We start from the raw sequence: 144,179 nt of genomic DNA, 5'->3' as shown, positions 1-144,179 counted from the left end.
TGTGTGTGAAGAGAAGAGAGGAGAGGAAATATTGGTTATGATCCCCTCATGTAACTATGTAAGGGACTACATGTTTGAATATGAAAATGAGAGGTTTACTATGATCCTCTCTTTCCTAGAGAAAGAAATGAGGGAGAGTGTCTATATCAAAATGTGCACACTTGCATATAGCATACAATTGTGGAAGAACTCAAGAACATGGCAACAATCTATGCTTCTTCCCAAGTTCTACTATTGGCATTTTGGGATGTCTTGATTGAAGCGTTTTTGGAGGTGGCACATATAAAGAAATGTATTCATCTTCAAATTCATGGCCTTTACATTGCCATTTTTGTTATCACATTACCTACTTTTCTCAATAATACTCTCAATGATGGAAAAACATAAGGTGCGAGGGTGAAAATGGAGGATAATACAATTAATCCTTTTTTGGAAAGAGCAAATGCTAATTGTGCAATAAAGTTTTTGTTAGCACCTTGAAACTTCCTTTTTTTGTGTTGGCCCTATGTAAGCTTTAGAGGATAAAGTGTGGTGAAATTTATTTTAACATTATCCTATTGTCAATGGTCTAGCTATGATGTGAGAGCATGTGTTGGAACTTGGTTGTGCATAACCCAAGTTTTCACTTTTACTTTGGTGGATCTTAGGGACCTCGTGTATGCCTAGTCTAATTGTTGATGCATTGTAATCCATCTTTTTCTTTCTACTACAATGGATCTTGGAAACATCAAAGACTCTATTGATTTAAGCCCTTACCATTATGTTATGCCTCCCCTTCCCTTCACAACCATCGGGCCATCAAACACTTAGGCCACTCTCTCTTGATATTACCCCCATGCAAACCTATATTAGCCATCGAAAACTTAAGTTTTCATGGGTGTAGTGGCTTAATCCACTCCCCAAGCCTAATCCCTCATCTTCCTAAGGTCATTGAAGCCTTGCTTCAACTTCCTCAGACAATCTTGCACCTTCCACTGCAGCTTGCGGATTGAATGGTCTTCTCAATTCCACGAACTTGCAAACTTCTAGTTGTAAGCCTTTGAGGAACACTCATTTCTGGATGCCTTCATCCAAATGATGATTGGTCCATCTCTTCAAGATGGATTCCATTCGCGAGACATAAGCTTCTACTCTTTCTCCAGGGGACTCATGAACTCCTCTTGCATCCGCTCTTCAAAACCTTCACGCCTGAATTTAGTGAGGAAGGCCAACTTCATGTCGTCCCATGTGCCAAAAGTTCCTACTACTTGTCTCTCATACCACTAAAACGCCGCGCCCTTGAAAGTGCCAGGGAATATCACTAACCAATGCTCAGGGGTTATGGCATTGTTAACCACGTATGCTACCATAAACTCTGCTACATGAATATCAGGGTCTTCATTGTACTCTCCCTTAAAAATTGGCAATTGGACTATATTTGTTGGCCTATCATCAATATTTTCAGGACGAATCTGACTAGGATGGGGACCTCAAGTCGCCATGGGGACTTTTGTAAAGAGTGCTTTTAAGGTCTCAAAGGAGGCTTCTGCTGCTCATTCTTGGCCTTAATTTTTGCTTTCTCTCTTCTCACGTACCTCTAGACTCATTCTAGTGCTTGCCTCTTGATTGCATCATTCATCCGGGGGTTGGCTCCAGCCAGTTGCAACAGAACAGAATCAGAGGGGGCTTTAGTCTCTGGAGGACTCTCTGGCCAACATCTCTTCTACTTCCTTCTTCTCTATGTCTCTGAATTTAGCTTTCAAACTACTAAGGGGGAGATATTCCGTTCTAAAGGTATCAAAACTCATTCTTCTGAGGATAATTGTTGTGCCATCATCATAATAATGCCTTTTGATGGTTTTAATAGTGTATGTTGTGAAGAATACTCTATCCACCAACTTCCAATGGGTTGCTAATTGAACAAACAGGAGATTGTCAGTGCATCAGGCATCCCACGTGTCCTGCTGTTAAGCATCCATGAACAAATTCCAACTCTTTAATTTCTTGTTTTTGTGAACCTCCACTGACCATGACTCCTGAAGTTTCTTCACGATCTCCCACTTGATGATGTCCAGAAACTTCTCAATGAACGCCAAATCTTCCATGGATAGTCATTCTCTCTATTTCTGCACTTCAGTTTGTTCCCAAACAATTTGCCACCATGATGCAAGTTCCTGCTACTTCAACAAGAAGAGGAAATAGTCCAACACATAGAGTTTGCATCATGATGGTAATGTGTTTCCGCCATTGTGGGATGAACTTCTTGTGGAAAATGGCTTTGGTAATGAGAGTCTACAACTCTTCAATGGAAGAAGGAACTTTGCAAACATCCATTGAATTCTCCTCTTCTGTGGCAATGCCATTTCCTTCATTTTCAGCCTCGTTTGATGCTTGTTGATGGCAAGTTTCCTCAGCTGTGCACCAAAAACATGGAGCCCCAAGAGAGACACCAAGGAAAAGGGGTTTCCACAACAAGAAAATCTATCTTGTAACATCAACAAGATTTTGTTTCATTTTTAGAGAACCACAACAAGGCAAAGAACAAATCTTCAAGCAGCATCATAGTAGATATCTCCCACGGATTTGATAGAATCAACCATAATCTTCAACATCTTCATAGAATCCATCAAAAATAAAAAGAACACAAAAGAATACACCTCTTTTAAATGGAAATAATCACATAGTATTCATCTTCATTGTCTTCATAGTTTTCTCTCATAGTCTCTCATAGATAAATACATTGTTTTGCATAAAATTGGATGTCTCTGGCTCTCTCTTCCTCTCTCAATCAATAGTACATCATCTCATCTCTACAATACTCAATAGTCACTCATAATAATCCTTCTTAGATCCTAGATACCTCTTCCAAGAGGTGTGTCTGATATGAAAGGTCACCAGAGCCACTACAGTGACTCTTCATAGCTCAACACTGTCACTTCACTCCAGTCTTCTCTTGAGTCTTCAACAGCTACTTCTTCTACTTTCTTGAGCTCTTTTGAACTTACATTTGCCTCTTTCCAAGGCTAGAAAACTTTCTCAACATCACACATACATTCCATAGAACACTTACAGAAGCATACGAAATAGAACATGAACAGGAACAAAGGCTCTACGGAAGCTCAACCACGGGTTACAGAAGGTCAACAGAAAACGTCAGAACCTCATAACTCATACTAAAACCATTCCAAACTATCAAAAACCATTCAATAAGCTTTCAAAAGACCGCAACCTTTATCAATCATCAATCCATGCTTCATATAGAAGAAAATTAGAACAAAATAGAAGCTAAACAGAAGGTATCAGAATCAATCAGAACATCACAAAACCTCATATTTCTACTGAGAATTATCATGAGCTTCAAAAACATAATCAATATCATCCAAAACACTCTCAAACACTTCCAAAACAACTAATCATCACTCAAAATCCATCAAAAATCAATCATTCAGGTCTTAAAAACAACAAAAATCAACCATAAAATCTAGTCATTTCAGCATTCAACATCTTGTAGCATCAACAACCTTTTGTTTCATTCTTTAGAGAACCACAACAAGGAAAAGAACAAATCTTCACGCAGCATCATAGTGGATATCTTCCCCATGGATTTGATAGAATCAACCATAATCTTCGACATCTTCATAGAATCCATCAAAACTAACAAGAACACAAAAGAATACACCACTTTTAAATGGAAATAATCACATAGTATTCATCTTCATTGTCTTCATAGTTTTCTCTCACAGTCTTTCATAGATAGATACATTGTTTTGCATAGAATTGGATATCTCTGGCTCTCTCTTCCTCTCTCAATCAATAGTATATCATCTCCTATCTACAATACTCAATAATCACTCTTAATAATCCTTCTTAGGTCATGGATGCCCCTTCCAAGAGGTGTGTCTGATATGAAAGGTCACCATAGCCACTATAGTGACTCTTCATAGCTCAACGCTATCACTTTACTCAAGTCTTTTCTTGAGTCTTCTGCTTTGGTCTGCCGATCTGATAAGCCATTGTATAGCTTGCATTCCCCTTGCAAGCCTAGATCCTTTCATTGTCACATCCATCATTATGTTTAATAATGAGCCTTCATCACTTAATGCATCTTCAATAAAGCGTCCTTCTATCCATACACCAATCTCTGGGGTGCCAAGATCTAGGAAGGTGTCGGCTACATCTACTTTTTTCACAAGTTCTGAGGCTCTGTTGGACTTGGTCACCATGGAGGGAACAATTCTTAGGCCTCTTCTTCTTGTCAGTATGCTTTTGAATTTCTTTTGACAGCCGGGAGACAACATCAATAACTGTCGAAAGATTAAGTTTGGTTTAAAAGTGTCTAGGTCTTGGACCAAATCATAGTCTTTGATATGATCCACAGGCTTTTCCAATCGGCTGGGAAATGGGGCCACACCCACTTTTATCTTTCCTTTTTCTTCTAGGAATGGCAACATATACGCTTCTTCTTCATGAGGAGGTACTTCCCCATCCTCTATTTCATGGACCTCTGGTCCTGTCTATGTAACTGTCTCTGTAGCTCTCTGTGGCTCTGTAGTGCTCTGTACTACATTATTCTGGACTGCATTCTTCTGTTTTTCTCGAGAAATATTGAACTTCACAATCTTGGTAGAAGGAACATTCTCTTTTGGAACTACATGTTCTCCTTTCTTTGCTTGTGTTATTGCGGCCACTCTCAATTCCACCAAATTGGAAGCAGGTTCTGGGTCTTCTGTAGGGTATCAGAATTAGATTTCACAAGGGCTAGACTTGGATAATCTTTTGCAATGTGGCCTTCTCCTTTGCATCGACTCCATAAGGGCTAGTAATCCACAGATCTTCTAGGGTTTGGACAATTCGGTGAGATATGACCCTTTTCTCCACATCTATAACATTCCACCTCTGATCTTTGACCACCGCCCCAGCAGACTATCGTCCTTTGTAACTTTGAGAGGGAAACCCCCTTTAACCAAAATTAAGACCAAACTCCCTAGTCTTTGGTCCAATGTCCTATGTTGTCATTTTGGATTCCAGCAATCTTGCATTTTCGTCTTTCTTTCTCCTTTCATGCATCTCTTTCAAAGAGCAAATATCCTCTATATGGTTCTTCCTCAAACAATATGAACAGAAAGCTCTAGGAATGGTTGGTTTTTGGGTACATTCAGTGGCTAAATGTCCCACCTGATGGCACTTTCTGCACCATGTATTAGAACACATCACATCTCTCCCACCTCCTGCAAGAGTGGATATATTGGTGGTATTCACCTTCAGTGCCTGTAGTTGCTCTGTAATCACATCCATAAGCTCTTTCTTGATACTTGCCACTGAATTGGATAGGTAGTTCTTCAGATTTTCACCTCATGAAGTACTTGTAGTAGGGTTTTGGGAAGTCTCTGTAATTACTACATACACTGGTTGGGTTGATCCAGAAGGTCCTCTATTCTGGTTCTGATTCAGAGCTTCTGTTGAGACCTGGGGTTGTTGATTCCAATGGGTAGGATTCCACTGTTGTTGAGTCACCATTGGAGGAACTGTTTGAGGCCACCATTGTTGTGGTTGAACCATCATTTGAGGCACTGTCGACTATGGCATAGCCACTGTGGATTAGGTGCATTGTATTGCGGCACTGTTTGCATCTGGAGATAGGGGTAGGGAGCTATTCGTGGAACTGCATTTGGTGGGTATACCATGTCAAGATTGTGGGAGAGAAGGAAGGATTCTCACTTGTAGCTTCCTTGCTTGCACAATGGGGGAATACACACAAGGGTGGAGGCTGAAAACAGTTTTTTTCTTCTTATTGTGTAAGCCAAAAAGAAGACTCATACAAAGAAATAGAAGAACCCTATATATGGGTCTCAAACCAAACTCAACTAACTAAGGTGGCATACTAACTGAGCCACGAACTAGAGTAGATAAGGATAGCTGTCATCTAGCTATTATTCATGGGCAATGTACCAACCGCATCTGCAAACTGACAAGTCAGTGACATAAATGCACAACGGTCACCCTGGCATATCACGAGTGGAGCTCGATATCTCAACACTCCCCCTCGAGCTCAATCCCAATTCCTGCACACCAAGCAGGTCTCTGAACTTGCGCAGCTTCTCTGCACCCAATGCCTTCGTGAATATGTCAGCTACCTGATCCTCTGTGCTGACGTAAACTAGATCAATAAGACCTAGTAAAACCCTCTCCCGCACATAGTGATAATGCACCTCAATGTGCTTTGTTCTAGCATGAAAGACTGGGTTATTTGCCAAGTGTGTGCTGCTCATGTTGTCACAATAAATGACAACTGGCCCATATATAGGCTGATGCATATCATAAAGTAGCTTATGCAACCAAGCTACCTCACATGCAGCCATTGCTGCACCCCTGTACTCAGCCTCTGTGCTCGACAAGGCAACTGTAGGTTGTTTCTTGCTACTCCAAGTGACTACAGCACTCCCAAAAGAGAAAACATATCCACTGGTAGATCGTCTATCAGAGATACTACTAGCCCAATCAGCATCAGTGTATCCATGCAACTGTATCTGAACCCCAGTCTCATAAAATAGTCCATACTGCAATGTGGACTTCACATACCTGAGTATGCGTCTAGCCGCATCCAAATGCGGTTTCCTTGGAGCCTGCATAAACTGACTTACCAATCCAACAGCATAGCTCAAATCTGGCATGGTAATAGTCATATAAATCAAACTTCCTACTATGCGTCTGTACATAGTAGGGTCTTCGAGAAGCTCACCTGCATCTGCGCTCAGCTTCACATTCTGCTCCAAAGGAACTGAAATAGGCTTGTAGCCTGTCATCCCATATTTGGACAGCATGTCCAATCCATACTTCCTCTGCAAGAGCTGTATCCCACTTGGTGATCTAATCACCTCAATGCCCAAGAAATAATGCAGCTCTCCCAAATCCTTCATCTCAAACTTTTGCTTCAATAGCATTTTCACATGAAGGATATCTTCATCACTGTCACCTGTCATAATCAAATCATCAACATAAATGACAAGTAGCATAATACCTTTCTCTGTTTTTCTCACATAAAGTGAGAAATCTGCCTTGGAAATCTGAAAGCCAATAGTGACAAGATACTGTCCTATCTTGTCAGACCATGCTCTAGGTGCTTGCTTCAAGCCATACAAGGCTTTCTTCAACCTGCAAACAAACTCAGGATGAACAGCATGCACATAACCTAGTGGCTGCTCCATATAGACCTCTTCTTGCAAATCACCATGCAAGAAGGCATTCTTTACATCCATCTGATGTAAAGACCATCCCTTTGATGCAACCATAGCAATGACTGCTCTTACGGTTGCCATCCTTGCAACCGGACTGAATGTTTCTTCATAGTCAATGCCATATGTTTGTGCATACCCCTTGACTACTAATCTTGCCTTGTATCTGTTCACAGAACCATCTACATTGTGCTTCACCTTATAAACCCACTTACAGCCAATTGCATTCTTACCTTTAGGCAAAGGTACCAATTCCCATGTAGCATTTGCTTCCAAGGAATCCATTTCTTCATCCATGGCTTTCTCCCATTTTTCTTTTCCCATGGCTTGCTCAAAAGAAGTGGGTTCTGGTTCCTGTATCACTTTGACCATATATGCATAGTGAATGGCTGTAAATCCATCATATTTCAGCCTATCCACAGGATACCTAGCTCTAGTAGACATACGCAAAGTAGGTTCACTCCCAGGTGCTCTCAAAACATCCCTGGTCTTCCTTACTCCAGGTGTAACAATAGAAGGAATACCCAACTCATCATCAATGCTCTGTTCTGAGCCACTGGATTCACCATCCACATAAGAGTGACCTGCATTCACATCAAACATGGGCTGATCTACCTTCTCTTTTCCTTTTCGTGATACCTGAATACCACTATCTGCATTGCTTTGAGAAGATTCTGCTGATCTCAATCTGCCTGTCCATGGCGAAGAATGTGAACCATTGCTAGAGGACGCTCCAGGTCCACTAATATTTTGTGACTGCTGCTGTGAATTCTATGTAGCATTACCGTTTTGTGCATCTACATTATCAATCACATTTAATGGTTTATACCAGCTACTCATCTCATCAAAAACAACATCTCTGCTCACTGTAAACTTACGAGTAGAAGGGTTATAGCATCTATACCCTTTCTGCTGCAAACAGTAACCAATAAAGATGCACTTCTCAGCTTTTGGATCCAACTTGGATCTCAACTCATCTGGCACATGAACATAGGCAATGCAACCAAAAATCTTCAAATGAGAAATATCTAGTTTCCTACCAGTATACCTCTCCTCTGGAGTCATCCCATGTATTGCTGCAGTGGGAGTCATGTTCATTATGTAGACTGCTGTAGCAACTACCTCAGCCCAATAAAAATCTGGCAAGTCTTTTTCATTGAGCATGGCACGAGATACCTCTCCAATATGCCTATTTTTCCTTTCTGCAATTCCATTTTGTTGTGGGGTATGACTGCATGAATATTGCTGCTTTATGCCATGCTCCTGCAAGAACCTTGCAAACTCATTTGAGAGGTACTTTCCCCCTCCATCTGACCTTAGGCATTTTATTTGCAGGCCTGTTTCTTTTTCAACCACAGCTTTAAGAGTTTTGAAATGCCCAAAAACTTCACTTTTCTTTTTCATAAAATACACCCAAACTTTTCTGCTATAGTCATCAATAAAAGTGACAAAGTAATGACAGCCTCCAAGAGATGCAGCTTTAGTAGTCCACACATCAGAATGGATTAATTCCAATGGCTTCTTACTCTCTTGAACATGTCTAGGAAATGGTTTCCTTGCCTGTTTTCCAAACTGACAAGCTTCACATATCTTATGCATTTCTGCAACCTTGAATTTTGGCAATCCTGCAACAATATTTTGGGCCTGCATTGATTTAAGTCATTGTACATTAACATGACCAATGCATTTATGCCAGATATCAATATCTGCAACTACACCGGTCCCATGTGCAAACATTGCTGTACTCAATTCAGACATGTATGCATCCAACGTAAACATTCTGCCCTTCTTCTTTCCTTTTGCTATCAAGCGACCTTTATTTTTCATATCCTCAACAAAGCATCCATGAGGATTAAATCTGACCTGCAAGCCTTACTCAACCATTTGACCAACAGAAACCAGATTCTTGGTGATATTCGGGACATGAAATACATCGGACAGGTATTTCTTTTTCCCATCCTGCATAGACAAAGGAATTTTTCCAATCTGCACAATAGGATGTGCAGTATCATCACCAGTCTCCACAAATCCTGGTTTTTCCATTTTCCTTGCATCCTCCATCCATTCTGCATGACCTGTCATGTGGTTTGATGCACCTGAGTCAACATACCATACATCGTTGCTTTCTTCTGCACTTGTCATAGAATTGTTCATGTGTTGCACCATAAACAAATGCTCATTTCTGTCATCACCCTGTCTACTAGAAGATGCATAATTCCCTTGTTGCAATTTTCCATTCATGATGTCATTCTGCTTTTTATAGCAGTCTTTAGCCATATGATCCATTTTACCACAGTAGTAGCATTCAACATTACTGTTTGCATTTTGGCCTCTTTGCCATCCACCACGACCTCTTTGGCTCCCCCTGCCTCTAGAGTTACCACGTCCTCCTCCATAGGACTGGTTTTCTTGAGTTTGCTGCATATTCTAATTTCTACCACGGCCTCCTCTACCTCTACCTCTACCTCTTCCAGCATTTGAGTAGAAGACAGCTTCTTTTGAAGTTCCTCCTAAAGAAGATGCACCACCATTTCTCTGCTCCTCAGAAATTAGAAGAGCAATCAACTCCTCAAAGGATGGTCCTGACACATGGTATTTCTACCATTCTCTTTATTAAAGAAAAAAAAAGAAAAAATATATATATCGGTCATGGGAGAAAAGGACTTAGGTCCCTATCATGTTGACCTATTCTTCAAGAAAATGTGAAAACACCCTCGGGAGTAGGAAAGAAATTAAAAGTAAGAAAAGAAAAAATAATAATAAAATAAACAAACAAATTGCTATGGGAGAAAAGGAAGCAATTCCTTGTCATAGCAGGCCTCGTTCCGAGAAAAAGGTGGTAAACACCCTTGGGCGGAAAGCTGGTTGTAGAAAAGGTGGTAACACCCCGCAGAGTTCTGGATAGCCTAATCATCAGCAAACACTTTTCCAGAAGAAATTCCAAATCCACCTCCCTTGGTATGCCGACTCTATACTCCCCGCGCAGAACATGTGATTTCCTCACACAGATGACATGATCTCCAGAAAATCTACAGTACTAGATATATGGGCTACCTCCCTAGGTACGCCTCATCTTCAACACCTTGATGGCAATAATAGACCAAGCGATCTTCATCGACAAAAAATTGAGTGATGCAAGCTTTTATCTTAACAGGATGGGCTATGAGTATGGGCTACCCTCTATATTTATCAGTAGAGTGTGAGACAGAGGGTGGGTGGAGTAACCAATCCTTGCCCTTTACATTTAACAGAGAGGTGCGATGTGTGAATGGAGTGTTGCACACACAGGTTGGGCCTCTCAATGTACAAAGCACGATATTTGCTATGTGAACTGCACTATAAGGCTCTCTGGGGCTTTCCTTCTCACACCGTATGCCGGCACAGGGCGGGATTCACAGTTGCACCAACAATTGCGCACGAGGCATACAACCTTCACACAACCGATTGTGAGGATAACATCAATGGGCTTTAGGAACGGGTTGCCCTCTTATATCTATCAGCAAAGTGTGAGACAGAGGGGGTTTGAGTGTGACTGGTGTTTCCTAAATCAATTATCGAGAGGTACAGATTGAGAGATGTTACAACAACTGGAGTCATGTACATTCTCGTTTCCCTATGTACCACGGGATGGGTCTCTACCGTCATCATAGAACACGTCACCATGTTCTGTACATTGCACAAGGCTCCCTGGCCTTCTTGCTTGCACCACCTATGCCAGACGGGGTTGGACACACTAATGCACCATCAATTGTGCACCCTGGCATACTCCCTCTGCACCATCTCCTTATCGATTCCTCAACTGGGTGTGAGATCTAGGTTTCCATCAATATTACCTCGAGTGATGTAAGTTATGGAGCGAGTGACTATTCTCTCATCCCATTTTAGTGCTTATGAACTGAGTGGTTATCTTTTATCAACAATACTTACCCCAACGGGCTTTATCAACCAACTATTTTCCTAAGTGTTGCTACATGGTCTCTACCATCCTGGCTAAACACTAGAGTGAGCCATGGTACCTCCTCCAGCCGACTCCAACCCTTCTATAGCAGTGACAGATCCTTCAACCATATGCGAAACGGGCCAAGTTTTTCTAATCATATCCTTCTAATTGCAAGTGTACGTTATGTGTTAAGTGAGGGGATGTCAGAGTCCATTTCGTTGACAAGTCCTAGGCGGTGTTGATGCATCCAACCCTTCCCATTAAGGTTTTCACTGTGGGGATGCATCCTTGCACATCTATGATGCATACCCCCCTGCATATGCCTCAATTTGATCATGCATCTCTACCATGACCTGCTTTTACCCTAGTGGAGTCCCTCCCCCACCCACCCTTTCACTTTCACCCCTCTTTAGGGCCGTTCCTTCTCTTTTTCCCTTTATCCCTTGTTTTGAAGTTTTTTCATGAGAACACACCCTACATTCTCCAAAACCCGATTCCAACCTTCCAGCCCTGTTTGTCCCTTTGAACTGACCATTTTTTCTTTTTACCAACCCCTGTTCCGCCATACAGTTCTTGTGTTGTTAATTTTTGAACCATTTTTCGTCCATTGGTGTGAACACATCCTTTTTTCTTCAAAACAACAATGTGACATGAAAACCCTTCCCTACACCTTCCCGATGACATTTTTTCTTTTTGCACCCTATCATTCCAATGCACAATTCATCGGTTATTACTTTTTACGAGTTTTCAGGACCTTTTTGTGTGTATTTTTTTTACATTTTTCCATGTGAACATGCCCTATTTTCACCAGAATTCCTGTTCAATTTGACAACTATGTCCAACCAACCTTTCCCCACCTTTCTCCTTTTTTCTCTATCCTATTTTGCCTTTTGGCTTTTTAGTTATTAATTTTTCAATGTGTTTTCGGGTATCTTTTTTTGTGTTTTTCGCATGTGAACCCCTCCACGTTCCCCCAAAAATGAGTTTTGATGTGCCAGCCCTGTGAATCTCCTTCCCACTGACATTTTTCCCTTTTACTGCCCTTCCTTCCAATACACGATTCTTCCCGTATTAATTTTTGAGTCCATTTTCGAGTCTGTTTTTTGAGTTTTTCTTGTGTGAATGCATCCTATCACAATCAGGGGACATGTGTTTTGACGTGCTCGGTTTGATGGCCACCTTGTTTTGCACATTTTTCATTCTTTCTGCCCTGCGTTTCAATGCACGACTTTTCTAATATTCATCCTTGTATGTATTTTTGGGCTCGTTTTTCACATTTTTTCCCTATGGCCGTCCTGATTTTGCCTTGGACACCCTATTGCACTTTTCCGTCATCTTCCTCTCGTCGTTTGGCCCATTTTTCATTTTTACGAAATTTTGTTCTAATGCTACACGATTTACATGTTATTAATTTTTCTTTGTTTTGGTGTGTTGGTGGGCGCCTTGCGTCGCACGTGACTACATATATTTTCACTTTTACATGTCTCGCGATGCCCCCTAGCATTTGTGACTCCCCCGCCACCATCCTGGTCATGTCTGATCTTGCCACTATAATTTTTTTTACCCCCGTCCCGCGCCTGTGTGCGGGACGCGAGGGGCTACCTTGTTTTCTTTTTAAATACAAATTTATTTTTTTATCCCATTTATTTATTTTTTTCACAAAAACATTCACTTCCCCCTTCCCGATGGTTTCCCCTCGCCTCCTTTCTCCCTCTTCTCTCCTTTTCTTTCCTTCTCTTTCTTTCTTTTTCTCTCCCCAACCCCTCCCTCTCTCTCTCCCTCGCCTGCGTCCCCTTCCTTCTCCTCCCACCATCCCCTTCCCTCCCCCCTCCTTCTCCCCTTCCTTCTCCTCCTACACCCTCTCCTCCTCCTCCTTCCTTCTTCCCCGCTTCCTCCCCTTCTTCTCCCTCTCTTCCTTCCCTTCCTCCTCTTTGTCGCCCACCCTCCCTCCCCGCTGCCACACCACCTCCTCGCTACTTCCGCCCCTGCGTCATCGAGCCCCCAGATGCCGCCGCGCTGCCCGTGCCACCCGCACATGCGCCAAGGTCGCCGACGCCGCATGCCTCGCGGCGCCGCCACCACCTGCAATACCGTCCCTCCCTTCTACCCCCGCCCACCATCCCCTATCCCTTCTACCCACTACCCGCCCGTCCCACCCCCTTTGTCCCTACCTACCGCCCCTCCCACCCTTCTACACTCTTGCCCAACACCCATCCCCCACCCCCCTTTGTCCCTCCCCACTACCCACCCCCCTTTTCCTGCCCGCCCGTCCTCTTCCCATTAACCCCTCCCATTCACCCCTCCTACCACCCATCTACCCTCTGCCTGCCCACCCTGCCCCACCCCCTCACCCCCCTATTAGCCCCCTCTCTTATGTACAGGAGTACGTGCTCATGTCGTTCATGCAGGCTTGTGCGTAGATTCATGCGCGTATTCGTGTGCTTACGGGGGGTCATTGCCATTATTCACATGCAGATGTGTGTGGTTTTTCGTGCGTGGTCGGTGTGGCCATGGTCTTCGCGGGTGTTCACGCGCGAGGACGCATGTTGACGGACACGTTCATGGGTGTGTGCGATCGCTACTGTCACACGCAGTCGGGTACCTCCTTTTATTTTCCAAAAACTCGAGAAAATACCTAAAAATACTTAAAACACTTAAAAACATTTTAAAATTTCATATAAATTGATATAAATCCAATAAAAACCCCAAAAAATAGCTGAAATTTTCTTTGACAAATTGGAAAGTTTTTTGGTCCAATAAAAAATCAAAAAAATAGCTAAAATTTTCTTTGATAAATTAAAAAGTTTTTTGGATTATTTTCTTGATCATAATTGCAAAAAATTATTTGTAAAAAATAAAAAATATTTAAAATCCATTTTGAAATTTCATTAAAATTGAATAAAATTCATTAAAAATCAGTAAAAATCAAAAATTGTTTCAAGCTGAAGTGGAAAGACTGCAATCCAAGATGGACTTATTATGGTCTTCATTTGAGCAATTTCAGGAGTATGTTCCTCCCGACCATTCCTTTTTTGTCCACTATCAGTTGCAGAAGTTGGCCTTTTATATTAAGCTCTCAACAATGGATCTATCTCTTCTAGATGATGGTTTTGGTCTTCTGATTTGCTTTGACTGAAGTAGTCCGTATATGGTCTTTGAAGATTTTGTGACTTCGGATAAAATGCTTCTATCTTATCTGTATTTATGAGGTAATCTATTGATTCCTAATGATGAACATCTGGCTTGGTATGTAGGGGATGTGGTCTTACAAGCTACCTTGTATGTCAAATATTTGGAGTTAAGGATAGATGAAATGTTCTAGTGCTATTCTTCTAAAGTCGCTGCTTTCCCTAATACTTTATGGCATACAATGATTGATTCTATAGTCCTGAACCAACGACAGAATAAAGCCTCTACTCATGTGCAAAACACTAACCAAATGAGGGTGGATCTTTTAGCTTATCTTTCTAAGAACCATCCATTTGATTCATCCTTCTTTGATGCCTACCATTGCCGATCTGCTTTAGGTCCCTCCGTTCCTAGCTTATTTTATTATCAAGAAATGGCCCATCAATATGATGCTTATTTTTCCCTTTATTAATCCAACTCAGCTATCTTACCTCTCCTTTTCCAACCTCAGGAGGGTGCACCTCAAATTCCAATTTTTACATATTGTTCTTTCATTGAAGATCGAGTATTTTTCCCTTCTCCGCCTTGTCCTTTCCCATCTATCCATATTCCTTCTACTTTTCATGCTTATCAATTAACACCCTTCTTAACTAATTCGCCTAGATTCTCAACTAATCCTTCTTTAGCTTATTCCTCATTTTATGATTTTGCCTATCCATCTCTTCATCCTCTTTTACCTATTCCTCTTCCATCTTCTACCACTTCTATTTCTCAACCCCCTCAGTTGGTTAGTGGCTATGAAGGATTTGATCAGCAAATTCTAAGAAGACGAGGATGGAACTCAACTAATTCTCTTACGGGACCACAAATTAATTGGCCATTAATTACAGGGGACTAGACAACTGCTAGTCAAGCGTACTAGAATTATCTCCATTTTGCCCAACAATATTCATAATCACCAAACCCTTCAGTGAGATTGGTAGCCCACTTTGCTTGGTACCTAGCATATATGCATAGGCATTCCCATAATGATCAAAAGGCCATTCCAAAGTTATGTATGAATGTTAATGTGAACATTGATTCCCAACAGCTGGATGTCCTATATTTTCATGCCCTTTGTCTACCTAGCAAATACCTTGTTTTGCTAGAAAGGATGTGCTCCCTTCAATTCTTTCAGAATCCTCCAAAATCTTTTGTAGATGAATCCTTATCCATGGATCGTTTTCATAATCATCAAGCTTTCAAGAGGGATCATTTTCACTGATACCCCTGGATATATCTTCTATGCTTCTTAATTATATATCTCTCTTTTAGAGGTGTCATTCAAACGGTTATTTTGTGTTTGTGCTGTTTTAATTTTTATGTGATGAGTTCGTGGTGGTTGAATATTGGATTTGTTCGAGAGCTCTCTTTTCGACTATTGAACTGATGGTGATGGTGGATAGAAAGCCTATGATGCAAAGCTAAAGAACCTCTTATATCCTTTACAAATTTGTTATGGCTTTCTATTGTTTATAAGATGTGTTACTGGATAATGGTGTTTACCTTTAGTTGTATTCTTTCTTGGATACAAGTGACAAGTTGGGGTCGTGCTTGGGTGGATTATTGAAGATACTAAAGAAGATCGAGTTGAGCTCTTTAATGAACTTATATTACCTCTTTCTTAGATCGCGAGGATGCTTCCTTATTAAGTGTGGGGATATGTTGAATGCTAAAATGGCTAGAGTTTTTGGTTGATTTTTGTTGTTTTTTAGGCGTGAATGGTTGATTTTTTATGGATTTTGAGTGATGATTAGTTGTTTTGGAAGTGTTTGAGAGTATTTTGGATGATTATGATTATGTTTTGGAAGCTCATGATGATTCTCAATAGAAATATGAGCTTCTGTGATATTCTCATAGGTTCTATGATATTCTTATTGATTCTGATACCTTCTGTTTAGCTTCTGTTTTGTTCTGATTTTCTTCTGTATGAAGCATGGATTGATGATTGATGAAAGTTGGGGTCTTTTGAAAGCTCATTGAATGGTTTTTGATAGTTTGGAATGGTTTTAGTATGAGTTATGAGATTCTGATGTTTTTTGTTGACCTTTTATAACCCTCTATTGAGCTTCTGTAGAGCCTCTGTTCCTATTCGATTATGTTCTCTATGCTTCTATAAGTGTTTTGTGGAATGTATGTGTGACTTTGGAAAAGTTTTCTATCCTTGGAAAGAGGTGAATGTAAGTTCAAAATAGCTCAAGGAAGTGGAAGAAGTAGCTGCTGAAGACTCAAGAAATACCGGAGTGAAGTGACAATGTTGAGCTATGAAGAGTTACTGTAGTGGCTCTAGTGACCTTTCATATTAGACACACCTCTTGGAAGAGGCATCTAGGACCTATGAAGGATTATTATTAGTGATTATTGAGTATCATAGAGATGAGATGATGTACTATTGATTGAGAGAGGAAGAGAGAGTCAGAGATATCCAATTCTATGCAAAACAATGTATCTATCTATGAGAGACTATGAGAGAAAACTATGAAAACAATGAAGATGAATACTATGTGATTATTTCCATTTAAAAGTGGTGCATTCTTTTGTGTTCTTGTTAGTTTTGATGGATTCTATGAAGATGTTGAAGATTATGGTTGATTCTATCAAATTCGTGGGAGATATCTACTATGATGTTGCGTGAAGATTTGTTCTTTTTCCTATTGTGGTTCTCTAAAGAATGAAACAAAATCTTGTTGATGTTACAAGATAGATTTTCTTGCAGTAGAAACCCATTTTCCTTGGTGTCTCTCTTGGGGCTCCATAAGTCAAAACTCCTAGAACTTAACTACCACCTTCTTTTCTTTCCCTATTATTTTCTCTTGGCTTTCTAATAGCTTTGGCAGCCTTGTTTGCTTTTTATTTATGCCTATCCATAAGCTCCTCTAGATCACCATTAGTTTTAAGAGCACCTACTTGTGAGTTTGCATCCACCACTTTCATGTCATTAACACTTGATTTAGGGTTAGGTTTACTAGTACTAGATTCAACTTTCTAATCTTCTTCTACTTTTTGACCCCCAGTACCTTTCGTAGCATCATTCAAAGCATATTTTCACTAATCAAAAGAATCTCTATCAAACTAACCCCACCGAGCATTTGCTCAAGAATGTCTCTTCTCTTTTAGAAACCTACTCAAGGCCTTTCTCTTGAGTATTTCCATCATCACCTATTGACTACTGTGTTGGAAGTGAATTCATTAGCATATGTGTTGGCCACATGCCCTAACTTTTCCCATATATCGCACTTTACTTGTGGAAAGTCTTGACAACCACCCCCACATTAGGTTTCACTATTTATAGAGGGTTTGCTAATTGTACACCCCCTTGGTTTGCCACAAGAACTTTTTGACTACTCATGGATGTAATGGGTTAAAACTAGTTAACATTACATTTGGCACCACTCTAGGAACTCTGAGGGCTTGTACCCTTGCCACATAAGTAGGTTGAATTTTAGACTCTACCCCATGTGCTATAATTTTACTTGCATCAATATCATTAAGTACAATATTACTCAAGTGAAGATGGATTGTAAAGTCCAACTCTCTCGTGAAAAACTATAGTTTAGCAGCAGGAGGAAGTGGAGTAGTTGTTTTAGGCATCAAAACACGTCACGTATCTTTTAAGAATATGCCTTTAAACTCTCATTAAACTCTTGATGAGTCTCATTGAGGATGTGCCACTAGTATTAGCCATATTTTCTAGTTGAGAAGTCCCTATGAAAAGAGACATAGAACTCTAACATAGTTGGAATGTAATTGTCCACAAGATAATAGTACCATTGTACTGTGTTTCCTTTAAATGTCATGCTAGAAAACATCAAGTGATGGGCTTTCTCATTTTTTTGAAAATTAAACATAAACTTTGGGAAGCCCTTGATATGTAACTCAACATGCTCATTTCATCAATTGTCAAATATTGGCAAATGGATACACTAAGGCAGGCATAGCCAGCATTCTCATTGGGATTGGGATTGCTTGTGTAAGTACTAATGGTGGAAAATCTGCCATACTTGGTACACTAACTTGAATAGGAATAAAAAATCTAATAGGAAAATTCAATCCACCACTGCAACTAGGCCTAGAGGATATAATATGTTTGGCTACTAGGGAGAGGGGTAAGCTCCCACTTTTATGTGCACTGGTATTTTTCTTAGCTCGAGGGGCTATAAGACCCTCCTAACTTTAAGCAAAATGTGACTACCTCAATCAAAGGAATACTTGCAAAATATCTATGCACATCTCCTTAATTGGTCTTCATGCTCCTCTCAATTAATAAGATAGGTCTCTAGTTTTGGCTCTTGCTCCTCTTGCCTAAGAAACTCTCTCTAAGCTTTTGAGTAAAAGAGGTATACACACACATGTTATAAGTGGTCATATCAAACATGAAGCACACAAGAAGAAAGTGAGAGTTACGCATAAGAAACATAGAGAATGAAGCATGCTAGGAAGAGTACTTGTAGGCATCCAATTGCAACCACCTTGCAATGATCTTCCTCACATGACCCTTCAAACCTTTTTCTTTTATTCTTTATATTAAAGAAAATATACAAAGGTTTCTTCTTTAACTAAGGTTCATAGCCTTTTACTGGTAGCCCAAGATCATATTGATAATACACGTCCAAAGTACTTTAGAAGTTGCACTTCAATGTACATAGCATCTTATAGTGAGAAAACCACTTGCACCAATTTAAGGGTTTATCATTCTCCCACATTGGAGAGGTGAGCTATTGCGAGTGAAGATTGGTGAATACCTACAACAATTCATCACTTTACTTCATCAAAAGGCCTATTTGACCTTGACATCACTCCCACATTAATTCTCAAACTCCACTTTCCTAGAAAACAATTGGGTGATAATGGCAGAGAACAATGGAAACCCCATCATTGAGAAGACAACTACCCTTCATGGAAGTTCCATGTCATGAACTTCCTTATTGGAAAAGGCCTCTACAAGTTTGTTTCAGGTAAAGAAAAGGAGCTGGAGGTGAGTGATCCTCCAACTGCAGAAGAGACAAAGGCACGGAAGGAATGGAATGCAAAAGACAAAAAGTTCATGTATCGGCTGTCTGTAGTAATTGACAATAATATGCTGGGACATATTAAAAATGCAGAGAATTCATATGCAGCTTGGACCATACTTGAAAGTATGTTTTCCATAAATACAAAGGCACGAAAGATTCAACTCAAGCAAGAGTTGAATACATTGAAGAAAGGGAATATGTCTATTAATGAGTATGCACTGAAGGTAAGGAGCATTGCAAATGCCTTGGCAGTGATTGATGCAATGCCCGATGATGATGATTTGGTGTCATCTACCTTGGGTGGACTTAACAATGAAAAGGCTTGAAAGTCTTTTGTAACTTTCATATATGTCAGAAAGCCATTTCCAGATTTTGATGAGTTGGTCTCCCTTATGATCACTGAAAAGATCAACATGCAGAGTGAGACATCTGAAAAAAGTGGTGAACAGGTCCAAGATTTCTACTCCAGTTCAGAAAGGGGACGTGGCAGGTCCTCTTCAAGAGGCCGTGGTACATGACATGGTAGTGACAACCAACAAAATAGATTGAATCAACAATTTGGCGATATGCAGGTTTCAAGAGATCGTGGTAACTTTAGAGACAGGGGGAGCTTTAGAGGAAGAGGTGGATGGCAGAATAGAGGTTCTAACAACTCTAGTATTTTGTGTCACTACTGTGGCAAAACAGGTCATATTGCAGCCCAATGTTATGCTAAGAAAGATTATATTTGCAGTGGTAAGTTACAGCAAGAAAACTATGTATCATCTTCACGACAGAATGAAGATAAAAATTAACGTCTGTTTATTATGCAGCATATGCTGAATGCTGTTACAGGAAAGGGAACACATGATGATGTTTGGTATGTTGATTCAGGTGCATCAATCATATGACCAGCCATACAGAAGGATTTGGAGAGATGCAAGATTTGCAAAATACAGGTTATGTGCAGACGGGCGATGATTCATGCCACCTAATTTCACACATTGGAAAAGTTTCCTTGTCCTTGCATGATGGTAAGACAAAGAGTCTTTCAGATGTATTACATGTGCCATCTATTACAAAGAACTTGGAGTCAATCGGTCAGATGGTAGAGCAAGGGCTGCAAGTCAGATTTAATGCAAAGGGCTACTTTGTAGAAGACTTCAATGATAAGTCCACGTTGGTTGCAAAGGGAAGTAGAGTTGGACGTATGTTTGCTCTGGATGCTGGAATTCCTACTATGAATGATGCTCTGCAGATATTGAAATTTGGCACAAATGCATTGAACATGCAAATGTACAAAGGCTGAAATTAATACAGTCCAAAGGGTTGGTTACAGGTTTGCTACATTTAGAATTGCATAATTTCATAAGGTATGCGAAGCATGTCAGTTTGGTAAGCAGGCAAGACAACCCTTTTCACATGACAGAGATGTAAGCAAAAATATCCTTGATGTTGTGCATACAGATATTTGGGGGCCTACACAAAATGTATCTCTTGGAGGCAGTTCATACTTTGTCACATTCATTGATGATTGTTCTAGAAAGCTATGGGTATATTTTATGAAGGAAAAGAGTGAAGCGTTTGAGTACTTTAGAACTTTCAAGGCTGCAGTTGAAAGAGAAACAAGCTTGAAAGTAAAGTGCTTGAGGTCAGATGGAGGGGGAGAGTACCTCTCGAATGAGTTTAGTGATTTTCTAAGGTCTCATGGAAAAAAGAGACAGTTCACATGCAGGTATACCCCACAACTAAATGGGGTTGCAGAAAGGAAAAACAGGCATATTGCAGAAGTTGCACGCGCCTTGATGGCTGAAAAGAATATGCCTAAGCATTTTTTTCTGAGGCTGTTCATACTGTTGTTTATATTATGAACAGAACTCCCACAGCTGCAGTTCATGGTATGACCCCTGAAGAATGTTTTATAGGTAAGAAGCCTGTGTCTCACACTTGAATGTGTTTGGCTGTATTGCATATGTTCATGTGCCATATGAGTTGCGAAAGAAACTGGATCCAAAGGCTAAAAAGTGTGTCTTTGTTGGATACTCTTTAGAGCAAAAAGGGTATCGTTGTTATAACCCTGTCACATGTAAGTTTAGAGTAAGCAGGGATGTCATCTTTGATGAAATGAGTAGTTGGTATGCATCTAATAGTGATGCATTGGATGATGATGATGATCATGACACTCATGTGTGTAGACAGAAAAGCAAGAATCACGGACTCTTAGTGGACCAGAGACATCATCTGGTAGTCCTTGGTCTGGGAGACTAAGGAGTAGCTCTACATCTTCAGGTGCATCTAGTAGCACTACAGGGAAAGACAAAGGAAAGAATAAAGTGTCAGATGGCATTGATGCAGTTCTTGATGGAGACTCCAGTGGCTCAGAGAGCTTGGATGATGAGCTTGGATGATGAGCTTGGCATTCCTTCAATGAGGACTCCAGGTGTGCAGAGAGCACGCGTCAATGCAAAGACTCCATTGAGTGATCTAGTGGTATGCAGGTCTTGCAGGGTGAGATACCCTGTTAATAGATTTGGTTTTGAAGGTTATGCAGCTTACCATTATGCTTATATGGTGAAAGTGATTGAGGATGTTGAGCCCACATGTTTTGAGGAGGCTGTTGGTCATGCTCATTGGGATGCAGCAATGGATGAAGAGATGGATCCATTAGAGGCCAATAAGACTTGGGATCTAGTATCATTGCCGAAGGGCAAGAAAGCTATTGGATGTAAGTGGGTTTATAAGATTAAGCACAATGCAGATGGTTCTATTAGTAGGTACAAAGCTAGGCTGGTTGCAAAAGGCTATGCCCAGACATATGGCATAGATTATGAAGAAACCTTTAGTCCATTTGCTAGGATGGAAACTGTCAGACGTGTGATTGCTTTGGCAGCAGCCAAAGGTTGGAGGTTGCAGCAAATGGATGTGAAGAATGCCTTCTTGCATGGTGATTTGCAGGAAGAAGTGTATATGGATTAGCCAGCAGGTTATGCAGATTTAGAGCATCCCACATATGTGTGCAGGTTGAAGAAGGCGCTCTATGGGCTCAAGCAAGCACCTAGAGCATGGTCTGACAAGATCAGAGAGTATCTTGCCAATATTGGCTTTTATATTTCTGATACTGATCACTCACTTTATGTGAGAAAGGGAGATGCAGGTCTGATCATCATAGTCATCTATGTGGATGACTTGATTATTACAGGTGATAGTGACAGTGGGATTGCTGAAGTCAAGGATTTTTTTAAGAAGAAGTTTGAGATGAAGGATTTAGGTGAGCTAAGGTACTTCCTTGGCATTGAGGTGATCAAATGTGATGATGGTATATGGTTGTCCCAAAGATAGTATGGCTTGAATATGTTGTCCAAGTATGGTATGACAGCATGCAAACCACTTTCAGACCCGTTGGAGCAGAATTTAAAGTTGAGTGCTGATGTTGGGGATGAGATAGAAGACCCTACTATGCTCAGGAGGATAGTGGGGAGTTTGATCTACATGACCATTACAAGGCCAAACTTGAGCTACGATGTTGGTCTTGTGAGTCAGTTTATGCAAGTACCTAGAAAGCCACATTTGGATGCAGTCAGATGCATATTGAGATATGTGAAGTCCACATTACATTATGGACTTTTCTATGAGGTAGGTACAGATGTACAGGTGTTTGGATACACAGATGCAGATTGGGCTGGTAGTATGTCTAATAGAAAATCTACCAGCGGATACATGTTCTCTCTTGGTAGTGCAGCAGTTACTTGGAGCAGCAAAAAGCAATCTACAGTTGCTTTGTCGAGTACAGAGGCTGAGTATAGAGGTGTTGTTGTTGCAGCACGCATATGAGATAGTATGGCTGTAAAAGTTATTAGCTAATTTAGATGTGCAAGTGGAAGGTCCAGTTGTCATTTATTGTGATAACATGATCAGTATACAGTTGGCTAGGAACCCTGTGTTCCATGTCAGGACAAAACATATTGAGGTACACTACCACTTTATGAGAGAGAAGGTACTAGGAGGTGAGACTGACTTGGTATATGTCAGCACACAGGACCAGATAGCTGACATATTCATGAAGGCATTGGGTATAGAGAAGCTTCAAAAGTTTCGAAGCTTACTTGGAGTTGCAGAGATGCAGTTGAGCTTGAGGGGGAGTGTTGAGATGACAAGCTCAACACATGCGGACATTAATGATGGACCGCCTGGTTAGATGGGTCCACATGTCTACACTTAGCACATCGATGGTTATTATTACTCTCACATGGCCACTGACTCATTACTTATTATATTCAAGTTGTTACATCTATTTACAGTTGGCATAGTTATAGCACCAGTCGACTAGTGTAGTCGGTTATGCATTGTTTGACTTAGTAGGCCACTTTCCTTTATGTTGTATCTTATCTATACTTTGTGTACATTTTGTAAAGTGTGTGGAAGAAGAAGAAGAAACCATCAAGAAAACGTTTTGACCTCCATATCTCTTCTTGTCTCTTGAGTGAGCTTCTCCTTGTGCATTCTGTGTGTGTTCAGCGCAACATCTTGAGCAAGTCCCCCCACCACGCGATTCGTGACAAATCTCTCTAAACTTCCTTCTGGAAAAGTGTTTCTCTACTTCCAAAGCTCCTCCTTGGCACCTCAATCATTGAGATTGGGCAACTATAGCTTCAGCATTGCCTCTTTTCAGAGTTGCTACCATAACTATGTCTGTGAACAGCACCTATCTACCTCTGTTGAAGCAGCCATATCTCATCAACCAGGCCATATCTCTTCGAGCTTTCTTCTCGAGAGTTTTTTGTTGAATCAAGGCGCAACTTCTTGGCACAAAAATCAAGCAGATTGATGCACACCATGCCTAGCATTTGCATTTTTCCAAATCTGGGCACAGTTTTTATAGTGACCACTTTGAAGCCTTAGATCTCTCAACTCAGGCAAAATGAGTAAAAACCCTCTTAGGGGGAGTTAGATCCATTAGTGAGGGTCCTCCATCTCAAAGGGTTTGAGAAAATTTGACCTATGGAGCTCATGGGAGCTCATTTACCAGTTGTTAGTCCATGTTTTGACAGGATAGCCATAGCCACTTACCTTCAAGCTCATTTTCCTTCATTTTCTCTCTCCTATCACTTAAACCAAGCCGAGGCCACTCTAATCTAAAGTTTTCAACAAGTATTCAACCATCAAATCAGCAAGGAGAGAAAGCTATGAAGTGTTTTTGAAGATCATCAAGTCAAACTCAAGTAACAAACATCAAATTTCAAACTAGTATCTTTTGATACTTCACTGCCATTGCTTGTGTCTTTTGACACATACAAAGATCAACTCATTGCTGGTTATTCTCAGTCATTTGAAGCTAATTTGCTGCTAGTCTCTCAAGTCAAACATGGGCAAAGATTCTCCAACTGCCCATTTCAAAGGAGTCAGGTTTCATACCTAGCAGACCCGCATCAAACTGATCCTGATGAAGAAGGGCCTCTGGGCCATTACCATTGGAAAAGAAAAGAAGCCTCGTGATGCGGATCTTGCTGTCACTTGGCAAAAGAACGATGATAAGGCTCAGGCCATTATCAAACTGGAGCTAGACGACAGCTATATCCACCATGTGGATAACTGTGAGACATCACAGGATACATGGAAGAGACTTGACATCTTGTTCGGTGCACAGTCTAAATCATCAAAGTATGGTCTCCTGATTGAGTTTTTAAGGCTTGAAATGAAGTCCAGCACATCACTTGCCACACATCTAAATTACATGGAAGGACTTCTAACCCAACTTGCAGGAATCAACATTAAAATGGAAGAAGATGTTTGCATCGGTGTTCTACTTAAGAGTTTGCCTTCTGAATATAATAATGTATCAACAACTTTAATCAACATGCCAAATCTTGAACTTGTTGATATCCAGGCATCATTGTTAGAGGAGGAAAAGAAGCTAAAAACTAAGGAACAACCAAGTACCTCTAGAGATGAGCATGCATTATATGTTGGCAACGGGTACAAAGGCAAGAAGGATCAGCTCTTCTGTGACTTCTACAAAAGGACTGGACACATCGAAAAGTTCTGCCACGCTAGAAAGAGGTCCCAAACGGCCTATCTAGTTGCAGTCAAAGAAGAAGAAGAAAATGGAGCAAATGAAGAAGAAGAAGAGGAAGACCACCAGGAGAAGGACAAACCTCATTAGTCCTTCTATTCAGATAGACTTTTTTAGTTTTGTATTTCCTAGCCCTAATGCCTCAAACATAAACTTGTAAACTCCTCAGTTATCCTTGTACTACAACCTCTGTATACTTTGTGAGGTCCCTACTACAACCTCTAGATGTCCATCATGTTTGTGGTACCCACACTTAGCCTTTTCTATGAAGACAGCCTCTGGTGTTTTTGCCATGTTTATGGTGTGCCCACACTTTGGAGGTGTTGCTTTCACTAAAGCCTCTACACACTTTGTACTTTTGGTTGTGATTGAGGAGGGGTGTTGAGATATTTGCAATCACACCTACTTCAGTCCCTTTGTGAGGAGCAGTGAGGGCTCAGGACCAGAATCCCATATGCATAGTAGGAGAAAGTACCACCACTCAATTCCTATAAAGCATTGTACTTGCACTCTTTTTCTAATGCAATGATAGTACTCTTTTCTTTCCAGTAAAGTGTCATGTCACTGTCAATACACAAGATTGTGTTTATGAGTCTAAGTCTCAATCTTGGAACCTAATTCACTTGTGTAACAATTTGTCCTAGTTAGGGTCAATGTCTTCATGAGTTTCTTTTTCCTCTTTCAACCTTCATAGCTTCCGCATTTGCCATACTCTAGATCTCACGTATTTCACATCTTTCTGCACATAGCTATCAAGATCATTATCATCATCTAATACATCGCCAACAGGTGCATACCAAGTTCTCATCTCATAAAAAATAACATCCTTGCTCACTCTAAACTCACCTATGACAGGATCAAGCCTTTGGATCAAGCTTCTTCCGTAGCTCATCTGGCACATGAACGCCATGAACTGCGACTGTGGGGGTTCTATTCATAATATAGACAGCAGTATGGATACCTTTAGACCAAAAATATTTTAGCATTTTCTAAGCATTGAAGTACTTGAGTTGCACACTACATGGAATTTGGTTGATGCAAAGGCAATACTCCTTGGAAATGTTGAAAAAGTATGGAATGACAGTATATAAGCCAGTTGATACACCATTGTATCAAAACATAAAATGGTTGATGATGGATAGTATGTGGAGGATATTACTATATTTACAAAGAAGGTTGGTAGTTTGATCTACTTAACCAAAAATCAGTCGGAGTGGTAAGCCAATTCACACAAAGGCCATGCAAGTCAACTTGAATTCACTAAGGTGATGAGTGTTGAGGTATGTGAACACAAAGAATTATGACATGTTCTATGTGAGCAAATTTTTGGAGCCGATTTTAAAGCAGAAAAGTGGCTCGAGATGCGTAAAATAGCAATTTTTCATGGAAAATAAAACGATTGTGGATCAAGGAGCTAGATTTTTCCTAGATGCAATTCAACATCGGAAATCCAATGCAAGCATCCATTCATCAATGGAAGTCTGTGTTTGACCTCCCATTTAATGGCCACAAGGTTTGGTGTTATGAAGCACCTACCAGATCTGAAAATCGAAAAGCATGTGGCGGAGGTCAAGGTGATAGATTTTGATACTAGAAAGTTTCCCATCTAATTAAATTGTGATTTTGAGCTCATTTGTCCCCTCAATCATGCCAAAACCACTTGCCTGAAGTGTAAACACAAAGTTTGAAACCAGATTTTTTAATGGTTAAGAGGGCTAATGTAGCTTAAGGCTTTAAAAGCCTCAAAAATTCACGTAAAGAGAGGGAGGGTGTCATTTTTTTCTGTGCCCATTTTTTATTTAAAAAATGGAGAATTGTGACCCTCCGCTAGGGGGGTGCTCACTTGGTTTGTGTTACGAGGTGCTAGCCACCTATATGTTTGGGTACTCCCTTGGCTTGGAGTTGGGAAGGGCATCATGTTGGACTACAATCTAGAGATTGTGTCTGCAAATGCATTCTTTCGATAAATCAATTCATAGTATGGGTGAGTTTAGGAGGCCCATTAGAGCCCTAGAGCCAGTGTGTCGGGCCCATTTTTGGTCTCGACACTGTGAGAAATGAGTCAATCCTACATTGTTTGGATACAAAAATGTTGACTGGGCAAGAATTCTTATGAATAAAAGATCCACCAGTAGTTATGCTTGTTTAATTGGTTCAACCATGGTGAATTAAAGTCGCAAAAAGCAACCCATAGTAGCTTTATTAAGCATGAAAGCACAAAGAAATAGCATTGGCAATATGTGAGAAAAAATGGTTGAAACTACTTCTATGTGGCATGGGGATTGAGATAAATGGTTGAATATTCATATATTGTGATAATGTCAGTAGCATTATTCTTGCAAAGAAACCAAGCTATCATGCAAGAATAAAACACATTGAAGTGCTTTATCATTTCATCACTGAGAAAGTCACGAGTGGAGAGATAAACTTGGTACGTGTCAAAACCAATAACCAAGTCGTGGGTATCTTTACCAAAGCATTAGGTAAAGATAAGTTTGACTACTTAAGAAGTGCACTAACTTGGGGTACTATGCTTGCAAGCTCATTTTGAGCTTGAGGGGGGGTGTTGAGAAATAAGTCATTGGTTAAGCCATATCTTATGCTTATATGAAATCAAAAAGAGGCTATATATAAAGTGTCATAAATTCAAAGTTTCTATCCACATTGGGGAGATATTCATTGTGTGTATGAGGGAAATGAAGAAGGAGAAGAAGAAGAAGATGGATTGAGCCTCCATATCTTGTGCCATATCCCTTCCATTGTGCATTTACATCGAATCCTTTCATCAATTACCTATGACAACCATAGTTAGCATTGTCCTTAGCCTTATCGGATCCCCATGCAAAAAGATAAATAGTATAAAGAAATAAAATCAACCCCTCAGGGATCCCTAGACCACCATGCCCAATTTTTACCCATTGTCCTACTAATGCTCCCATCTACTATGTTAAAGAACCAATACAAGACAAGGAGTATATTATTCTCATTGCATGCTACAATGAAGCGAAACATCTTATCCTAATTGATTATAGGCATGTGCCTATCATTATTATAGAATGAGGTAGAGTGTAAGGAATGATTGAAGTGCGAGAAACAATAGCTTGGAGGAATTGCAAACAACCAAGACACGTGTCCTTGTTTTGCTCATAGAGATAAGAACAACCAAAGGAAAAAAGTAGACCAATATGCCCTGAATGTGGAATAACTTGTATGTATCAATATTTCCCAAGATGGAAAGCCAACAGTAGCAAGGAAATCATACCTTTAATATCCTTGAGTCTCTCATTGAAGTGATCAAGGATGAAGATGTCATCCCTCATAGGTATCATAAGAGCATAGAGCAAGAAAGCTAGAGTCTCCATTGAGGGATCAAATCATAGTGGATAAGTCAATTATAGGCAAGAAGAATGCTAAGAAAAGACAAAATTGCATTGATCTTACATTGAAAAGCAAAGGCTTAACTAGTCTACAAAGTACAACACTTGTTTAGTAGTTATGATGATAATAGTGTCCCAAACTGAGAAGGCTGCTATGGCAAAAGTAGAGGAATACCCTGATCCCAAGAAGAAATTGGCCACAATAGATAAGGTGGAGGAATGGGTTAAAGTAATGTAGAAAAAATTTTCAACTGAGATAGCTTTAGAGACCATCAATCTCCCCAACCTCTAAGGCTCCACATGTACCTCCATTTGATCAACCTCTAAACCTTGGTAACTCTACCATTGAACCACTGTACTTTTGCCAACCTATGAATGACCAAGAGATTACAAATCTAGATGATGTAGGCAAAGGGTAGATACTTCATACTAGGGATGGCCTTGGTGTATGGTCCCATTGGATGGGTTGCAATTATCTAGATTGCTCTATTAGGTGATGATTTGGAGAAGAGGGTGATATATTCAAGGGCATGTGATATTCATAAAAGAAGAAAGGGATGAAACAAATGGAGGGGATGCATGGCATGGATGTTGATGGATTGTATTCATGATCTTCAATGTACCTATAATTAGTCCACACTCCCTAGGGTGCCTTATTGTGTAGTGAAGAGTGTGCTCATACAAGTGTAACTAGGAGATGGGTCAAACCCTAAAGCTAGAAGTGTTGATGCACACTTTAGGACCTAATTGGTGTAGAGTGAAAGGTGCAATGCAATGTTTAGGGTGACAAGTCCATCGAGCAAGCCCATAGAGTGAAAAGTGCAATGCAATATTTAGGGTGATAAGTCTTTTGGGCAAGCCCAAGATGTCTTGCCCTCAATGGTCTTTCAAATTGTCAAGTGAGAAGTAGGGCTAGGGGGTTAAAGATAGAGCCAATTAACTAAAATCACTCGACATATCTAGCTTGAGAATATCCATGTGTGGTGAACATGCGTGCATCTATTCTACATTGGAGCTTTTAGTCTCTCTCTTTTTCCGTGTCTTTTTTCTTTTTAATGAGTGCTTCTATTCTTCTTCTTTTTTCTTTTGCAAGCAAGAGGAGTGGCCTCAATGAATTCTTCATGTAGGCTCTACTCATGAAATAGCTCTTCAAGGCTAACCATGTTGCCAATGGTGTGATGGGCAAAAATGGTGGTTATAACTAGTGAGTCAACTTGCAGTTCATGTCTTCTAATAGGTTGAGGCAATAGGCTAGCAATATGGTAGCCTATATAATGAGCTTGACCATAGTGTATTCATCTATAATTGAATTTAGTTATTTTTAATGGATAAAGGCCTTCCATGTTTTCCTTTGATTTAGTAAGGTGAGGAGCAATTTGAGATAGTTACAAGTACTAATGAAGGATGGATCTAGGTATCTTGGATAATCTAATAAATTTGTGACAAAGTGCTTGAAGGATGGAAGCAAGTCTTGCTCCTGAAACTTGATTCTATCCTCCTCCATTCAAGCATTGATATTGAAGATGAGGGGGAAGGCAAAGTGACCATGGGTTTCATGGTTGTAGTCCACTCCATGCCTACATGGGTAAGATAGATGAATGGGGTTTCCTCTTTTCAAGGCTATGGTGCAACAAAGCCAATCAATGCCTCTTTATTACAAGAAAAAATATTATTCTACTATCCAAGCTATTCGTACCCATATACTATACTAGGCATCTTAAAAACTTTGCTTACCCAATGGTATTTCTATTCTTATTGCCACAATTGGAGATCCTACATCTTGTGGTCAATCCATGTTTTCCTTAATGTTGCTTCCATTTCAATTACTTTTTGTATCACCTCCATGGGGAGCACTATTCTAAGTCTTTGGGGGATATTGAACGTGAAGTCCATGTGTCCATTCTTATATCTCCCACTATTCCAATGCCAAGATTTCACCTTCCTAGTTAACGAGGGTGGATTCCTTCCTCTTGAGGAATGACATGTCCATGGGGTGAGGCAAATAATTTTCTCCAAGAAATTTCATGCCTTTCTCTTTTCCTTTGCTTATGATCTCTACATGTGTCTAAGAGGTGGACTCTTGTGGTGAGTCACTTATAGGTGTTCGTTCTTAGGGTGTTAGCTCCAAGGTATTTGGTGGGCCCCACTCCTCTATATCAACTACTGGTGATGATGTTGATGGCTCTTCCTAACTAATTATGTCAATCTTCTTCCGATGTTCACTTGAGAACCTTGTCTCCCTAAGCTATACACAATCTTCTCTCGTAAGCGTTAAGGAAAAGGGCCTCGTAAGAAATTGATTAGGAATCCTTAATCATGGATTGATGTCTCTTCCATGGTCATCATTGCATGTTTTTTTCTCCCTTGGTCCCCCAACACTCCTAGGCTCTACTCTACTATTTGTTGTAGGCCCCACCTAGAAAGAGGGGGTCTCATTTTCTTTTCACCCTAGTAACTAGCCTTTTTCATCCTCCAACAACTCTTCCAAAAGTGCCACATTAGCAACTCAAAATTATTTTTGGTTTAAAAAAAGTTGAAATACTCATTTTTAATACACATTCTTGCATTGTATAGCCTCTAAATCAGTTTATACTGTTTTATACCTTCATGGTAGTTCATAGGACCTTGCAAAGGTAGTCACATACCCTCTTTATATCCCATTACTCCTCCTAAGTGCCACATCAGCAGGGTGGATTAATTATGACCCCAAAAAGTGACCTTTTTTTCTCCCCTCTTAAAAATGGATATTTTCCACCTCTAATGGGGTAATGTCCCCATTACTTAGTTTATTTTAATAAAAAATGTGTGTATACATTCCAAAAATTAATTTATGTTAAAAACAAAATGGTAAAGATAGCACACTTTTAAAACTAGCTCTAACTATGAATATAATTGTTATTATTAATGAGGTATTATATGCCAGTTTATGGAAGGAAGGCTTGGGAAACCCTCCGAAGACAAGCTTATTAAAACTATGTTTGTAGTATAGAATAACAAAAAGAACTAGCCTAGTGGATAGTCACTTGGCAGTTAAGTGCACCTAGGTGACGACACTGCCAAGATGGGTGATCTCCCAGGAAGCTTTTCCTACAAGCTAGTGGGAGCTTCTCATGCACAGTCAGTAGCGCCAACGAAGCCTTTGTAGCCGTTGCCAAGTATACCAAGACCAAGATGCCAAGGTCTATCCCTTGGTCGTGAGCCTTGGAATGACGCTTGCCCGATGACGCAACATACGATGCTTGCTGTATACTCGTAAATTCTTATCTTTATCTCCACTCTACATTCCAAAAATGGAGCCCCCTCTCTAGCATCATCAATGATATCATTGAAAATGCTAAAAGCAAGTGTTCTCTCTTTATCCCCCCCAATTACTATATAAATAGGGATAGAGTGTCACGTCAGAACAATGACCCATGTAGAAGTCTTTCTATTATGTTTACACAACGAAGCTCTGTTGCATCAGTTGAGCCTCTCTCTCTCTCTCTCTCTCTCCACACCTACACGGAAGCACTGCTGGAATCCATCAAGCTTCTTCCATGGCTCCCAAGAGACGTCGAGATGCTAAGTGAGGTCATGCTTGGAGAGCTCCCCAACCTGAGGAAGTAGTCGTTGTAGAAGTGCAAGCAGAAGTTACCCCCGAATCCATTCAACCCGAAGGACTAGTTATTCCACAGCAAACCAAGGTTGCAGTCATACCTCGTAATCATGATGGATAGTCAAACAGAGATAATTGGGCTTATTGCATAAGAATAGGATTACTTTTAAGCTATCCACAACTTCCTAATTTTTCTATTTCTTTTTTGCATCTTACGATAAAATGAGGGATAAGTTAGTAATGTTAGAATATCCCATAGGATAAGTGTGTTACATAGATTATGATTAGTTAGAACATACTTAAACTTACAAAAACATGTTAGTATTATCAATTTCTTTGTAGAAAAGAATACGAGAATTGATGAGGGGGATAGATTCTATGCATCGCATACATTAACAAGTGTGTTAAAAATGTTTTATGGTTATGTCTACTTTTGGATTTGTGAATGATGAATTACATCTCTTATGATTCCATGCTTGTAACAGTCGAATGAGTTGTGGATTGTGGTGGTTCAAGTTGTTGGGGTCCCCAACCCGATGCTCCCTAACACTCTACAGAGTGTGGAAAAACTCACCTGCGGGTGGGGGTCCTATGCTCTCGAGGGAGGTAAGCACTTTTGGTTTTTGATCACTCAAGCACCTGAGAGGGCAAAGGGCCGAGTGATAAGTGCCCCTGCTATGTAGGATGACTCCTGAGGCTCAAAGAAGCTTAGAGGGGCTCTAAGCCAATAAACTCTCTGTTGACACAGACGGAGTGCGATCACATACAGTCCAATCCTATGAGATTGGAAGGTCCTATCCTAGGCTGGTGGACAATATCTTTTTGCGTAAATATGATTTTATACCACTCTGCAGAGTGATGGTTCTGCTTGTTATTATGAAATAAAGTATTTGATTTCTGAATTGTTTGTTATGTGCTAAAGATTGAGTTTAATGTACCCGATTTATCTAAGTAATAAAAAAAGCTTTTTTTTTAAATGTCCAAACAGCTTGGTAGTATACTTTTCTAATTAGAAAACTAAAGCAAACTCAATCGAGGAAAGTGGAAGGCTTCGATCTTGATGAGACGATCGAACGCCTATTGCTGGGTGGACCCAATAAGTTGGGTAACTTTCCAACACTAAATAGAGTTGATTATATCGTGACCCTCCCAATATCGAAGGATTGGTTACCAGGTTTAACACCATTTTAGGGGGCTAGAGCTGAGATTTTACCTTATGGTAGGGGGATCAAGTTACACTCTCCCCTGTCTCTCACTCTCTTTGAACCAAGTGCGGTGTTAGCCTCACTCATGCCTTCGATGATTACAAAGTGGTCTTTCTTAGGTGGGCGTTAGATTGATGTTAGGGGTGACTTGCCCACACTTCCCCTGTGAAGTAGAACTGAGATTCCCATATTCAACTAAGTCCTAGGTTTCCCATGGGGAGACTAGATAGTTATGTGCATGGATATGAATTTTGATCGACTACTAAGAGACTCCTCCATGTCTATTGGAGAAGGCACCTCACAAATGGTGCCTAATAATATTATATACACATCGAAGCATTTTTCATACATTTTTTTGCTATCTGATCATTCTAAATCATTATTATTGTGACAAGCTTACTCTACTCCATTCTCTCACCTAACTTGTATTTCCTAATGGAACCACTTAGGAACATAAGTAATCGTAAGAGAAAAGTGGATTTGCATGTTCAAGTGGATGAAGAGTATGCTCTTACAAATACCCCTTACACCAAGCATGGCCTAGATGTAACAACCGCTTCCCAATATCATTTAGAGGGGAACAAAAATATCAATCTTTGGGTAGATAGCTACTTATATCCTAATGACCCTAGCACTAAGTTAAATCCACCTTTTAATTCCACTTCTTCATTGCTCACTTTTATTGGGGATGGTGAACAAGGTCTACTAGCCTATTGCAAACTCTTGGGTGGTAATCTTCAATTACATCAATATTATCAATCAATGTTACACAACACTCACCAATATTTGTTACAATCCTAGGGTTCTCTAAATGTGTTGCAAAAATCCATTCAAGATCTAGAAAACAAAGTACAAAAACTTGAAGAAGAATTGAAGCAATGCAAAGACAAGGAACAAGAGATGACAGAGAACATGCAACAAACTTTGACCTTGGAAGAGGAGAATGCTTCATTGAAATCATGTTTGGAGAAAATGAAGAAGGATAAGGACATTGCAAAAGCGAAGTTGCAAAGGTGTAAGCAAACTCCCATGAATTACAAGGAAAGAAAACATCGACTAGCACCATTGTTGTCACTATCCGTTAATGATGGTGGAGCGTGAAAAAGATGTGTGTAAGAATTAAGGTTCGTGATCTCCTATTGACTACAATTTAGTTTTAAAATAACTATATTCCTTTACAATTTGCACCTTCTTTAAAGGAACTTCTTTGATGATGCCGAAGGTCAAGGTGAGGGCCAATAGAGCTTGTAAAGGCATTCTTAAAACGTAAGCATCTCATTGCAATCTTGAGAGACCCTCAATATCATCGAGCCCTTTGCCTTGCTCCTTTGAATGAAGTTTTTAAGGATTAGCTTATTGATGGAAGAAGTTCAAATCGCATGTGATACAACTAGGGTTAGTCGACAAGGTTATGAGGCCATATACGACATGATATCAAATGTAGTAGCTCGCAACAATATAAAACATATTGTCTTGCCTCGTCCATTTCAACTTAGATTCATGCGACAAACACAAAATGCATCAATTGCAGAGTCAATCGAACAATACCTTTGTTATTGTGGAGCAGATGGAAGTAGAGGCAACAAACCCAAAAATTTTATTTTCTTCAAATATGATGAGTTCTCAACAAAACTTTTATTGACCTAATTAAGTTGTGGTGCACAATGACTTGTTTAGAGATATATATATATATATATATATATATATATATATATATATAAAGAGGGGAGAAGAGAGAATGAGAGAAGGGGAGAGAAGCCAAGATAAAGAGATGGGGAGTAGAGAAACAAAGAGGTAGAGAGAAGGGGAATATATAAAAATAGAGAGATGGAGGGAGGGAGAGAAAGAAATCAAAACAAAGAGAGAGGAAGGAAAGAGAGAAATAAAAGAATAGAAGGGAGAGAGAAAAAGGAAATAGAGGGAGGGAGAGGGAGAAAATAGAGAGAGGGGAGAGAGAGAAAACATACAGGGAGGGAGAGGGGGAAGAGAGAGAGAGAGAGAGAAACAAGGGAGGAGAGAGACAAAGACAGAGACAAAGAATGAGAGAAGTCAAGAGAAAGGAATGGGGGATAGAGAAACAAAGAGGTAGAGAGAGGGGGGGAAAAGAGAGAAAATAGAGAGATGGAGAAAAAGAAACAAGAACAAAGAGATGGGGAGAGAAATAGGAATATAAAAGGGAGAGAGAAATATTAAAAATAGAGGGATGGAGAGAAAGAAACAAAAACAAAGAAATAAAAATTTTAAAAATAAAGAGAATAAGAGAGAGAAATAAAGATGTGAAGAGAGGGACAGGGGGATAGAGAAAAATAGAGAGAGGGAGAGAGAAAAAAAGAAATAGAGGAAAAGAAACAAAAACAAAGATAAATTAAAATTAAAATTAAAATAAAGTGAGAGAAACAAAGAAAGAGGAAAAAAGAAAGAGATAAAGAGCGGGAGGAGGGAGGAGGGAGAGAAACAAAGGGAGAGGGTGGGGATAGAAATAGATATGCGAAGTTAAAGAGAGAAGTGTATTGCCCACCATGACATAGAGAAGATGGACAACAATGAGAGCCACGACGTTTGAGATCAAGAGACATATCTCAATCAGGATGTCCCATATCCATATATTGAATGCAAGCTTGCAATTTGATAAAAATATCACTTATCTATAGACCATATACGATGCTTCAATGAGTTTCAATAAAAAATCATCGATCAAGTAGTCTTAGAATTTAAGTTAGCAATGAGCAAAGTGTGTGTCATTCATGCTTTGAAATCAAACTCTAGTTGAAATAAACTTCAATAATATTAAATATGCCCTGTCCATAGGGAGGTACCAGTCCATCTTAAGCAATGCACCTATCATGGCCCGTAAGAAGAGTTCGTGATTGTACAATGAAAGGAGCGCCGGAGCCGATAAACCCATTATAGGATACTCTGCCAACTATGCTCTCAATACTAGAAGAAATTGGGGATTGTCAAGACCTTCCTCAAATGTTGGAGCCTGAGATGGAGGCTATGATCGATGCATTACCACCCATAGATATGGGGTCATTGGATCCATTAAGAAAGGTCTCCATACCATTATATGATGGTATGGAGACCATTAAGAGATATCGGGTCATCGGATCCATTAAGAAAGAAGGTCTCCATATTATACAATGGGTGTCAAGTATCTTGCTTAAGGATGCTCCTTGCAATCCTAGGTATATAGGCAAAGTACGGATTGTGAACTATTACATCCCACCATGGCTTTCTACGAAGAAGGGATACCTAATCCTTAGCTTCCTCATTCTTGGGCACTATAAAGTCAAGAATATGTACATCTATCTTCGTCCATTAGTTGATAAGCTCAAGATGTTATGGGAATAGGGGATTACTATGGAAGACATAAGCAAGCATATTGGGAGATGGTTTGTTAATGTACGAGCCATTCTTAGGCGAACCATACACAACTTTCCAAGATTGAACAAGTACTTTCATTCTCATAGTTGGTATCTCACATGGCTCATTTATGTTTGCATTGACTAGATATAGATATTATGATAGGCCTAGTCACATTAGGTTTCCATGCGTGTCCATTGTGTGGATCAAAGTTGGACTCCTAAAGGTCGCAGACCATAAGAAGATGGTCTATCAAGGGCATGTTGTATTCTTGCCAGAGGGCCATGAGTTGAGAGCAGGATTCCTTAGACAACCTCCCACATGAATGAATGCCCAAAGCTAGTATGAGTGGAATATGGTCTATGAAGAGTCGCTTCCAAGTAGAATACGACGATTTTCAATTTTCTATGAGTTGCCATATTGGACCCGTTTACAAAATAACCATTTGTTGGATCACATGCACATTTTCAAGAATGTTGGCGGCTTGCTGTAGAACCATATTACAAGAAAGAGAGACACCCTAGGGGCACAAATGGATCTCAAGGAGGTAGGGAAGATGGAGGCGCTTTGGCTGCAAACTAGCTCTAATGGTCGTATGCAATTACCTCATGCTGCTTGGGTCCTATCCAGTAAAAAGAGGAGCTCATGGTGAAGAAAATTATCAATTCTATTGGCATGCCAATGGGTATGATGTGTTCTTTCAAGTTCACATTTTCTAAAGATGACCAACTCATAGGACTAAAATCCCATGATTGACAAAAGATTTGCTAGGTTTGTCGCAGCCCTAGTAGTAAGACCATCTAATATGTCATTACATTGTGTTGATCAAAAGTTTTTAATTAATTGAATTTCTAGCAATCCATACTATCTATTGAGGTCATGGGGATCTCACACTAGATATACATTCCTGCAATTTATAAGCTATTGAATTTAGTGCAGTGGATCTAACAAAAGGAGATCAAGATATCATACATTGAGTTCATAAGTCAAGGTAGTAGAGATAGTCTATCTCTTCGAGAAGCACTTACCCACAAGTATGCTCACAATACAGAACCACCTCTTAGTATATCTTGTGGATGAAGTGGAGATTGCAAGACCGGTCTATACCAACTAGATGTTCTTCTTAGAGCACTTCATAAAAACCCTAAAAGGATTTATGCAACAATGGGCTTGTCTCGAGGGCAACATGGTTGAAGGTTAGCTATTGTTGAAGGAACTTGTATATATCTCAGAGTGGTTACCAATGGTGGATACAAATAATAGGATATTATGGACACTGAAGCATGATGATTGACTAATAAGAGATGTGGTGATGGAAAATGGAACAGAGAGGAGAATGGATGGCACAATGGAGAAGAATGTATGAGGAGGCCAAAAGAGAACGTGAGATAGTACGATTAACGTAGTATATGCTAGTGCCAGTTCAATATCCTAAGGACATAAAGAAGATGCTACAGTTCATGTCTACGAGATGGTTTCATGATGCCTTGATTGACGCTTCACACTAAGGGGTAGAAGTCTCTAGGGAGAAGGAGGAGTTCTCGAGGGGATACGATCCAAAGATAACCACATGTTGTCTTTGTTGTTGTATCTAGCAATTGTAAATAGCAACAAATCTAGGTGTTTCAATGTACAATACCAAATGTACAATGTGGCATGGTCACGTGGGCGACATTTGGCAACCTGCAAAGTGTTCTTTTAGTATATCATTGTAACTTCTCTATGATCGATCATACTCAATGTACAATGGTTTAAAGTAATATTGAAAGGAACAGGGGAAATGACAAAATTCTAAAAGTCCAAACTTTTTAATGTACTCAAAAGTTTTTTTGAAAAGAAATATTAATATTGGAAGAGTAGTGTGAGAGGTGGTTTTGGGAGTTGCAACTACTTGCTCTCTCTTTATCATTCTTCTTTCATGTATCTCTTTCTCTCTCTTTTTGGGCACAACACTTGCTTCTTTCTCTCTACGCATTTCTTGCATTATCAATGGAAGAAGGAGATAGTGAGGATGAGGAGAGTGATTATCTTTTGTATGCATGGTTGCTTGAGATTGAAAGCCAAGCTTTCCACATAGATTTTGTGGGAGTGTTCTCTGGTTTTTCTACTTCTCTTTATGTCTGTGGGAGGGCCATTCAAAGTGGTGCATATCCAGGGAAACTCCAATCTCAAGTCAAGAAGAAGATAAGGTGAAGTGGAGTCTTTGAGCAGAATTGAATGTGATGATAGAGAAGAATATGAGTTCATGTTGTCCAAAATATTCTCTATTGTAGCCTAATAACAATCAACTACTCTTCTAGATTTAACTCATGGCATCTACATATCCTATCTATGTAGATCTTGGCATCATTTTTAGGCTAGTATCACAATGTCATGCCCTCAATACCCTTGTGACACCCAAATTTGGTCTATTTCCTAATGCATAAATCGAGGTACTCACTATCTCCCTTCTTCATGTAGATTCAATGCCCTCTTTTGCAAATCTAATGGCCTGTTCATTATGCAGCCTTGGCAACAATTCCATCTTCTTTTCCTTTACAAACCCTTATTATCCTTTACATATTAACCCTCGTAATTCGTACTTTCTTAAACCATATAAATAGACAATTTTTAAAAACCCAACAGAGAGTCCCTTGTTCACATACTATGTTGGGCACACAAATATGTGGCACACTATCATGCTCTCAAATGAATTGGTGGACATCTTCATGGATCATTGTGGATAACTTTTTTTTTGGAGACTATGTGATGTTCTTAATGTGGGAGTATGTAGGGGTGCCTTTCCTACAAGTTTTTTGGCAAGTCAACTTTCCCCTTCTAGGTTCCCCTTTTTCCATATTCCCCTTGGTGTTGATTCTTATTCAATGGTTCATGAGAACGCTTCACTTCTTAGTGTGGGAGTATGATGGACCCCTAAGATGTGCAAAATTTATGACATTCCAAAAGGATTCTACATCAAATAACATCACATCACTTATCTTCCTTATGTGTTTCCAAAGATAAATTCCTTATAATGTAAAATGTTATATGGTCTATCATGTGGACAAAATGACAAGGTTCTATATTCAAACTTTTTGATGTACTCAAAAGACTTTTTGAAAAGAATTATTAATATTGGAAGAGTCGTGTGAGAGGTGGTTTGGGGAGTTGCAACTACTTACTCTCTCTTCATCATCCTTCTTTCACGTATCTCTTTCTCTCTTTTTTTGGGCACAACACTTGCTTCTTTCTCTCTGTGCATTTCTTGCATTATCAATTGAAGAGGGAGATAGTGAGGATGAGGAGAGTGATTATCTTTTTTGTGCTTGGTTGCTTGAGGTTGAAAGCCAAGCTTTCCACATAGATTTTGTGGGAGTGTTCTCTAGTTTTTCTGTTTCTCATATCTATTCGAGGGCCATTCAACATTTCAATGTATGCAAAGTTATGCCAAGAGCTTGTCATGGAGTCGTTATAGGACTAGACATATGTGCGTTCTCTTGTCAAATTTGTTGACTATTTGCTTTTATTGGTATTTTATCACATGTTTTTAACTAACATCCTTCTTTGTAAATATATATTATCATGCTTTGCATTCGTCCTTATATTGATTGTGCTAACATCTTCAATTTGGTTGTGCATGTCACAGTAGACGATCTAGAGAGAAAGATGAGTCAAAGGATGATATTGCCAAGGTTGGGTGGATTAATGTGTTGTCGAGCTTGTGTTTTTTTTATGTGCTCCCACACATGTGGGTGCAAGGAGTTTTGTGTGGGAAGGGGGGCCTGAGAGGGGTGGGGAAAAGGGCCACTTTGCAGGGGGTTTACGGTGGTGGGTTGGGAAAGGGGGGTTGTGGGAGGCTGGAAACAAGGGGTAAGATAGGGGTGATGTAAAGGGTGGGTAAAGGGGGCGGGGCAAGGGAGGAAGATGGGGGTAGGAGGAGGATTAGGAGGAGGAGATACGATGGCAGAGGAGGAAGGGGAAGGAGGTACGGTGGAGAAGGAGGAAGGGGGAGGAGATGTGATGGAGAAGGTGAAGTGGCTCAATGAGAAGGGAGGCCTAGTGGCGGGCGCTGCAGGTGGGGTGGAGGGGGCAATGAAGGAGGTAGGCATCGAAGCAAAGGTGGTAGGAGGGCATCTCGCTAGCGGCATGCTAGGAGTTGAAGGTGGCACAAAGTCTACAGTGGTGAGGCATCAGTTCTAGTGGCGGTGGCTTGTTTGTGGCAGTGACAACCATCAGAGGTGGCAAAGGGAGGGAGGAAGGGAGGAGAGGGAAGTGGACAAAGAAGTGGGAGCAAAGAGGGGAGGGAAGAGAGGGTGAGGGGAAGGGGAAGGGAAAAAGGGAGGCGAAAGGCGCAGGAGAGAGGGTAATGGTTGTTAATGAAGATTAGCTTTGTCAATGATATTGAACAATGTCTACTGAAGAAGAGACATACCCAAGGAGGTAGCTAAGAAATCTTGAACTTGGATTAGATGAAGAGTTTATGTCTATTGTAGGAGTCAAAGGTTTGCTAAAGTCACAGGGACACAACACACTAAGGGAGGTGGCTTTGGAATTGTACTTTGAAAAGGATCATCTAAAGGTTTGATTGATCTAGACTACAAGGTGTCACCACCTTTTCCACGGCCAGCTTTTCACAAAGCAAGGCTTGTTATGACAAGGAATTTCTTCATTTTCTTCCATAATAATTTATTAATTTTTTACTCTCTCTTTTTCTCCCATAATAGGACCACAAATGACCAAATATCACGAATTTACAATTTAATTGTATTTGAGGGTGCATGTGGAGGAGGGAGAAGAAAATAACTTGGTAGTGTGGGGAACATTCACAAGGTTTGAAGGCAAAATGGTGATAGGGACACAACTTCTCAACTATTATGATGGCCAAAAATCCACGAAAGAAACTAAACACATAGATGACTAAGAAGTAATCGATCTCTTGTAAAATAATAAATTAAAAACCTCGAATAATCACAATGGCTAAAATAGAAAATGATATGAATGTACATTTATGAATGTGTGGGTGAATTTTCATTATTTTTTCTTTAGTTGGTTTTATTTTGTTTTGATTTTTTGTTATTTTTATGAGAATATTAATGGATTTTGATTTTCTATGTAAAAATAAAAAAATAAAAGAAAGTTTAAAATATATTTTTTAAATTTTTGAAAATTCTTGATTTTTTTGGAGTATTTTATTTTTGATAATTTTAATTTGTTTTTTAAACTTTATTAGATTTTTCATAAATTTTCCAAATTTTTAAGTAAATTTTGAATTTTTATATTTGTGGAAAAATGGCTAATTGTGAGTTTATTTATTTGTACATTCTTTTTTTTTTAAGAGATGTGTTACATTTTTTTATAAAAATTTTGAAAAGCCTGTTTTTTTTCATATTTGGCAAGGAAAAAATGTGTGTACCCAAACCGAATGCAGTGCATGTGAAGAGGAGGTCAGCATGGCAAGATCACTATCCTTTTCTTCCATAATCAATATTTTTTAATCCTTTTTTCCAATTTAATTCTTTTAATAAGCAAAAAAAATAGTGTTCAAAACCAACCATGCCACATTTGTTGGATTAGAAGGAAGAGGAATAAAATAGGGGTAGAAGCTAGAACAAAGGGTACATAAGAAATCATCTACTTCATCAACAAAATCTAAATAATGATGGCAATTAAAAGCAGCATGAGAAGAATTAATGGAGCAATGCTAGCAATGAGGGATAGAAGCTGTCGTATGTGATTATTAGGATTCCCAGGAGGAAAATACTTCTTCAGGTGGTGGTAGCCATTAATAACAAAGGGATCATCAGAGGAATTTATAGCTTGATTTGCATAGAGCTATTAGGATTAACAACAAGTACCTATAAGGACCCATCCAGAATTGTTGGAGCTTTCTAGGAAACTTACCAAAGCACAAATCATATGCCTTGACCAAATCACCTTCCTTGAATTCTTTGTGCTTGATGAAGCTGTCATGGTAAATTTTATGTCGAGCATGTGTGGCTTTCATGCACAATAAGGCCATCCTACAAGTCTCATCCAGACAATCCAAGTGCAGGAGACAACGCTGTACAAACTCAACATCTCCTAATCATTTATCGATGGCCACTTGCAAAGAGGACAGGTCTAGCTCCAATGAGTCATGATGGTTATAAGATATATAACTTTCCAATGAGTCATGATGGTTGCATTTTAAAACCACCTGCATGATTTCATTGAGGTATATCTAGATGATTTTTGTATCTTTAGTTTGCTTTTCCAATATTGGGGACACTTGGAGCAATGCCGAGAGTATGAAATCTCCCTCAACCCCGACAAATGCATTTTTGAAGTCTCCTCAGGAGTTCTGTTGGGCCATATTGTCTTTGCACAAGGGATATTAACAGATCCACCAGAGATTAAAAAGATTGTAGGCCTAATCTCACCAGCCAATCTAAAGTACCTAAGAGGATTTCTTGGCCATGTGGGCTACTACAGGTGATTCATTGTTGTCTGAGAGATTTGACATTGACTGTTACATGATGTATTGGATGTTATAGGTGATGCTTGACTAACGATCCCTTGCTATGGATGCACCATTGATATACCGTCTTGGCTCCATGATGCCTTATGTATTCACATGCTATATTTGAGCTTGGTTGCTTGATTGGCATTGATCTTTTTGCCAGTGGGAGCTTCATGCTATCTCTGGATATTGTAGAGCTTGTGGTTTATGTAGTTGAGCTTCTTGAGTAGATGAGACTAGGATCTCTCACATGTCTATGCTCTTGATCAACACTTGTTTGCATTGGATGCTTTTGGGCTGATTTGATCCGTCTTCTCTTTGAGCATACATCGACCTTGTCAGGTCCTATCAATTAGTAGGCATACACCTAGCTTGGCTTACTCTCTAAGTTCTTTATGCCAAGGCTTGTATCCTTCTACTAACATCAATTTCTCTAACACATTTGGGTGTTTGGCTCATAGTTCTTGGCTATTGCAGTGTTTATTACATGCCCGCTTCATGTAGGATCTGACTTGGCAGTCATACTTGACTTTGGATCAATGTTAGCTCATTGTTTGCTCTCTTTTTCTCACTGCTGTGATTTATTAAAACAAGATGTTTTTATGCGGACTCTGATGTATTTATTGAGCTTAATTATATCATTTTGATGTACTTTTGGTACTATTTGGTGAATCGTTGGTCATTTCAGCACTTTCTCTTATTTTCAACTTGTTTTGGCAGTGGTTTTGGCTTGTTTATTGCTAATTACAATAGGCTACTTGCTACATAGTCTACCTCTGTTTGACTCATTACGGCTAGTCATCTCAAAGATACGGCTTTGTTTAACATGGATGGAACCAACTATGGCTATTGGAAGTCTCAAATATGGCAAGTTTTGGTGCATAAATTGCAGTTTAAACCACTAAGAAATAAAGGTATTAAACCTGAGAACATGGATGATGATGATTGGGTTGATTTAGATGCACTATGCAAGTCCGCTATCATTTAATCAATCTCTAAAGAGGTCCATAATAATATTATTGAAGATGAAGATCAAAGTGCATGGAATCTATGGGAAAAGATTCACGAACTTTATTCAAAGCAAAGCCCTACTTCGTAGATGTATTGGCTTAAACAGTTGATGGATCTCCACATGAAGGAGGGGATCCCATTGTCTGCTCACTTTAGCTAGTTTCATTCTATCACTAAGAATCTACTTGAACATGGTATTGAGTTTCAAGATAATCTACATCCTTTGTTTCTGCTTGGCACTTTACCTAAGTATTGGGATGTATTTCGCACTATGATCTGTACCAACAAACTAGAAAGTGTTCTTTTGATTGAAAAAATTAATAGGAAAAAACAATGATGCTTCTTGTAGTTCACATGCTTTATCCATTAGAGGTGGCAAAGCTGGCAAGAAAGATAATGATCATCATGGAAAGGACTCTCAGAAGTCCCAGTCTAAGTCACATGGATGTAGCAAGTCTCGTGGATGTAAGTCTGATCTTACATGCCATTATTGTGGGAAAGCAAGACGTGTCTAGACACAGTGCCATAAGATGCGCGATGACAAGTGCAAAGAAAAGAGGAAAGAAAAAGTGCATGAGAAATCCAATGATTGCAGCATTATATCTGCAAAGTCCAGTGTAAAGATTGAGGAGATAAATGTCATGCAGCCTCCTAAGGAGTCCGATGGTGACTGTATCTTAGCAGTCTCTCAACTGATTGAGGCTCAGTCTATGCATGCATAATGTTGGCTCTTGGATTTGGGTGCATCTTTCCATATGACCCCCTACCGTGAGTGGTTTCATACCTATCGCAGTATATCTAGTACTGTGCGCTTAGGTGATGATCAATCTCTTGCTATTGTTGGCATTGGTGATGTCACTCTACAGTTTCCCTTTTGTAGCACTTTTGTTTTGCATAATGTACGTTATGTACCCACCCTGACTAAAGGCCTTATGTCTGTTGGGTAACTTGATAATGCGAGTTATCATATATGCTTTGGTGATTTTGCATGGAAGATAACTTGTGGCAGCCTTGTTCTTGCAAGAGGTGCCAAGTCTTGCAACCTCTACCCCTTGGTTGTATTTGGTACTATTGACCATGTTTTGTCAGTGGGTTCTATCCCACATGTATCTCTCTAGCATGCTCGTCTTGGACATATGTCGCTTAAGGGAATGAAAATGCTTAGTGCTTTACAGTATCTTCTACCTTTTAACTACTCGCATTTTGAGTCGTGTGATTATTGTTTATATGGTTGGTAGACTAGGAATTTGCATAAAAAGTCTAGTATTCCATGCATGTGTGAGCCTTTGGCTCTTGTGCATTCAAATATATGTGGACCCATGCCTTGTTAGTCACTAGAGTGTGCGAGGTTCTTTGTCACGTTTAAGGACAATTGTTCACGTAAGGTTTGGGCTTATCCCATAAAGCAGAAATCTAATGTCTGGGCAATCTTTTAGCATTGGCTTGCTTTAGTAGAGAACCATCCTGGGCATATGATGAAATTCCTAAGGACCAATAACAGGGGTGAGTACGTCTCACGTGCCTTTGAGTAGTTTTGTGCGAGCAGGGTATTAAGCGTCAATTGATTGCCCCTTACACCCCTCCCCGGAATGGTATGGCTGAGCATATGAATAGGACTATTCAGGAGAGGGTCCACAGTATGCTTAGCCAACCAGGCTTACCATAACATTTTTGGGATGAGGCAGTCTCTATTATTGCGCATCTCATTAACAGGTCACCTTGCAATAGTATTGACTTCCAGGTTATAGAGGAGGTATGGAAGGACATGAAAACCTCCCTCCTATGTTCATTTGTGTCTTTGGATGTGAGGCCTTCTGCCATGTGCCCAAGGACAAACGTAATAAGATAGATCCTAAAAGTGTAAAATACATTTTTTTTTTCTATGGAGATGTAGGTGAGATGGGATATCGTCTTTGGGATCTGCATGCGTGAAAAGTGATCTGTAGCTATGATGTTGTGTTCCATGAGGACCAAATGCGTATGCAACCTAAGAAATTTGTTGAGATACATAGGGTTATCTTTCGGGAGGAGCCCCCTGCTCCTACACAGTCATTCTAGACAAGCTATATCAGTAGCCAATCCTCATGGCTAGGATGTTAGATAGAATGTTGGATAGGCAATACAATCTGCATTGAGGTATTCTACTAGAAATAAACAACCTCCTGACCGCTATGAGCTCTCCATAAATTATGTCTTGGTTATAGATGCAGGAGAGCCTCTCACCTATGATGAGGCTATGCGTAGGGGTGATAGTCACTCCTGGGAGAGGGCTATGCAGTCTGAGATTGACTTGTTGCATAAGAATCGCATATGGGATTTGGTTTCCTTGGCTAATGGGGCAAGAGAGCTTTGCTTTGCAAGTGGGTGTACAAGTTGAAAAGTATCCCTGGACACCCCAGACTGGCATACAAGGCCAGATTGGTAGCAAAGGGTTTGATGTTGACTTTGATGAGGTCTTCTCTCCTATGGTTAAGATGACTACCTTATGTTTCGTGGGAGCTTTCGCTCAACTGCCAAGACCCACGGACCGCTTATTGTTTCAAGTGTTCCAAGCCAAGAACTAATGGCTACCTCTCACATAGCCGATGCGCCATCCATATCTACAGGTGTAGTGAGCTTACCTCCATGCCAATCAAGTTACCTCCTCTCCCGCACACTCCGGTAGCTCCACGATCCGAGTGCAAGCTTCAAGCAAGCTCCATCCTCAAGCTCCATGCTCCAAGCTCCATAGCCGCGAGCAAGACAAGAGAAGAGAAGAGAAGAGAAGAAGAGACGAGAAGATGGAGAGCTTCTCCTCCCTGGTCCCTCACCCTCACACACTCACTTCCTCACACTCTCACACTCCCTCTCTCAAGCACAAGCTCAAGCAAGCAAGAACAAGAAGAAGAAGAAGAGGAGGAGAAGATCCACTTTTTGGCCACACACAAGAATGAGCTTCTCATTCACTTTTCAACTTTATATACAAAACCCTAAATCCCCTTTTAGGCAGTCATCCCCTTATCTCCTTTTTTATATGGCCGCCTAGGCCCTTTTTCCCATTGTCCTCCTATCTTCCTAGCTTCCTTCCTACCGCCCATCTATCTTTACAAATTGCACGGGTGAGAGTCCGGCGCTCCTTAAATTAAATCACGATGTGCTTGCGCTCTTTTACAAAAGTATTGACTTGCGCTTTTCCTTGTGCGTCTTTCTCCCTTATTTGGGACTTTTTTGCACTTCCTATGTTTCTAGATTTTCCTTATGTGCCTTTGTCTTCCGTTTCACTTTTCCTTGGCCTTTTTCTTTTGCTTTAGCTTTTCTAGATTTTTCACCTTGTTTGTCTGACAGTTAACATTACCCCCCTCCTAGACGAGTGCCAGTGCCATGGCACTCACCGTCGTAGGTAGCAAGCTTTGGCATGCACTGAAAACGTGGGTGAAAGGGACATCGGTGGTTGCCGTGGAGGAGTGTTGGTGGTGGTGTGGAGGAAGGTTGTTGGGGACACGTTGGTGGCCTAGGTGGCTAGTGGTAGGGTTGTTGGAGTTGATGGTAGGGCTGTTCTTTGTTGGGGATTACACTGATGGCTAGCACAAGTGTTGATTTGTTGGGGATTCTGTACATGATGATTCTTGGCGGGCTTGCAGGATGATAAGAGATAAGAATTTTGAGTTGGGTGTCGATGAAGAGCGAACAACACTTTCGTTGGAGTCTTCAATACCTGCAATTGAAAACCTCTCATAGGTGGTCTCTCCCTAGGGATAGTGCTAGTCTTCTCTATTGTGCACAAGACATAGTTCAATTAGTTTAGGAGACAAGTCAAACTCTAAGCAAGCTGAGAGTATTGTCCTACACCTTGAGGACCCAAACTATGTATATATTTTGGTGCAGATATTATGTGAGTGCTCGTGCATACTTAGATATTACGTAGTTAGAAGACTGTAGGCTGGTTTCTTGTAACAATGTGTGGATGAAGCAAAGTTATCCATGTTGAGAAGAAGTACATGTGAAGGTGTATGAGACATCATTTGCATTGTGACTGCACGACGTAGCATAATTGAACACAGGGACACCGCACTTTCGGTAAAGCTAGGAGCTAGTGGACTTGCTTGATGAGGATGGTGTACTTTTCATGGCCATTCATGCGGTGCTTACCACAATTGAATGCAATGGTATTAAGGAAAAGTGCAAGAGAGAATCGTGCGAATGGATCAGGGTGACATGTCTAACCATAGGCGAGACAAGCTCCCTAAGTATGTCCTGCTTGAGCACTAGTGGTCTTTGTGTATGCTCAATGGTTACATATGACATCTGCTTATTAAGCATGCTAAGTTGAGGCTCTTTCTTTCAAACGCTCATGTTTGGTTTCTTGCCTCGAGACCTGGAGTTTCTCTTAGATTTCCTCCTATGCTTCGTTACTTTTGATGCAATCTGGCCTTCAGTTGATAGAGGTGGTTTAGCAGGGGGTTTTGGTACCCAAATCCATCGGTTACCTGCATAATACCCTTGAGCACATAGCAATGCTTTGGATATCCATTGCGGTGTTGTGCTAACCCTCCATCGATGCCTTTGTCTATAAGGCTTGGGCTTCTTTTGGGGTCTTCTACGATATTTGTAAGTCCAAAGCCTGCCCTTGGCATTGTCTCCTGACCTTCTTGTTTCAGACATGGCCTCACTCACTAGTTCTTGTTGTTTAACCTATGCTTGTATCAACTCTTCAAACAAGTCCTTGCCCTCATTAGTAGGCTTGACTGTTATGTCAGCACCTTCCTTGCCTTTCCCTCGAGGTTCGATGAGGTCACCCTTTCTAAAGGTTGTGACTATCCTCACTCCCGGCAGTGTCAAGTGTATCCTCCGTGCTACATAGTCAGCCTCACACTTGGTTGCCCTTTTGAAGGGTCTTCCTAGGAGGGTTTCCTTCTCGTAATTAGCACTATTTGGAGGAACATGAAATAGGATAGGCAAGCTTTCAGTTTCAATTATCGCAAGGATTTTGCACTTCCCTATGAGTGCTTGTGGGTGTCCCCCATAAGGGCTAAGAGTTGCATTAGTCGGTGTGAGCTCTGGTTGGCCTAGTAGGGTCCATGATTCATAGGTCAAGATATTAAAATATGCTCCTTCATCAATCAGAGCATCGATAGTATGCTCTCTTTTCACAGTGAGTTTGACCCTAAGATAAGCAGGTGGTACTATGTCTTCGTCTTCCGGGTCTTGGCTTGTAAATTTAAGCCTTCTGACAAATGCCCTTGAGTCCCCAACTGCACGACCAAATGTGGATTCTCCATTGATGTCTTGGATCGTCAGTGCAGTGCTATTCAAGGAGCATCTATCATCAGGATTGTCACATCTAGTCATTCTCGCTGTTGTAGCTTGATGTTGTTGCTTTCCGCTTTGACTAGATACAGTTAGAATACAACACGTATGTGTTTTTGCAGTGTGGCCTTTTTGCCTTTGTTGGCTAGATTGACCCATTGATGTTCTAGGGTCTCTGTTTCTCTCTGTTCGGGTATGGGCTTTTGGTTGCTCTTTTGCAAGTGAGAATCCATGCTCATGTAGAGCCATTACTACACTAGGGTCCAATTTGGAGGACCTGTCACGAGGCGTGTTTTCTCTCCAACCTACTTGAGGGAGGTGCGGAGAGGGCAGAGCCCCCTCTGTGGGGGTCCGGGGGGGCAGTCCCCCTCGGCCTGCAAGGCCATTACGGTAAACACTATGCACAATTTGGAGGACTGTTTATAGCCAAATTTTGAACCACTTGCTCTAAGTTTCAGCCCAGCAATGGATCTGTGATATGCCTTTAGCTCTACGTAGCCTTCGGGGTCAATTTCGATGTTTAGATGCGTCAAAACTTGTGTTCTAGATACATGTCCGATTTTGACAGCCGATTCTCAGATGTCCGATTTTTAGGAGTTCGATTATCAAAATTGGACGTCCAATTTTGGGTTGGTCCGATAGGCCCAGTGGTCCGATTTTGGTCACATCTTATTTCTGGGATCGGACGTCCGATTTTGACAGGCATCCGATTCTGAGCCGTCCGATTCCTTATGTCTGATTTCCAGGGTTCGAGTGTTCGATTTTCAAAATCGGAGTCGAGTGTCCAATCAAACATGCAAAGGTGGTCTGATTCTGGGACTAGTCTGATTTTGGGAATCGGATCGGAAAAATGGTTCGATTTTCGGAGTCGGAAGGTCCGACTCCAGAAGTCGGGCAGTCCTATTCTGGGACTCTAACGAACTGGTCCGACAGCACAGACGACGGCTCGCAGGTTGCGCGCGATGCCTCAAGGTCAACACCTACTCCACGGAATCATGCCGTGCCTTCCAAATAGATGCAAAGCAATACAAGGAAATGCCAAACTTACCTTGAATCACTGTGGTGCTCAAATCGATTGGCACTTCAGGGGTCTCCCTGCTGCTCTCGCTCTCTCTCTCTCTCTCTCTCTCTCTCTCTCTCTCTCTCTCTCTCTCTCTCTCTCTCTCTCTCTCTCCCTGGCTCTCAAGCTCACTCTCTTCTCAGAAGGTAGGATGTCAAATGTGGTCTTTCCTGGTTCCCTGGGCCTCTTATTGCCCCATTCCAACCTGTTGTAACCTCAGAAATTAATCCCTCATACTCTTCCAATCAAAAATCTGAATCTGTGCCCCTATTTTTCTGTTTCAGCATGTTATACAACAATAGAAAACCCTACTATTTGCTCCAATGTTTTTCTCCTATCCTTCCTAAATGCAAGAAAAAATTATAAGAAAAATACCTAGACTACTCCATCATGCTTTCCCAAGTCCAAAACAAAAACCTACTTGCTAAAGAGATCGAATACCTCTTCAAACTCCCTCGCTTCCTACATATCTACCTCAAGCACCGGTTCGGGGAAAACCCTACTTCAATGCTTGATTCGAAGTGCGCAAGAGCTCAAGGCTTGAATCCGTTGGTCCCGGCAACAACGAACCAAAATGTGAGAGCTTTCACTCAACCGCCAAGACCCACTGACCACTTATTGTTTCAAGCGTTCCAAGCCGAGCACGAATGGCTACCTCTCACATAACCGACGTGCCATCCATATCTACGGGTGTAGTCACTTATTGTTTCAAGCGTTCCAAGCCGAGCACTAATGGCTACCTCTCACATAACCGACGTGCCATCCATATCTACGGGTGTAGTGAGCTTACCTCCATGCCGATCGAGTTACCTCCTCTCTCGCGCACTCCGGTAGCTCCACGATCCAAGTGCAAGCTTCAAGCAAGCTCCATCCTCAAGCTCCATGCTCCAAGCTCCATAGCCGCGAGCAAGAAAAGACAAGAGAAGAGAAGAGAAGAAGAGAGGAGAAGATGGAGAGCTTCTCCTCTCTGGTTGCTCACCATCATACACTCACTCCCTCACACTCTCACACTCCCTCTCTCAAGCACAAGCTCAAGCAAGCAAGAACAAGAAGAAGAAGAAGAAGAGGAGAGCCACTTTTTGGCCACACACAAGAATGAGCTTCTCATTCACTTTTCAACTTTATATACAAAACTCTAAATCCCCTTTTGGGCAGTCACCCCCTTATCCCCTTTTTTACATGGCCGGGCGTGGCCTAGGCCCTTTTTCCCATTGTCCTCCTATTTTCCTAGCTTCTTTCCTACCGCCCATCTACCTTTACAAATTGCACGGATGAGAGCCCCACGCTCCTTAAATTAAATCACGATGCGCTTGCGCTCTTTTAAAAAAGTATTGACTTGCGCTTTTCCTTGTGCGTCTTTCTCCCTTATTTGAGACTTTTCTGCACTTCCGGTGTTTCTAGATTTTCCTTGTTCGCCTTTGTCTTCCGTTTCACTTTTCCTTGGCCTTTTTCTTCTGCTTTAGCTTTTCTAGATTTTCCACCTTGTTCGTCTGACGGTTAACATGCTTAGTCTTGGCTTTGGCTGCACAGCTTGACTTGGACTTGTATCAATTGGATATCAAGATGTCTTTCTTACATGGGGACTTGCATGATGAGATATGGATGGAGCAGCCTAAGGGCTTTGTAGAGCGTAGTAGGGAACACCTAGTGTGCAGATTGGGAAAGAGTCTTTATGTTTTAAAGTAGGCACCTATGGAATGGTACCACAAATTTGATGCATTCATGTAGTCACATGGCTATAGCCGTAGTGCTATGGATCTGTGCTTGTACACGAAGAAAGCATGTAATGGTTCTTACTGATTTTGGTACTCTATGTGGATGACATGCTTTTGGTAGGGAAAGCTCATGATGAGCTAGATGCTCTTAATGCTCAGCTCAAGAAGAGTTTTGAGAAGAAAGATATGGGACATGCCTCTCATATACTTGGTATGCGTATTACGCGTGATAGGTCTCAGGGACTACTCTATCTATCACAGAAGGAGTATATCCATAAAGTCTTTGAGCGCTTCCATATGCAGGATGTGAAGCCTATCGACTATCCATTGCCTTCTCATGTGAAGGTATCACAAGCCGATTGTCCGCAAACAGATGAGTAGAGGGCAAAGATGGCCAAGATTCCCTATGAATCCGCAGTGGGCAGTCTTATGTATGCCATGATAGCCACCCGTCCAAATATAAGACAGATCAAAACAAGAATGCAATCGGTCTGATCAAAATGGTTTGATGGATGGACGAGCAGAGAATAATATAGATCAAAATCCATATTTCTCATCCTCTCTTCTTTTAGAAATACACAAGCATAAAATATCTCATCTACAATAATCTTGTGTTAAGCTAAGCATGTGGAATGCATCATTCTCTTGCTAGATTATTGTGCATTATCACATATTTTGCATGTATAGCATGAGAGAAAGCATAAATAATTTGGACCTCCTTGCTCATATCTATTCTTCTTGGGTAGGAAATGGCTCAAATTCATTGGTGCATGCAATAAGCTTTGGTACTCCTTGCTTTTATCATAATCTCGATGCATTGTCCTTGTCCATACCTGCATGTAGGAGTGTTTTCTTAGTCACCACGACTACATCATATGACCACCACATCTATTTGGTTTTTCTACCATAAATCTCATTATGTTACATGATTTTGGAGTTGGAAACACAATGCAAGGCATTTAGGGAAAGAGATCCAACAAAGTATAACAACCCAAGGTCTCAAACATTGTTTAGGTCCACAAACATTGTATAACAACGTAAGGACTTAAACATTGTATTGGTCCACAAAGTAAGGATTTTCATGATCACCACAACTAATGGAACCATGATGACTACTAGTTCTAAAATCAAAATGGAGTGTCTCTCATTATTTCTAACCACTTATGATGGAAGGCTTGAATCACATGACTAATAGTTAGGATGCACTACATAACTACCAAAATCATTGTATGAATATTTGAGTATATTAATAGAGATCTAAACTATCGCCACAATTGCAGCTACTAGAGAGCACCATGATTGTGTATTTGGAAGCTCAAGATATCATTTTTCCATGCCTTTCAAATCTAAGATATTGTAACCCCCAAAGGCATCAAATGTTACTTTAAACCACCATTCATGATTGCAATTTGACACCATCACTAGTAGATTACCACGTCTTCTAATTTTTGGGTCAAAAATCCCAATAGTTCCTTCCTTTGTGGTCTTTAAAACTATTGAAGCATATATCACCACAATTGGCTACAAATCACCATGAGTAGATTATCCACAATATCTATCTTGCATTTGTTACCTCTATCTCATCGTTGCCTCGCATAAGTTGGTACAATCATGTGTAAAGTCTACCACCATCATGGATGTAGATATGGTTATGACCACCATTAGTGTTGCATGTTATGATTTTTGATATGAGAGCTTGAATTTGCAACATCCAAGGTAAAGATTACTACCATTATGTGCATATCCCACGTGTAGATCAATGTAAGCATTGTTGAAGCATAATCACGATTGCTTGATGTTGTGAACTTACAACCACAATTGACTTATTGGCATGTTGTATGGGTTGTGTTTCGAAGACCTTATTCTCATCCATTACTTACATTTAACACATTTGTGCTTGCTTTTTGACTAGAGACTCTTCAGCTTTAGTCTAAACCCTACAAGTAGCTTGTTTTGTAAACATTCATTGAATTCAAGATACCCTATGCACATTGATTTGGCACGTGCTTGATGTTGAGATATCGAGCTCCACTCGTGATATGCCAGGGTGACCGTTGTGCATTTATGTCACCGACTTGTCAGCTGTAGATGCGGTTGGTACACCGCTCATGAATAATAGCTAGATGACAGCTATCCTTATCTACTCTAGTTCGTGGCTCAGTTAGTATGCCACCTTAGTTAGTTGAGTTTGGTTTGAAACCCATATATAGGGTTCTTCTATTTCTTTTGTACTTGACTTCTTTTGGCTTACACAACTAAGAGAGGAAAACTGTTTTCAGCCTCCACCTTTGTGTGTATTCCCCCATTGTGCAAGCAAGAAAGCTACAAGTGAGACTCATTCCTTCTCTCCCACAATCTTGACATGGTATCAGAGCCTTGTTCGTGGTAAGGAGCTCAAGAAAGTAAGTCAAGCTCGCGGTGTTCTGGTAAGAGGAGCAATGTTGCTTTCATTTTCTGTTTTGGGAGCAGATCTCTGCAGGTAGCACAGCCGGAAATTGCAAGAGTGCATTGTCTCAAGTTGAGATGCCCTTCGCGGTAAAGCAAGAGGGCAGTATATGCTGCGGGAAAGGGCTTTAGGCCCTTGGCGACCCTGTTTTTTTAATTTGAGACCATTTCAAGGCCTGTTTTGGAGGCGGAAGTTTTCTGCACGCACTCAGGAAAAGACCCTATTTTATGCTGTGCAACCACTGTTCTACAGGTCGGTGAAAAGTTACTGTAGAAATTGCATCGTATGCTTGTGCGCAAAGACATTGGGAGTTTCAGAATCATCCTTGGTTCCTGTTTATGCAAAATCGTCACTAGTAAGTGACTGTGTGGTCAAATACCACTTTCGCCAGTTTTGCAGATTTGCCCTTGTGAGGGTGAAGTTGAGTTTTTTGCAGTGACAGAATTTTTTGCAGTGTTCTGAAATGGCATCTGATTCTCTTTCACAGATTGTAACTGAAAAGCTTGATAAGAACAACTTCCAGGCATGGAAGTTTAGAATGACGAATTTCCTTATGGGAAAAGGATATTGGGAATTTGTTGCAGGAAATGAAGAAGAACCAGTTCTTCCTGATGTTCCCAATCAACAACAAATGCAGGCATTTAAAGCATAGCATGAGAGAGCCAGAAAAGTTATGTACTGGCTGTCTATCAGTATTTCATACTCTATGATTGTGCATATTCAGGATGCAAGTACGCCAAAGGAGGCATGGGATACGTTGTCAAAAATGTATAGCACAAATACGCAAGCCAGGAAAATGCAGCTCAAGCAAGAGTTGCATAATGTGCAAAGAGAAAGCATGAGCATCAATGACTACCACATGAAAGTGAAGAAGATTGCAGATGCACTTGCTTCCATTGGGTCGCCAGTGGAAGATGATGATTTAGTTTCTGTGACCTTGAATAGTCTAGGAAAGGATTATGCACAATTTCGGACATCCATTTCAGTTCATGAAAGATTTCCTGATTTTGAGGAGTTAATTGCTCTTCTAATTTCTAAGGAGCAGAGAAATGGTGGTGCATCTTCTTCAGGAGGAACTTCAAAAGAAACTGTCTTCTACTCAAATGCTGGAAGAGGTAGAGGCAGAGGTAGAGGAGGCCGATTTGGAGGCCGTGGTAGAAATCAGAATATGCAGCAAACTCAAGAAAACCAGTCCAATGGAGGAGGACGTGGTAACTCTAGAGGCAGGGGGAGCCAAAGAGGTCGTGGTGGATAGCAAAGAGGCCAAAGTGCAAACAGCAATGTTAAATGCTACTACTGTGGTAAAATAGTCATATGGCTAAAGACTGCTATAAAAAGCAGAATGACATCATGAATGGGAAATTGCAACAAGGGAATTATGCATCTTCTAGTAGACAGGGTGATGACAGAAATGAGCATTTGTTTATGGTACAGCACATGAACAATTCTGTGACAAGTGCAAAAGAAAGCAATGATGTATGGTATGTTGACTTAGGTGCATCAAACCACATGACAGGTCATGCAGAATGGATGGAGGATGCAAGGAAAATGGAAAAACCAGGATTTGTGGAGGCTGGTGATGTGGTCAGATTTAATCCTCATGGATGCTTTGTTGAGGATATGAAAAATAAAGGTCGCTTGATAGCAAAAGGAAATAAGAAGGGCAGAATGTTTACGTTGGATGCAGGCATGCCTGAATTGAGTGCAGCAATGTTTGCACATGGGACCGGTGTAGTTGGTGATATTGATATCTGGCATAAATGCATTGGTCATGTTAATGTACAACGACTTAAATCAATGCAGGCCCAAAATATTGTTGCAGGATTGCCTAAATTCAAGGTTGCATAAATGCATAAGGTATGTGAAGCCTGTCAATTTGGAAAACAGGCAAGGAAACCATTTCCTAGACATGTTCAAGAGAGTGAGAAGCCATTGGAATTAATCCACTCTGATGTGTGGACTACTAAAGCTCCATCTCTTGGAGGCTGTCATTATTTTGTCACTTTTATTGATGACTATAGCAGAAAAGTTTGGGTGTATTTTATGAAAAAGAAAAGTGAAGTTTTTGGGCATTTCAAAACTCTTAAAGCTATGGTTGAAAAAGAAACAGGCCTGCAAATAAAATGCCTGAGGTCAGATGGAGGGGGAGAGTACCTCTCAAATGAGTTTGCAAGGTTCCTGCAGGAGCATAGCATAAAGCAGCAATATTCATGCAGTCATACCCCACAACAAAATGGAATTGCAGAAAGGAAAAACAGGCATATTGGAGAGGTATCTCGTGCCATGCTCAACGAAAAAGACTTACCAGATTTTTACTGGGCTGAAGCAGTTGCTACAGCAGTCTATATAATGAACAGGACTCCCACTGCAGCAATACATGGGATGACTCCAGAGGAGAGATATACTGGTAGGAAACCAGATATTTCTCATTTGAAAATTTTTTGTTGCATTGCCTATGTACATGTGCCAGATGAGTTGAGATCCAAGTTGGATCCAAAAGCTGAGAAGTGCATCTTTATTGGTTACTCTCTGTAGCAAAAAGGGTATAGATGCTATAACCCTTCTACTCGTAAGTTTACAGTGAGCAGAGATGTTGTTTTTGATGAGATTAGTAGCTGGTATAAACCAGTAAATGTGATTGATGACGTAGATGCACAAAATGGTAATGCTGCACAGAATTCATAGCAGCAGTCACAAAATATTAGTGGACCTAGAGCGTCCTCTAGCAGTGATTCACATTCTTCGCCATGGACAGGCAGATTGAGATCAGGAGAATCTTCTCAAAGCAATGCAGATAGTGGTATGCAGGTATCACGAAAAGGAAAAGAGAAGGTTGATCAGCCCATGTTTGATGTGAATGCAGGTCACTCTTATGTGGATGGTGAATCCAGTGGCTCAGAACAGAGCATTGATGATGAGTTAGGTATTCCTTCTATTGTTACACCTAGAGTAAGGAAGACCAGGGATGTTTTGAGAGCACCTGGGAGTGAACCTACTTTGCACAGGTCTACGAGAGCTAGGTATCCTGTGGATAGGTTGAAATATGATGGATTTACAGCCATTCACTATGCATATATGGTCAAAGTGATACAGGAACCAGAACCCACTTCTTTTGAGTAAGCCATGGGAAAAGAAAAATGGGAGAAAGCCATGGATGAAGAAATGGATGCCTTGGAAGCAAATGCTACATGGGAATTGGTACCTTTGCCTAAAGGTAAGAATGCAATTGGCTGTAAGTGGGTTTATAAGGTGAAGCACAATGCAGATGGTTCTGTGAACAGATACAAGGCAAGATTAGTAGTCAAGGGGTATGCACAAACATATGGCATTGACTATGAAGAAACATTCAGTCCGGTTGCAAGGATGGCAACCGTAAGAGCAGTCATTGCTATGGCTGCATCAAAGGGATGGTCTTTACATCAGATGGATGTAAAGAATGCCTTCTTGCATGGTGATTTGCAAGAAGAGGTCTATATGGAGCAACCACCAGGTTATGTGCATGCTGTTCATCCTGAGTTTGTTTGCAGGTTGAAGAAAGCCTTGTATGGCTTGAAGCAAGCACCTAGAGCATGGTCTGACAAGATAGGACAGTATCTTGTTACTATTGGCTTTCAGATTTCCAAGGCAGATTTCTCACTTTATGTGAGAAAAACAGAGAAAGATATTATGCTACTTGTCATTTATGTTGATGATTTGATTATAACAGGTGACAGTGATGAAGATATCCTTCATGTGAAAATGAGATGAAGGATTTGGGAGAACTGCGTTATTTCTTGGGCATTGAGGTGATTAGATCACCAAGTGGGATACAGCTCTTGCAGAGGCAGTATGGATTGGACATGCTATCCAAATATGGGATGACAGGCTATAAGCCTATTTCAGTTCCTTTGGAGTAGAATGTGAAGCTGAGCACAGATGCAGGTGAGCTTCTGGAAGACCCTACTATGTACAGACGCATAGTAGGAAGCTTGATTTATATGACTATTACCAGGCCAGATTTTAGCTATGTTGTTGGATTGGTAAGTCAGTTTATGCAGGCTCCAAGGAAACCGCATTTGGATGCGGCTAGACACATACTCAGGTATGTGAAGTCCACATTGCAGTATGGACTATTTTATGAGACTGGGGTTCAAATACAGTTGCATGGATACACTGATGCTGATTGGGCTGGTAGTATTTCTGATAGACGATCTACCAGTGGATATGTGTTCTCTTTTGGGAGCGCTGCAGTCACTTGGAGTAGCAAGAAACAACCTACAGTTGCCTTGTCAAGCACAGAGGCTGAGTACAGGGGCGCAGCAATGGCTGCATGTGAGGTAGCTTGGTTGCATAAGCTACTTTATGATATGCATCAGTCTACAGATGGGCCAGTTGTCATTTATTGTGACAACATGAGTAGTATACACTTGGCAAATAACCCAGTCTATCATGCTAGAACAAAGCACATTGAGGTGCATTATCACTATGTGCAGGAGAGGGTTTTACTAGGTCTTATTGATCTAGTTTATGTCAGCACAGAGGATCATGTAGCTGACATATTCACGAAGGCATTGGGCACAAAGAAGCTGTGCAAGTTCAGAGACCTGCTTGGTGTGCAGGAATTGGGATTGAGCTCGAGGGGGAGTGTTGAGATATCGAGCTCCACTCGTGATATGCCAGGGTGACCGTTGTGCATTTATGTCACCGACTTGTCAGCTGTAGATGCGATTGGTACACTGCTCATGAATAATAGCTAGATGACAGCTATCCTTATCTACTCTAGTTCGTGGCTCAGTTAGTATGCCACCTTAGTTAGTTGAGTTTGGTTTGAAACCCATATATAGGGTTCTTCTATTTCTTTTGTACTTGACTTCTTTTGGCTTACACAACTAAGAGAGGAAAACTGTTTTCAGCCTCCACCTTTGTGTGTATTCCCCCATTGTGCAAGCAAGAAAGCTACAAGTGAGACTCCTTCCTTCTCTCCCACAATCTTGACACTTGATCTCACCATGATTAACTTCTAGGTAGCACATAAATTCAACACTTACTTGATCACCACAATTGACTTTTGAGCAACCTTCCACCACCACAATTGTCTCTGACTAAATATAACAAGCTTTTGTCTTTATATCCACAACAAACCATCAATTTGCACCACCATTACTAGCTCAAAAGTTGGTCTAGACCACCATGACTAATCTAGAAGTTGATCTAAGTCACCTTGATTGATCCCAATAGGTCACCTTTTCTCCTTGGCAATGCCTCCTCTACTAAGTTAGAACTCATAACGAGTGCTTTCATGACAAACAACCTTGTGTTCTTGAAAGAAATATATTAAGATTATTGGACTTCTTAGAGTGCTAGAAAATTTGGAAACCTGAGTCACCAATCTATCTCTAACTTTCACTCAGGTTGCCTTATTTGCATGTCATCCAATACATGACCAACCACACTACACCTCGTACACCTATACGTTAACAGGATATATAGATGAGACCCACACAAGTTGTAAGAGACAATTTTCCCATCTCCAAGGTTGGTTTTGTTGACCACCACAACTGGTCTACTTGATCACAATCACTAAAAATTTTGAGCAATTTTGTAGCTGAGATAATCACTCTTGCCTAGTGTATGTCATTTTATTGTGCATAGAATGAGCTTAACTTGAAACACTCAAAATGACTCAATGTTAGCCTCTATTTAGTCAAAAAAACTCAAATATTATGTTTTGACTTTGAATATGGAACATCATTCTTTCTTGTGACCTATGTCTCTAAGCAATTGTGCTCTAAACTTAACAAAATTGTGTTTTAAATGTGTTTGAACTAAATTCTTAGCTAGTTATATGTTAAAAATATTGGAACACTATAGATCACTAGCCAAAGGAAGAGGACGTTAAGACTAAGCATAAATGTCAAAGATCATCTCTCGTCACTCATAGAACTCAATCAAAAACCACCTAGCCTTAGGATTAGAGGACCAACGTAACTTTCTTAAGGGTTTTCTAGGACAATCCAAATAGGAAGAACCACCAAGTTTTCAATTCTTAACTTAAACTTGCAATCTAGGGCAACAAGGTTCTTAACCTCACCTTTTGACCAATATCATACTCTGAAGGAAGGGGGCTTAGCCATTGAACCTTCAATGTAATAATAGCAAGAATATTATCAATCACTCTTTGTAGACCCTAGAAGATAAGTAATGACCTAGAACCACTTTCTTGAACTTGAGACTAAGAGGAATGAACAAGACCAAACACTAAGAAAAAGCTAGGAAACGAAAATTGAGGTTAAAATAGAAGAACCATATGTAAAAATAGGAAAAGTAGACCAAGAATGGAGAGACAAAAAGGCAAACAAAACAATTGAGATCTACCACTACTCCCAAGAGAACTAAACATGTTTGGAGCACATTTGTAAGAATACTTTAGTACAACTCAACTTTACAAAGCTTAAACCTTGCAAAAGTAGATGGAAATGACCAATTAAGCCAATAAGGGCCAGAATGAACAATTTGTAATATGTTTGACCTTGTATAGATAGGAAATACCTAAGTAGAAGGTGTCTTCATCCAAAGATAAACTTCTATGTCAAAATCCCATCTCTCTCCTTCACAACATGATTGATGAAGTCATGAATGAAGAATACTAGAAGTAGTTCATGGTGAAGGACCAAAGAGTTAACCACATCCCTGAGCTTTGTAGGCTCAATACAACGAGTATTAGAGATCCCTAAATGTAGAAATAAGAGAAAGACTAGCAAATGAGGTTGTCAAAGGCTCCTTAGGCCTCACACTAGCTACCATTGGAGTTGCTCAAAACTTAGTAGATGGACTACTAGAGCTTAGAAAACAATAATATGATGCCAAAAGTAGGTAAGATAAGGTCATGGATAATAGTGTAAGACAAGATTGAACTATTGGGAGTTCTAGCAACTCCAAAGAACACCTTGCCTAATCTATTACTAAAGAAGTTTTTAGACAACTCCATAGCTCCCCAAATAGGTGTAGCCATTGAAACAACATTGCTCAATGGTTTGGATGTAACACCAACTACTAAGGAGCAAAACTAAGATCCCAATGATAACTAAATAATTGGACAAAAATAGAGAGGATTATAACCCTTACAACTTTGTGGAACAAATTGAGCAAGTCTTTGAGGCTAATAACCTCCAAGCTATTGTTTTGAGAAAACAAAAGTTTTTAGAATTTGCTTAGGCAAGAAGGATATAATATGGTTTGCAATCATATATTCTGCTAAAAAGGACAATATTGGCAAAGCTCTATTCTTAAAAAGATTCTCAAAAGGCAATTACATAAACACCTAGGTAGTCAAGCTAACCAATGTGAGAATAAGGGCTTATCTTGTGGTGACAAGCATTTGAAGTCACCACAAGATAAGTCCTTCCACAAAAATACCAAACCCCAAGGCTATTATAATGGTCTTCATCAAAGAGATCAAGGACAAAGAGCTTTACAAAGTTCTAGTTGACAACTCCATAACACCCCTTTTTATAAAGGCCAAAACCTAAGCTCATTTTGTTTTGTGCATGCAACTCTAACTTTATATAAATATTAAAAAGTAAGCACTTTGAACATATAAGATTGTAGGCTTTCATATTATTCTAAATAACCCTTGTAGAATGCGTTTATTCTAGGATAGAAAGTTGTAAGCTGTTTAGTTTGTACATGCTAACATTATTAATAAGAATCATGGAAAACAAAAAATTGACCTTCATCACTAACTGAATTTTCGAACAATACGATTACCTATTGGTTTGACAACATTTCTCAAAAACAAAAAATATTGATGCATACCAATTTCAATAAGCAATAATTTTTTAATGGACATCTTGAGCTATGATACTCATCAACTTTGTTAAGTTCAACTTGGTTAACTAGAAGTGCCAACGAATAATCAAGCATTTGAAGGACCATTGTCTTTATAAACAAAATCTTCACCATGGACTTGAAGCAATCTTATGCTAAGGCACATTTGAGACTTTTAAGAGCTCTTTATTAAATTAGAATTGCCAAGAAGTTGAACAATCTTCCACATTCACTTTTTAAGTAGGTTCATTATGAATCCAATGCCATGTAGACAAACCATTTAGTCCACGGTCTCCACTTGAAAGAGGCTTGAGACACGATTAAAATTTACAATAGCATTCTACACTAAAATATTCTTCTTTTTAAAGTGTGAATAGGGCTCCACAGTAACAAAATATAAAGTTAAATTTTTTTGTCACCTTGTTGCCAATGTTTGAAGATCTTCAATTATTAGGACAATATATGATATTTCATGATTGAGAGGATATTGTCAAGAAAAGTGCTATGCTTTTGTATTTTTGAAAAGCTCACAACTTCTTAAAGGAAAGAGCTTTGAAAATTGTATGAGGGAAAATTTGAGTAGCTTCATATGCCTTGCATTTGCATTGGAAAGTAATGCAATTAGTAGACTTGTATTAGGAGTTTCTTTTAGAAGATGAAGATTCTTGTGCTAGAACAATGCAAACAATGCTTGAATTAAATACATAATATAATTGGTTATTGTGTGTGTGTGTGTGTGTGTGTGTGTGTGTGTGTGTGTGTGTGTGTGTGTGTGTGTGTGTGTGTGTGTGTGTGCGTGTGTGCGTGTGTGCGTGCGTGCGTGCGTGCGTGCGCGCGCGTGTGTGCGCGTGCGCGTGTGCGTGTGCGTGTGTGCGTATATGGGTGCACGTGCCTGTGCATGCCTTTTTTGATGAAGTCATGATAAATGCCTTTTCATTTAAGCACACAAAATGATTATCAACATTGCTTATTATAGAGAATCTCAAGATACATTTTCAAAGGACTTTCATTATGGGCGTTCATGGACATGTGAACAACTACTCATTTGTTTATATACTTTGATATTTTTCATCCATTCAATACTCAAGGCAACATATAAGCACATGGGATTCTTGGTGTGACTTGACTTCCTAGAAGGATTGGTGGGGTTGGTGGAGGAAACTTCTTGAGATATAATGGGTGGAAGGACACTTTGTACATTTTCCCATCTACAAATAAAGACTACATATGTGGCATCTTGAAAAAGGCACTGCAAACCTAACTCATTCTAATTTTAAAAAGGGTTGTTGACTTAGGATTTCACACCTTTTTCTTTGTTAATCTGATTTTAAAGGAGGTCATTCCCTCAACTTTAGGCCTTCATCATCAGTTTATACTTCAATGTGGCAATGCAACTAACTTAAATGGCATGTTTTGAGCATGTACCTTTTGATTTATTTCAATTAAGGGCATGTCTGATAGTGTTGGTTGTATTTGTTGAAATTTCTTGTGATTTGGGAGGTTGCACATCCTAGTCTCACTCAAGGCAATTGTAACATATTTCCAACCGGTTGAATTACAAATGAATTCAATTAAGACAAGTACGATCATTGTTAAGCATGACCATGATGCATGCACATGACACCGTGTTGGGCGCCATAAAATGAGATGCTTGCACAACACTCTGGCGGCCTAGGAATAGCTCGTAATATTGAGGGTAAGTTAAAGAGAAGGCACAAAGATCATAGAGTGATTACTTTGATACCATGTAAAAACTTGGGGCATCTTCCTTCTTCTTTTTTCAGAGAAGGCTTGAAATTCAAAAGTTGCAAGTTGCCTCAAGGTTGTATCCAAAATTTTGATCCAAAAAATTGTTCACTCATTTAATATTCAACATATGGATGGGCTTCAATAATATATAGACCGCTCCACGAAGTAGCAAGCGAAGGTGCAGTGCTACTAATCCATTTCTTCTCTTTCTCTCTCCTCTTTTCCCTCGCTATTTCTAATTTTTTTCCTCTCTCTCTCTCTCTCTCTCTCTCACTCTCTCCCCCAATTCCCTATGTCTAAAATGTTTTTTTCCTCTCTCTCTGCCTTTTATTTTAGTTTTTTCTCTAATCTCTTTGCTCTCTCTCTCTCTCTCTCTCTCTCTCTCTCTCTCTCTCTCTTAGTATGTGAAAAACTATCACAATTTTAATTAAAAACCTTTTTAAAAATTTTAAAAAAATTAGAAAATTTTAAAATAAAAATATTTAATTTAAAAAGAAAAAAACAAAAAGAGAGAAGTTTAAATTTAAAAAATGTAATCTGAGAGAGAGAGAGAGAGAGAGAGAGAGAGAGAGAGAGAGAGAGTACACATGAGAAGGGGGAGATAAATTAAAAAGGGGAGGGGGAAGTGAGAGGGAGTGATTAAATGTGTGAGAGGGGGTTTTAATAAAAAAGGGGAGGTTTGGGAAGGGGGTAGATTCACAAAGCCCTCTAGAGAACCTACAACTAGAATAATATAGTAGTAAGATTATGCCTTGATCACACTCACATGCATGTGTATGCACACACACATGTACACATATCTTGTTATGATTGTTATTTTGACAATTATCTATAGATGCATTTGGATAGCCCATCCGCTATTAAATCCATAGGTACACATGTGTATCTCTCCATTGTATCCACTATCAAAAGATTTGACCATCTCGTGGCTACTAGAATCAATCATGTTTCTTGGACTTACACCAACCAAGCATATATAGTGTGGATAGTCCTACATAGATGTCCCCTTGTTAAGCAACTGGCATATGGGTGCTAACAACCATTACTGTCATGTGAATGGTGAGTTTGGCCCAAATAACTCAATGATTTTTAAGATTTAGAACTAGTGAATCTCATAAGATTTTGGTCATAGAAATAGTAAAAGTTGGAAGCTTGTTAACAAATTGAATTTTAGGGGCTTTGTACAATTAACAAGTAATCTCTAAAGAAGGGCTTTGAGGTGGAGACCTTGACCACCTCAATTAAAGTTAAAGTGTTAAAGAATCAACTCTGTCACTTATTAGAATTTGGGGCCTATACAAAAGTAGACTTGACTTACAAAAGCTAATTTTTTGGTATATGAGTCTAGGCTTATCTCACACCAGTATCATATCTTACATAGCTATCACATTGGAGCCATCTCAACACTTGGAGACTCCCTCACTTGAATTAATATCCCTACAATCTTGATATACATAGTGTAAATTGTTGTGCAAGTAGCTAAGTAGTGCACTAACAATTCTTCTTGGTTCCCATGATAAGGTTTCTAAATCCTTTGATGTGGCAAGTATTCAATTTGACAACCAATCAGCACATCTTTTGTGAGAACGTTTTAGCATATACTTGTTCAAACACCATAAGTAGAGCATAAGTTTCTATTGAGGTAGCAACAATGTTTGATTCATAAAAATAAACTACTCCCCTAAAAAACCAAAACACACATGCACTTTCCACCAACCAAACCATTTGTATATCAAAACTTTCAATGTTAGCACATTGTGTGCATCTAAGGTGCCCCCCCAAAACACACACACACACACACACACACACACTCTCTCTCTCTCTCTCTCTCTCTCTCTCTCTCTCTCTCTCTCTCTCTCTCTCTCTCTCTCTCTCTCTCTCTCTCTCTCTCTCTCTCTCTCTCTCTCTCTCTCTCTCTCTCTCTCTCTCTCTCTCTCTCTCTCTCTCTCGTGTGTGAGTGTGGGGGTACCAAACCCTTTCATGTGCAAAAGCATGCATATATATGTGTGTGAATTTAGATACATACATGCATGTATGTACACACACACATGCGTGCACGCAATTGATATGTTACATACACATATATGGATTCATATATATTCTCAATGTTAACAAGTATCTAAGTTCATGTGTGTTTTATTATGCATGTTGCATTGCCCAATGAATGCTACACACTCACAAACTTACTCTCAAAGAGTGTGCTTCTAAATCACTATGTTTTAGGTGAGATTTAAGCTTTTATATTACACACACGATGTTTGTATATGTACATATCTCCTATTAAGCTTGTGCTAGCATTCCTTGTGTGCGAATGCACATACATGCAAATTAACTTGAAAAACAAAATATGTTCATTAGTAGGGAACATGATAATTATCTTTTTTTGACTTCTTTGTTTGTATATCCTCATTCATTCAAAATCATAATAATTATACAACTTTTTGGGCCTTATTATTAATTTCATTTTGAAAGGCACAATTCATAAAATAGATCCCATTGTATATACACACACTTATACGCATATTTTAGCTTATTATACATGCACACATACACAAATATTTGTTTATACATAGATGTGAACTTTTACAATGTTCCACTTTTAAATAAGAGAATACCAATTTCCATAAAAGTATGTAGAATTTACACCTTTACCACCTAATATTGGTGCATACAAAATAACATTTGCATGCACAAGTATCAACTATTATTTTATTATTGAAATGGAATTTAAAGAGGATAATTATGGAACTTTAGGACTCCATATATGTGTCCACATGCACAACATGAGCTATGTAACACACAATTATCTTCGCTTCTCTTGCTTTTATGTGGAAGGTTTAAAGAAGATGTGCCTCAAAAGGGGTTGCACATGATTGATTGCAAGAGGAAAAGGAGGTAATATAGTCCACCCTTTATGACATAACAAGGGTCTTGTAGTTTAATTACCATCAACTTGAAAATGTCAAGTATAATGTGTGTTGGTGGTACTTAGCACTATCAATTTGGATCTTAGCTACACATGTCAACAATCGATGAGGCATGCCACAAAGGACTGAGAGTTTCATGGATGTGGATGCAGTTCCACCACTACAAATGTCCAACATCTCGTGTCCACCAAACTATCTCCGTCGCTCTTTCCTATTATTGTGCGTGTTGGCTATGGTTGCTTGTGTGCAACTCTCATCATCTTTTTTGAGATTGTAGAGAATCTAGTGCTTTTTGGTGACTAAAAGAGATGGCTTAATAATGGATTCTTAAATAGTCGTATCACTTTCAATAATGCACTGCTTGGATAGTAAGGGAAACTTGATGATGAAACTTGAAAAGTATATGGCCAATCATTCAACTAGTTACTTTTAGGACTATTTGCAAGTTTACGAACTTAGTTGTACATAGAAAATGCATGTGCAACTAAATCTTGGTGGAAGAAGTAAATGTTATAAAGAGAGACGTGCTTGCCATGTTAATAAATTGAATTGAAAGGTTCATACTTTCAAAGTTGTATTCAAAGGCCTTGAGGGCTTCCTAAGTACACTTTTTGTGCTTTGTGTATGGTAAGTTCACCCACTTTTGGGTGTATATAGTAGGAAAACATTTATTTTTATTTTTTCACTTGAACATCTCATTTGTGTACTCATGTCTAGAGGTGCGTGCATGCCTCAGGTACACACACATGTACAGGTGCACAAGCTCCACATAATCTAGTAAATTTTGTGTATAAATATCCACTTGTATCATTTTCCTTATGCAAGGATTCATATATGTAGCAAAATACAATAAGATTTGTAACACTCAAGCAGCGGCATATGTTTTGGTAGTACGGTTGGCATCAAGGATGCTCTCGAACGATCTTGATCCTTGGTAGTAAGGATTGCTTGTTAATATGTGTAGAAGATTGAGCACGAAGTTTGTTGCAAAATTTGGTTTAGCATCTGTGAATTTTTTACTAAAACCATTTGCATATTCAAGAGCTTTCCTTTCATATCTCCATTGTATGTCTTTGCACCGAGGACCACAATCACATCAAGCACTAGCCTGCTCCAAAAATTAGTATTGAAGATGGGTGAAAGAGTAACCAAAGAGTTAGCTTACATTGCTTATGTGAGGGGATTATAAAGAATCCCATAATTTTCTTTCCTCCTTAATCATTCTGTCACATCCATGCAACTTGTTTACTATCTGATCTATCATATTCCAATCCCTTATCAAAATCCAACTTGTGTTTGATTGGTGAACATAACACCCTCCTATATCTAGAGGACTTGGGCACGTAAACTGACACTAGGGCTAGAGATTCACCATCCAATGCAATCCCAATGGTACTGATTGATCCCTTGCCATGAGTCCAAAAGATGTGGGCTTTAAGCATAGATTTGGCTAAGATCATATTGTCCTCTCTACCCCTCACATGTACTTCTAGGAAGCAACTGTACCTCCCTAGAAATGCATTTGTTGTCGAAATTGAACCCTATTTTCATCACTTGAAATGTAAGTACATTAGATTCATGCCTTTGCACAAGCCTAGAGGAAATTGTTTTTCTTTTGTTGTTGGACATGTCTCTCACATTCCAGGACATTTCTTGGTAGGCCATCGACATCCTCTTCATCGAGACATGCATATATGTTCCATTCAAGTAATAGTTTCCTTTCTAGCTTCTTAAGGGCCTTTTGCTTATCGTTGTTTTGTAGAACTTTTTTCTCCATCATACTTGGTTTAGGGTCCTCATCATGATGTTATTTGTGAGGCATGAACAATACGTAATATCTTATAGGGTTGGTCACACATAAAGGCGGCTTGTGAATTGTGTTGTTGCACCCTTTTTTTTAAATACCCTAGAGGCACTAGAAGATGTCAAGGCTCTAAACCTCTATTTAGTGATGTGTAAAAAATACAACCAAACCTTGAAATTATAAAATCACACTCCACTTGTTATTTGCTGTAAAGTTAGTTTCATTGGAGCATTATAAAAGATAAGCATGCCAAAGTGCTTTCCTCATGTGCCCCCAATAATATCTAGCTCATAGGCATCCTTATCATGTGCTAAGAGCTCGCATAGATGGATGCTTCTACTTATGAAAGTGAGCCAAAAAAATAAGGAACATTCTAACATCTTAGAGTGCTCACTACTAGTGATACTACAGACATCATAGCTAGTTCAAAGCTCTTATATGGTTGATCACTGCAGGTTTCAATTTGAAACCAAGAGAAGGTCACTACAAGTTGCAAGAGAGGGATTTTGACTTTTGCATTGCAACAACAACTTGCAATGCAAGTTACATGTGGAAATAGGGATGGATGGGGGGATAGAGAGAGGGGTCTTAGAGCTATGCTACATGCAACACTCGCTCGACCTCAAGAAAGTTAAATAAGGAGTTTTTGCCTTGTATGGAATGGTCATAGACAATGCCACACTAAAGAATTCATCCCACTTGGCTTTAAAGTTAAGCACACATACTTGTGGCATCATTCTCAAAGACCTCCACACATAGTTAATTTACTTGTGTGGTGGTTGGAGTGGACTTAACCAAGACTCATCACACATGCAAGCAAAATTGGTAGGTTCTTTGATGGCAAAGCTTTTAGAGACCTACATACACATGTAGTCTACTAGTGGGGTGGAGGGAGTGGACTTGACCAAGACTCGTTACAAACATAAGCAAAAGTAGTAGTGGGCTCACCAAGTGGGGTGGCTATGAGAATAGAGGTGTTGTTGCCACCAATTGCAAGCTCTGTGAACTTAAGGCTAATGTTGCCATGAATTGGGAAGCTCCAGACCACTAGTGGGACCCACCATTCTGAGCATGTAAACTGGGGTGGATATGAGGATAAACATGTTTTCACCACCAATTGCAAGCTCTATGAACTTAAGGCTAATGTTGCCATCAATTGGCAAGCTCCATGTGGGTGAACTTGAGGGCTAATGTTACAACCAATTGGCAAGCTCCACATGGGCTGAACTTGCATGGTGCAACAAATAGACTGCCCCCCTCAGGTAGGGGGAACTCTCTAACTTGGACCGAGTCCTGCACTGAGTAGAGTTGAAGTTTTAACAGGAGTCCCCATGTTGATAATGTGGATAGTGGAAACTATATTTATGTATGTGGAGAGAGAGAGAGAGAGAGAGAGAGAGAGAGAGAGAGAGAGAGAGAGAGAGGATGGGTTGAAAAGGTATTCCCACAATCCAAGGTTAAGTTGAACCTTGAGGCTTGGTGGACTCTCTTCAAAAATTATTGGATGGTCTCTAGCTGACAGTTCTAAGCCCCAAGAGAATAATTCCAAGATGCTCTCGGATTCTCACCCTTCAAGTCTTGAAATTGAGGGGAGGGGCCAAGCAATTATTCCATTTGAACGGCAAGGTAGAAGACTCATAAGAGGAGTGTTCAACACATTTCAAGGGTGGGGGGAAAGGTTTGTTTTTTCTTTTCAATCTTCTGACTCGGAGCCCTTTAGATTTCTGAGCTTTTGCATGGAAGTTGATAGCGAGAAACGGGGAACCGTGTCGCGAATTTATTGATTAATATTGTTTATTCCTATTCCGAATATAATACCCAGAAATAATACCAAACTTCATTAATAATGCCGTCTTGGCGGAAGCTGACCACTCTCACAGTCTCTATTGCCAAGCTTGCCATCCCTGATTTTGGTCCTGAGATGGTCTGGCTTCTTAATGAATAGGGCTTCCGGCTTCCCCCATTGAAAGGAAAAGAACAGAGAGAGAGACGCACACACACACCGGCAGAAAAGGGTCAGATTCAAAGATATCTCTTGATGAAGAGAGAGAGAGAGAGGTCATTGAATGCAGGCTTGCTACCATCGCCATCACCATCATCATCATTACCATCACCACCATCATTTTCCTTCTTCTGCTCTCTGCTGCTTCTTCTTTCATCAGTCTGTGCACGCAGTACTATTATTAATCAAACGTTTTCGGGCGCAGATCAAATCCAAAACGCTTTTGGGCGCAGATGGAATCGTAGATTGGTGTGTTAGTGCAGGGAAGCAGGGAAGGAAAAGAACGGGACGGGAACGGGACGGGTCATTGCTGCCCGTCTGATCTGCACATTGAGAAGCCTCCTTCCCTGCGGGGACTGCGAACTGGGTCGTCGAATCATGGACAATGGCGAAGCTGGGCTGGGGGGATGGTGGCCGGGTTTCAGTGGGCGCGATGGCGGTATTTGGCGCAGGGCAAGATAAGTGACAGAGCAAGAAAAACAGCGAGTGTGCCCACATCTCAAGTGATGATGAAAAAGGCCTCTACGATATTATGCAGTAGAAGGAAGGAATAAGCGATATAGATACGGGCATATTGGGAGGAGAAGAGGAATGATAAAAGAAAAGCCCAATTGATGGCGATGGTGATGAGGTTATGTATCACTCGATGAGAGGAGGTTGAAAAGTTGGATTACTCCGTCAAGCGAGGCAGGCATTACCATAAAACTAATTGCTTATTTTTCCTCACTGTAGAATCGGAATCAGAAAGGAATCCTCCATAGCTTATAAACACACCTCCCTCCCTGCCCCTCCTCTGTCTGTGACCCCGTGTGTGTGTGTGTGTCTCTCTCTCTCTCTCTCTCTCTCTCTCTCTCTCTCTCTCTCTCTCTCGGCCGTTCTTTGACCGGTTCTTGATTTGCCCATCCCCTTGCTTAGATAGGCATAAAGGTTACATGCCTCTCCAGACGGCCATCCCCCCATTGCCGTCTTGAGAGTCTTGACCTTGCCATCATGCCCTTCCTTTTCATGACCTGTGGACTTCTCTTCTTAATTTCTATCACCTCTTTTCCAACGAACACGCAATCGTTTCCTTTGCCTCTCCACCCTTCATCTCTCCACCTGTTTTTTGTCCTTTTCCTAAGTTCCCATTCGTAATTTTTATTGTTCCTGCTCTTATTAGGACCTTGGATGTTTTGTTCCTTTCAATTTGGTTATTATCCATTTAGAATTGCTGACTTGCTCTCCATTGAGGTCACAGTCTTTTACTCTTTAATCAGGACTGCCGTCCCCTGCTCGCATTGCCTCTTTGTGCACCCTTTAAGTACATCCGTCCAATTCTTAATTCTGATGCAATGTCCACAATTGAGCAGAGGCCTGCATCGCAGCAGCTACTAGAGCAACAAAATCCTCATTATCAACAACAACAACAAAATCATCATCCTCATCAACAACTTCAGCAAAACCAGCAGCAGCAGCAGCAGCAGGAAATGCAAGATCACCATCAGCAACAACTGCAACACCAGCAACCACAGCAAAGAAGAAGGCAGCGTAATGGGCGTGCTCCCAAATACCCTTTGACACAAACACTTGGTCCATCAAACAGGCGTATATATGACCTCCGGCGCTGGCACAGACGCAAGTCAAGTGACAGAATGAGCTCCTCTGATGGGGGCCAACCTCCAGCAGGTTGGGTGCTGGTTTGGGCTGGTCGATTCAAAAGATGGAGGCGACGCTGGTTTGTTGCTCATCCACCTGGCCTTTTGCTCTACTACAAAAATTCTGATCAACTTGGGCGACCTGGCTGTATAAATTTACAGGTATGCTGCAACTTCTTATTTAGATGATGTGATAATAAGGAGTTTAGCATTGGGACTTTTGATCAAAATTGATTTAAGTCTTCAGATTATTTAGAGTAAAATTTAACTATGCTGACTTGTCCCAGGGTGCAGAAGTGGCACCCACTACAGGAAAGGAGAGGCAACTGAAGATTAGAAGAGGCTCAAGAATCTACTATCTTAGGACTCTGAATAGGGAAAATAGGCAGGTTCGTGTATTACTGTTTTTTGCATTAGTCATGTGATATGATTTTGAAGCTACTATTTGCCTGGGAAGGGGTTGTGTTGTTCACAACAGCATTAGTGATGAAAGTCACACATGTTATTTCACCGGTTATTATAGACAAGAGTGTTTGTCAACCATTGTAAAAGAAATCTGAAATACAAGAAGGTTAGGTTACCAGTTTCTATAAGAGGGTCTTACATTAACCACAAGACAAATCATGTTCGTGTATTATGTTCTGAACTGCAGGCCTGGTTGGAGACAATTAACAAGTCAATTTGCATCTACGAGAAAATGTGGCAAAAGGTTGGGGTAGGAGTCAAGCCAGGGGCATCGCTTTCCTTACAACAATCTGTGCCCTTGGTAGGTGAGGTGATAATTAGTTTTTTCTGATTTTTTCCTCATTGGATATTGATCAATTTCATCTCCACAGCACTTAGCAGAGGAGTGGAGAGAACAGGAGAGAGAACTGAGTCGCAGGCTTGCTGACCGAATGCATCAACTTGAGCCCATGCGGCAGGGTCAGTGAGATTAAAGCCTGAGTCTATGGACATTACAAACAGTTCTTCAATTTTATGTCCTAGTCGTCTAAATGATGAACGCATTTGCAGCATTCTTGCAGCAATTGCATGCTCTACAACAGTCACTTTCTGTTATCTCTGGAGCTCTTGGATTCACAAATGGGGTTGATCCTGGCAATTCTGTCCCTACATCGTTGAGAGCAAGTTTTGCAGAAAATTCGGTTGTGATGCATCACAGAGAAATAATCTCAATTCCTGGACATGTAGAACCTTCATCAAACTTGGAAAGAAAATCAGTTCCCATAGCAGGGCTTCAAGGAAGTTTTGTGTCCCCAGATAAACCAGCTATTACTAGCAAAGGAAAGACATCGAGGTCTAATACACAGCTCTCTCTAGTATCATCACTTTCAGAACCTATACCTGGTGCACTCACAGATACAAAAGAGAACGTTGTTGATGGTCAGAAGTCCAAGGGCCAACATTATGACAATGGGGACACGTCGAGCATTCCTGAGTATGATTTATTGCGTGAGCGGGCAAGGTGCATAGGTAGAGAGTTTTTTCGACGGCGACGGAGGGAAAGAACAGGGCCAACCTCCTCTGAAAAAGAACATTCCTCTGATACAGAGATATGGAGTTCTATCAATTCCACAAGGCCATCATTCTCTGGCAAGGGCAATGGCAGTGCGAAAGTTCACCAGGCTAACTTGCCAGCCTCACAAAGCGCAGATAGGTTTCCATTGAAGTATGCAGAAGATCCTTCCAATAAAGTAACTGTTCCCAAGAATTTGAATGATTTCCACCAAACAGATGCTCGGCAGTCAATCAAGACGGGTGAGCAGGATTCTGACATTTGGAATGAGGGCTCACAGTTTGATTTGCCTTCTAATGCCACACACACAAACATATTAAGTCATCCTGTGCAAGGACAACTTCATGCAGCTTGGAAAACAATGCAGGATGCATTTGCAGAGGTGATAATGCTTATTTAACATGAATGATAGATGACCTTTCTAGATTTCAAAACTTCCCATATTGTGCTTTGGCAGGGTGCTTTTTCTCTCACCAGTGCTGCTGGATTTGAGAAAGTTTACATGCACCCCTCCTAACAGCAAGGGTCTGAAATGTAGATCTTAAAGGAAGAAATTCAAAGAGGGATTGAGTTGGAGGCTGAGAATGCTGTCTTGCAGCAATCCTTGGCAAAGTTGCCACACTCGCAGCAGGATCATAGAGATCCGGTGGATTTGAAGGAAAGAATACAGGTTAGACAGTGGTGTCATCTATTACTGCTGCTTTACTGGTTGCTTCATTAAGTTCCATCATGCCAAAAGGCTTTTGGCAACTGTCTGCTGTTATAGAGCAAATAATCTGATCACATCTATATTGAGTCTTTTAAATTGTGAGTTTCACTAGCTGCTTCATTAAGTTCCACCATGCTAAAGGACTTTTGACAAAGATCTGCTACCATAGAGGAAATAACTTTTGTTACATTGACATTCTACATATTCTTATTTGTGCATTATTGATTTATAAAGATCAAATTTGTTGATGTGTTTTATCAGCTTCAAGGGTTTCTTTTTGCCACTGGACAGCATTGCACTTCCATGTGCAGACTGTTCCTGTATGCAGGTAGTTGTTTTCTTTTGCATATTTCAACTTCAACGAGGTGTGATGTAGCTGAAGACAACCATAGTTTCAGTAAGGAGAGTGTGACCAACATTGTGTTAGTTCCTCCTTTGAATGCAACAGAGGGAAGGGATGATGACATGGTAGGCAGGAGGCAGTAAATCGGACAAATGATGTGAAACACCTGCCACATAGATGCCGGACACTCGGCCAACATATAGGGAAGTTGGAGTAATAGCGATTTCTAGTTGGCCAAGTTTTTGCAGTCAGACAAGTCAGGGAATTTTTATCAGGTTGGTTTAGTTGTAGTTGGGTAGATTTCTTGCCTCCTAGTCCAGATTATGATAATTGCTCCAACTTTGTACATTCTGTTGAGAAATCCTTCACATGCAGTTTGCGTTCTGCGTTTTGCGTTTAGGGTTTCACAGTGGACAGCCCCAAAAAGGGGCTGGGCATCCACAGTGGGGTGCCACCCTAGACAACCGGCGCCCTCTAGACAATCTCTTGCCTATTTATAGGCTACCTCTGTCACTCATTCTTCATGGCTGATTTATTTAGTGCATCACCTCTTCTCTCCAGCCTCTCCACTACCCTCACACCCCTTCAGCAGGACATTGTGGTTCGTGGTTCGTGGCGGTCTTCATCATCTTCCTTGTGCTACGGCACTTGTTCCCTTGTGTCACATTCACTTCATGATTCAGATCATCAGTCCATTCATCAAAGTTTCTTCTCTCTTCTCTTCTCTTCTCAATGTTTGCCGAATTTACTTTGTGTTCCTCCCCGCTAACCCTATTGTCTCGCTGGTACGTGGTCTTTTGACATGGTATTAGAGCTGGATCTGCTCAAACAGCGGCAAAGATCCTCCACTCCAGTGAAGGCAAAGATTGGTGGCGGGTTCGGCATCCATTTCTCTTCTTCTTCTGTTGCATCAATACCCTAACTAGCAGTTGCTCCCTCTTGCGTTTGCTGTTTTCCAGCTTGCGTTGAGGGCTGTCGCTGCCTCCTCCACTTCCCCTTTGTTGCGTTTATTGTTGACAACTCTTTTGTTGCACCTGGTGGTATTCCGGTACCTATTCTCTACTGCTGGTGGCTCCTCCCTACTGTAGGTGGCTCAGCCAGTCTGCTGGCAGTGGTTCTTTGCAACTTGGTGGCTGAGCCAATCTGTTGGTAGTTCTCTGCTCAGCCAGGCTGCTGGTGGCTGTTCTCTGCTGCTAGCACCTCCTCCCTATTGCTGGCGGCTATTCTCTGCTAGTGGTGGTGATATTCTGCAGCCAACGGCTCCTTCACTGTTGCAGGTTGCGTTTGTAGTTGGCGGCTCCTCCTTGGCAATGTAGCTCCTCCTTGCAACTGGTAGCTCACTCCGAGCCCTTCCACTACCCTCCCAACCCTTGAGGCGGACATTGTAGTTCGTGGTTCATGGTTGACCTCTTCCTTCTTTAGCAAGGCACATTGGTACCCATGGCTTCTTTACCAATAGATGCCTAGACTACTGGGTACTCCTACCATGGTATCATTGGACACACCATTAATGCTTGCCGACTTCCACCTTTGCTTCCCACCCCCTTGAAGTATATACATCTTTTACTAGGCACTCCTTGTTTTCTTCAGTTCTTTACATCTACAAGCTGTTGCAGCAGGGCAACAGCTGCATTTGCTAATTTTCAATCATTCTTCGTGACAAAACTCTGAAATTTCTCTCTCTACAGCTTTTCCTTTCATCTCCCAATCATTTCACAGCCTTGCTCCGAAGATCTCAGTGTTTGGACCCCTAGAGGCTGAGAAATTTCAGATTTCTCTGCTATAAACCCTAATTTGCAACAGAAATTAGGATTTAGCAGTAGCCTCGAGAAGCGTGCCAAAAATTGGAAGCTCCAAGACTTAGATTCAACGGGGCTGAAGCTGGTTTTTAGCCCTATTCAAATGGAGAGACCAACAAATAGTTGAATTTGGGGCATTTTCTATCTTCATCAAAGCAAATGAAGGCCAATTGATTGCCCGAATCAAGGGACAAATCAGATTAAAGACTTGCTCGTGATTTTGAACAGCAAGGGGAGTTGGAATACCAAAAGGGATTTGGGAGAATCCCATTGTAAATCAACTTCTTCTTTAATAAAGTTAAAGAAATACCGAAAGGGGCGCCAATTTTGGGACCAATCTAGTGTGCATTGTTCAAGATCAGTTGGTGAATTTGTATTTTCAGATTTGCATTAACTGTTTGTTGCTATAACTAAGTTGGAATCAAGGATTTACCATCCATCCACGGAAGGAAGGTTGGTTTCAAATCCCCTTTAAAACTAGAGGAATAGGAGCCCCCTTTGAAGTCGCAATAGATGTAGATGCCTCCTTGGAGAGCAAGTAAAGATCATCCCCATCTGAATCCCCCTCTGAGATAGATAGAGAATCCAAAAACTCATGAATCACAGACTCTGAAATGTCTGAGGACAAAGGATGCATCGTTGGTCGTGCCAAAGAAGGTACCTAGGGTGGTGAAGAACTCCCAAAGGTGGCCTCTCGAACCTGAGTGGGCAAGGGTGGAGAAGGGTGGGGCTCAAGCTGAGCATTGAGTGGGCAACAGTCGCTACTTCTCAATGGAGCGAATCGGGAAGCCGAAGAAAATGGAGTCAAGCAGCCATTGTCTCTTGAAGGAGCGGATTGACAAGGAGACGGTATCAAACAATCACTGTCTCACGATGGAATGGACTGCAAAACCGCGGGTCATGATAGCCACTATACCCAAAAGTAGGTGGGAGAAGATTGCCGTTGGCATTGCAATGGTCGCCAGGAGATCATAGCGCCAATCAATCCTCCATGTGCTCACAAGGACTTAGTGAATCGGTTATTTATTGCTGCTGCCCTGTCTCAAACGCCTGTAGATGCTGTCTCCTGTTGTTGATTGGTCTTCTCCTTTTGGCAGTCTCAGAAGGTTCTCCAATGGTTGCAAATCATTTTTGACAAGTGGCAGCCTTCCCAAATGGTTTTTCAAGCATTTTTCATAATTAAATATTAATTTTCAATCTTTAAATACTGAAAATTAATCTAATAATTATTTCGGTGTCCTTAAAAATAATATGACTGGCCAATAAGTAAATTGCCTAGGCAACTTCCATTCTCGAGTGTCTCTATGCCATCTTTGACCATCAGATTGGCGTTAGGTACCATTAAACGCCACTTCTCTAGTGTCACCAATTGACACTTATGGCCAAATGGATGACCTAGGCCAACAATTGGCACTAGACACCACCAAATACTTGTGCGGCACAACTTATAGCAACTTTTACCTTTGACATTCCGTGATTTCTTCGGGTCTCAGGCTCGTAAATTTACTTTAACTCTAGTTGCACCTCACTTGTGCAACATTTACTTAATCATGTGATTGAAAATTAATCCACATGTTAAGTGAGGTTTAAAAAATACATATCCTCATGACAACCCTCCCTCCTGAAATCCTTGCAATTGTCCTCGATTGCATTGCCAAATGCATCAAAAGCAAAGTACTACACTGGAATTTCCATAGGGCATCATAGTCAACACAACATTGTGCACAGCTGTTCAACCATTCCTATGCCCAACATATCCTGAAAATTACTAGCCAACATAACATAGCATAAGACTCGCAAAGAATCTCAAAAACATTGCCAGATTATCATGTGACATGTCCATTTCTCATGAGCTCAACTTATGCGGCAAAACCAATCCATAGCATAGCATAACTAAACATAAACCATGGCTAAAACATCAATGACATCATAACATATGTGGTTGTCCATGAAACTAGATGTAAACCATTGAAAACTGAGCATAATCTGATCATAAGCTGATCACCTGCTGAACTGAAAATTGATCACAAAGTGCTGCAAATGTGACCCCAAATTGATCACAAATTCATTGCAAAAACTGACCAGCAATCAGTGCAAAAACTGATGCACAACTGATCCAGAAAGTGACCATAAACGGTTCTCAAATTAATAAAAAACTGAGCTGAAACTGATCAGAATTTTTGTCTCAAAATTGAGGCAAAATTCATGCTAAATTGATCATAAGCTGATGCAAAAGTATAGTTCCAGTGCGTGGGTGAAAACTCATATTCATCTGCATACATCTCATAGTGACTAGTACACTAAGTAGTGATCTCATGGCAAACATACTGGCAGTGCAGTACCTTGGATGCATGCTGAATATATCCGAGATCCACTACATACGAGAGCTGTTCATAATTGGAGGAGGGGAAGTGCTACCTTCCCCTTGAGCATCAGGCAATACTCCGGACCGTTGCTCTGCTGAACCTGACAGAGCCCGAACTAAAGTCGGCTCTAACTGAAGGGAATCTAGGTAAAGCTGCAACAACTGAGGATGGTCGCCAAGTCATCATCCTCTTCCATCCATTTGGCATCCATTGGTGAATAATTTTGAAATTTCACCAAGTATCTCCTGAAAACTTTACCTTTGACCTTTCTTTCCCTACGTGCCAAAATCTGCTTAGGTACCAAAATCTCATCTAGCTCCTTAACCTTAGGCTGAATTTTAATAGACATACATATTCTCTGACACATCACTATGAAAAGGCCTCAATAAACTGACATGAAATGCATTGTGTATCCGCCAATGTGGAGGAAATTTCAGCCGATATGCCAGATCGTTAATCTTCTCCAACACTTGGAAAGGGCCATAGTATCTCATACTCAACTTCAGATACAATCATTCTCTTCTTTTCATCTTTTCCAACCTTGCCTTTTCAAAACGCAACAATACATCATTACCCTCTGCAAACTGCAAAGCACGTCTGTGGCGATCAGCTGCCCTCTTTTACTTTTTTTGTGATCTCTGAAGTGCATATTTTATCTTTGCATAGGCTACATCTGTTAGAATATCAAGCTCTTTCATATGTGTTTGACCGACATGAGCTGGACATAGCTAGTCTAGCTATATTAGTCAGGTATATTAAATAAGTCGGTACTCTAGTCTTTATGGTTGGTGTGAATGGTCCTTCTGGACTTGTAAATACTTGACTTGTGTCTTTTCAAAAAGTAGTAGAATGAGAGAGGAAGCATGTTGCTTCACTCTGTGTGTTGCTCTCTATCTGCATCCATGAAAGTTAACATGGTATCAGAGCCATGAATGGGCTCACTGGTGGAATGCACTGAAGAAGAAGACTTGAAGATTGACCTGAAGGGCTGGAAAAGGAAGAGGACTGACAGTCATTTCCATCAATGGTCACACAGAGGTATGCATTGTTGAGCATTGGATTCTCATTGCTTGAAGGAGGAGCTGTGGCTTGCTGAGGAGTCTCCCAAGGATTGGTTGAGCATTAGTGAGTGCTTCATCATTAAAATAATCATCAAATCGTGCAGCAGCAGATGTCAGTCCAGGCAGCGTGATTGCACCTGTTTTGCAGGCTGAACTCCATGGCTGGGATTTATTATATGGACTACTCACCAAGGCTCCATTGAGCATTAACAAGTGTGTGGCTTGTTTGGAGGCTCACCAAGGCTCCATTGAGCATCTACAACTGGGCATTCATCATCATTACCATCAAATCTGATCTGAATATACTCTGAACTGTCTGTGTGGACTGTGCCAGTGAACAGGCTGCTCTCATTGGCAGAGATTTAAGGTGAAAAGCACTTGTCAAGTGGCATAGAGCATGGATGCATACCAAGGAAGGTTCTTGAAGGGTATACTTTGCTATTGCCCCTGTGGGAACTCATGTGTGAGCTGTAATAGAGTTATATAGATCTGAATACACAGGGCTGAACTGTTATTGGAGTTACAGGGACATTATACACTTGTGATGTCTGCATTTTAGATGCTCTTTGGCATGTACATTGAGCTTGAATGTAGCGCATGATGCTTGGTAGAAGACATGTCATATTTCTTGGGTATTTTGACATAAATTTGGAGCTTGGAATGGCCTGATCTGAGAGCTTGTGACAGGCTGAAAACTGAAAAAAAAAATTGCAGACATAAAGCACTAATTGGTTACTCCTGTTCTTGGAAGAACTAGTTGATTTGGTTAGCCCCACAGGTACTTGAAGACTTGGTCTGTGACTGTTAAATGCTTGAGCATTGGAAACGGAAGTGATGCAAATGTTTTATGTTTTTTTTTGGGACTGAAATCAATCCCTGCTGCCAGTGCATTGGCTGTTTGAAATCTGGGAATGTATTTACGACATTCATATATGCTGGTTATATACTGTTTTGTGTTTCTATGCCTATGTACGGCTTGACACATGTACTAGCAGCTATCTATGAAAGTTTGGGACATGTATGACATGTATACCACTCAGTTTTGGGCTTGAAACCACTGCTGGTCACTCACAGAATTACAGTTTTCAGACTGTATGTATGTACCCTGGCAGTGAGGTTGCAGGAGTTCAAACTGAAGTAAATACATAGCATTTGTACTGACTGTTTTACCTACAGGTTAAGCCACTTGTTTGTGGGCTGTTTTGGGTTGTCAGTGGGCTGAAATACCCTGGTTTTTTACTGCAATTAATTGCAGAAAATTGTCATTAACAGTTCCGGGCTGAAGTTGAACTGTTAAGAAGATCTTGGTTTGCAGGTAGTCAGGCAAGGTCTACAACATGGCAAATGCTGATAGAACTGATAACGTAACCCAGATTGTGGAAGAAAAGCTTGATAGCAACAATTATGCAATATGGAAGTTCCGCATGGAGAACTTTCTGATAGGCAAAGGATACTGGGACTTAGTGACAGGTGTTGAGGCTGAACCTGAAGTTCCAGAAAGGAATCCTACAGCTGATCAAAGACGAGCGCATCGAGCTTGGACGGAAAGAGCTCGCAGGGTTTTACATTGGCTGTCATTATGTATCTCAGATGCTATGGTGATGCAGATCATGAATTGTAAATCCCTAGCAGATGCATGGAATATAATGGTCAAATACTATGGCACAACCACAAGTGCCAGGAAGATACAATTGAAGCAGAAATTCAATAACATGGAGAGAAAGAGCAAATCCATACAGGATTATGTCACAGAGGTTAAGACCATAGTAGATTAGCTGGCATCTGTTGGTTCACAGGTTGAAGATGAAGATATGGTTGCAATGACTTTGAATGGCTTGGGTCTTGAATATAAGTCTTTTGATACTTCAGTGTCTGTGCGGGCTGAAATGCCTGACTTTAATGAGCTGGTTGCATTATTGATCCATGAAGAGGTGAAGCTTGGCTTAGCTACGGGGTCAAGCAGTTCAAAGAATAAGGATGCAGTTTTTTACTCGAATCAGCGTGGTCGTGGCAGCCTTGGTAGGGGCTATGGATCTGGCGGAGGAGGCCAGTAGATTGCATCCTATGGTAATAGCAATCAGCCGTCATTAAATGCAAGAGGTGGTGGAAATTTTAGAGGCAGGGGGAGATCTAACTCCCGTGGCAAAGGCTCATGGCAGCAGCGTTCGTCTGACAATCCGAACAAGGATAAGGATTGTCATTACTGCGGAAAGTATGGGCATATTTCAAAGGACTGCTGGAAGAAGCAGGGAAACCAGAAGGGCAAACAGCATGGACACTATGCTACGTCCAGTCAGGCAGATGACTCTGGTGATAGACTGTTTGCCATGGAATATGTCAAAGATAAGGCTATTGAAAAATTATCTGATGATGCAGTGTGGTACATTGACTTAGGGGCATCGAATCACATGACCCCTCATGGTGACTGGTTCAGTGATGTGGTGGCTGAAAAGTATGGCTATGTATGCATAGGTGATGACACGCAGCATAGCATTGAGCATAAAGGCAAAGTGCCTCTTGTGGTTCATGATGGTAGGAAGAAAAATTTGCATGATGTCTTGCATGTCCCTTCAATTATGAAGAACTTATTGCTGTCGGTCAGATGACGGAGCAGAACTTGCAGGTTAGATTCAATAAACATGGCTGCTTTATTGAAGAGTTTGGCAATGGATGCAAGTTGATAGCTTGTGGTCACAGGAATGGCCGAATGTTTACTCTTGATGCTTCTTTGCCAGAGCTGAATTCAACTATGTTTGCCTATGGTTCTGGCACTGTTAGGGATTTGGAAATATGGCACAAGAGAGTGGGGCATGTCAATTTGCAAAGGCTGCAAATTATGCAGAAGAAACAGTTGGTTAAAGGTTTACCCAAGTTCCAATATTCAGATATTGGTCATGTATGCGATGCTTGCCAGTTCGGTAAGCAGTCTAGACTGCCGTTTGTCAGGCATGTAAGGCAGAGTACACGTCCATTACATTTAGTGCACTCTGATGTTTGGGGGCCAGCTCATAATGCATCTATGGGAGGTTTCAGATATTATGTATCTTTCATTGACGACTACAGTCGCTATACCTGGCTTTACATATTGAAAACAAAAGATGAGGTCTTTGCTGTTTTTCAGCAATTTAAAGCATAGGTTGAGAAGGAGTTTCAATGCTACATCTCTTGCTTGAGATCTGACAGTGGTAGGGAGTATGTATCAAATGAATTTGATGATTTCTTGGCTGAAAATGGCATTCGTAGGCAGCTAACCTGCAGCTACACTCCGCAGCAGAACGAAGTAGCTGAAAGAAAGAACAGGTTTTTGATGGAAGCTGCTAGGGCCATGATGAATGAAAAGCATATGCCGCTTTACTATTGGGCAGAGGCTATTATGACAGCCGTATACATTCTGAACAGGACTCCCACTGCAGGTATTCATGAGATGATATTGTTTGAGAAGCTGTATGGCTATAAGCTGGATGTAAGTCACATGAAAGTCTTTGGCTGTCTTGCTTATGTGCATATTCCAGATGAGAAAAGGAAGAAGCTGGATCCCAAAGCGCATAAGTGTGTTTTCATTGGATATTCGCAGGAGAAGAAGGCATACAAATGCTATGATCCCTCTACTAGGGAGACTTTGGTGAGCAGGGATGTTATCTTTGATGAGATGGGCTCTTGGTATGTATCACCAGTTGCAGTGCCATCGGATATGCCTTCCACTCATGTCTCTACAGTTGATTTACAGCAGAGCACCACTATGACAGGACCTAGTAGTTAGATAGTATTCCCATGGACAGGGAGATTGAGGAGCTCACCGTCCACTGACACCAGTACGTCAGTGAGGGGGAGACATGATGTCTTGGACAGCAAAGGAAAAGAGAAAGTTATTGAGGATGCATCTGGTATGATGACACCTGGCAGAATGACTTCTGGCTATGAGTCTGCTGATACTTTAGACAACGAACTTGGTATTCCGACTATCTATACGCCTGGCACAAGGCAGAGCAAGTATATTCCGCCTCATGAGAGAGGGGAATCGAGTAGTGCACCACAGCTTAGACGCTTGCAGAGGGTCACATACCCTGTTGATAGGTTGACATACAGTGGCTACTCCGCAAAGCATTATGCTTACATGACAAAAGTGATGGAGGTCAAAGAACCAGGTACATATGCTGAAGCAGTGAAAGATGAGAACTGGTGTGTAGCCATGGATGAAGAAATGAATGCCTTGGTTGAAAATAAGACATGGGATTTAGTGCCACTGCCTGAAGGGAAAAAGACCATTGGTTGCAAATGGGTCTACAAAATCAAATGTTAGTCAGATGGCAGTGTGAAGAGATACAAAGCCAGGCTGGTCGCAAAGGGGTATGCCCAACAGTATGGACTTGATTATGAGAAAACATTCAGCCCTGTTGCCAAGATGGCAACCATTCGCACTGTGATTGCCTTGGCTGCTGCTAAAGGCTGGAAATTGCAGCAGATGGACGTTAAGAATGCATTTCTTAACGGTGACCTAGCAGAGGTTGTTTATATGGTTCAACCGGAAGGGTATGTTTGTCAGAAGTGGAGCAGCGGTGGAAGCATAAACATGTGCTGAAATAAACTGCTGAAACACAAGACAAAAAGAGAAAAAAAAAGAACACGATACAGATGAGAACTCAGATGTATGCACGGGAAATGGAATCCATATATCTGAACACGAGACAGTCGCATACAACAGTGAGTCATTGGCTGCGTGGGCACTGGCACTGGCACTGGCTCCTCTCTCCACAGAGTCTGCAGATGGTGAAATGAAGTGACTGACTGAGGAGGAGCCACTGAGTATAAATAGGCTGAAAAAGTGGGGAGCAATAATGCTGGTCGGACAGCATTAATGCTGGCCGACTGGTGCATAAAATGCTCCACTGGCATAAAATGCCACACCAGAAAAATACCTAAAATACCTAATAAAAATGCCCAGCCCAGATCAAGCTCAGACTCACATATGAGCTGACAAATACTCTACTAACACCCTCTCTCAGATCATGGGTGATCTGATACAATACAATAGTACAATGAAAAGGGATCAGAAACTATACAACATAGAACCACCAAGTAGAACCATGGATACCCAAGCAGTGGGTGATCAAGCCACCACCAAGGTGCCTCGGAGAGAACCTGATGTCGATGTCGATCGTACCAAATACCTGAAAATAGAGAAGATCATAGCATGTCTCTGTGTCCATCACCAATGTCTCGCAGTAGCATACATGACCATCCTGTCAAAAATGCCTCTGAACATAGGTGACCATGGAGTCCCTGCCTTTGGCCAGACCGCCAAAGTGTCCCCTCATGTGAGCTCTAGACGAAAGCCTCTTGCTCTCTGTCAGATAACCAGCTCATCATGAACCTGGATGTCAATCCCAGCTCCAGGATTTGATTCCGCCAGACTGAAGTCGATGCGTCAGGGACGTCCCTCTCTGGAACCTGTGCACCGGTATAAAAGTATAGATGAGGCGCGGCCGCCCCATCTCAACACCCGCTCACACTCCCTCTCTGGCACAAGAGAGTCGTGAGGGATGACCTCATCACCACCACTAGAAAGCAGCCGAGAAAGGGGCCACCAAGCCCTTCCCGCGATCCGAAGAAGACGATCCCTTCCGTGCCTTGGACTTCACCTTGGTCGGAGGATCGGAGTCAGAGTCTGATGAAGGAGAGGACTCATCGGTAGAGTCAGCATCCCGCTTCGTCTTCTGCTCCGTCTTCCTGGAAGCCGCTAACTTCTTGTAGTCCTTCCGCAAATGTCTCTTCTTGCCACAGTGGTAACATTGGGCCTTCGACTTCTTCTTCCCGTTACCCCTCTCTGAAGCTACATAAGCCTCACCTCCATAATGTGCTGGAAGCCGCCCCTGTAATCTCAAGGATGTCTCATGGTTGTCCTCATCAAAGTCTTCAGGAAGAGGAAAAGGACGGAGAGGTCGAGGAATAGCTCCACAGACGATGTACCATAATCGCTTCTGCACAAACCAAGCTTTCATGACAGCACTCCATGTGAGATAATCAGGTCCATGTAACTTATCATCAGTGGAAGTGCATGGAGGAGCCATATGGAGAGGATAAGAAGAGAAGTAGAGAAGAGATGGAATTTAGAGAGGAAACTCAGCCAAAACACAAGCACAGACTACAGAAAATGAGAGTTCACATGCAATATAACCCAAAATCTGATCAATAGAAGACAAAATCTGCTGCAGAAAGTCAAAAAATCAGTCAAAAACTGCCAAAAACAGAGAAAACGGCTTGAAGTAACAGTCACTCAGCCACGAGAGATGCTGAATCAGCAAAGCGCAGGCTGTAAACTGGAGAAAAACAGGTAGAAAACTGTCGCCAGCAGCTGCAGATGAAAAACGCAGGCAGCAGACGATGGGAAGACTGCAAAAAACGCAGGCTGAAAACAGCCCCAAAACAGGTCGCCTAGCTGCGACAGCAGTTGTCTGATCAGCAGGGGTACAAAACAGTCCTGAAATCAGCAAGAAAACACAGCAGAAACACAAATCTTGAAAACTGATACCATGTCAGAAGTGGAGCAGCGGTGGAAGCATAAACATGTGCTGAAATAAACTGCTGAAACACAAGACAAAAAGAGAAAAGAAAAGAACACGATACAGATGAGAACTCAGATGTATGCACGGGAAATGGAATCCGTATATCTGAACACGAGACAGTCGCATACAACAGTGAGTCACTGGCTGCGTGGGCACTGGCACTGGCTCCTCTCTCCACAGAGTCTGCAAATGGTGAAATGAAGTGACCGACTGAGGAGGAGCCACTGAGTATAAATAGGCTGAAAAAGTGGGGAGCAATGATGCTGGTCGGACAGCATTAATGCTGGCCAACTGGTGCATAAAATGCTCCACTGGCATAAAATGCCACACCAGAAAAATACCTAAAATACCTAATAAAAATGCCCAGCCCAGATCAAGCTCAGACTCACACATGAGCTGACAAATACTCTGCTAACAATGTTCACCCTGATTTTCAGCATTATGTATGCAGGCTGAAAAAGGCATTGTACGGGCTGAAGCAGGCTCTGAGAGCTTGGCATGCTAGGATCAGTAACTACTTGCAGAGATTGGTTTTTGCTGTTGGCAGGGCTGATCACAACCTATTTACAAAGAAGACTGACAGTGGCTTGGTAGTGCTGGTCATATACGTTGATGATTTGATAATCATTGGTGATGATGACTTGGGCATACAGCATGTAATGAAGATGCTGAAATCTGAATTTGACATGAAAGACCTAGGAGAACTGAAGTATTTCTTGGGCATTGAGGTAGTTTCAGCTGAAAATGGTTTATGGCTTATGCAGAAGCACTATGCCATGGAGATGCTGAAGAAGTATGGCATGGTTGAATGCAAACCGTTGGATCATAGAAACAGGGAACGGCCGTTCCGGCCTGTAGGAAGAGCCTAACGCGTTCCAAACCCTCCAAGGAGGTGAAACGGCCAGGGAATGTTCCCTGCCGTTCCCCTTGCCGTTCCCTGTTTGGAACGGCCGTTCCAGGCCTGTTTACTGAAAATTGACATTTTTTCTTGTTTTTTAAAAAAAACTTGGGTCATAGTCCTTATTGTTTAATGTGCACACACTAATCTCTCTCTCTCTCTCTCGGGTTGAAGATTCAAAGTGTCAATCTAATTAGGAGTCCATGCAAAGTTCAAATTTGATGCATTATCAACTCTTGCAAATTAGAATCAAATTTCAGCCGATCCTCAATTCCAAGGTATTCATCCATTTATATTGTCTAATTTCAAGGGAAATTGGGATAATTGGGGCAATTCAAGGCAATTTGGAGCTATGGGGGTAATCGAGTCAATGTTGGGATATTTGGGTCAATTTCATGCATTGACGGGTATTGGGGCAATTAGAGGGACATTGTTTGGGGCAGTTTGGGTCATGCAGGGCATATTTGGGGCACTTAAGACATGTGCCGTTCCCCCCGTTCCCGTTCTCCGACCTTGGACGTTCCCCCCGTTCCAGGGGGTCCCGTTCCCGTTCCCGTTCCCCATTCCAGATAACTATGCGTTGGATACACTTCTTGATCAGAATGTCAAGCTAGACATGAACACTGGGGATGAAGTAGAGGATGTGACTATGTACAGGCAGATGGTTGGCAGCTTGATTTACTTGACCATCACTAGGCCTGACTTGAGCTATGCTGTAGGGCTCATAAGCCAGTTTATGCAGAAGCCTAGAAAGCTGCACTTGGATGCAGTTAGACGCATTATGAGATATGTTAAGTCCACCGTAGAGTATGGGCTGTTCTATGTTAGAGATAAGCCCTTGACATTGATTGGATACACGGATGCAGATTGGGCAGGTTGCTCATATGACCGTAGATCTAGTAGTGGATATGCATTTGGATTTGGTAGCGGCATGATTAGCTGGAGCAGCAAGAAGCAGCCTACGGTTGCTTTGCCAAGTACTGAGGCAGAGTACAGGGGTGTTGCATTGGCAGCATGTGAGATTTCATGGCTGCTCAAGCTTATGGCTGATTTGGACATACAGGTAGATGCTCGAGTGAAGTTACTATGTGATAATCTGAGTAGTGTACTCTTGGCTATGAATCCAGTCTATCATGCCAGGACGAAACACAGAGGTACACTACCATTTCATCAGAGAGATGGTTCTTGCAGGACGAGTGGATCTTATGCATGTAAAGATAGATGAACAGGTTGCAGATATCTTTACCAAGTCTTTGGGTAAAGAGAAGTTCTGTGTTTTTAGACAGCTACTTGGAGTACAGATGCTGTCTTGAGCTTGAGGGGGAGTGTTAGAATATCAAGCTCTTTCATTTGTGTTTGACTGACATGAGCTGGACACAGCTAGTCTAGCTATATTAGTCAGGTATATTAAATAAGTCGGTACTCTAGTCTTTATGGTTGGTGTGAATGGTTCTTCTGGACTTGTAAATACTTGACCTATGTCTTTTCAGAAAGTAGTAGAATGAGAGAGGAAGCATGTTGCTTCACTCTGTGTGTTGCTCTTTATTTGCATCCATGAAAGTTAACAACATCCAAGTTTTCCACATAACGATTAGCTTGAAGGATCTTATCCTTAGTTTGCAGAATAGGTGGTACCTTCTTGCCACCGTTAACCACCTCAAATGGAGCTTTGCCCTCAGAACTATGCACTGTGTTGTTGTAAGCAAACTCAACCAAGGGCAAATATTGCTCCCATTGTGTCTTGTGGTCTGAAACATGGCACCTCAAAAGATCTAACACTGTGGAATTTGCTTCCTCAGATTGACCATCTGTTTGTGGATGGAAGGAAGACGAGAATTTCAGTGTGGTACCCATATTCCCAAACAAGCCCTTCCAAAATAAACTGGTCATCCGGGGGTCTTGATCACTAATGATCGACTCTGGCATACCATGATGCTTAAAGATATGCTGTAAAAACAATCGTGCCATATGATCAGCCTTTATTTTCTTCCTCACAAGAATGAAATGGGCTTGTTTGCTAAACCTGCAAATGATAGTCCATATTCCATCATTCCTTGTAAGTGTCTTAGGAAGCTAAAAAATAAAGTCCATTGCAGGCAAGGGCTGGAATAAACCCGACATCTTTTGCCTATCATGCCTTACCTTTTGGCATACGATGCATGTCTTAACAAACTGTTCTACATCATGTCTCAAAGTTGGCCAATAAAAGAAATGCTCCATTGCCTTGACCGTGGCATCAATACCTCTGTGTACTGCATACAGAGGAACATGACTTTCAATGATAACTCTAGGCCTTAATTGCTTTGTGACACATAGTCGTCCATGCATCATCAGAACTCCATCTCTTAGCACAAAGTGTTCATGCCTTTGGCCATTGCAAAGCTGATCATAAACATTAGCAAAGTCTGAATCATCAACATATTTCTCTTTCATGCATCCAACTCAGTGTGATAGACCATGCTGATGTGATTGAAATTTGTGGCTTACATGACAGTGCATCAGCCACAACATTCTTTTTACCATCAATATGTACAATTTGAAAATAAAACATAGAGAGAAAATTTGCCCATCTCATATGCTTCTCTGACAACTTTGTCTGCGTCAGAAAGTATCTCTAAGTCTGATGGTTTGTCTGCACTGTAAAATCAGCCCCTAACAAATAATGTTTCCACGTAGACGGTGCATGAATTACAACCAAGAGCTCTTTCTCATAGACGTGCAAATTCTTTTCTGCATCGTGGAGAATTCAGCTCTCATAAGCCACAACTCGGCCGTCTTGCATAAGAACAGTCCTAATGCTGTTACCACATGCATCACATTGAACTATGAATGACTTCCTTAAATCGGGCAGCACAAGCACAGGATCTGAAGTCATCTTTTCCTTTAACTTTTCAAATGCAAAAATTGCCATTGTTGTCCATCTAAATGACACATCCTTCTTCTGCAGGGCATGCAATGGAGATGCAATTTCAGCAAACCCGTATACATACTTATTGTAGTAAAAACATAAAGCCAAGAAGCTGCGGATCTCATGTATATTTCTCAAAGGTGGTCATGATCGTATTGCCTCAATCTTTGCAGGGTCCATGTGAATACCATCAGCTGATACAATATGCCCCAAAAAGTGGATTTCATGCAAGAAGAATTCACTTTTCTTGTCATTGATAACCAGTCTATGCTCATGCAGTTCATTGAATACAATGTCCAAGTGTTTTCTATGCTCTGTCTCATTCTTTGAATAGATAATCATGTCATCAAAGAAAGTGTCTACAAATCCTCTATGTGGCTTGAAGATACGATCCATCATCCGATTAAAAGTGAAAGGAGCTTTTGTAAGTCCAAAAGGCATAACAAGAAACTCATACAATCCAAAAGATGTCCTGAAAGCTGTCTTGGACACATCTTCTGGTCTAATGCGTATTTGATGATACCCACTTTTCAAATTTATATGACTAAATATGGATGCCCCTTGCAATCTATCCATAACATCATCGATCCGAGAAATCGGAAAGTGATTCTTTATTGTGATCTTGTTCAGAGCATGATAATCAATGCACATATGCCATGAACCATCATTTTTCTGCACCAAAAGCATTGGAGAACAAAAAGGAGATGAGTTCGCTTGAATCAACCCCTTTTCTAACAACTCATTTACCTGACTCATAATCTCCTCCTGTTGGGCTGCACTGACTCTGTAGGGTGGCTTATTAGGTGGGCTACTTCCAAGGATAAGATCTATGCCATGATCTTTTGGCCTTACAGGCAGTAGCTGCCCTGGAAGTGACTGAGAGAAGCAATCAGCATACATTTTCAGAAATGACATGCGATTCTTCTCTAACTTAGACATGTTTCCAACATTCTCACTATCATCTTTATCCTTAGTAAAAACCAAGTACATTGAAAGATGATTTCTCATTACTTTAGAAATGGTAGCTGCAGATATGACAAGGATAGATTCACCTTTTAACTTTACATTAAGTGTGAGTACCTTTCCCTTAGGCTGAATAGTAATCTTTTTTGCACGAGAATCAATCACTGCATGCATATGGTGGCACTATGGCATACCAAGCAATACATCACAACCCTCAAGTGGAGCAATGAAGAACTCTTCGCTGTCCACATATCCTTGTATGTGCAACAGAAGCTTTCCAATGAGCGGTGTGACAGGCTCTGCATGGCCTTTACATACCATTTCAACTTACCCCATGGGTCCCATCTCATCCTCTCTGATGCCTAGACGGGCGGCAATGTCAACAGAGATGAAGTTGGCTCGTGCGCCATTATCAAAGAAAATCAATGCATGTTGATCCCTAATTTTGCCCCATGCTTTGCACAACTCAGTAGCATCATCATTGGGCTGATCACTAACAACATTGGGCACCAATAATAAATGTAATTGCTTGTTGAGAATAGTGTGCTATCACAAGTCTCAGACAAATTCCCACTATAATTTCAAAATTGCAAGTTACGATAACATCATGATCATATGTGAGGGAGGGATTGCATACCTAGCAAGGTGTGGTTAGGTAGGGGGTTGCCAACTTGGGGTGTGGGGCGAGGCAATCCTTGCCCCCAACCACACCTAACTACATATGCAGTGCCTCCCAAGCAGAAACTCATGATGTTGAACACTATAACTCCCTGCCCCCAACTGTGCCTAGCTAGGTACGCAGCTGGTCCTGAGTAGAAGCTCGTGATGCTGAGCACTATAAAGGAAAACAAGGTATGCAATTGAACACTAATAGGGAAAACAGCCTTCTCTCCTACATGGGAAAATGCCAAAAACTTATTGTGATATATGCAATAGCCATGTAATTACTGAGAAAAAACTTTTTGTAATATATGCAGTAGGTAAAAGAACTTCTTGTGATATATGCAACAGCCATGTGATTATTGTGATACTGGAGTCATGTGACCCACTGATGTTTTGGGCTTCTTTCCTTTAGAATCTCCCTGACTCTAGGAAGCTTGAATCCTTTCCACGTAGCAAAGCATCGGCTGTAGCAGTAGTCTCTATAAGCCGAGACATGCTAGACACGGTGGATTTAATGCAAAAATCCCTGATTCCTTTGGGCAGCCCACAAACATATTTTTCCACTTGCCCATGAAGGGGTACGGGGTGATAAGAAGTAATAGGCAGCAATGCTTCCCAAAACTTGTTATTATATTGCTCCAAATTCTTACATTCCTTAGCATCCAGCTTATTCCAAGTTGTCATGATGTCCACCTCAAAGGTACTTGTCAACCAACTCGATGCAAACATTTGCTTGAATTGTACCCATGTTGAGGGTGCTCTACCTTGCATCAAAAGAGTGGACCACCACTGTAATGCATTTCCTTTTAAGAAAGTGGCTGCCTTTCAAATCTTTGAGAACTCCGTGAAGTTCCCCTCCGAATAGGCTACATCAAACTGTTGAATGAAAGTCAAAGCTTTCAGTCTATCTTGTACACCGCTAAAGGACTCAAACTTCACTCCTTTTTCACCCTCATCATAGTCTTTCGCTGCCCCTTTGGGTGTCAAGTTGTCATACACTGGTTGTTGCAAAAAGGGTGCATTTGCTGAATGTACATCAAAACCAACGCCAAACGGAGCATTTGCATGACCGACATTCATTCCTTGAGCCCCATAAGCATTCGGGGGTGCAGATGCAGTACCAAACATGCTACTTTGTGTCCCATGCATCAAGCCAATGCTGTCATACATAGGGTTTTGCATATTTCCAGCCATACACGAATACATTGGACCTTGCACTCCATTCAATGGTTGCTGCATACCATAGGGATTTGTGCCATACATTTCCATATGCGGTCCTTGTCGAACCATAGCATGAAAAATCGTGCTTTCACCAAAATATCCTGGCTGTCCCATCATAGCATGCACGCTTGGCTGTCCAAAATCCTGGTTGTCCAAAATCCATTGGATTGGCGCTTGTGTGATGGCCTTGCATTTGTATTCCTTGCCCCGTGGGTACCAACTGTTTTATTTCATTAGCATCTTTGGGAGCTTCAAATGAAGGGTTTGGCATTATCTTCGGTACGTCTTGCTGTCCCAAAGGTGTAGAAGACGTCTTCTTCTTCTTGCCTTTGTTGTCCTTCTTAGGAGCATTCAAAAATCGGGTAAATTGAGGATCCTTTACCAATTCAGCAAAGAGATTTGCTGCTGTCCTCATTCGATTCTCGAACTGGTCATCAAATTCCTCTTCACTTTGCTGGTCATCAGTCTTCTTATGCCCTGAAGGTTGTGCATCTTGTCCAACAACAACATTTTCAACTTGCTGTCCATGGTCTGAGCCTTGTCACCAAGGGTGTATAAAGACATATTGATGTAATGTCTCAGCTGAGAATAAAAATCAGCACTAGCACAAAGCTTTGGCTTGCAATCGGGTGCATCAGGCCCACCAAATGAAGGGATCGAGTGGTGATTCCGGCAACAAAACCATGAAACGAGCCTTTCTTCTATGGATAGGTGGTAAATCCTTGATTACAACTTAATTATAGCAACAAACAGTTAATGCAAATTGAAAATACAAATTCACCAATTGATCTTGGACAATGCACACTCGATTGGTCCCAAAATTGGCACCCCTTTCGGTATTTCTTTAGCTTTATTGAAGAAGAAGTTGATTTACAATGGGATTCTCCCAATCCCTTTCGGTATTCCAACTCCCCTTGCTGTTCAAAATCACCAGCAAGTTTTAGTTTTGATTTGCCCCTTGATTTGGGCAATCAATTGGCTTTCACTTGCTTTGATGGAGATGGAAAATGCCCCAAATTCAACTATTTGCTGGTCCCTCCACTTGAATAGGCTAAAAACCAGCTTCAGCCCCGTTGAATCCAAGTCTTGGAGCTTTCAATTTTTGGCACGTTTCTTGAGGCTATTGCTATATCCTAATTTCTGCTCAGATTAGGGTTTATAGCAAAGAAATCTGAAATTTCTCAGTCTCCAAGGGTCCAAATGTTGAGATCTTCGGAGCAAGACTGTGAAATGGTTGGGAGATAAAAGGGAAAGCTGTAGAGAGAGAAAATTCAGAGTTTTGTCGTGAAGAATGATTGAAAATCAGTAAATGCAGTTGCTGCCCTGCCACAACAGCTTGTAGATGCAAAGAACTGAAGAAAATTAGTCATTTACTGCTGCTGCGCTGTCTCAATAGCCTGTAGTGCTGTCTCCTGCTCTTGATTTGTCTTCTCCTGACCTTGGCAGCCTCAGAAGGTCCTCCAATGGCTGCAAATCAAACCAGTAGGCTCCCCTCCCTCTCTTGTAGGCTGAATTTATAAACATGCCTCTCTCCAGCCTCTAAAGACGTTTTTCAGTCTTGCAGGGGCATTTTTGACAAGTGGCAACCATTTTCAAATGGTTCTTTCAGCATTTTTCATAATTAAATATTAATTTTCAGTCTTTAAATACTGAAAATTAATCTAATAATTATTTCGGTGCCCTGAAAAATAATTTGACTGGCCAATAATTAAATTGGCTAGGCAACTTCAGTTCTTGAGTGTCTCTACGCTATCTTTGACTATCAGATTGGCGTTAGGTATCATTAAACGCCACTTCTCTAGTGTCACCAACTGACACTTATGGCCAAATGGATGACCTAGGCCAACAATTGGCATCAGATAAATTTACTTTAACTCTAGTTGCACCTCACTTGTGCAACATTTACTTAATCATGTGATTGAAAATTAATCCACATGTAAAGTGAGGTTTAAAAAATACATGTCCTCATGACAAGGTCCCCACCCACCGCCCAATCCTTTGCACACCTTGGCGGAGGTCTTTTACCTTCTTCCTCTACCCTTGGATGGGGTGGCTTCCTCCCAGGTGGTCATCTCACTTATTGATACCCAAGATCCCGAGGATCTACCTAGATCGGGGCCTTGGAGGTTCAGCCACGACTTGGTGACGAGGTCTTTATATTCCTTCTTACATGGATGCACGGAGCTAGTGGCTTCTCTCCCGAGGTTGAGTTTCGGGTTCACTAGTTCACTCTGTCTACTGTTCTTTACTGCAGGTTACGTTTCAGGTGGAAATCTTGAACTTTAGGGATTCTCTACATCTTCTTTCTCCTCTTCTTCTTGCCTTGGTCACTTGGTCAGCATGGAACCAACTCCTGAGATTGATTACGGGCATATCCATATGGTTCTCGGTACCGCACAAAGTCCGACGTTACTCGTCTTCTTCCCCTTTTTGGGCCCGAGAGGGGGTGTTGAGAAACCCTTCACATGCAGTTTGCGATTTGTGTTTTGCGTTTAGGGTTTCATAGTGGATAGCCCCAAAAAGGGTCTTGGCGCCCACGGCCCACAATGGGGCGCCACCCTAGACAGTCTCTTGCCTATTATAGGGTTCCTCTGTCACTCATTCTTCACGGCTGATTCATTCAGTCCGTTACCTCTTCTCTCGAGCCTCTCCACCACCCTCACACCCCTTTAGGAGGACATTGTGGTTCGTGCTTCGTGGCTGTCTTCATCATCTTTCTTGTGCTACGACACTCTTGTTTCCTTGTGTCACATTCACTCCATGATTTAGATCTTCATCTTATCATTCATCAAAGTTTCTTCTCTCTTCTCTTCTCTTCTTAGTGCTTGCCGAATTCACTCTGTGTTCCTCTCCGCAAACCCTACTATCTCGTTGGTATGTTGTCTTTTGACACATTCCAGCCTCCCTTTTGTGCAACTGCTCATCCAACATATGATGAGTAGTCCATCTTGTAACTGCTCATCCAAGATATGATGAGCAAACTAAGAACAAGCCAAGCACTACTATAATAAACTTAGGTAACTCTTTAGAAGAGCACTGACTTTGATACCATGTGGAGATATGCTAGTGTTTGCAAAAGAAAACATAGTGTATGATCACGTCTAAAACACAAAGAGTGCCAATCTTAACATAAAAACAGAAAACACAAAAATGAAGATAACTGAATAATGAATGAAAATACGTCCAAGAGGAGGGCTGTCCAATAGGTGATGGCTTGCAGGAGTGGGCTGAGGGAGGTGTCAATATGTGTCATCTATTGGGGACGGATCCTTAGGGCCCGGGTGCAGTAACCACTGGTTAGAGCCGAGGTCGATAAAGAAAAGTGCTGAAAACGCATAAATGACCTGTTGCGAATGCAAACTTGATTAGGTTGATGCTGAAAAGTGATCTGGATGATCAACAGCAACAGGGCAGCCTATACTGATGAAAATGCAACAGTTCACCAAGTGATAATCAGGGCAGCTGCTGGGAATAATCGAATAGGGGATGTAACTGTTGAATAGAAGGCCGGAGTGATGGCGACAATAGCTGGAACTGAAGACAAGTGTGGGCAGCCTTTGGATGATCATGGTGGCAGCTAGAGATGTTGAGGAATGAGCGGGCAGCAGTAGTAGGATGAGCTGGCAGCTGCGTGATGATGAATTAGGATAGATGAGAACGGCAAGGACCCTAGCACACTCTATTTATAAATGAGGAACCAACCAAAAATAGGGGAGTTTGCTTATAGGACATTGAAACACTTGGAGTAGATTTGAGTTTTGGGGTTGTCTAATCAACTAATGAAGGCTTAATGTGTAATGCATAGTTTTTAGCTTAACACTAATGCCATACATCAAGCTCACGGGGGATTTCTTCTCCATCTTAGGAACAAGCCATGCGAATCATCTACACGGGTAGAGCCCTACTAGTTCCATGTTGCCATAGGACACAACCTTCCTTCCGTGGATGACCTTTTGCCTCATGAATCAATTAGGGCTTTGGGCAGAATTGGCTATTGCTGAGAGCGCCTTGGCAAGGACCTTGGGGAGACATGTAGTCAAATCGACAAGTTTGGCTGAAAGTGCACACCCTCCAATAATGACTTTTCTAGTCAAAACTAGCCATCAATGCACTCATAAAGGAATTAGTCAGCCATTTGTCATTTTTTGGTATTTTAATCTCCTTTAAGAAAAATAAAGGAAATGGTGGGGGGTCATTTGAAAAAAAGTGGGGAGGGGAGTTATGCATTTGATGAAGCCCATTGATCTAGATGTCTAGTTGAATAGCATGGTCCCTTCTCTAGATAAGAATTGTCTGATAAGGCTGGCTAAAACAAGCCAAGTGGAATGAAGAGACCACAAACAAGTCACACTGGAGGCATCCTATTGAGAATGGATGAGCCATGCCTCTAATGTGACAAGAAGATTATAGTGGAGAGCTATTGAAGACATTGTGAAGCACTCGTGTAGAGAAACATCAAGGATCAAAGAGCACGGGACAGGCATGTTAACGATAGTGAAGGTTGACTCGGAGAAGAGGAAAAGAAGCCACTACATGATGTAAAGACCTTGTGATCGTGTGGATCCTTAAAAGAACTTCTCATGATCTTGGGATCTCCCCTCTAATATTGATAGAAGAGCCAAGGAATCCATAACTGCATTAGTAATATTGATATCTTCCTCTAAAGGAATAGGGTCCGAGAGGGAACTACCAGAGAATATGGTGGGACGATGGTAGGAACTTGTGGCATGGATGGAAGCTTGATGGGTGAGGCATTGGGGGGATGTTTGAAAGGTGGAGCTTGAGTGGAAGCACGAGCAAGAAAAAGCAAGAGGGATACAAGCTATGGTGGATAGAGCAAGAGAGCAAGAGAGAGAGACATAGGATGTGTGAACTCTTAACAGTTACAATGTGTCACCGGCCTTCTCTTATTCAATAGTCATGGAAAGAATAAGAAATGAAGTGATAGTGATGGGCTCACCCCCATCCAGTGTACAAGTGTTTGGTCACTTTGTACACAATAAATGTAGGTGGTGTAAGCACAGGTGCCTTTACCCCTAATAACCTCTCACTTAAAGGTGAATGTGCCTGGAGTGACGAGAAAAAAAGAAGGAAAAAAAGTGACAAAGTACAACATATACATAGAGTACAATAGGGTGAGGAATAGACGTCATCTCATCCTACGCCCATCATCTTCCTAAGGAAGGCAAAAGGTTCCGTTGAGAGACTTTTAGTAAGCAGATCTATAGCATTTTAATAAGTCAAGATCTTGACAAACTCAATAGACTTGTCCTCTACCATCTCGTTGATGAAGTAATAGTGTACCTCAATATGCTTTGTCTTTGCATAGAAGGCTGGATTCTTAGCCAATTGAATGGTACTCATAGAATCCGGATATATCGTAGGAGTAACAATAATACCAAGTTTGGGATAACCATAGGGCCTCATTGAAAGCCTCAATGGTTGTAAGATACTCAACCTCGGTAGTAGATAAGGCCATGTATTTCTACACCTTGGATATCCAAGAAACAACACCTCCAATAAAGGTAAAGACATAGCTAGAGTGGACTTTCTACCGTTTGCATGATACGTCTTGCATAATCAGAGTTTGTGTATCCAACGATTCTTGTATCCTGGCCATCATAACCAATGCATATATCTACAGTGCCTTTTAGGTATTTCATATGATATCCTTCATGGCGTTCCAATGTTGCTAGCCAAGTGTAACCGTATAGCATGCCACAACTCCCACTATAAATGCTATGTCAGGTGAGTGGTGTGACCATGGCATACATCAAACTGTCCATTGCGAATGCATAAGGGATCTTGGCCATCTTGGCCTTTTGTTCATTTGATTGGAGATAATTTTCTTGACTGACCTTCACACGGGAAGGTAAATGACAACCAATAGGATTAACATTTTGCATATGGAAGCGCTCAAGGACCTTTGGCATTTACTCCTTTTGTGACAAGTAAAGGAGCCCCTTAGAGCGATTGCGCGTGATGTGCATCCCAAGAATATGCAAGGTTTGCCCCATGTTCATTATCTCAAAGCTCTTCTTGAGTTGTGTTTTCAAAGCATCCAGCTTATCATGAGCTCTCCCAGCAATCAACATATCATCCACATAAAGTACCAAGATAATAAGGCTAGCAAGCCTTCTTCGTGTAGAGCATAGAAACAGGGAACGGCCATTCCGGCTCGTAGGAAGTTTAATGCGTTCCAAACCCTCCGAGGAGGTGAAATGGCCAAGGAATGTTCCCTATCGTTTCTTGCCGTCCCTTGCCATTCCCTGTTTGAAACGGTCGTTCCAAGCCTGTTGACAAAAAAATGACGTTTTTTTCAGTTTTTTCTTTTTGCTTGCCACACTTCTACCACATGTTCACCCATCTCCATTGCCCAATGTGCACACACTATTCTCTCTCTCTCTCTATCTCTGGTTGAAGATTCAAAGTGTCAAGACAATCCACAAGCCAATCAAGAGTCCATGCAAAGTTCAAATTTGATGCATTATCAACTCTTACAAATCCTCAATTCCAAGGTAATCATCCATTTATATTGTCTAATTTCAAGGGAAATTGGGATAATTGGAGCGATTCAAGGCAATTTGGAGCTATGAGGGTAATCAAGTCAATTTTGGGACATTTGGGAAAATTTGGAGCATTGAAGGGTATTGGGGCAATTAGAGGGACATTCTTTGGGGCAATTTGGGTCATGTAGGGCATATTTGGGGCACTTAAGACATGTGCCATTCCCACCGTTCCTGTTCCCCGACCTTTGACGTTCCTCCCATTCCAAGGGGTCCCGTTCCCCGTTCCAGGTAACTATGGTGTAGAGACATGGATCAATATCACTGCAAGAGTAAGACTATGACCACATAAATTCATCAAACTTATGATGCCATTCCCTAGGTACTTGCTTAAGACCATAAATGCTCTTTCTCAACTTGTCCACTAGGTGTTTCCTACCCTTTTGTTGAAAGCCCTTAGGCTATTGCATATAAATCTCATCTTGAAACCGGCCTTCCCTCTTGGAAAGGGTGGTAATTCTGTGGTCAAGCACTTAATTACAATTAACTAATAAATGAGCATAAATTGAAAGACATATTATCTTATCAATCTTGGACAATCGACATCCGGTTGGCCCCAAAACTGGTGCCCCTTTCAGTATTTCTTTAACTTTAATTACTAATGGATTGAGTACAAGTTTAGATTCCACAATCTCCTTTGCTGATCCAAAAGCCCCTTCTTGTACATACAATCAACAAGCAATTTGGGCCAATTGCCCCTTGATTTTCACCTAGGAATTGCACAAATGGAATCACCAATTGGCCAAATGTTGCTCCAATTCACAATGGATAGCTTGGCACCTGAAATCCGTGTCAATTCCACGAATTTCAAGTACTGATTTTAGTGTACAATACCTTCTCTTGTTGGCATGGGTACCCAAGGTGGTTGTTTAACCTTGATTTTTGCAAAAATTTAGGGTTATAGCAGAGATCCCTTTGCCATCCATCAAATTTGGCTGAGATCTACTCAAAATGGCCGAGAAATGCTAAGATCTTCTGAGAATGGGTTGGAGAAGGTGAGAGAAAGCCAAGATGAGAGAGAAATTTGATTTTCTTCACAAGAAAACCCTAAAATCTGCTTGTTGCTTGCTCCAGCCTGCATTTAATGCAGTCTCACCTATTGCCAGGCACCTCCAAAATGTTGTCACCTGATTAGCAATGCTATTGCTAGTCCTTGGAAGGCGTCTCCCTGCTGTCCCCTACTTGCTTAGGCCCCCAGATGGCTATCTTTTGCAGCAAATTGCTGTTCTATACTTTTCCCAACTGTAAAAAAGATGCTTGTATTCTGATATTTTTTGCCTTGAAATTGCTGATATAATGTAAATTACAAAAAATCAATGAAATGGGCTTGCTTTTTGTTGGAATCCATCGTAGGCTTGAGTTGATCAACTAGACCAATTAGCAAATTTTGTCTGATCCTTTGAGAGTTTTGATTTTAATTAAAATGGACCCATAAAAATCATCAATAGTAGTTTCATATCTTATTTCACTTAGTATTATAGTGTTGCACTTGGACTACACATTTGAGATAGTCTAATTATAATGTAAGACCTGGGAGCCAAAAAGCAACAGCAATGCCAATCTGGTCATCTAATGTCAGTATCGAAAGGCAATATTGAAAATGACATATCTTTGGTGTGATTTACGAAAGTGTCTAACTTGTTTGTTCTTACATATATTATATTACTTTGTTTTTTGTGCAACTTTAGAGAGGCAAGCTCTCCTCAGGTAATGCAAGAGAAGTGGACAGGTATAATGATGGTGAGTTCAGTGATGATGAGGATACAGATGATGACGTTTCCATCGTGCATTCTGATGTTACAAATGAGGTGAGGTATTATATACCAACCTAACCACTAGTAAGTTGTAACCTGTACATGAATGCCTCTATTTTAGCATTTTCAAGTTTCTGCTCACATTTTCACTGACATATACAGGTGGAAGTCTAGATGAAACACAAAACTAAATTTATATATTCTTTTTGAAGGACTATTATGAGGCCCTAGAAGTATTGAACCAACATGAGTATATAGCTAAAGCAACATCTCCAGAAGAACTAGAAGTGCTCGCTGAAAGAGCTGAAAATACTCAAGATCCTCCTGAGGAAGGTGAATCATCAGTAGATGCAGAGAATCTTTCTGAAGTTGAAGGAGAGGAGTATGAGCATCCAAGGACCAGGTGAAGTTTACTTCTGGAATTTTTTGCTCCTCCCACCTATTTTTGACTGTAAATGATGGTTTGTTCTGTCTTCCACAAAATGTAGAGAATAATGGACCTCCATTTGTTGTACACTTGATTTTCAGAGTTTAAAGAGTAAGCATGGTTGTATGTTTTTGTGAAAGTGTTGTCTAAATTTCTGAGTTTGAAATGCATGCTTTTGATGTCTTCATTTCCAGGTTGCCAGCTCCCAGGCCTTTGTCAAGAGGCTTTAGCTTGTGGAGCGTTCTTAAGAATGCTATCGGGAAAGATCTCAATCATATAACCATGCCAGCTACCATAAATGAGCCACTCTCAGTACTACAACGATGTGCAGAAGAGTTGCAATATGGGTATGACTTTTGTATCTTTTTGTGATGATGTTTGATTCTTGTGCTTCAAAACCTTCGTTTTCATGCTGTAGTCCTTTTGGGCAGGCCCTTACTCGAGAAAGCTTCACATCTTGATGATTCAATTGAGCGCTTGGTTTGGGTCTCTGTCTTTGCATGTGCAACATATCATGGATCACCTCATAGAGATGCCAAGCCTTTTAATCCTTTACTTGGAGAAACATATGAATGGCAATCCCCAGATGCGAGATGTCGTTTTATTGCAGAACAGGTGAGTTCAAGTGCTAAATCTTTAAGTTGAGTGCTAATATTTAAGTGGCTTTGATTATTTCAATAATTATATATGCAGTTTTATTGGGGGGTTCATACATAGGTGACATGGTAATCTCTGCAGGTAAGCCATCATCCACCTGTATTGGCATTTCATTGTGAGAATATGCTTGGAGATTACACAATATATGGCGAAGTTGAAATCAAGAATAAGTTCTGGGGCAAAAGTGTTGAGGTAATTGTCAGCATGCTGAGGAAAAAAATTAAACTTTCACTGTCTTAACAGTATTAGTTCTTACTATCAAGTTAAAGTAACACACACCCACTTTCTCAAGAAGACTTATGATTTCATTTGGCATTTTGTGACAAGACCTATGTTGTTTGGAAGGGCTAGGCAAGAGCAGTGAATCTTAAACTTTTCTCAGTGTATAATGTAGTAGACAGAACAAAGTAATCACTGGGCTACAAGGATAAGAGCATACTCTGCAGCCACAAACTTCATCCCTTGGATACTTCTGGAGGAAAATCCATGTTTGTCTCCACCACATTTACATCTAAGAGATGACCTTCAGCAAGCGTAAAAGCAAATCGAGAACACTAGGCTGCTAGTTTTTCTTCCTTATAACTAGAAGGCTAGGTTATGTGTGTGTGGCCCAGAGCAATATGTGTGTGTGTGGCTGTGTGCGCCAGGTTTCATTGGTAGGAAAGCAAGTGTTTCTATGTAACAGAATGATCTACAAATCATGGCACAATTGACATGTTATTGAATGAGGAGTGTTTCTTAGATAGTGACCAAGTTGTTAGAAACTGTTTAGTAGAAGAGTGAGTGTTTGTATCCATCGTCAATTAGTTCTGTGCACACTGGTGGCTTTTGGCCACTTCCTAGTATTCGAGTATGCTCACTTTGAGATAACTACCTTTCAAGATGTCCCTTGTAGCATGATGGAACCTAAAATGGGCCGGTATTGGCTATGGCACTAGCCAGACCTCATGCACACAATAGACAACCCCACCACAAGGCCTTGCGGGCTCGGAGCGTCTATAATACACTGATATACACTAAATAGACTTATTTATGTGTTTGTAGCTAATATATAGTCCAACGGCCCTTTCCCCAAACTCCAACAAATGGAGCATCCCATACATATTGGTAATAAATACCACAAAGAACATACATAGGAGGCACCCCATCGGCTGCTTGTTGCTTAAAATCGATCTAATTGCCTATGCCGCCTTCGACGAAGTTTGTTTTTCCCTTGAAATTCAGATTTTTTGGCAAATTTTAAGCACCTTCTGGAGGCAAAAATCACTGCTCATTGGCGACCACGGGATAGGGCGACTCGGCCTATCGAATCCCATGAACAAATCTGCCCATCAATACAACCACAAAGAGCATCAAGCTAATACAAAATATACTTAACAAAACACATTACAGCTTTCACCCTATCCCTTGTCAAAACCAAGTCATGAAATCCACGAGGAGTAGGTTTAGCATAACTTGATAGAAAGCCTAAAACTAGTCACTAACCAACTGTTCCAACACAACCAAACTAACAAGAACTATCAAAGAGGTCATCCTAAGTGGTGGTTTGAACTATCTACCTAACTAAGGACAACTCAACCAGAAGCTCCTCCAAGGCGAGGACTCCTATAGCATGATCGAGAAATATTGTCTTTTAGTACATTTTTCTTTTAGGCCTTTATTTTCTATACTCGGGCGTGTAAAAAGGAGGGAGCTGAGCGTAGTGACCCAAGGAGAATAGGGCATTGGCCTCAGGTCTAGTCTCGGTATCCATGGACCCACCAAGTCCTTGCGAGGTGACACTTAATTCTTTTTTAACGCTCACTTTTATTTTTGCTCCAATCTTCTTTTATTTCTATTCTTAGTTAGATGCTACTCCTAGGAAGACAAGGCATCAGCCCCAGGTTTTGTTTCGTTCCCAAGAACCTACCAAGCCTTCGCAAGGCGATGAACAACTACTCAAGGATTTTTCTTTCTTTTCTTTTTCTATTTTTATCGAGGGGTTAGAACCCCTTTTTACGCATCTCTGTATATGTATATGTAGATAGGTTTAGAACTTGTGTTTCTTTGGATATTTAAGGGTAGGCTTCTCTAACTGTCTCACAACTAACAGAAACTCTAGAACGGCTGCCTAGCAGGTTAGCAGAGCAAGTTCACTAGAACTCTCGTCTAAAACAGGTCTTTCAATGCCTGACAATGCCTTTACAGGAGGCAACGACTACTCTGACCTCCCACAGATATACCTAACCTATACTTGGGACTTCATGCCTTGATTGCTGGTCCCCAACAAACAAAAAGGAAGTACCCCTTACATACACATGTATCATTAATTGCTTAAGGGAAAAGAGAAAAGACTCGGAAAGGGGGACAAAACCACTTGGAATGGCCATAAGAAGCTTCTCGGCAACAAAGGCTCCCTCTAGTGACTTCGTCAACCTGTATGATGCGATCACTAAAACAAAAAACCATTAAATGTACCTACACCAAACAGATATAGGGTCCTCTTGGCCTAAAGAAATAGCATATTTTACTGCAAACTAACTGGCCCTCTTGGCCTAATGAAATCAATCATTAAAACCTTAAAGTAACTGGTTCTCTTGGCCTAAAGAAATTAAGCAAACCAGCTCATATATATCTCTCCTTGAAAGAAGACAGATATACGAAAATACGCTCCATTCCAAGGGGAAAAATAGGGCTCTTAGCCCTAAACTAAATGCATCAAATTGTGACCTATCCCTCCTATATATATAGCAAGAGGTGTACGCATAACATGTCGTTTAATCAATCTATGGGTCTAAGATAATAGTAGTAGATGGGTCTCGGCCACTCTGCGCATTATCCATATCAACCATCGCCTTTTATATAACGCGTGGTCTGATAAAATTTCCCACAAGCGACCACGTCCTGTCTCATTATCAATAGCAACATTCGGACTAGGACCACAGTTGAAGAAGAGGTCCTCTTCATAAGCAAAGTTGACTAAGGAATCCGCAAACTGATTCCAAGAACGTGGAACCAGCTGAAGAGATACGCTCTCAAATTCATTAAGTAGGGTTATAGCAGTTCGATGATACATGCAAAGGATAGGATTTCAGACTGTGTATGTCTCATTGAGTTGATTTAAGATTAGCTGGAAATCCCCTTTTACTAACAACCGCCGAATACTACATTTTTTGGCAATATTCAGTCCGCCATGTTGTTAGTGAATCCTACCTTGAGATAAATAGCTAGTTTCATTGTAACTCTACGTCGGGGATCTCGGATAACCTACTCCAATGCTTCCTTTTTTATGAGGGCCCTTGCACGCTCCATCAAAGTATAACGTGTACGTCCACAATGGATTTACACAACCAGCCATCAAGAACTCCCCTATTCGTAATTATGATAGTTAAAATTCAACATATTTAGAGGATGAACTAACGGCTCCATCCCACCTTCTTTATTGAATTCAACAGGGATGCTTGTCAGAATTTGTAAACAATGATGACAGAAAACTTTGATCTCCCACACAAAGGTATTGTTTTCTTGCTCAATCACTTTGTATTCTTTGGTCCACCAGATAAGCTTCCCTTGATGATATCTTTACTCTAGATATGGGTGCTCCAAATAAGGGATTAATTGCTCCATCAGCCAGTTTAAGCTCTCCTGCAGGTCTTAGGTCAACCCCAGCATGGACCTGCAATGCATTTATCGCGTTAACATACTCAGAAATAATAAGGTTTAATCTTATTAAGATTAACCTTATTTTTAAATTTCACTCCTTGTAGATCAACTAGTAAAGGCGTGGACTTATTTTTACCTATCCTAACTACCTTGTAAAGGCCATCCCATCTAGGTTTCAGCTGCCCTAGAAATAGCTCCCTATGTGCATCATAATACAAAACTAACTGTTCCTTTTTAAAGGTATATTTCTTCGCTTTTAAATCATGCAGCCGCTTCATCCGACGTTTAGCTACCTCCTTGTGCAATAGACTCTGCAATTTGAGTTTATTCAAGTGGGCTAGAGTCGTAAAACACTCGAATAAGGCATCTTTATCACCCGAAGAATGATTGATTGCGAATCTTATGGTCGGCAACTCAATTTCTAAGGGTAAGACACACTCCCCATAAACTGATTTGAATGGGGTGTGGCCAGTGGCTCGTTTAAACGTCGTGTTATACGCCCATACTGCCACATATAATTTCGTATCCCAGTCCCGTTTTTTTTCGAAGACTATCTTGGACAGGATACCCACAAGCTGCTTATTGGTACTCTCAACTTGTCCATTTGCTCGTGGATTATAAGGAGTCATCTTGTTATGCTTAATTTTCTATGCCTATGCTTCAGTTAAACTTTTAATTACTTTATTTAAAAAGTGCGTTCCCCGGTCCAACACTATTTCCTTTGGCGGACCAAAATGGCAAATGATCTGCTTAAGTAGGAAAATGATAGTCTCTTTTACATTGTCTTGTCTCGTCGCCCGTGCTTCTGACCACTTTGTAAAGTAATCAGTGGCTACTATAATATATCTCTTCTGAGTAGTAGACGACAGAGTAATAGGGTCCACAAAATCGATGCCCCACTTTTCAAATGGAAAGGTAGCCATAATCGGAGTAAGTGGGCGCTTCCTATTCTCTCTACTGTTATGTCTTTGACATGTATCGCATCTCTTAACATACTTAAATGAATCCTGGAAGATGGACGGCCACCAATATCTAGCTCTTAAAGCCTTCTGTGTCGTCAACCGCTTAGCAAAGTGCCCCCCACAAGCGGAGTCATGGCACTCCTCCAAGATAAATGGAACTCATCAGGCATCACACATCAGCGATAGATATTATCAACCCCTTGCCCATATAGTGTTTCTGCGATCAAGGAAAATTTCAATGCCTGTTTAATTTTCCTCTTCTCTGATTTTGATAGAGTAGCTCTAATCTCTCCCGTAGATAAATAGTGTGTTATAGCAGCATACGAGGAGAGAATGGACGTCATATCAATCTTAAACAATGTTTCCATGTCACTTCCTTTAGTCAAGTCCTCTTTTGGCTCTCTGAAATCCACAAGACATTTTACAATGCCCTGTAGCTTCGGTGGCTTGCTTTTTATCTTGTAATCAAACTTCTGCAAAGTGATTAACCACTTTGCTAAACGATCAGGTGGCTGTAACTTGTTCAATAACAATTGAAGCCCTTCCGCCTTCGTATAAAAAACCACCTTCTCATAGAGAATGTAATGCCTAATTTTTTTGGTCGTAAATACCATCGCAAGGTTCAACTTCTCCATATAGGTGTAGTTAATTTTTGATACGGACGTCCAACTTCCAACTAGCAAAAGCAATTGGATGGTACCATTTTTCCTCCCAAATTTGGGATAAGCAGCAATTGATACTATACATGGTGACTACTAAAAACATATAAAATACTTCGCCTCTTTTAGGTGCTTTTAAAACAGGTGCTTTGGCAAGCTCCTGTTTCACATCGTCAAAGGATACTTTACAAGCATCACTCCATGCAAACTGATAGTTAAAGGACAATAGATTCGTCAGTGGCAATGTTCTTTCTGCCAAGGCATTGAAAAACCTCTGATAATACCCTATCGATGACAGAAAGCTATGTACCTCCTTTGGAGTATGTGGCGAACTCATGGCGACTAAGACCTTGATCTTTTCAGGGTCAGTCGCAATCCCTACTGAACTGACCACATGATCTAACAATAGGCCATAAGGCACTCCAAGGACGCACTTCCGTGGGTTAAGAGCTATGCAAAATTGTCTGCAACACTTCTGTAAAATAATCAACTATCTTTTTCTTGTGGTGGGTGTCCCCAGGTCATCAATAAATACTTTCAACTTCTCTGAGGAGACGTCACCAAAGGTCTTGTTGGTTGTTCTTTGCTACGAACCAGGCGCATTGCATAAATCAAATGCCATCACATGCTATGCAAAGGTACCAAAGACAATAATAAATGTTGTTTTCAGCTTGTCTTGCTCGGCAATCGCCATTTGGTTATACCTTGCAAAGCAATCCATGAACGAATATATTTTTCTACCCGCTAATTAATCCAAAATTTGGTCAATAAACGGCAACGGGTAGTAGTCTTTAACAATATGCTTATTCAGCTCTCGAAAGTCTACACAAAGCCGAATTTGATTATTTTTCTTCTTTTTGATCACAATTGGTGAACACCATTTAGTATGCTGAACAGGGAAGATCAAGCCTGCTTTCCGCAACTTCTGTAGCTTCTTAAATAGTCCGTCCCTTAGTTCAAAAGGTATGCACCTTACTTTCTAACGTACGGACCGACTTCCTTTAGAGGAATGGTATGCACAGCCAGGCTGGGAGAAATACCTCTAAGTTTGTCATAGCTCCACCCAAGTAAAGATATCGCAGAACTCTTAAATTAAGGACACATAGTCCTCTCTCTCTTCCAAACTGAGCATGGAATCTAATTTGATTGGCCGCGAATCGTTTGGCGTACCAAGGTCCAACTCAATAATGTTCACGTCTCTTACTCGATCGTGAGGCTTTATCGGCTCATTCAATGTTATCTAATAGATGTCTTCTAAAGGAGTTCTCTCACTCTGAGGAGACTCGGGGTAAGCATCCACTATTATACGATTGGCACCTCTACCTAGAATCACTCGACCAACGGGTATATCGACTTGATAGTCTGTTCGTAAAATCCATGGCCTGCCTAGCAAAACTCGATAGCTAGGACGTCTTGCAAACCTTATCACCCTAAAGTCCAAATAGCATTCCACGCTTGCAACGGTAACGTGGACTTTAGTGATGCAACCTTTTGGTTGCCTTAGACTATCATCAGCCATCCTAAGAAGTGTGGAGCCGTCTTTTTGGATTTCTAGACCTAGCCTCTCCATCAAGTCTGAACTCATGATATTGACGGAGGATTCAATGTCCACGATAGCATGCTCCTCTAATATTCCATCCATGTATGCTAGACCCTGAGACAATGCTTTTCAGCATGATCGAACCAATCTTCTTCCACTCGTGCTATGCCCAAGGGTTCTACAATATATCCAATACACATGATTTTCTTGAATTCATTACGTACTCTTGGAGACAGTCTAATCAATGGCAGGAGATTCGCGTCCGGTTTAACTTCGCAAAGAGAACTTGCTAAATCAAAGTCGTGATAGTTAGCCAAAGTTCTCTTCTCTCGCCAAACCAGTCTCTCCTTTGGTCTTTGGACCGGCTTTGATACCTCTTTTTTAACTTTTGCATTCTTTCTTAGCAATTTTATCCTTCTCGGGATCAAGTTTACTATCAACAGGCCTTAGAGTTCCACATTTCATATCAGGATTCTAAACTTGCTTTTCCCTAGCATCTTGCTTAGGGTTTTCCTCGACAAGTTTTACATGTCCTTTGTCACCCTCTCTAGTCTTTTGACCTCTTGTTATGGCTCGTAGATTAGAAGTTTCGGCGTCATTGACACGTACGGCCTCAATAAGACTGACTCCACTACCATGAGGCAACTCCTCTACAATAGCCTTTCCTCTTTGCAGTATTTGTCTTGGTCCCTCATCTTGCTGGAGATTATTCCCTTGTGCGCGATGATTGACTGGACCTGGTAGTTTATTTCCTTGTTGGAGAGAACTGATCTTACTCCAACAGGTAGCAGCTAAGTGGCTAGACTTTTTGCAAATATCGCATTTGACATTCGGACAATTCCTAGGGAAATGTTGGCCACCATACCACGTACAGCTGAATCTTGAGGGGGCACCCTCTTCAGGGTGTCGACTCTCTATCAAATTTTGCTGCTGCTTAAGAAAATTGACGTCCACAACTATTTGTCTATATTGTTCGCTAATCATGTCAGTATAGTGCTTCATCATATCCTTGACTTCACCAAGGACATTTGAGGCACTTGACTCATAGCTGCGATCGTTTGTCTGTTGTCCCATCGGCCTAATCACTTGATTGGGAATTGGCTGTTGACTTACTGGGACAACATTAGGATTCATTGTTTGGCCTCCACCATTTAGTGGGTCCATTTGACTAGCCATAGGCATAGTCAGACTAGGATGAGCTGGTAACATAGGCAAATTTGGCATGATACTCCCTCTTCCATTCGCATTTGACATGGGGTCCCCTTGACTCCCATTGCTCAGTGCCAAATTATTACCATTCGAATTTATCCTTGTTGCATAAGCTGCTTGCAAGCGCGACTCTACTCCTTCTGCTTGGGTAATAGCAGTGTCAATGTCGGCCAAAGTGACACTACTTAGCTGCACCTTGATGTTGAAATCTAATCCATGTAGGAAGTATTGCAACTGTGCAGCTGGTGGAATGGGAATATAAGTATTAAGTTTGCGAAGAACTTGCTTTAGTTTCTTGGCATAGGCTTGGACATTCTCATTTGGCTCTTGGCGTGTTACATTTAAGACACGCAACCAATACTGTCCACCCCTCTTAGGGGCAAACTCTCTACGGAAGGCCGTGAAGAATTGGTCAATGCTAGTTATGGTTCCGGCCTCTAGACCGTGATATCATACTGCTGCCCTTTCTTTTAATGTCATATTGAAGAACATCATTAAGTGTCCTTCGTCTTGGATTCGATAGTTGAACATGAGTGTTTGAAACTCATTAATATGGAGTTCTCCATCTTTTTCTGCTAACCCATGGAAGATGGGCAAAGGTGCTCCTAATGCCGGTAAATCTAGTGTCCCTGTTGGAATTGTGATGGGTTGTGCCATGGCTACAACCGGATTGACAATAGGAGTTTGTGTAGGTAAAACTACATTCGCACTTAAAGTGGGTTGATTGATTTGAAGAGGGGAAGTATTAAGATTTCCTCTTGCACTCAAAGGGCTGCTTGTGACACTTAGGTTATTAGAACCACTGACTCTGCTCAAGCCTCATACACTCCTTCATCAAGTCAAAGGCTGCTTGTTGATTACTCCCCCATGTGCAATTTTCTTCTTCTTTTGTTAGTTGGGATAGTGGGGCCGTGACCATATTATAATGCTTTACAAATCTTCTATAGAATATAGTGAACCTCAACTAAGGGCATTGGATATTTGTTCTTGATGGTGATCTTGTTAAGTGCCTTATAGTCTATGCATAATTTAAGTTCACCATCCTTCTTGACAAACAATACTAGGGTTCCAAATGGAGACTCGTTTGGTCAGATAAAGCCTTGTTTTTCCAATTCATGTAGTTGCTTCTTTAATTCCATTAGTTCAGTGTGATTCGTTTGGTATGGGCCCCTAGTTGATGGGATGGCCCCTAGGATCAACTCGATCTTGTGGTCTGTATCTCTTTTGGGGGGTAAGCCTTTGGGTAGTTCTGCGGGCATCACATGCATGTTCCTTAATAATTCTTCTACTTCTTTGTTGCCAATTTGTAGTTTTGGACTTTGGATACCTCTTTCTCCATGTATTGGAGCTTGTAGAAGTACACCATGTCTCCTTGCTTCATTGACTTCTTCACCTATTTTGCGTTGTAGGTCATGATGCGACGTCTAATATTTGTGACGGGCTGTGGTGTTGGTTGAATTGGAGCTCTTGGGTTGCTAGGTCTTGACTTTGTGGCTTGGCAAGAGACTCCTAGCTTGCTATCCTTTATTTGGTCTTTGATTGGCATTCTGCCTGGGCGTTGTATTCTTCCACATGGCACTTGTATACCTTCTCCTTGCATATCTAGCAACATCTCATTGACTCCCTTATCAAACATTGCAATTGTATACTTGTCATAGAACCCAAGGTCCAAAATGATTTCAAAGTTATCAACTTATCCATAGGTTACATTAGAAAATTGAGAATGGCCTTCCATTTTTTGCTTTCACTTGCACTACAAAAATTTGTTTCACTTTCCTTGTTCTCCTTGCATGAAAGTTACTCTTAATCCTTCTAGCGCCTTGGGCAATTTTATTCCATGCTTTATTGCACACTCTGGTGGAATAAAATTGTGAGTCCCTCATGTATCCACTATGATTGGTTGATTCCCTTCACTAACTCTTCCCTTGAAGCATAGGTGGTGCACAGTTGCTACTCGTGCCACCATGCATTGGGGTTGTATACTCACTATTTCCACTCTTGGGTAATCTAGGCTCTCCTTACTTCCTTCCATTGGGAATCTCTTGAAGGCGCAAGGGTTGTGACTCCTCTCCATAAGCGCTTGGGACTGTTACTCTTGATCTACTTGTGGATGCTTGGTCTTCCATGGGATATCTATTTCGGTAGTATAGTCTCCCACACTTGAAACGTCTAACTCTTGAGATTAGGGTTGGGGGTCTCCACCATGATGCATTTGACCTTGTTGACCTGTAAGATGTGCTTAGAGCTGGTTTGTAGTGATTGTTTCCCTACCTTCCAAATGCTCCCCTTGGTACCTAGGTGGTCTGTGATGTAGTTGGGGTCATTGTTGAGATCAGACTTCTAATTTTTGAGGTTGGTCCTCTTGGGGGGGTTGGTCTTGTGGTCCAAGAGTTGGTGGCGAGGTTGTCGTTGAATCTTGCTTGGCTCCCTTGGGCAATCCTCCTTCCTTCCAAATCCACGAGTCTTTCAACCATCCTCATGGCCTTAGCCAGACTTATTGGTTCTTGTCTCTCTACATCTCTTCTAGTCCACTTTTACCTGTTGAATAGGACTCCAAGCAATTTTGTGTTTATGTCTATGTTTGGGAGTTGCAACATCAATTGCTTATATTTGCTAACATATTTCTTCATCTTTCCTTGTATTGGTTTGAGATTTCTCTATTGGTCAGTGACCTTGAATTTTTCCATCTTTGGGATGAAGTAATCCTTAAGCTCCTCCTGTAATTCCTCCAACATGAAGATGGTATGGCTTTGCTTTTCCTTCAACATGTACCAACTAGCTACATCCTCTTCGAGATATATGGCTACCACTTCTCCCTTCCATTCTTCAACGATCCTGGCATACTTCAAGCACCTGTCTATGCTTGTGATCCACTTCTTCAAAACTAGCCCATTTCTCTCTCCCTTGTACTTGATGGATTGGGGCATCTTAAACTTTCCATAGTCATCTCTTGAACTCTCACTCTCCTCTCCATCATTGGTGCCTTGTCTCTCATCTTTCTTCTTGTTCTTTTTGTCTCCTACTTTAGATTCCTTCTCTTTGTCCTTTTGTGTCTCTTGAGACGTCCTAGATGCTTTTTCCATAGCTAGCCTATCTTCCAATCTATCTATCTCCTCTTGTAGTTTGTGTCTCTTCTCCTCCTCTTGTTGTTGTTTCATCCACTCCTTGCACCCTTGCTTTGATTCAAATTTTCTTCTCCTTTTCTCCTCTTTTTCAGTCATTTGTATACTTTTCCAAATTGAATCTAACAAGCTTGACATGCCTTCTATGTCACAACTCTATAGAAACAGAATTTGTATCCTTTTTCATTAATTTGGACCATTTCTCGATTTGTGCGTATCATCCTTGCGTAGGGGCCATGCGAATCTTGTCTGTATCGTTCCAATTTTATCAGATGTCTGACCATGCTGAGACATGGGAAATGGAGCACAATGGCAACAAATCATTCCAAAAGAATGATAAGAAGAGAGTAGCTGATGATGAGGAGTATTCAGCCCCAAATGAAGGACAAAAACAGCAGCAAAAGCAGCCATCAAATCAAAAGAAGATGAAGCCCTATGCACCTCCTAATGCTCCTCAATTTCCCTCCAATCTATACCACAAGCAAAGCAACTTTCCAAAGAAGAAAAGCAGTGCTTCATGAAAGAAGGGAAGTGCTTTAAATGTGGACAAAAAGGCCACATAGCGAAGCAATGTCCAAACAATGACAAAGCAAGGTTTCTGACAAGAAGCCTAAGTCGCTAGTGAAAATCAATGCTATTAGTGATGTAGTTGCAAACACAACTCACACTCCAGAGATGCGCAAATTATTAAAAGCTTGGGGACAGTTGCAAGGTAAGCAAGCACTATTCTTGATAGATCTTGGGGCGAATGAAAATGTCATTTCCTTGCAATTAGCTAAAGAGCTTGGATTAAAGAATGAAGAGATGGACACTCCGGCAGAAGTTCGCCAAGCTTTAAATGCCGATGAAGGTGACACAGTGAAGATTGTGACACTCTACATTGGCAAGCTCAAGTTTCAAATTCAAGGCTACAGTGACAAAGATACCTTCTGTATTGGAGACCTTGATGGTTGCGATGTGATTCTTTGCATGCCCTGGAATCATAGAGTAGATTCAACCATCTTCTCTCAGAAAAAGAATGTAGAACTCACCAACAAAGGCAAGAAGTACGAGATCCAAGCTGGAGTTTCTGGAGACACCATACCTATGGTAAGTCATATGCAAGTCTCTAGAGCAATTAAGGATTGTGTTGTTGTTTGCTTTACGTCACTGATGTAAAAGATAATATGAATGCTGAAAACCAAGAGCGACTTCAGCTCTTGGAAAAGTATAAAGATTGTTTTTTCGGAAGATCTTCCTTATTAGCTTTCCCTAGAAAGGCCAGAAGACCATCATATTGATATTATTCCGGGCAGTTCTCCTCCTAATATAGCACCATACCGTGTGAGCCGTCCTCAACAAGAAGAAATCAGAAAGCAAGTCGAAGACCTACTCAACCTTAGGCTAATTAGGCCAAGTAGCTCACCATTTTGTTCACCGGTTCTTCTTGTTCAAAAGAAAGATGGCACATTCAGGATGTGCATTGATTATTGAGTCCTCAACAAAATCACTGTGTAGAATCGGTTTCCTATTCCCAGCATTGACGACATTTTGGATCGTCTAGGAGGCTCAAAGGTTTTCAGCCGCATTGATCTAAAGAGTGGTTATCATCAAATTAGGGTAATACCACAAGATGTACATAAAACTGCTTTCCGCACTTCATACGGTCTTTATGAATTCTCGGTGGTTCCTTTCGGATTAACCAATGCACCAGCCACCTTTAATTGAATGATGGAGCGTATCTTTAGAGAGCATTGACAATATGTTGGTACATTCTTTGATGATATTCTTGTCTTTAGCAAGAATGAAGAGGAGTATCATCAGCACTTGGAGATTGTTCTACAATTACTTCAACAAAATCAACTCTTGGTAAATGGTAAAAAGAGTGAATTTTTCATGCATAAAATAAATTACCTTGGGCATGTTATCTCTTCTGAAGGGATTTAGATGGATCCTGAAAAGATCAAGACAATCCAAGAATGGATAGGCCTCATCTTCATGATGTACATGAGGTGCGATCGTTGTCAGAGTGCAGCGGTGCGGAAGCGTAGGACTGAGAGAGAGAGAACGTAGAGAGAGAAGGGAGAGAAAGAGACAGTGTACACTGAAGATCTGCTGTATAAAGAATGCTGAATACAAAGATATACACGGGCGCAGTGCGCTGGACTGCGTGTCTCCACCTCGACGATGCGACCTGCTGTCCACCTCGAAGTCTGCTGCAGTCTGCACTGTCTGCTGTCTGAAATCTGCGAACAGAGACAGAGATCTGCACGGCACCGGTCTGTAATCTGCGACAGAGAATGATCGGAAGACTGCTGGAGACCTCAGGTATAAATAGCCGAAATCTGCCCAAAGAATAGGACAGGTCGGCTGCATTAAATGCAGCCGACTGGGCTGCAGGCAGTCGGACTGCCACGTGGCAGTCCGACTGCACAGTCCGACTGTGCAGCCCTGGCTATGATCTCTCTAACACCCCCTCTCAGAGCCTGGGCAGGGCAGAAGCCTGAGGGATCTGGAATGTTGCCGAAGTAGAGCCTGAGGAAGCGCCTTCGTAAACAAATCCGCAAGATTGTCCTCCGTCTTGCAATACTCCACAGTGATGGTCTCATCCAGAAGCTTTTCTTGGATGAAGTGGTACTGGATCTCAATGTGCTTCGTCCGGGCATGAAAAACAGGGTTCCTTGCCAAGGCAATGCAACTCTCATTGTCACATCGCAGCAATGTAGGACGAGTCTGGGGGCACCCAAGCTCCTCCAACAATCTCCGAAGCCACACAACCTCGCATGTGGTGGAAGATGCGGCCCGATATTCCGCCTCAGTAGACGAAAGGGCTACCGTGGGCTGCTTCTTGCTACTCCATGAAATAACTCCTGCACCCAAAGTAAAGCAGTAACCTGTTGTAGACCGCCTGTGGTCCACGTCACCGGCCCAATCCGAGTCGCTCCAACTTGCAAGTACAAGATCTGACCCATCTGTCCCTGCGGGGTAATGAATCCCCAAATCAGACGTCCCCCTCAGATACCGAAGTATCCTCTGAGCAGCCTGCCAATGCACCATCTTAGGTTCACTCATGAACCCTGCCAAGAGCCCAACATCAAAACATAGATCAACCCTGGTGTTGAGAAGCCAAATCAAAGACCCTATCAACTGTCGATAGCGGGAAGCATCCGCCAAAGGAGAAGCTGAGTGGGAAGTGGCCTTCCAGTTCGGATCCATAGGAGTAGAGAGGGCCCGACAATCTTCCATCTCAAAAGACACCAAGAGCTCCTGTACATGTCTCTGTTGGGAGAGAAAAATCCCCCTCTGAGACCCTCTGAGACTGAAAAATCTCATGTCCTAAAAAGAAATGGAGTAGCTCCAAATCCGTCATCTCGAACGTCCGATGTAAAGCTGACTTTGTCTCCTGGACCTGTTGTGCATCATCACCTGTGACAATCAAATCATCAACATATAATACAAACAACACACAACCTTCCCCGGAAGTGTGAACATACAGCTGCGGATTGGCCTTGGACCGCCGATATCCCAACTGAGTCTGGAGGAACGAATCAATCTTCTCGTTCCAAGCTCGCGGGGCCTGCTTGAGACCATACAGGGCCTTCTTCAACCTGTAGACTTTCCCGTCCGAAGAACCAAAGCCAGGAGGCTGCTCAACGTAGATCTCCTCCTTCAAATCACCATTCAGGAAGGCCGACTTCACATCCAGCTGATAAACAGGCCATCTCCTATGGCCAGCCAAAGCAAGAACAGCTCTAATGGTTGCCATATGAGCTGTAGGGGCAAAGGTGTCATGACAGTCAATCCCTGGGCGCTGGGCAAAACCCTTAGCAACAAGGCGAGCCTTGTGCTTATCCAAAGTACCATCACTGAGATATTTGGTCTTGAAGACCCACTTGACTCCAATCACCTTCTTCTTCGGGGGGCGTGGCACAAGTGACCAAGTGCCATTCCTCTCAATAGCCTCCAACTCAGCTTCCATAGCTTTCTTCCATGGGGCGGACTGTAAAGCCTCCTTCACGGAGGTGGGCTCTCGATCCTGCATAACTCGGGACATCAAACAATAATTGGAGCACACAAGCTCCGAAGAATGCGCCTGGTGCCTCCGTGACCGCCGCGGACCATCCTGCGGTCCCCACTCCTCAGGAACCCCCTCGATCCCTGAATCACGGAGTGTGTCACGGGCCTAGCGAGGCGAACCTCCCCTCGTCGTTCTCCATCAGTAGAAGACTCTGGAATGTCCACCGGTGGTAACTCCTCAGAAGGATCCGGTGGAACAGTAGACTCTGTGTCAGAAACAGAATCATAATCAAACGGCACAGGCTTCAGTGGAACTGTAGAAGGAGCCAAACTCTCCCCTGGATCTCCAAGAACGGGATGCTCCTCACCCGTTGAAGAAGCCGGAACCTCCACAAACCGCACATCACGGCTAGTATATACATTCCGCTTGACGGGATCATAGAGTCGGTAGCCTTGGGACTGGGAGCTATAGCCAACAAATACCTGTTTGCGGGAAGCCGCTTCGAATTTGTCACGGTGAGCTTTGGGAATGTGAACATAGGCATCACACCCAAAGACCCGAAAGTAAAAAACATCTGGCTTCGACCCAAAATACGCCTCAAATGGAGTCATTCCTTCCACGGCCGAAGTAGGAGATTGATTAAGAATGTGGACTGCAGTAGCCACAGCCTCGGCCCACAGAACCTGGGGGGTCTGTCGGTGCTCCATCATGGTGCGCGCCATCTCGATCACACTGCGGTTCTTCCGTTCGAGAATACCATTTTCTTGTGGAGTATTCGTATTGGCAAACTCCTGGTGAATTCCTCTATCTGCACAAAACCGAGCAAATTCATTAGAGACAAATTCACCTCCCTTGTCGGATCGCAAGGTCTTCAACTTCCGGCCTGATCGGTTCTCCTCAAAGAGAAGCCAATCCTTGAAGTGCGAGAAAGCTTCTGATTTTAGTGCCAAAAAGTAGGCCCATGTCATCCTGCTATAGGCATCCACGATCAGCATGAAGTACGAGCTCCCACGCAGGGACTCATTCCTCATAGGGCCACATAGATCCGTAGATACTAACTCCATCGGTGAAGTAGACCGCCGCGAAGCGGTGTGGGGAATGGCATCCCTATGCTGCTTCCCCCTTATGCAGGAGACACATGGCGGCTGGCTCACCACTATATCCGGCAACCCTCGAACAAGCTGTCCCCGTGACGCCTTCCGAAGATAGTCATAGTTCAGGTGACCAAACCTAGCATGCCATAATTCAGACTGTGACTGTGAGGTAAGAAGAAGAGTGGAGAGGGCAGTGGAAGACTTCAGTTTGTAAATGCCGTTCTCCTCATATCCAGATGATAGAACCTTCCTCGATTCACGATCAAGGACTCGCACTGTAGAACTGTCAAACTCCACCAGAAGACCAAGAGAACAAATCTTATGGACTGAAAGGAGATGGTACCCCAAGCCTGGTACATGCAAAACCTCTGAAGTATGGGTGCCACCTCGTCCATTCGGAATAAGCTGCATCTTACCCCGACGTGCAATAGAAACTGAAGAGCTGTCTCCAATGAGAACCTGCCCACGCGAAGTTCGCAGCTGGGCAACACCATCTGATGAAGGAGTCATGTGCCGTGAGGCACCACTATCAATAATCCACTCTCGAGATTGGGAAGCCGCCATCGCAGCATCAGAAGCATTCGGTGAAGCGTCCTCAATGACAACTAAGTGTAGAAATGCAGTTGATGAGGGTGCAGCCACCGCTCCAGAATCCTTGGTTTCCTTCTTCTTGGTGTCCTTCGAGTCTTTGTCAGGGCAATTCTTCTTCCAATGGCCAGTCTTTCCACAAATATGGCATGTGGAGTCTTTGTCCTTGTCCTTCTCCTTGTCCTTCTTGGACTTGTTATCCCCCTTCTTCTTCTTTTGGTCCTTCCCCTTCTTCTGAGAGGCTTGACCTGTCAACGCCTCCGTCTTGGAAGCATTCTGTCCCTTTAACTGTTCCTCTTGGTCCAAGACCATAGGAACCAACTCCTCCCACCGAAGAGTAGACTCTTGCCCCGAAGCAATAAGGGCAGAGTAAAATGTACTGAATCGTGGCGGCAACTGGGACAAGAGTGTAATCGCCATGTCTTCGGAGGAGATCGGCTTCCCCACATTCTGAACCTGCATCTGTAGCTGCCTTAGCTTGTTAATGTGTTCCCTTAGCGAAGAAGACTTATTGACGGACAAGGTCCGCATCTGAACCTCCAAAGAAACCCTCTTCATCAGGGTCATCCGATTGTACATTTGATCAAGCTCCAGCCATATCTCACGAGCCACCGTCAAGTGCTCGATGTGAGCGATCACGGCTGTAGTGCATGATAGAAAGAGAAAGGATCGAATCCTGGCATTCAGTTTGTCCCAATGAGACTGGGCCCTGGCCAACTCCGCACGAGCATCGGAAGAGAGTTTGGACTCATCTCTTACCGAAGGCCGGTCAATATCTTCCTGTACCAACTCCGCCAAATCATAGGACTCCAGAATGGCCAACATCATAACGCGCCAAATGCGGTAGTTGTCGCCGTCGAGCTTCTGATCTGTAGGAAGAGCCGGTAGGACAGGCACCTTCCGGTCCATAATCGCCTGGAACTCCAGGTCCATCTCTGTAGACATCTTCACCTGCAATGCCTTCTCAAACGGAAAAGCAGCCCCCTCTGACTGAGTAGACTCAGCCTGCTAAGGCTCTTCAGCGTCCTAAAGCTTCTTCACCCGCCGGAGGCGATGAAAAAACAAAACCTGCACTTTTAGGTTGAAAACTCAAACTTTCTCCGCGTCAAACAGCAGTAAACAGCAGCAAATCCACCACCTGTACTCCTTTCCTGTGCGCCCACACTCGTTTCAGCCTTGTTTCAAGGCGCAGCCCTCCTGTCTGCCCTTAAACGCAAAAAACGCAAATTTGTGTCGCGATGGAAACTCCACTTCAGGTTGATTCTGCACTCAGTCAGCCCTCAAACACTGCTCTGATACCATGTCAGAGTGCAGCGGTGCGGAAGCGTAGGACTGAGAGAGAGAGAACGCAGAGAGAGAAGGGAGAGAAAGAGACAGTGTACACAGAAGATCTGCTGTATAAAGAATGCTGAATACAAAGATATACACGGGCGCAGTGCGCTGGACTGCGTGTCTCCACCTCGACGATGCGACCTGTTGTCCACCTCGAAGTCTGCTGCAGTCTGCACTGTCTGCTGCTGAAATCTGCGAACAGAGACAGAGATCTGCACGGCACCGGTCTGTAATCTGCGACAGAGAATGATCGGAAGACTGCTGGAGACCTCAGGTATAAATAGCCGAAATCTGCCCAAAGAATAGGACAGGTCGGCTGCATTAAATGCAGCCGACTGGGCTGCAGGCAGTCGGACTGCCACGTGGCAGTCCGACTGCACAGTCCGACTGTGCAGCCCTGGTGCAGCCCTGGCTATGATCTCTCTAACAATCGTTTCTTGGCTTATGCTCTCATTACCGCCGCTTCATCAAGCATTTTGCACATATGGCTTCTCCACTTCATGACCTTACAAAGGAGAAGACCTCTTTCCAATGGAAGGAAAAAGATAAGGCAGCCTTCACAAGGTTGAAAACAGCTCTTACTTTTGGACCTATTCTTATCATTCCAGATTTGGTAAAACCATTTGTGGTGGAAGCAGATGCTTGCGGTGATTGTATTGGTGCAGTGCTAAATCAAGAAGGCCATGCCGTAGCCTTTGAAAGCCGCTGTCTAAATGATGTGGAGAAAAGGTACGACATTTATGAAAAGGAGCTCTTAGCAGTGGTTCATGCTTTGAAGATATGGAAACATTATCTTTTAGGCAATGAATTCCTTATTAAAACTGATCATCAGAGCTTGAAGTATTTCAAGACTCAAAAGCATTTGCAAGAGAAACATGCAAGATGGGAAAATTTCTTGTCTATGTTTCATTTTCAAATTATGTACACTCTAGGGAAACAAAATATAGTTGCTAATGCACTTTCTAGAGTGCCTCGCATTGCAACTATTACAGTGGCTCATCATGAAGATTTTCAAACGATGAAGAATACTTATGATGAAGATACTGATTTTGCAGCAATTTGGTCAAATTTACAGCAAGGAGGTTCTCATCCAGATTATTCCATCAAAGATGGATACCTTCTCATGAATAATCGCCTTTGTGTCACTCTTTTTGTTCAACAAAGGTGCTTAAAGAAAGTCATGAACCCCCTTATGCAGGGCATAGAGGGAGGGCAGCCACTCTAAGTGCAATTGAGCGCTACTTTTATTGGCCAACATTACGAAGAGATACACATAACTTCATCGAGGCTTGTCTAGTATGCCAAAAATCCAAGTATGATAGGCAGAAGACTCCAGGATTGTTGCAACCTCTTCCAGTGCCCAAAGATCCATGGGAATCTATCACAATGGATTTCATCTCAGATTACATGGTATGCCTTTTGAGATCATTTCAGATAGAGACTCCAAATTCACAAGTAACTTTTGGTGTGCTTTATTTAAGAATTTGGGAACCACTTTAAAGTTCTCCTCAGCTTTTCATCCTCAAACTGACGGCCAAACAGAGGTGATGAATCTCACTCTTTTGGATATGTTGAAAGCTTATGTTAGTGAATATAAGTCACAATTGGCGAAATATCTTCCATTATTGGAGTTTGCTTACAACAATACAGTGCACTCATTCACAGGGAAAGCTCCAAATGAAATAGTACATGGTAAAGTGATTCCTCCTCCATTTATTCGCACTAAAGATAAGATTTTTGCTGCTGATGAGTTTGCTTCAGATTTAAAAACAGCAATGGATCAAGTTCAAGCCACTATTAAAGTTGCCCAAGAGTGACAAAAGAAGCAAGTAGATAAATGAAGAAGACCTTTGGCTTTTGAAAAAGGTCAATATGTCTTGCTAAAGTTTGATAAAAGTAGGCTCAAACAAGGTTCCAGTCAAAATTCATCTTTTCCAAAGCTCTCCAGTAGATACTTTGGACCCTTCAAAGTGATTGAGAAAATAATGAAGTTTCTTATCGACTTGAGCTTCCTGCTCATTGGAAAATACACAATGTTGTTTATGTAAGTTTGCTAAAACCTTACATAGGACCAGAACCAAAGGAACCCATTACTGAAGTTCCCCTCGGAAGTTGAAGAAACAGAGCAACTCTTGGAACCTGAACAGATTTTGTTTCACAAGGATCGAACCACGAGAAGTGGCCTTGTGACACAAAAATTCTTACTAAATTTCAAGAATCTACCCACAACAGATGCACAGTGGGTAAATGAAAAATTCATGAAGGATTACCCAGACATTCTTCAGCCATATCAAGAAGCTTTTCAGCTGACGACAGCTGAATAAAAGCCAGAGGGCTGTTACAACTCTATAGAAACAGAATTTATATTCTTTTTCATTAATTTGTCTATATAATGATTTATTAAATTAGTTTCCTTTGCACTAATTAGATATAAAGAAAAGTGCATTGGAGCTGACCACTGATGAGTGGTCACAGGTTATAGTGGACCCATGCGGTGGGTTAGAGAAAAGATAGTTCACACTTCCACCTATATGGCCCGATTGGGCGCCTGTGACCAGAACTCATGCATATCAAGGTTAGACTCGCACACAGAAAGGATTGATGCCTTGAAGTGTGGGCTAGATCCGCCAGAACAGACAGTTACAATCAACAAGATGGCATGATCATGAAATGCTTGTACAATGTGCATGTGTGGGCTGAAAGCTTGAAATGCACATTTCTTTGCATAGGAAAGTCACATGAAGATTCTGATACCGTTTTTGCGATGTACACGGAAAAAGCTTTCATATGACACCCATATTGGGGGGTCCCTAAATTTTAGGAGGTCCCTAAGTTTTAGGAGCCTCGAATTAGCCTAAAAATGCTAGTCCTAAAAAATAGGGATGTCATTCTAAAAATAGTAAATTCTGTACTCTGACTGTGCTTACTAAATTTGGCTGTTTCTATTCTTGACAGTATTCAGCCCAAAAAGGAAGGCCATAGAGAAGAGAAAAGTGTCAAGACACTTGTCACACAAGTTTCCAAGTGTTCCACCACTCGTCACATCTCATGACATGTGGCTGGACACTTGTCTTGTGCTACTCCACTTTCCCCTTTTGTACTATACTCTTCCCTCTCCTATAAATAAGAGCTCGTTTTTCTTCATTCAGCATCATTTTTCTTTGCTATAAACTCATGTACAGCACCCACAGCTAGCCAGAAACTGGCCCCATCCATCCCCATCATCATCCCCCACTTCTCCATTATCAAATTACTCCATATTTCCTCTTCTATCACTGCTGTTTTACAGGACAGCAAGCCTGTAAATTCATTACAGCATCTCCTTCTCGAGCTCTTTCTTACATTTTAGCAACAAGAAGCAAGCCCTATCCATGTACTGTTGATCAACGATGGAGAAATGCTGATTTCCCCTCTTTCTTCTCTCATACTGTAAAGAAATCAGTTCTTATCATTGCATAATAGATAATGCATGTGTGTTTGTACATCTTTGCATGATCTTGTGAGAGTGAGAATTACTTCTCCTCACTCTCAGGTTGATTGTAACTAAGCTCTTCCCTAAGGGACTTGGGTTGAGCAGAAATACATTCCTTCGGGGGGGGGGGGGGGGGGGGTTTTGGCCATTTTCAACCCTCAATCTTGTCTCCATTACTTTTACATTTTCATGGCTGTAATTTTGTGAGTAATTTTCATTTTCAGCTTTAAGTGTTAATTCTCTTTTATATTAAATCTCGAAAACAAGCGAATATCATAATTGTTAAGCATACTATGTTGTTTGGGGCGATTACAGTGGCATTTCAAGCTTTCAGCCCACACATGCACATTGTACAAGCATTTCATGATCAAGGCTTCTTGTTGATTGTAACTGTCTGTTTTGGTGGATCTAGCCCACACTTCAAGGCATCAATCCTTTCTGTGTGCGAGTTTAACCTTGATATGTGTGAGTTCTGGTCACAGGCGCCCAATCGGGCCATATAGATGGAAGTGTGAACTATCTTTTCTCTAACCCACTGCGTGGGTCCACCATAACTTGTGACCACTCGTCAATGGCCAGCTCCAATGTACTTTTCTTTATATCTAATTAGTGCAAATGAAACAAATTTAATAAATCATTATATAGACAAATTAATGAAAAAGGATACAAATTCTATTTCTATAGAGTTGTGACACTCTGATTGTCTCTCTAATTTGTCCACTTTCTCTTCTTGGGCTTCTCTCCATCTTTGCTTTTAACTCTTTTTCCTCTCTTCAACTACCATAGGTGGGATGGGTGCATTCTCTTCATGGTCCTCCATGTTGTGGTGGGAAGTCGCATCTCTCGAGGTGGTATCTTGTGGGGGAGCCACACCTCGGCTCAAGGGTTGTCATTGTGTTTCGCCTTTGGGTGGTAGTTGGGTTGTGGGGAAGTTGCATTACGTCTTTAGGTGGTAACCCGCAGTGGGATCGTCGCATTGTGGGGTGTTACGCTGGGGCATCGTGACGGGGGTTGATACGACGTGGGGCAACACAATGTGGGTTGTTTCAATGTGGAGCATTACGACGTGGATCAGCATAGTACGATTTCTTTGGGGCATTGGATCTTCTCTCGTGCTTCCGTGAGTACTCCTCAACTCCAAGCAAGAGTTGCTCTGATACGGAGTGTAATGTACTTGCACTCAATCACTCACTCAACACAGCGCAGAAAGATAACACAATATGTGAAAGCAAGGTATACTATTTTATTATTCAATGAAAGAAATGGTACAACATAGACACATTCCAAGAGTACACCACAGTTGCCAAGAAACTTGTTTCATAAGGTTAGGAAACCCGTTTCATACCTAGGCGTTTCATAAACACATGAAACACCCATTTTAAACTTTCACAAATGCCATATCCTAAATGTCTTGGGACTTTTGTAATCATCCTTTATCATGGATTGACTAAACACGTTAACATGGATCTTGGCATTGATTGTTAGAGTTTTGTTTTGAGTTATTATCCATGATGATTGCACATATTGATGGCTCCCTTTACAAGTAAAGTTGATGTTGGGCATGGATAGTGGAGCATGATTCATGCAAATATTGATGCTATGTTGAATGTTCATTTTGATGGTATAGAATAATAAATAATGTAAATCAGTGTTTTCTATGTCACATGAGTCATACTATATATGTATATAAAACTTTCATATTCTTTTATATCTCGAATGAAACCTATTTCTAACATTTTTATGAAACTTGTATGAAACGGAACTCGTTTCACACCTCCCGTTTCAGAAACCCTTGGCAACTATGGACTACATGCTTGTGATGCCACACATGTGCGGGTTCACCAATAACAAGGCTCAGAGTTCCGCACATCAACACATCAACAAACACCCCCCCCTTCCCCCCCCAAGCTTAATCCACACACTCGAATGGCCACAAAGGGGGGTAGGGATGCCCTCCCTCAACATATTAGCCATGAAACAACATAGGCATCTCCTATGGACACCAAAGGTAATCCACGAGCCAAGTAGACGATAGAGCTTGATCACAATTGGGATCCTCCTCCTTGGGCCACCCACCAAGGAGGGTTCACCTAAGTGTTCAAGAGATAGGAGTCTTGACTGCATGAACACTCCATGTGAATGTAGGTGCCCCTATTGGTGATGCACCGTGGGGCTTGAACTCGCAATCTCTAGGTTATGAATCACAAAGCTTTACCACTAGATCGTCACTTTGGGGATTGTAACTCCCTCTGTTGGTTTCACATTTGCAAGTTGGTGTTCTTTTCTCTAATTTTGAATTCTTGGTATGACAGCCCTGACTACTTGTGTATGTTATCTACATACAGGATGAAGCTAATAATTGGCTTGATAATTCCAGCCTTTAAACCAAGTCAACCATACTCTTCATCCTGCTTCTGTATTTTTTGACATGGCTTTGTCAAAGGCAAGATGATGTGCACAATCAAAGCAACATTCGAGATTGGTTCTTGGCACACAACGGAATGTCAGAAGTTTATCATGAAACTTCCATTCCAGAACTATGGGCACACTGAATCCAGACAATAGAATAGGCAAATATACCTACTGTTCTTCATGGTGTAATGCCATTCATCTCTGAGCCTGAAATCCTAACTCATCCAACTCTATAAACTCCAGTATATAATTTAAGATGTTTGTGCTGAATATTGATGTGATTGAAGCTTTTTTTTTTGTGCATGTATATTAGGTTCTTCCAGCGGGAGTAGTACATTTGTGCATCCCAAGGTTTGGAGACCACTTCACATGGAGCAAAATAACAACCTGCATTCATAATGTGGTTGTTGGAAAGTTATGGATTGACAACTATGGGGAACTCACCATAAAAAACCATTCAACTGGTGAATTTAGTCGTATTCGATTTCAGAAAGCCAGCAGCAGAGAACAGGGATGTCTTACTGGAAAGGTGGGGGAACATATGTTGGTAATGTGGTTGAAATTTATTGGAGGGGAGTGATGCTGCTGCTTGAGCTGATGTTTTGGTTTTTGGGTCGCAGGTTTTTGACAAACAAGGGATTCCACAGTGTTCCATCTACGGTAATTACATGAAAGAAATATCAATAATTCCAGAACCATCTTGGAGTCGCAAAGAGGTGTATGGAAATGCCAAATGCTTGTGGAACTGCCCAGAACTTCCCGAGGATTATGAACAGCAATATTGTTTTTCTCGCTTCACCATTGGTCTTAATGGTATATTCAGTAATAGTAATCCTATTTCTTGGAGCTGCTGACAGTCAAAATTCTGTACCTTGCTTACCTCAGGCTGTTTAAATTTTGAATTTCTGAACATACTGATGTAAAACCTTCTCTTGGCAGAGTTGACGCCCAAATTGAGAGAGGTGTTACCACCGACAGATTCACGGTTACGACCAGATCTACGTGCTTTGGTATGTTTTGCAAGCAAACTTTGGGGCCAAAAGAGTTTCTTCTTTTTTCTTTTGGTGTGGGGGGTTGCGGTGCATGTATTCTTGTTATTTAGCATTTGTGGATTCTTTACATTCATGTGGATGCAGGAGGATGGAGACTTGGATAAAGCCACACCAGAAAAACTCCGCCTGGAAGAAAAGCAACGTGAAGCTCGGAAAAAGCGGAAAGAACTTGGACAAGAATGGACCTGCATGTGGTTTCAGCAAGTGAGTGAAGCCAACTTGTGTGGCAAGCTTCCTGACTGTTTCTTTGGATTTTCATTGCAAATTTATCTCAATAATTCAAGTCTTTGCAATTTCATCTAATCAACTGGATCCTCTCTTTCAGAGGGTTCCTGGTGTGTCACAGGTAAAGACGCCATCATTTGGTGATGAAGAGCCAACGTGGATCTATACAGGGAAGTATTGGGATGCACGTGAAAGGCAGGATTGGAGGAACTGTCCAGACATCATGTAGGCTGAAAGTGGAAGACGTACCGGATGCAAATAAAGAACCAAAGGATGAACTGGTTTGGCAAGTAGTAGAAGGGAAATGTAAAGCCCATATAATTTGTGTGTGTGTATATATATATATATATACCCTCATCTGCTGGAGTCCAAATCCAATGACCCTGGCATTGCCAAATTGTTGTACAATTCCATATCTGGAGATCTTTCTATTCTTTCATTCATGTTATGAGGAATACCATTCACATAGCATGTCAGTCCTCTATTCAGGACTTTGATGTGATGGATGTAGGCTTTTTCTGGCAACCTTCAGGCATTGCTTTCAGGTCATACTTGTTTATGGTATGGAGTATTGCATACTCAGGTTTGTCATGAGGCCCTCATGTGGCACTAACATTTTAACATCAAATTAATATCAAATATCCATTGAGTCCTTGAGGACTACATTCTTATCATGTTACACTTGTATTTCCCATACCTTCTGATTGTGCTACATTTGTACTTCTAATGAACTTCTTAGACTTTTGTGGTATGCATACTTCACTTTAATTGCAGTTTATCTGTGGAGAGAGAGAGAGAGAGAGAGAGAGAGGGAGAGAGAGAGAGAGAGAGATGGCGAACAGAATGTCGACAATGGCGGCTCCCTGTCCTGCGCGTCGCCCTGCCCTCCGCCTCCCTGCCCTGCGCACCTGACCCTTTCCCCCAACCGAACTGACGGATCGCGAGCCAGCGCGGAAGGTGCCGTTTCCCTGCTCGACGTCGCCCGTCTGCTGCCGTCTGCCCTGCCGTCTGCAGTCCCGTCGCCCTGTGTTACCTCGGACGCCTGCCTGCCCGTCGCCTGTTCCGTCGTCTGCTCCTGATGCCCCTCGCCTGTCACGTCGCTTGCCCCAGAGCCTGCCCCGCCGCCTGCACTGTCGCCTGTCTCTGAAGCCCCGTGGGCTCTGCGCCTGCGTTTCGCCTGCACTTCGTCCTTTGGCCCTGTGCGTTAGGGTTTCGGCTGCCGCCTGGCCCCTGCCCTGCGCCCCCGACTGTCCCCCTCTGCCATCGACTGCCCGCCCTGTGCTCCACCCTCCTGCCCCTGCACTGTTAGGGTTGTGCCCTGCCGCGCGCCCTCTTGGGACAGGTCGCGACTGCGGAGGACAAGGTTGCGTTTCCCGCTCTCCACCGCGCGTCAGTCCTCCTTCGAGATCCAATCGTGATACAAGATGGCTGGTCTGGATCTGGATTTCATAGACCAAACGGTGGCAGCACTTGGCCCGGATTTTGATACTGAGGAACCTGAGGATATGGTTCCGTGCATCGAAGAGATGCCCCCTGGTCCTGACATCCAGCCTGCGGGTAAACGTACCAAGCATACTTCGGAAGAGTCAGGGGTTCATGAGGATCATTCCTATGCCCAGGTTGCTTCGGATTCTGTGGACTCTTAGGATGTTGACTAGGAGGATTTGCTGGAATTTGCCAACACTTTGCTTGGCGATTATGTTTAACATAATCAGGAAGTCTTTTCTGACTCTGCACCTGACGATGTTCTGGAAGCCACTGTGGACCCAAAAACTGTCCTACGCTCCTTTTCAGTGTTTTATGATCGCGTTGTGATACACTTTTTCACTCGTCGAATCCCACTGCTTTCCCGTATTCGCCAGTGGCTGCACAATCTGCTACAAGGGGAATGTGCTGAAGAGATTTTTGTTGGGCCCCGAGGTTTTTTTGAGGTCCTGTTGAAATCTGAGACGCATCGTGCTGCTCTCCTGTCTAAACTGCCTTTGTTTTTTGATCGCCGGTTGGTTCATTTTGTTCCATGGCACCCAATGGCAGATTTTCAGCGTCTGCTGCAAGGTGAATGCCCTGTGTGGGTAGAAGTGGAAAATTGTCCGGCTGTTTATTGGCCACTATTGAAGGATGCTATGGCCGCTGTGGGCATTGTTCTGGTCCCTCCAATTCTCAGGGCTGTGAATCGCAACCGCTTGTGTATGTTATGGGACACTGCAAGGAAAAGGCCTGCTTGGTTACGTCTCAATTGCTCTGGCATGCATCCATTATACTTTCGTTTGAAATGGGGTAATTTTGCAGGACATTGCTTTTCTTGTGGACAATTGGGGCATTTTATGGCCGAATGCCCAGAGCAGCAACACACTTTAGATGTTGGCCATGTTGCGCCGCCCATGGAAGATATGGTGTGTGATGCTCCGTCGCTGGATACTATCCACCCGCCTCAAGTACTGGACAAAGGTAAACAACAGGTTTCGGGTTTGGATTCCCGTGCCACTGATTGGGTTGAAGTACGTGCAAAAAAAGGCAACAGGGTTGTTGCTGGCATGGAGAATACTGTGCCTACTACCTCACACGATTCCATGCGTACATATATGCGCAGGAAGGAAATGTTGTCTTCCGAGCGCTCTGCTCCTGCTATGGTTTCCTTTGCCCCCCGTCCTCAGCCCGCCAGGAAAATGTATTCGAATCGTCCAAAGGGTCCACTTGCTAAGCTGGCTTTTGATACCAGAGGCAACGTCATTACCCCGTGGGACCATCGTTATCCCCGTTCCAAACCCAAGCCAATAGATATGCCGTCTACTTCCAAATCTGGTTCTCAGAACTCTTTTGCGGTGTTGGCGGATTTCTTGGACGAGGGAGTCCTGGACATTCTCGCAGACAAAGTCAAATCGAGGTAAGCTGTGCCTCGTACTTGATTTTGTTTTGAATACACATGAAAATAGCCACGTGGAATGTGCGAGGAATTTGTTCTCGACACAAGCAACATGCCATGTGGACTGTATTGTATGAGAATCAGTGGGATGTCCTGTGCGCTGTTGAGCACAAGAGTCACGGAGAAGCCGGAAAAGTTGTGGATTGCCATGGCTTTCGTTTGTTCTATGCAGGGACATAGGCCATGCATTATTCGGGTGTGCTCATGATTGTACATGACAAATATCAGCCTGTTCTTATTAAAAATGATGTACATGGCCGCTTTCTGGTGATTGAAATTTTATTCGAAGGGGAGATCTTATGGTTACTTGGCCTCTATGCTCCGAATGATCCGTTATCTCGTCGGGAGCTTTGGCAGACTTTGCAGACCTCCTTGTCTTGGCAGACCGGGCTTCTTCATGGGGGATTTCAATATGTGTGTTGATTCTTCCCAGTCCACATCGGAGCATTCGGTAATGGATGCGCCGGAAAGTCGTATGTGGCATGAGTTGGCTCTTGCTGTTCTTAAGCAAGATCTCTGGTCCTGGCTACACCCGTCTTCTACAGGGTTTACTTTCCATTCTGCCCAGTATGCAACAACATGGTCGCGGTTGGACCGCATATATATCATGCAGAATGATGATTTTCTTCCCGAGATGCTCGAAATAAAAGTGTTGCAGCAAAATGCCTTGTCAGACCATTTCCCTCTGCAGCTTGAGCTGCTTGCACAACCCATTGCACCTTTCAAGCAATTTCTGGAGAGACTCCCTTTGCGTTTCAACTCGTCTTACTTGAAGCATGCAATCTTTTAGGGCTATATGCAACAATTAATTGACAGATTCTTCTTGGAATTCTCCTCTTAGGGCACTGTTTCATTTGAAAGATTGCTCTCTAATGTGCAGCGGGTTGCTCGGCAGTATGGGATCTATCATGCCTCTCTTTGTCGGCGGCGTCGACAGGCAGCGGAGGACCTGTTGGTTTTGGTTCGTTCTTTGCTGGTGGACACTCCGGATGATGCATTTCTGCTAGCACTGGCAATGCGGGTGGCTGAGCTTATTAAAGAGTTCCAGTTGAAATCGTATCAGCAGGCCAAATTGCAACATCTGACGGAGACTTTGCACGATAGTGCGTGTCAGATCCATAAGTTCTTTCGAGCTCTCCATGCCTCTCCTACTCGAGAGAATATGACCAGACTCGAGGATGCAGAAGGCCACCTTATCCTGGATCCGCACACTATTGTGCATATGTGCAGGAATTATTTCCGCGACCTTCTCGGTTCCACTACTCCACCTTCAGCCCAAATTACTCAGGCCCGTTCGGTTTTTTATGACCTGGTCCGCAATCAGCTTCCGCAGGACATGCAAGCTACTATGGAGTCAGATATTTATGAGGCAGAGGTTATGGACGTTTTGTTACACTTGCCCAAGGATAAAAGTCCGGGTTGGGATGGTCTCACCAATGAGTTCTTCGAGGCTTTTACTACCCAACTGGCGAAACCATTGCAGGCTTTGTTTCAGCAGGTGTGGGAAACGGGGATCATGCCTTCCTCATGGAAAGAAGGACTTATTAAATTGCTTCCAAAGGTTCCTTCGCCGTCTACGTTGAAACAGTGGCGCCCAATTTCTTAGATGGGTTCTATGTACAAAATATTTTCCAAAGTAATGGCGAACTGGCTTCATAAGCATCTCCCTGCCATTGTGTACCCTCTCCAGTATGGTTTCATTAAGGGCCGAAATATTCTGCACAATGTATTGAATGCACAAATGGCAATTGATTATGCCAGGCATTCTAATCAGGAGGTCGTACTGATTCAACTGGACCTGGAAAAGGCTTTTGACTATCTGGATTGGTCTTTCGTTACTGAACTTATGTCTGCTATGGGCTTTGGTGCTCGGATGTCTCGTCTAATCTACACCATCAGCATTGCGGCGTCTTCGCGAGTCATGCTGAATGGAGGAGTTACTGCGCCATTTGTCCTTGCATGCTCTGTCAGACAGGGCTGCCATTTGAGCCCTCTCTTCTTTGCCCTTGCGACGCATCCAGTTCTTTCGATGTTATCTCATATGGCAGCTTCTACTCAGTTGGCCGGATTGTCGCTTCCTACAGGACAGCAATTCATTAGTCAATCCCTAGCTGATGATAGCTTTATGATTTTGCGTGCGGACAAGGATAACCTTCGAAAAGCATTGGATGTTTGGGGTCTCTTTGGTCAGGCGTCCAGCCTTCGCATCAATGCGTTCAAATCTCCCATTCTCAGCTGCACGGAGTCGAATTTGCAGTCCTTGGACTGGCAGGGTCCGGTTGTTCCTCGTTGCTCCATTGTCAGGCATCTTGGGTACCCTTCGGGTGTTGATGTTCCCCCAAAGCAGCTTTTGCAGTGGATTTCTCAAAAAATGGTGGCTAAGTTTCTGTATTGGAAGTCTCAGGCCTGGCCCTTCCATGTTCGCCTCAAAGTAGCCCAGACAATTATGTTGCCAATGCTCACATATTTCTTGCCATTGCTGCCCTGGACTACTACGACTCTCAATGCTCTTACTCGGTCTATTCGTTTCATGCTATGGAAGGACTCATTGCATGCAGGTATTTCCTGGATTTCTTGGTCGCATGCGTGCATCCCCAAACGCATGGGCGGAGGAGCTATTTTAGATGCCCAAACTCACATGCTGGCACTCCGTTGGTCTCTTTTCCGCGCCATGTGCTCGGATCATCATCCATGGGTCGTTATAGCCCGTTATTTCCTTGAGGACCATGGGCTTCTGCATGGCAATACCCAAATCCGGAGTTCTTGGTGGCATATTCTTAATGCTGATTCGCGGTTCTCCAGTTCTTCATTGCTGCTTACTCATTTGGTATGTTCTTGGAAACTGGTCCTCCAGAAGGCTCAGTGGCATCCAGCGGAGGATCGCTTAGCTACTAACTCTTTTCCATTGGAATTGTTGGCAGTCTCGTGTTTACTTTCATGGGAAGGTAAACACGAGCTTAGACCACAATTCAACCGGATGGCACGCTTGGGCTTGTCTTCAGTCCCGCGGATGCCACCCTTGCCAGTCGCAATGTGCTAATATCGTTTCGTACAGCTAGGAGGCTTTTCAGGATCCCTCGTGGATATAGGCATTTATGGGAACAGCTTTTGACGATGCTCTAGAGTAGACAACCCTTTCCTGCCCTTGCTTCGGATCATCCCTGGCAGGATTGGGACTTAGAAGGCCGGCTGAATTTAAGCAAAGCTTCTGCTAACCAAGTGTATCATCTTCAGATTAAAGATCATCAATGGCTAGTTACTAAAGCGAATGATTTATGGGGATTGCGTAAATCTCGGTCATGGTGGAGGGCAACTGTGATGGAGGGCTGGTTGAACAAGACACCCTTCAAATATAAAGCCTTTCTTTGGAGAGTGATGATTGGTGGTCTTCCACTTGCTTCAGCTCTTTCCAAGGGACGAATCTCCAATGGCAACTGTTTCTTTTGCACCACTACTATGGAATCTGCCCGGCACCGATTTATTTCTTGCCCCATCGCTAAGAAAGTCTGGTTATTTTTGTCGGCTGTTTGGCGAGGGATCGTTGGTTTCACCCTACGCCCCTTTGATGGGGTTTTTGGGCAGCCCAAATACCCCACTCTGGCACAGCCACATATGAAGCTCATGTATCACTTTCTTCGATATTGGGGCTGTTGGCATAACTGGACCATTCGGAATGCTTTTCTTTTTGATTCTGCCTATAATGTTCAGCGGCATATTGCGAGGCTTAAGGGCCTCTTGTATTGGTAGTTAGATCTTCTCCAGCATTCTGACTTGCTCTCTAGGGAGGACTTACATCCTTGGCATATGGCAATTTCCTCCGCGTCTTTGCCATGACTTTGTAACTTGTAGTACTTGGAACCTCTTCACATGATGGCTTAGATTGTCATCATGTATCTTGTAATCAAGTAATCTTGTATTTTTTTCGTAATTAATACAATTACCTTTTACTAGAGAGAGAGAGAGAGAGAGAGAGAGAGAGAGAGAGAGATGTGATGACCAAATGGGTATAGCTGAGTTGATTAAGTGAATGCATGGTGACTAGATAGTCTGGAGTCTAATTCCTACATCCACGTGGTCATTTAGTATAAGAATAAAAAAAGGGAGATTTGAACTTGGGTGAGCAGCTTGATAAAATAGGTGGCTTACCACTAGGGTAGCCGCTTGATTACGAAAGAAAAAGAGAGATGGGTGGTGCTGAAAGGTCTTACAAACCTTAGCCTTACAAAGAATGAGATTGAAGCTAGTACCTTGGTGCACATTCAAATATGGAGGTGAAGAGTGTGTTGAGACATGCTTGACAACTAGCATTGAGTTTAGACAATAGAAAGGCTGTACTTTGCAAGGCAGCATCACAATGTGTATGGAAAGGTCTTATGCAGAGAGGTAGTGTGTAGTTGCTAATGAAGCAACAATTTCAAATTGACCTTTGAATACAATGGCTTAATTCCAAGCAATAAGAGAGTTGCTAATAGTTGTCCATGAAACATCTTTGTTTGAGCAACAAGATAGTTGTCAACAATCGTCATGAAACATATGTGCTTGAGCAACAAGAAAGCTATGAGCCCTTGCCCATAAATTGTCCGTGCAAGTTCTCTCTTGAAATGTATGACCTTCACATACAAATTCTTATGTGGCACTCCTTGGCACATCTTGAGAGTTAATTTTGAGCAACAAGATGGTTTGGTCATTGCCCATGAGAGATTTGTGCAAGTTTCCTCTCGAATTGTAGGATCTCAAAGTATGGACTCTTATGTAGCTCTCCTTGGTACATTGTAAGAATTATATAGATGAGGAGGCATGCAAACATTTGTACTTACATGGCAATGTGATAACACAAGGTAAGACTAGGAATTTTCATTTTCAAACAAAAAATGGTTATTGATAGATATTGGATTGTCAGGTTTTGAAAAACATAAAATTGTTATTTGACAAATGCTTGTAAATTGTTGATTTAGTGATCAAAAAAGATTTTTGAGTTTAGTCAAATGTGCTTCATTTGTATTGGTGAAGCTGATGATACTTGATGTATTTTTTTTGTATGAGTGCCTTTTGTCATGACTATACGTGCTTATAATCATCCCCATCTCCACTTATGATGCTCCAATGTGAAGCATAGAAGATTTGCATTGCTTTGTAAAGGGTAGAGGTTGCATTGCAATGTAAAATATGGAGGTTCCTATTTAGATTAAATAGTTTAAGAAGCCATACCTCTCTATTAGGTACATATCCTATCTTGATGGAGTAGGGAAGGTGGTTATGAACTTTGGCAACATAGAACCAGTCTGCAATGTTTAAGTATGGTGGTTGCTTAAAGTGATATGCATAGGAATGGAAGGCATGTCTACTACTGAGAGTGCAAAGGTGGACGTTAAGTCCAACTCCTTATGGGATAGACTAATGTAGGCAAAATTGTTGATGTTTTTTTTTGAATTTTCAAGTTAGATGCGAGGTTGAGTAACAATTGTGCTCGTTACTCTAGCTTGTAGAGGCTAAACTCCAAGGGATAAAAAACTTTTGGCACTTGCTTATTACATGCACTATAGGCTGCCTCAGTGCACCTTTTACAACACTCTTGGAGGAGAGGGAGTTGCCTCCTTCTAGAAGTCCCTCGGAGGACCCTTGTCCCAAACAATGAGCTCACCGAGGACCAAGTCACCTTGATAGGGAACCAAAGTACTGAGGGAGTTTCACCCTCTAAAAATCCCTAACCCAACAGGTTCTTGTACATTGCTTGAACCTTGAGATGGGCCATCATCCCAAAGGATGGAAGATTGTGGAGCTATGTAGTTGAGGGGGATCGATGTTAAGGCATTCTAAATTGCACACACTCACCCCTACCAACTAAGCTACCACTTGTTGACAACTTGGGACCACTTAAGAAGATTGCTCTATGCAAATATTTGATGACTTGGGACCAATTAAGGTGACTTCTCTATGGAGATATTTGGTATGGGTTGCCGAACTGAAGCATTTATCGTGCACATATTGGGCCGTCTATTGAGGGTTGGGTAATTTCCAGTCTTATTAATTCAGGCACATACACACATATCCTCTCTATTTTTCTCGAAGTGACATTTTGTATTAATAAATTGGAACTAACAATCCACCACAAATGTGTTCCGCAGTATTCGTAGACTTTTCCATGAGTTTCGTGCGTTTATGAACATTCGTATAGTCCATTTAGTATTGCTGTTTTTATAAAAATTATATGTTTGAAAAGTTGCATACAGGGTGGACGTGCCGGAGTGGTTATCGGGCATGACTAGAAATCATGTGGGCTCTGCCCGCGCAGGTTCGAATCCTGCCGTCCACGTTGAGTTGTTAGTTTCAGTGCATGGATATTCTTCACATGTTTAAAGTATTTTTTCATGATTATAGCGATCTCCCTAGGAAAGAGGAAATCTATTCAATTGCATTAGTTCTTTTTGATGGATAACCTTGAATACTTTCTTCATAGATTTATTGATCTACATAATTGGAGGGCAATTTAGATTGTACGAGCTTTGTTTCATGGATAGCATTGAATGCTTTCTTCTCAAATCCATTTGATCTACATAATCATATGGCAATCAATCGTTTTGGCAATTCTTTCTTATGTATCCTCAAAGCAAGAATGCATGCATGCCCAATTTCTCCTACAAGTGATCACTTAATCCATTTATACTTAAAGCATGATTGCATGCAAACCCGATTTCCTCTACAAGTGACCATGTCGTTGATTTGTACTTCCTTAGATGCACGATTTGATGCTTTATGCTAGATGTTGTAAGAGTGGTATCCACCTCTTAGGATAACCTAGTCTTGCTTGTTGTTAACATTAAAAAAAAAAGAAAATGTGTTTCCAATTTGCTCTATTTAAATCACTCAAATGTTGCCTTAGACTTTAATCTTAAAAAGGTTAGGCCTTATGTTAACACATGAGGGAATGCAGTACATGATCTCAAAGCCTAAATTTGTGGTTATCAATTGGTTGTTCTTGCCTTGACTCAAAATAAAAAATTATATACATTAACAAAGAGACCCATGGTCAAACTTGACCTAACTCATTTAACAAATATTTTCCTTGTTAACAAAATTTTATGTGTGTTTTCTACTCATTATCTATGTCCTTTTCAATATTTCTAAGCACTTTCTATATCACTCTATTGTACTAGTTATCATGCCTTTTTAAAAATTTCTATGTACTTTCTACTCGGATAAATTTCATTTTTGGACCATACAACTGAATGATACTTGATGGACATCACTTGATATATTATTGATTGAATCATGGTGGAGTATGGTGTACTTTTTTAAATTGTGTACTTTGTAAATTGCATTTTCTATGTAGTTTCCAAAATTTTGTAGGAACTTTCTATTTACTTTGATGCAGACCATACAATTTAATGATACTGGATGGGTAACACTTCATGTAAGGTTTCTATGTGATTTCTCTTTGGGTTTTAACAATTTTTGTTAAAAGAGCTATGTGCTATTATAAAAGTGATGTTGAAGAAAACACACTTATATATGGGTACATTGTTGCACTTGCCATATTGTAGGTTGTTTCTTTAGGTCCTATTCGGTTTTTGTAGGCCCTTTCATATGATCACAAAAAATAGAGTAGAAAAATATGCAAATTGGAAGAGAAATCATGAAACTTCAAATGAAAAAATTGACAAGAAGTTAATGGCTTCCTTTCGTCCAAAACTTGAGTTAATGCGAAGTAATGTGGCCGAGAACCATTGGGGCACTTCAACCACAATGCACACAACATCTAAATTTGCTAGGTCAATGAATTGCTATAGTTGGTGTGTGTTTACATTGCAAAGAGAAGAAAATGATTGTTTGGAATGTCTAAAATGTAGTTTCTATGTAAACTTCTATTGGGGTAAAGGCCAATGGTTGATAACCGGGGACACTCCTTGTATAAGTATGTGCTATATGCAATCATATATAAGTGATGATAACAAAGAATAAGGATACCATTTATTTGTGCCCATATAACTCTCTTGTGTTCTTCTCTGTCAACCCTCTCGCATTCCATAGCTTCTACCTCACATCCCACAATTGCTTCCTTCTCAATTGGTATCAAAGTAATGTTCAATGTTCGTGGGAGCTCATGCTTGGGGTAGGGAGCATGAGGAGCGAAGCTTTGTTGTGAATGTCTGGATTTAGAAGAAATGAGCTCATGCTTTAGAACCATTATGTGAAGCTTTGTTATAAATGTCTGGAGTGTAGACTTCAGGAGGTCCATTATATATGTTATCTTCACTTTCATATGTGATGCAATCTCTTGGTCTCTTGATTACAACCATGTATGGCTTTATTCAGCACTAAGGAGAAGTATGTTACATCCATGGAGGCTTGTAATTAAGCTATATATGGCTTACTTGTTTAGTGGGAGATATTGGCATCTACATTGTATTGTGATAGTTAAAGTGCCATTTATTTGGCACACACAATCTTGTCTTCGGTGCAAAGACAAAGCGCATTTAAGTGAAGTATCACTTCATTACACGGAGGTGCTTGAGGACAACCACATTGAGCTTATCAAGATCAATATAGATGATAACATCGCAGATCTTCTCACAAAGAGTTTACCTTTTGAGTGCTTTGCACACTGCAGAGAGTGCTGATGGGCATTGGAACAATATATTCAATTTCTTCTTATACTCCCATAAAGGCACATTGGCCTTTAAGTGAGAGGTTGTTGGGGTAAATAGGAGCGAATGTCCTTTATATAAATACATGCTGTATAGTCATATATAAGTGAAAATAACAAAGAATAAGGGTGCCATCCCCTTTGAACCCACATAACTCTCTTGTGTTCTATCTCAACCCTCTTGCACTTCGTAGCTTGTTCCTTATATCCCACCATTGCTTCCCTCTCAACTTTGGGGATTGGTTTTTCTTGGAAAAATTGCAAGAAAATTGTAATATAATAGAATGTATTAAGGAGTGCTTGACACTTGTGGTGTGGTGAAAGGTTGCTCAAAACTCAATTGTGGTGATCATGTAAGTGGTGTTGAATCTATTAATATACTCAAATATTCATGCAATGATTTTGGTAGTTGTGTAGTGCATGAAGCTTGACCCTTAGCTACTTCCCATATGACTTTCAAACACAAAGGTAAAAAGTAATGCATTCAAGGGCCTCAAACTATTAGTTGTGGTCATCCTAACTCTTAGTCATCATGGCGGTGATTCAAGCCTTCCATGATAAGTACATAGAAATAATGATTGAAACTCCATTTTGATTTTAGAACAGTAGTCATGGTGGTTCCATTGGTTGTGGTGATCATGAAAATCCTTACTTTGTGGAGCAATATAATGTTTAAGATCTTACATTGTCGCAAAATGTTTGTGGACCAAGGCAATGATTGAGACCTTAGGTTGCTATACTTTGTTGGATTTCTTTCCCTAAATTCCTTGGGTTGTATTTTTAACTTTAAAATCATGTAATATAATGATCTTTATGGTACAAAAACTAAATGGTTGTGGTGGTCATATGATACAGTTGTGGTGATCAAGAAAACACTCCTATGTGCAGGAGTGGCCAAGCACAAAGCATCAAGATTATGACAAACAAGGAGTACCACAAGCTTGTTACATGTACCAATGAAATGAATCCTACACAAGAAGCACAAATATGATCAAGGAGGTTCAAATTTTCTATGCTTTCTCTCATTCTCTACAAGAAAAATATGTCATGAAGCACAATAATCTGTGCAAGCAAGCAAGCGAATGATGCATTCCACATGCTTTGCTTAGCACAAGATTAATTGTGCAACTATCACATATCTATAGATGAGAGATTTTATGCTTTTTATGTATTCCTAAAAGAAGAGATGATGAAAAATATGGATTTTGATCTATCTTACTCTTTGCTTGTCCATCCATCATACCATTCTCATCAAAGAAATTGCATTCTAAGTTTGATCTCTCTTATTCTTTGCTCATTTGTCCATCAGATTGATTGCATTCTAAATTGGCATTTCCACCTAAATTTTGTGTCCTTTAGACTAGATGAGCCATTCTGGTTGCGAGTGCATGTGAGAAATCTCAACCTCTTATTTAGCCATAGTGGGTGTTCCTAACTAGCCATGCATATTTCAAAGTTCTAAAAAAGAAAAGACCGAGAAGAGAGCTCAAGTACAAGAACAAGATCTTGCTTATTAAGTTGATCAAGGTACAACCCATAAACTCTCTCATCTACTTGAGAGTGACTTTTGGCTCTTTATATAGCCATTGGGAGCTAGGGTTACAATTCTTTTGGTCCTTTAGGGGAGTTAGGACATTTACTGGCGATACATCAGCTCAAGTACAAGAACAAGATCTTGCTTATTAAGTTGATCAAGGTACAACCCATAAACTCTCTCATCTACTTGAGAGTGACTTTTGGCTCTTTATATAGCCATTGGGAGCTAGGGTTACAATTCTTTTGGTCCTTTAGGGGAGTTAGGACATTTACTGGCGATACATCCTGTTTACTTACATTTATTGCACATCATCTTGTTGGGATATTTTTTCCAGCAATTGCTCACAATGTCCCTTTTTGTTGCAAAAGGAACATTTAGTAGAAACCGTATGGACTAAGAGTTGATCACGGGTTGTTGAGATGGATGTTGAGCTAGTGTTGTTTTCCTTTTGATTTCTTTTCTCCTCATCTAGACAAGATTGAATTACATATTCAAGTGTATGATTTGATACATGTGCTAGGGTAATGACAAGAGTTGAAAAGACTTTCCTTACAACTTTTAAAAGTGTTGCAATGGCATCTTCTTTGGCAAATGGATATTGGATTGAAGCTAGTTGGGTCACGAGTCCCTTCATGTGGAAAATGAACATGGCCAAGTCTTCTCATTGCTTGTATTCCAAGTTGCAAAACTCTATTTTGAGGAAGATTTTAGAGTTCTTTCCTCTTGCACCATACAATTTCTTGAGCTCATCCCACTTCTCCTTTGCAATTGTAAGTTGATCAATGTGGTGGATTAGGGATTCATCCATGTGTAACATTATGATGGCTTGGTGCTCTTTCATTATTTTCAAGATCTATAGGGTTGGATGGGTCAATGGCTTTGGTCTCTTTGATGAAGGGCCAGTAACCCCTCTCTATCATTTTGTATTTCACTGATACTTTCCATGGGTGAAAGTCACCCCCATCAAACTAGCCGATTTGAGGCTTTACATCAATATATGCCATGATAGGAAGGCCTTGCTAACTGCACAAGGAAATGGCAGTGTCTAATCCTTTGCAATGCGTACAATAAGAGTGAAAGCAAACAAAATGATGTTTAAAATCAATTAGATAGCACGCTGAAAGTAAGTGATGTATAATCAAACAAATAAGATTAGATAAAGAGATGAAAATGGTCTATGTGTTTATATCTGACATATAGCCTTACAATAGTCAAGTAAGATGATGATAGTTAAGTACTTAATGAATATACATAGGGCCTAAAAATCTTCAGATTGCTAAGATTAACTAGCAAGAAATGATCAGTAGTGTTTAAAAACACTAGTATCCAAGCTTAGTAAAATGGTTGTGTTGGAGTCTAGTTGTATGTCGGCTTGAGAGTTACCTTTGGGGCAAGAAGCTCTGAGTTTTAAGATTTTAGATCTCCAATGAATTCCAAAGGTAGTTAATGATCGGAATCATTATTAGTGACTTCTAAGATGATTAAAAGGAACATGAAGAAAGCTTGAGCTTCCTCACTATGGCTACCTGCCAGATCCATAGTTAGGGTTTCACTAAGTATGGCCAATAGAAAGGGAGTTGGATCAAACCCTTTTAGGGTTAGATAGCCACTTTTGGGGCTAACAAAGCCATATGAAGCCTACCAGCATTGTGCCTTCCATAGCACGCAATAGCTCGTTGAGTATCTTGCTATCTAGAATGATGATTTTTCTAGGATTTCTTCAATGCCAAGTTGTACACACCACAATGTTGCCATTTGAAGTGCCAAGACGGTGCGCCCTAAGTTGAGGAGGAAGAGGTCTCCACAAGAAAGCAAGCTAAGATATGCCCTCCTTTAGCCACACCAGCTCCTCTAAGGTCAGTAGCTCCAAATTGGTATGGCTATGTTAAGAGATATGGTTGAGGAACAAACTTCTCATGTACACTAAGGCTTGGATATGGATAGGGTAAGCTTAATGGATTAGAGGTGGCTTTGATACCATGTTAGGATATCAAAGTGGAAACACGTACATGTGTGCATAAGAGGGAGAAGAGAGATCAAGTACAAGAATAAGATCTTGCTTATTAAGTTGCTCAAGGTAGAACCAATACACTCTCTCATCTACTTGATAGTGACCTCTAGGCTATTTATGTAGCCATTGGGGGTTAGGGTTAGGGTTTTCCTTGTCCTCTAGTCCATTCACACCTCACCTTTCCTCATGCACCCTTACTTACATAGGGTTTCCATGCTATACTTCTAATACCTCCCATAATGTGGTAGGCAGGCTCTTCAATGTAGTGAATTAGGTATCACTAGGTGGATGTGGGCCTAGAGGCCGTGGGATGCCAAATGGGTTAATGCTAGCTCTAGAGCTGCTGCAAGTCTCTAATTTGGGGGAGCAAGTAAAGCCATTTGTTGTATTCTTGGATATGGGAGTCCACAAGTTTCATATGGCGCAATATAGGAAAGCTATTTAGGGGCTATAGGTGCATGCCTCTTGACCAAACCACCCACAATTTGTGTAGGTTCTACTCTATC

General features: G+C 41.5%; 1 protein-coding gene and 2 non-coding genes across 5 annotated transcripts; 2 read left to right on the top strand and 1 right to left on the bottom strand.

Annotated features, from left to right (window-relative positions):
- The first annotated feature begins 70,985 nt into the window (after nucleotides 1-70,985).
- On the top strand, nucleotides 70,986-129,241 carry LOC148017667 (uncharacterized). 3 transcript variants are annotated; one of them, XM_087663150.1, is made up of 16 exons: nucleotides 71,048-73,000; nucleotides 73,126-73,227; nucleotides 73,491-73,604; nucleotides 73,675-73,762; nucleotides 73,853-74,736; nucleotides 74,893-75,024; nucleotides 102,103-102,222; nucleotides 102,381-102,571; nucleotides 102,790-102,942; nucleotides 103,027-103,210; nucleotides 103,334-103,444; nucleotides 127,595-127,810; nucleotides 127,902-128,094; nucleotides 128,221-128,291; nucleotides 128,418-128,537; nucleotides 128,659-129,241. In XM_087663150.1, exons 1-16 carry the CDS (start codon nucleotides 72,536-72,538, stop codon nucleotides 128,785-128,787), a joined length of 3,273 nt encoding a protein of 1,090 aa, XP_087519276.1. In that variant the 5' UTR covers nucleotides 71,048-72,535; the 3' UTR covers nucleotides 128,788-129,241. The 3 variants fall into 3 exon arrangements, 2 of the variants coding, with proteins under 2 accessions (XP_087519276.1, XP_087519277.1); XM_087663151.1 differs by having other exon boundaries at nucleotides 72,906-73,000; nucleotides 73,133-73,227; nucleotides 128,659-129,239; XR_015687893.1 differs by lacking the exons at nucleotides 127,902-128,094; nucleotides 128,221-128,291; nucleotides 128,418-128,537; nucleotides 128,659-129,241 and adding exons at nucleotides 126,656-126,877; nucleotides 127,215-127,466 and having other exon boundaries at nucleotides 70,986-73,000; nucleotides 127,595-127,727.
- On the bottom strand, nucleotides 114,572-114,678 carry LOC148017668 (U6 spliceosomal RNA). Its single transcript, XR_015687991.1, has one exon. It is a non-coding gene; the product is annotated as a U6 spliceosomal RNA (small nuclear RNA).
- Nucleotides 129,242-137,712: 8,471 nt separating the features above from the next.
- Nucleotides 137,713-137,794, top strand: TRNAS-AGA (transfer RNA serine (anticodon AGA)). The gene has a single exon. It is a non-coding gene; the product is annotated as a tRNA-Ser (tRNA).
- Nucleotides 137,795-144,179: the final 6,385 nt, after the last annotated feature.

This window comes from Lygodium microphyllum, chromosome 22 (assembly GCF_053477565.2).
Source record: "Lygodium microphyllum isolate KBCC chromosome 22, Lygodium_microphyllum_v1.1.10, whole genome shotgun sequence".
NCBI classification, from domain to species: domain Eukaryota; kingdom Viridiplantae; phylum Streptophyta; class Polypodiopsida; order Schizaeales; family Lygodiaceae; genus Lygodium; species Lygodium microphyllum.
The sequence above is the reverse complement of the archived record's forward strand: the minus strand, read 5'-3'. Positions and strand labels throughout refer to the sequence as shown.

What these genes read in the sequence shown, in the direction of transcription:
- LOC148017667 (XM_087663150.1), top strand. Translation starts at nt 72,536, where the DNA reads ATGTCCACAATTGAGCAGAGGCCTGCATCGCAGCAGCTACTAGAGCAA. An exon ending in CTTCACCATTGGTCTTAATG is followed by an intron (nt 128,095 to 128,220) that starts GTATATTCAGTA and finishes TTCTCTTGGCAG; the next exon opens with AGTTGACGCCCAAATTGAGA. An exon ending in GACCAGATCTACGTGCTTTG is followed by an intron (nt 128,292 to 128,417) that starts GTATGTTTTGCA and finishes ATGTGGATGCAG; the next exon opens with GAGGATGGAGACTTGGATAA.